Source organism: Rutidosis leptorrhynchoides, chromosome 1 (assembly GCF_046630445.1).
Source record: "Rutidosis leptorrhynchoides isolate AG116_Rl617_1_P2 chromosome 1, CSIRO_AGI_Rlap_v1, whole genome shotgun sequence".
NCBI lineage: Eukaryota > Viridiplantae > Streptophyta > Magnoliopsida > Asterales > Asteraceae > Rutidosis > Rutidosis leptorrhynchoides.
In genome coordinates this window covers 642,444,439-642,588,617 of record NC_092333.1, presented here as the reverse complement: position 1 = coordinate 642,588,617, position 144,179 = coordinate 642,444,439, and the positions used below count along the sequence as shown (strand labels likewise).

General features: G+C 33.2%; 1 protein-coding gene across 1 annotated transcript; it reads right to left on the bottom strand.

Annotated features, from left to right (window-relative positions):
* Nucleotides 1–55,553: 55,553 nt before the first annotated feature.
* On the bottom strand, nt 55,554–108,585 carry LOC139849472 (uncharacterized). The gene is made up of 3 exons (XM_071839131.1): nt 108,370–108,585; nt 56,156–56,795; nt 55,554–56,092 (listed from the first exon to the last, which is right to left on the bottom strand). The coding sequence occupies exons 1-3, from the start codon at nt 108,583–108,585 to the stop codon at nt 55,554–55,556; spliced, it is 1,395 nt and encodes a 464-aa protein (XP_071695232.1).
* Nucleotides 108,586–144,179: the final 35,594 nt, after the last annotated feature.

Genomic DNA, 144,179 nt, shown 5'->3' with positions numbered 1-144,179 from the left:
AATCATTCACGAGAGGTTCGATCCACACGGCCAATTCTTGGTGACCATTTTGTTACACGAATTGCAAAATGGTTCGATATTGATTTTAGTAGATGCACCAGATTGACTGATCAGCTGCAGATTATGAAACCTTTTAATCTAAGGTTTTATTTTAATGCAAATTTCGTTATGTGGAATGAGAGTCGAGATGTTGTGGTGCCGTTTGTTGAGCCACAAGCACCCGAGGTTGGGGGTGCTAATCAGGGTGTGAATGAGCCGGAGCAGGTTGCTCCAAATGTGCAAGCTGGGGGTGAGCAGCAATGGGGAATTTCCCAAGAAATTTGGGATGGTTTGGTTTCATCGGTGGGTAATATACAGGTTGGTATGTCGAGTGGGTTTCGTGATTTCCGCAGTGATCAGCGGGAACATGATAACAGAATGTGGGCGAGCCAACAAAGAGTTGAGGCGAGTAATGTTAGGCAGGAGGAAAGGTTGGATGAAATAAACCATGATCAGCAGTGGATTGCCTATGGTCATGACTGGCAGCGCCACAACGATCGCCTCTATTACCACGATCCAGAGAATTATTTTGGTACCATCGCTCAGCAACCAGTATACTATCGGAGTGAGGTTAGGCCTCGAGTTCAGGCCCCGATTTATGATGAGAGTGAGAGATTTCAGGATTCCCAGCGCAGATATGAGCAGCAGTACCCGTACGGCAGCTGGCCGTATGACGGGTTTCAGTGATGAGGGCCTGCGTGCCCGTTGATCTTGTTGTATTGGTTTAAGACTATTTTCTTTTCGATTTGGTTGTACTAGATATTTTTATTTTTCGTATGATGTACTTTGAGACCTATTTGGGGCAAGGCGTTTCGGTACCGGGTGGTACCACCTTGCCCATTTATGTATTTGGTGTGTTTTTCTTTTTGTTAGGTGTGTTGGTGAAACGGTTTTTCAAGTCTGGCATTAAGTTCAGCAAAACTACTTGAGTGATGATATTTGTGTGAGAATCGGGAATGGACGATGTTCTTATGCTGGCAGTCAGTTCAGCGCCATCTGTCACTGTCATTCCACGATCTGTGGTTAAGCTCGATAAGTTTTTATTTTTCTTACCCTTTTGATTTTAATCCATTTTTGATCTCAAGTGATGGGGACATTACTTGATCTCAAGTGTGGGGTGGGGGATGTAAAATCTCTCGGGTTGGTTATTAATAGAATCATCATAAGTTTGGTTTTGATGTTTAAAAGACTTGACGTTTCACGGGGTTTTGGTCGTAAAAAAAAAATTGAAAATTTAGGGGAAAATATAAAAAAAAAAATGAAAAAATTAGTTAGTTAAAAAGAAAAAAAAAAAATATATAAAAGTAGTTAAAAATTCGACCAAAACCTTTGTTTAAGAGTATGGCTTGGTATATTTATTTCATTATGTTTAAAGAAGCCAAAGTTGTTCCACATGTTCATTACCTTTGAACATGAAATCCTACGAGTTCGAAGAACTCAATAGTAGGTCACCTGTACCAAAACGGGTGTAAACCGTGAGAGAGCGGTGATTACATAGCGTGATTGTGACCGAATCACGTGCCAGATCAAAAACTTTTGGTTACTTGGTATAGCATACTTCCGAAACTATATCATTTTATTATTGCATCATTTAATGATGTGATACTGTGGGAAGAGGAGCCTTGAGCTTCACCAGTGCTGTCCTTTTCAGGAGCAATAGCTACGTGCTTGTGTTTGCTTAGACAACACAACCCATAGCCAAAAGCTATGGAACCCGAAGGTTTTCGGGATTTTTCAAAACCGGTGTCAATTGAAACAGATTGGCACTTCCGAGTGATTCAGATCCACTCAATTAAGGAAGTAAAGTCTTCCGACCGTCCTACTTGGTACGTATACCTCTTAAGCGTGCCATTTCATTATCCATCATATCACGATGAGGTACTGTTAGAGGAGGAAGTCTTGAACTTTCAAAACACGTTCATTATTTTGAATGTGAAATCCTACATGAACATTCAGTTCATACGTAGGTCACTTGTACAAAAACGGGTGTCAACCGTATGAACGGTGATTGGATCGTGTGGTCGAAGCCGGGCCATACGCTAGATCGAAAACTTTATAGGGCGGTCTTCATTGTTTCTCCTAACAAGGACAATGTATGCGCTCGACCACCTTTTATGACCATACAGGATGTATCCATTCCATCCTTAAGGGAGTCAAGTCTCCCGAACGACACACTTGCTGATTTATTTCAGAAGTTGTAGTCCAGACCAGTTGTAGGGTGACGAAAAGTCTTGAAAAGTCATTGCTAAAATCGACTGGAAATCTACCAGGCCTCAACATCAAACAGGGAAACTGGTAGTCGAAGCTTTTCTCAATGAGGGAGATTTGCTAGCTTAATGGGAAGCGCACCATGATACACAAAATGTCAGTGATTGATCAGATTCCCAGTGGATAACCTCCGGAAAGGTAAGATATCAGCTTTTAAGCCTGATGAACTTCAATCTTTATGGTTGACTTAACGGATTAGACGGTTACCTCATAACCATCGATGATATCCGGACGTAATGTGTATCCTCCTAAGCACATTATTTTCTACCGACATCTCGCGATGTTAGGTACTGTGGGAGGCTTGGCTTGACCAATTGCGGGGTAGCCCGTGCGTTCTCTTGGCACATGTGTTCGATTGCTTATTCTTTGGTGCTAGGTTCCCACTTGATTCCCGGTTCCATTGAAGATTATATTCGAGATTCTTTACTTCATCATTATGGTACGTTATCGAGATTATTTTTGGTTACTATATTGATTTATATTGATTGCGGTTTGGGAAGTTACATCGGGGGAATGCAAGTGGGAACCATGGTTGTTATTTTTGCCAAATCGTGCCCACGCTAGATGCTTGTTTGGTTTCTTTTTCATTGGTTCTACAATCATATTTGAAGACGTTATTATATTGTAGAAGATAATTTTCGAGTTCTATTGCTTGAGGGCAAGCAAAACTCTAGTGTGGGGTGGTTTGATATCGCGTATTTTATACACATTTTCATTGGCGATATCGGTTACATTTTGGTCCATTTGGATACGATTTGGCGGTTATATTGATAATATTGAGTTGTTCGAAGTTTGACGAGCTAATTATTAGAAAGTGGTGTTTTATGAAGTTTATGGGGCATTTTGTTGGATTGTTATTCCTAATGGTGCACCGAGGATGGAAACGTTAAGTAATTAGCAGGTATATTGGGTTTTTAGATGATTCAAGATAAGAAAGTGTGTAAAAGTCGAAGGAACCAGAAACAGTTAATTGCCGCGGCGCGAGAAAGGCCTCCGCGGCGCGGCCGTACACGTGTTTTCAAATCAGAACTTGAGTTAAGAAGATCAAAATTTCATGTATAATGTCGCGGCGCGACCATTAACTCCGCGGCGCGACAGGTCTGTCGGTTCAGCTATTTTGGCAAGTATTTAAGCCCGAATTTAACCCTAATCAAGTATAATCGTATCCTGACGAATTCCAGCCACTTTTTGACGAACTTAGGTGATTTTTGGAGATCTTCAAGGTCATTCTAAGGTATTAATCATTCCGGGAACAAGTCTCGATTCGTGTATCATTCAGATTTCAATCTTTAATTAGTTTTATTCTTTTGTTATCAACAATGAATTACTCTATGTTTTTGATTGTTATTTTGATTTCAGCCATGATTGTAGGCTAAACCTTTAATGTTTGTCTAGATTGAATATTTGCAAGTGCTTGGATGATACTTTAATGTTTTATTGATTGATGCATGATTAATTATGAGTTTTGATTAAAGAACCATTCTTGTGGGTGTTAATTATTGTTACTAGGTTGATTAGTGAATCTTGTTTGAACAAAGGGAACCCTGTTTCAATTTAGTGATCTAATTCCCAATTGATTTGTCTTAACCGATTGGGTGCTTACTGGACCAAGGGGGTAAACCGGGTAACGTAATTAACCAAAATAGGGGTGAATTGTGTGGAGCGAACGCGTAACCAATTGAATCTTAATCTTATAATTAGCTAGTTACTAAGTCACAAACGAAAGATGGTATTTGGTAAAAGGGAACCCTAAGCCAATTAATCCTAGTTTGACGTGTTTGCTAAAAGAGAACTCTGGGTAAACCGACTCTGTAATTGCGTGCATTGATTAATATAACTAGTGCTTAAAAACAAATCATCCAACACTGCGAATAGGATATCTAGGCGAACATTCTTTTATCCATTAAATTCAAATATCTTTATTTTTCTGTCGAGTCTGCATTTCCTTTATTTAAACTTAAAAACCAAAAATATTGTCTTTTATTTTCAAAGCTATCTTGATTTGGCTAATCGTTAAATAGCCGCAAAACAAACTATCTCGTACTTTCGATTTTCATAGTTTAACTTAGTTTACTTTTATTTACAAACTTAATTCTCACGTTAATACTGTCCTTGGAACGATCTTGGAATTACCATTTTTATACTATTGCACGATCGGGTACACTGCCCGTTAGTGTGTAGTAATCTTTAAACCAGGCATATTTCCAGTGATAAATTTATATACTAGATTTCACACATCACACCCCAAAAGTTATAAAACAGTTATGAAACAGTAAATAGTGGGGCTATGAAGTTCACCTTAAATAGCAGTTGAAGATAATCCACAAAGAAAAGAAATGACGGAAGTAAGTAACGGAGATCTCAACCTAGAGATATAACGTTTAGTAAGTTATTTTCTACTGACAAAAAGTATGTTTATTAATATAAGGATTATATTAATAGTGACAATTTATAGTAAGAGTTTCTAATTTTGAATAGTTTCCATTTAAAACAGGTTTATAGTTTTAGAAAGTTTGGGTTATAATCCTCCACATTAAGACGTTGTACAACCTTGTCCAAACTTCGTTGCTATTAAGTAAGTCGGGATGACCAGATGTAACCGGGGGTCAGAAACTTTCAGTTGAACTATAAGTCTACAACCTTTCGTTTAATCCAAAACCTTATTCCCATTATGGCAACCTAGACATCATCCACTTTACCGTAAATAGCGGTGAGTTCGTATAAGTCATACGTTATCTTTTGATCATAACCTTCACCCATTATGTGCGTATAGAAATACGACATGTTTATGTATTAATAATATGATATTAATAAGTTTATTGTTATCGTATTAATAATTCGATTATCTTTATTATTTATTTAAGTGTATATAAGTTTAGGTTTATTATTATATATATTATTGTATTTTATGAATTAATAAAGTATATGTATGTATAATAGGGAAAGGAATTAATTAGTTATTATAAGTATTATTTTGATGTTTTATAATAATAGTAACAATATAATATTAATGTATTTATATGTATTTAATTAGTTTAGCCGAATTATATACATATATGATTTAATTTGTTGATTAATTCCATTAGTCACCTAAAAATTTTGTTCATAATTTTTATAACTCTAGTTAGGCATATGAATCAGTAGAAACATTTACAAAAATAATTTTTCCAAGTTTTTATATTTATTTCTATTTTTCTTTGCATATGTTCTCGGTTTAGATTAAATCAAAATTAATTAGGTAATAAATATCAAATCGAACTAAATAAATAATTTTATATTTTTTACAGGTTTTATATTCTGTAAAAATGTTATAAAAATTATTAAATCAATTTTTATATCAAAATATTATTTATTGAATGTTTTCTAATTATTTAACCATTCTAATCGGCCTATAATTAAATAAATAGGAAAAATAATTTAAAATTAATTTTTATATTTTTTATAGTATCTAGTGATGCTACTAATCATATAAAAATTTTATAAAAATATATTTAATACACGTTTGTATTTATTTTGTAAGTTCTTTATTATTTCTCTCGGTTTAGAATAATGCAAATGTAAATTCTATTTAAATAATAATCGACCCATTTATTTAATTTTTATAATTTTTGCTTATTTATAAAAGTATAATAATCTCAAAAAAAAATTATAATTATTTTTATTACTATTTAATATTTTATTACGAATTTTTCATTGTTTTTGTGTTTAATTAATAAGTAATTCGTAATTAAATATAAATAATATTCCAAAAATTCTAAAAATCATTTTCACATGTTCCTTAACAGTTCCAACTAATTTTTATACAATCCTTACTGATTTTAATATTTTATATCATTTATATCTATTATATCTATATATATATATATATTTATATATATATATATATATATATATATATATATATATATATATATATATATATATATATATATATATATATAGCGGTTTTGATTAAAATATAGAATATATATAAAATAGTAAATAAGTTTTGATTTCAATTCTAATATTCTTCTTATGTTAATTTAAAGTTATGAAAATATTTTTTTCTAGTTTTTAAGTATATATACTAATATTTATTGATTTATAGTATATATATACTAACCGAAACAAAAATAAAAATAAATATATAGCACAACATATAAATTAATATTTCGACTTTAATAGCTTATATGTGATTAATAGAATCTGTAAAAATTATTTTTACTAATTTTAATGATTTATAACTATTTAATCTGATTTATATATTATTTTATGTAAACCGAAAGAAAAAATGAAATAAAAAGAAGGAAAAAAAAGTACATCAAATTTCTTCAAAATTTGGAGAGAAAGATTTAGGGGTTGTGTGAAAAAATATATGAGTTTTAGGTTGGTATTTATAGGTAAAAATGGTTGGTGAAAAGAAAAAAAAATATAATAAAATAAAGGTGCCAATTTTGACAAATAAATAAAAACATGTTAAAAATGTTTTTAATAAGTTTTTGTTTTTGAAAATATTTAGTCAAAATTCATGGGCTCATTATTTAATTTATAAAAAAAATCTTATTTCTTTTTTTATAAGCTAAAAATATAAATAATGATTAAAATAACTTATCATTTAATTAATAATTATGTTACATATAGTTTTATATATAATACACATTAATATTAATATTAACTAAAGTTATTTTATATAATTAGTATAAACTTTAGTTAACAAAACGTGTCGAAAAAAATAAATATTTAATCAACATCGAATTTAATCGTGTATTAAGTATGGATAACAACCCTAGGGGCAAATTAGTCAATTCAAGTATGAAAATGTGAGGGTTGTTATATAATATCAGTAGTATTAATAATAATATCATATTATTATATTTAATATAATTATTAATTTATAAACATAATATATATAAACAGATTAATACGCGTATTTATCACTGTTGTATTTATTCCATTTTCTTCCTTTCTGTTCTTCTCGTGACACCAGTGTCTAAGCAATCCAAGAAACAAACAAAATTCGTTTGAGATCGATATCAATTAACAGTACGAGTTTGTTACAGATTGCTATCAAGTTTTTATTTTATTTTATTTTATTTTATTTTATTTTATTTTATTTTGTCTGCTTCAATTATTTTCGTCGATCTCTACAGCCTATAGATCAATTCATTACACTTAATGCTAGGAAATCAACCATTCAATTATATTTCACTCTCAAACATCAAATTAAAACTGTTTGTAATCGTTTATATTTTTTTGAATTATTGTTATTTTTTTTACACAGCTCGAACACCTCTGTTTTGACACCATTAAATCAAAAGCTGGAATACGAATCAATTTTCAAAATCTACACATGCAGTTTAGTTAGGATTCTTATAATCCATCTTTCTGCAAAGTATTACGATCCAATTCCTCAAATTGAATCTTAATTTTCAAGTCAAAGAAAATTTTTCAAAAAGTCAACCATCTTGTTCATTGAAAAATTCGAACTTTCTTTGTTGTTTTAGGATCAATTAATGATCCATAAAGTTTCTATAGATGATTTATAACCTAATTCATATTATAATCATAAGCTAAAAACATCTAGAATTCGAATTCAAGGTTTGAGTTGCTCTTGTTCTTCGCGTATAGAGACAGCTGCTTATTTTTTTATTTTACTTTTCTGTTGATTCAAATATACCTCATGAACGAGTATTCTGTCTCGTTTATATTTTCAAATCAAACAAAGTACGATTTTGTTACAAGGTCCCCTGGTCGATTGAAAGTTGAAGAAGAACACAATTATAATACGGGTTATACAAGTTAGTAGTTAGAATAAATCAGAAAAGCAGATTTAGTTGGATGGTTAAGAGTGGTGTCGGGTTAGCGAGGAGTCGCAGGTTTGAGCCCGGTCTCGGGCAATTCTTTTTGGAAAATCTTTTTAAAGGGTATATACACTTTTAATTTAATTTCTATTATTATTATTATTATTATTATTATTATTATTATTATTATTATTATTATTATTATTATTATTATTATTATTATTGTTATCATTAATTATTGTTATTATTATTATGTTAACATAAATACTATGGTTAATAATATTATCATTTTTGTTATTAAAAACATCACTAGGTATTATTATTAGTGTTATTATTAGTATTGAGATTGATATAAGTATTATTATGAGTAGGATTATTATTATTATTGTTACTATGACACTAATACAAACTATTATCATTAATAATAGTATTAGTATTATTTTTGAATTATTATTATTATTATTAACGAGAGTATTATTATTAAGATTAACATTAGTAATAAGATTGACATAATTATTATTGTTTTTATTGATAAGTTAAGTATTATTATAACTATCATACTATAAGTTATTATTATCATCATTAAAATTAATAATAAGATTATTATTATTACCACTAATATGATTATAAGTATTATTATTTATATTATCATGAGTATTATTAATATGCAATTACAAAAATTATTATCACAATTATCATTAACAGTAAAATTATTAATTTTATAGTTATTATTATTATCAGTATTATTATCATCATTACTTTTAAAATGAGTATTAAAACTATTATAACTACTGATATTATTATAAAGATATTACGATTTTTTATTTATTAGTATTATTTTATCCAGATAAATATTAGTTACATAAAAATATATCTAATATATATAATTTAACTCTATTATTATTTTTATAATAAGTAAGATATATAAAATAAATATATGTAAGTTATTAATGGAATGCCTAAATTATTTAAATAACAAGTATATTACTAATAATAATATATATAATTGTTCGCTTACAAATATGTGATGCCCCGTACAAAACCATCGTGTACGAATCATCAACAACAGGATCATTACAAGGTTAAGTACTACATGCGTTTTCAAAAAGAGTTTGCATTCATTAATAAAGTGATGTCTAAACCAACATCGAATGTTTTACAATCCAGAAGCATGCTTCACTAAGTAGAAGCAAATAATAAGTGAATGTGATCACAATGGTCGTTACAAGTCATAGTTCAAAAGTACTAAAGTTTGAATGCAAGGTAAAGTAGTTCATGCGATGACAACTCTAAGCAGCGGGTGTCTACAGCACGACTAGTACACAGTGGAAGCTAACCTCAAGCACCTGAGAAAAACATGCTTTAAAACGTCAACACAAAGGTTGGTGAGCTATAGTTTAAGTATAACAGTAAGTAAGGTAGGCCACGAGATTTTAGTACTACAAAGAGCGTTTCAAAACAGTATGATAAAGTATATGTTAACCGTGGGCACTTGGTAACTAACTTAACGTTTATACCCCCTGAAAGTACACTTGGCAAGTGCGTATGTCTACGAAGTATTAAACACCCGTTAAATGCTAGCGCTACTAGCCTGAGTGGGGATGTCAAACTCTATGGATCCATATCTAAGATTCGCGTTCACGGTTCAAAAACCAATGATTAAACGTTACCGAGCTAAAGGGAATGTTTATGCCGTTGTATAACCCACACATATATAAGTTTAAGTACTCGTGCCTAGTATGTAAAACATAAAATCCGCATGTATTCTCAGTTCCCAAAATAAGTTAAAGTAAAAAGGGAAAGCTATAACTCACAATGATAATGTAGTCGTAAAGTCGGTTCGGAAAAGGTGTGCAAGTAATCGGTCCGAAGGTCCTCAACCTAAGGCAAATAGTACTAATTCAGTAAATCATCTTAATAGGTTTAAAAGTATGTATTTAAGGTCATAAAGGTCATCATCATTCATCATCAAACAAAAGGCGTAAAGTAGGTTTCGTTTATGAAAGTAGTTTAAAACAAAGGCTGACTTCGATCAGTCACCACGGCCTCTACCCTTACTGAATTAAGAGAGACCAGTGGCCATGGATCCGTATATGAGTTCCTTAACTGTGGTAAAATTTACAGAAGCAAACTCTTCTTCGTTTGACCGTGGCGACGGTCTAAGTGCGAGTAGGTCAGAAATTTCTGCACAACGTTAAAGGACATAGTGACGATCGGAGGGCCATAAATCCTAAACCGTAACTCGGATTAAGACGAGTCCTATATGAAAAGTTATCTACTCAAAACGATATATTTGAAAATCAAGGCCTCAGTAGCCCAGGTCTACTGGTCTGTTACAGAAACAGTAGGACAGAGGGCTGTAAACAGAATGCAGGAAGTTAAAAGTGAGTTCCGGTGGTCTTGGTGCTTGATGTTCATCATGGTTCTCATCCTTGATGCATATAGCTTCAAGTGTACAACTCATTGATGTGTTTACATCATCTTTACCAAGGTTGTACCATCATAACCCTTGTGAAAGTCTAAGACATGTAGCACAACTTCACTTAAGAGTTGTAAGTGTTTTGATGAACCAAAGTTACATCAAAGTCTTAGATTTAACATATACATGAAATGTAAAAGTAATGTAGAACTATAAACTTGAAAATAAACTACTAATCAAGATCTTAAAATGTAGAACATAGTTCTTAGTTAGATCTTGAAGATCCAAGACTCAAAAGTCTAGATCTAAAGTTATTAAGTTAAATCTTAAGGATTAATACTTGTATCTTTACTTTAGTGAAACCATAAGTTACAAAACTTAGATTATCAACTAGTAAAGTGTATAAATGAAACAACAAACTAATTTAAACAAGTTAATGAGTTCATGGGTTGCATACTTTAAATATTCAAGCCTAAGCTTGATCTTTAAGGAAAGTAAACTTTAAAGTTTATTTCATGAATCACAAGTATGCTTTCAACACATGAACTTTGATCTTTTGAAACAATATATGTAGAACATAAACTAGTAAGTTTAGTTCTTGTGTGTTCTTGAAATTACAAGATAAATGAAAAATGAAACTAGTGAGTTTGATTCTTGTATATGTAAGTAAGTAACATAGTAACAAAGTAACAAAGTAACAACAACTAGTAATTATGTAACAAACAACAACATGATCCAAGTAACAACAAACAACAAAGAATGATGATGATAATGGGGTGTTGGGCCACGGTTTTACCAAGAAAAAGAAAGGAAGAAATGCTTCAAGTTACTTACAAGAATGTAGAAAGAATTGAGAGAGAAATGAAGCAAGTATGTATGTGTGTTTTTAATGAGAGAAATGCAAGTAAACAAGTAATGAAAAAAAAAAGATTTTGAGTCCCTTTGTGCCCATCTAGGCCACGGCCTGCAGCTCATCCAAGGGGGGAGGGCTTGGTTCCTTTGGTCACTAGTATGTAAAGCTTCAAAAGTGGGATAAAAGGGGTGGTTACATGGGGATAACAAGTTAACTAGATTCCTTCATGTATTAACTAACTAGTTACACTCCTAAGTGATACTTACACATGAAAGAGTGGGCTAACTAAGTCCACTTAAAAGGTAGGGTGGGCTTGGAAGCCCAATAACATGAGTCCATTTACTTTAAACAAGCCCAAGTTCAATAATTCACAAGTTAAACCAATTAAAGCCCAAGTAACTAACTAATCACCATAGTTAATTAAAATGATTAATAAAATTAATCATGAATGTAAATATCACTCTAAAAATATTATTCGTGTAAGTCTCGGGTGTCACAGAGACGTTTCGGGCAATTAAAGTCAAGTTCGGGCAATCATGGCAACATGTAAATGTAATAACATACATTCATTTTATCACACGTATTAATAATAACAATTATTAATAAATAAACGTTGGAAAATCCAGGGTCGTTACATTACCCACCTATTAAAGAAAATTTCGTCCTGAAATTTAAGCTGAGGTAGATGGAGGAGTCGGGAAAAGGTGAGGATACTTCCGCATCATTTGATCCTCTCGCTCCCAAGTAAACTCAGGTCCTCGTTTGGCATTCCATCGTACTCGTACAATCGGAATCTTGTTGCGTTTCAAAGTTTTGATCTCACGATCCATAATTTCAACAGGCTCTTCCACAAAGTGGAGTTTGTCATCAATTGTAAGTTCTTCAAGTGGTATGATAAGTTCAGGTGCAGCAAGACACTTCTTCAAGTTTGACACGTGGAAGGTAGGATGAACTGAGCTCAATTGTGCTGGTAGGTCTAAACGGTATGCAACTGGTCCAACACGTTCCAAGATCTCAAAAGGACCAATGTATCGTGGGTTTAACTTTCCACGTTTTCCAAAACGAATCAAACATTTCCAAGGTGCAACCTTCAACATAACACGATCGCCCACGTTGAATTCAAAGTCTTTACGTTTAAGATCAGCATAACTCTTCTGACGATCACGGGCAGTCTTAAGTCTCGCTTGTATCTGAGCAATCTTTTCCGTTGTTTCATGGACTACCTCGGGTCCGGTGATTTGCTTTTCGCCTACTTCGACCCAACAAATAGGAGATCGACACTTACGGCCATACAATGCTTCAAAAGGCGCGGCATTAATGCTCGAGTGATAACTGTTGTTGTACGAGAATTCGGCTAGTGGCAAATGCCTTTCCCAGGCCTTTCCAAAATCAATGACACATGCATGCAACATGTCCTCCAAGGTCTGAATCGTTCGTTCACTTTGCCCGTCAGTCTGAGGATGATAAGCAGTACTCCTGTCATGACGAGTTCCCATGGCTTCTTGCAAAGAACGCCAAAATATAGAGGCAAAACGGGGATCGCGATCGGAGATGATCGATAGAGGTACACCGTGTCATGATACAACCTCCTTAATGTATAGCTGAGCAAGTCTTTCCATTGTATCAGTTTCCTTCATCGCTAGGAAGTGTGCAGATTTGGTGAGGCGGTCAACAATAACCCAAATAATATCGTATCCGCCCACCGTCTTTGGCAGCTTGGTGATGAAATCCATTGTGATCCTTTCCCACTTCCATTGTAGGATTTCTGGCTGTTGAAGTAACCCAGAAGGTCTCTGATGCTCGGCTTTAACCTTCGAGCAAGTCAAACACTTACCAACATAAGTCGCAACGTCCTTCTTAAGATTCGGCCACCAATACTGTTCTTTAAGGTCGTGGTACATCTTGCCCGCTCCAGGATGAATTGAATATCTCAATTTGTGGGCTTCATCAAGTATAAGGTTCCGTAGATCTCCATAATAAGGTACCCAAATTCTTCCGGCATAACATCGGAGTCCAGACTCCCTAGCCTCGAATCGATAGACAAGTATGTTCAAATGTTCATGAGATATATTTTCCTCCTTGAGGGCCTCATCTTGGGCTACTCTGATCTGGCTGTTGAGGTTCGAATGGATGGTGATGTTCAGAGCCCTAACACGAAGAGGTGCCGTCCTCTCCTTTCGGCTTAAAGCGTCAGCTACAACATTGGCCTTGCCAGGGTGATAACGGAGTTCACAATCGTAGTCGTTGAGCATCTCGATCCATCGACACTGTCTCATATTCAGTTGCTTCTGATCGAAGATGTGCTGGAGACTTTTGTGATCGGTGAAGATAGTGCTCTTAGTTCCATACAAATAATGTCTCCACAATTTGAGCTCAAAGACAACGGCTCCAAGTTCAAGATCATGCGTAGTATAGTTCCGCTCGTAAGTCTTCAGTTGGCGGGAGGCATAGGCAATAACCTTTGATCGTTGCATCAGTACACAACCAAAACCACTCTTCGATGCATCATAATAAACAACGAAATCGTCACTGCCTTCGGGAAGCGATAGAATAGGTGCGGAGGTTAACTTCTTCTTCAAAGTTTGGAATGCTGATTCGTGTGCGGGTTCCCAATTGAACTTCTTGCCCTTGTGAGTCAGCGCGGTCAAATGACGCGCAATCAGAGAAAATCCTTCAATGAATCTTCGGTAGTAACCGGCGAGACCTAGGAATTGGCGAATATGCGTCGGAGTAGTGGGGGTCTCCCATTTGCTGATGGCTTCAATCTTGGCGGGATCAACTTTGATACCCTGGTCGCTCACAACATGACCCAGAAACTGGACTTCCTTCAACCAAAATTCACACTTGGAGAATTTGGCGTAAATTTGCTCTTGTCTCAAGAGTTCAAGCACTAGTCGGAGGTGTTGCTCATGTTCTTCTTCGCTCTTAGAGTAGATGAGGATATCATCTATGAAGACGATAACAAACTTATCCAAGTACGGCTTGCAGACACGATTCATAAGATCCATGAACACGGCAGGTGCATTGGTTAATCCGAATGGCATCACGAGAAACTCATAATGACCATAACGAGTTCTAAATGCAGTCTTCATCACGTCACTTTCTTTCACCCTGAACTGGTGATAACCGGATCGCAAATTGATCTTTGAGTAAACGCTTGATCCTTGTAGTTGGTCAAAAAGATCGTCAATTCGTGGAAGGGGATACCGATTCTTGATAGTCAATTTGTTGAGCTCACGGTAGTCGATACATATACGGAAGGATCCATCCTTCTTCTTCACAAATAGAACAGGTGCGCCCCAAGGCGAGAAGCTTGGTTGGATAAATCCTCGATCTAACAGCTCTTGTAATTGACTCTGTAATTCTTGCATCTCAGAAGGTGCGAGTCGATAAGGTGCGTGAGCTACAGGTGCAGCTCCTGGCACTAAATCAATCTGAAACTCTACGGCTCTCTGCGGCAGCAATCCAGGCAATTCTTCAGGGAAGACATCGGAAAATTCGTTCACAATTCGAACGTCGTTCATGCTCTTCACCTTAGTTTCTACCGCTTTCACATGTGCTAGGACAGCAAAACGTCCCTTCTTCATAATCTTTTGCGCTTTCACGCGACTAATGAGGTTCAACTTCGAGGTACATCTCTCTCCATAGATAACCAGTGGTTCGCGATCTCCTTGTGGTATGCGAAGTGCTTTATCTCCGCAGATAATATCGGCCTTTATCTTGCTCAACCAATCCATACCGACGATCACGTCAAAACTTCTCAGTTTGATTGGTATCAAATCAATTTCGAAATCTGCACCAGCTATGTTGAAAATAGCTCCACGACTAATATGGTCAACTTTCTCAAGTTTTCCATTGGCGACCTCGATAAGCATAATCTCTTTTAACGGGACTAATGACCAATTAATCTTATCGCAAAAATGTCTACATACATAACTTCTATCCGCACCAGTATCAAACAAGACAGAAGCTAAAAGGTTGTTAATTTTGAATATACCTGTCACCAAGTCGGGATTTTCTCGGGCATCCCTTGCATTAACGTTGAAAGCTCTAGCGCGGGGTGGTCCGCCGTCTTTTCGCTTGTTTGGGCACGCATTTCTGAAATGGCCCGTCTGCCCGCATTCATAACATTTCCTCGGCCCTGTGGGGTTCGGCTTCCCATTCAAAGTGGTGACCTTGCAGTCTTTCCCGATATGTCCAGCCCGTTGACACTTCTCACAGACAACATTGCAATATCCAGTATGGTGTTTGTAACACCTCTTGCATTGTGGTAAGGTTCCCTTGTAGTTCGGGTTGGAGTTGGTGTTGTTGTTGGGGTTTCCACCATTGTTGTACCTCTTAGCGGGGGTCTGGTCATAGGTTCTCCCCCTGTTGTTGTGGTGGTTGTTGTTGTTGTTGTTGTTGTTGTTATTATCCCACTTTCGCTTTTCGCTACTACCAGCTTCAAACTTAGCCTTCTCCGGCTCATCAATAATGATTTGGTTCATGAGAGTATGCGCCATGCGCATTGCTTCGGGAACATTCGGTGGTTTGGACGATGTGACGTTTCCTTTGATGGACTTAGGGAGTCCCCAGAAGTATCTCTCCATACGCTTGAATTCCGGGGTGACCATTGTCAGACACATAAGAGCTAGTTCCAAAAATCTCCTGTTGTAACCATCAAGGTCATTTCCAACGGCCTTTAACTGCATGAATTCCATCTCCATCTTTTGTATTTCGGTTCTCGGACAATACTCCTCAATCATAGCAGCTTTAAATTCCCCCCATGGCGTAGCATACGCCTCATCAATGCCTTTCGCTTGAGCTAACTTGTTCCACCACGTTAGCACGCTGTCAGATAGCGTGCACGAAGCAAACTTGGTCTTATTGTCCTCCGAACAGTTGCTAACTCGGAATACTGATTCAAGTTTCTCGAACCATCTGGTGAGACCAACCGGTCCCTTGGTTCTACTGAAGTTATGTGGTTTGCAGCTCTGGAATTCCTTGTAAGTACACCCATTTCGAACGGGTGGGATAACTGGTGGTGGTGGCGGTGGAGCTTGGAGATTTCTTTCTGCTAGGGCTGCGACTACGCGTTCTTGGATCATCTCTTCAATTTGAGCAGCAGTAGGTGTGGATCGACAGTTAGCAATGGTGTTCTATACAAACATTTTGACTCAAGTCAAAATCCAGCATTCAATATATAATAATATAGTATATAACAACCAACATATAAACAGCACAACACATGTTAATTAAGTAACGCAAGTTGATACAAGTACCGCAAAACACCATACAGCAACGTAAATAGAACACTTGTGCAAAAAGTAACATTACAAAGTTTCCATTCATTAATAATAAGTTTCATACATCATGATAGATTTGTACAATACATAAGTGAAATAAGAAACTACAACTAGATTACATCATGAAATCTAATACAAAAGGTCCTACGGTGAAGGTGGGTGTAGGATGTCTAAAACCTGAGCCAACTGCTCCTCGAGCTCAGTAACTCGAGCTCGGAGGATTCTCACCTCCCTTGTCAATTCCTCAACTGTGGGAGATGGCGGGGTAGGCGGTGCTGGTGGTGCAGGTGGGGCCGGTGGAGCGGATGGTGCTGGTGGAGCGGGTGGTGCAGATCGCACGAAGCGGGGTGCAGATGTCCCGGCTCCAGAAATAGTCAGCACATAACAAGGTGCCTTACGTATCTGTGGGTCGGCAGGGTACGACACAAGCCGTTTACGGGCAGTAACCCTCCGACGCCGACCAAAAGCGTCAGTGAAAGCACGACCTCCATTCACCCCTGGAATAACGGTGCCATCAGGACGGTACCGCTTCTTCGGCGGGGTGGAGGGTGCCTGTATAGGTATATCAGCAGGGTCCTCGTCGTCACTGGAGTCTGATGAAGAATTATCTGATGAAGAATCGGCGGATGATGAGTCATCCGAATCATGTGGTGGTGACACGGGTGGCTGAACTGGCAGTCCGAAGGCGGCCAACATCTCTCTGTGTCTGAATGGCGGAATCGGCACTAAACGTCTATCTGGAGCGCGTCGGCACGGCATGCGCATATGGTTACGGAATGGCCCTTCCCCGAACTCCGCGGGGATCACAACACCACCGATGCGGGGCTGTAGCTCAGAGGGTCCGGGAGCAGACGGAGCTGGAATCTCCGTAGGGTCTACGTGTCCATCAATAGTAGCCACTGGTATAGGCGGCTGGCTGCTAGTCCCGGAAGATGAAGCGCCGGGGTCACTCGTGCGTATCGGGATCGGTGGATCGGTAACGGTGGTAGGTAGAGTAGCTGAAGAGTCTAAACTACCCAAAACGCTAGCAGGTGGTACATCCAACATCTGAACAAGGAAAAATAAATTTTCCATGTTAGTAAGTCATAAAGCAAGCACGTATTAGGCCAACAGTTTAAATCATGTATAACAATAAGTAGCATGGCAATAACAGCAAATCATACGAAGGTAGCATGCAATCGAAAGCAAGTAATATCATACAGCAGTGAAATCATGTAGTAGCATACGGCATATAGCAGTAAAAGCAAGCAGCAGCATGCAGTAAGTTCAGCGGAAACAAGTAAACTAGCAAGTTGTAGATTAGTCCTATTAGTGAATCCTACTCGGGTCGGTCTTAGACTCACTAATGCAACCTAATTCCCTACAACTAATGCTCTGATACCAAATGTGATGCCCTGTACAAAACCATCGTGTACGAATCATCAACAACAGGATCATTACAAGGTTAAGTACTATATGCGTTTTCAAAAAGAGTTTGCATTCATTAATAAAGTGATGTCTAAACCAACATCGAATGTTTTACAATCCAAAAGCATGCTTCACTAAGTAGAAGCAAATAATAAGTGAATGTGACCACAATGGTCGTTACAAGTCATAGTTCAAAAGTACTAAAGTTTGAATGCAAGGTAAAGTAGTTCATGCGATGACAACTCTAAGCAGCGGGTGTCTACATCACGACTAGTACACAGCGGAAGCTAACCTCAAGCACCTGAGAAAAACATGTTTTAAAACATCAACACAAAGTTTGGTGAGCTATAGTTTAAGTAAAACAGTAAGTAAGGTAGGCCACGAGATTTCAGTGTTACAAAAAGCGTTTCAAAACAGTATGATAAAGTATATGTTAACCGTGGGCACTTGGTAACTAACTTAATGTTTATACCCCCTGAAAGTACACTTGGCAAGTGCGTATGTCTACGAAGTATTAAACACCCATTAAATGCTAGCGCTACTAGCCCGAGTGGGGATGTCAAACCCTATGGATCCATATCTAAGATTCGCGTTCACGGTTCAAAAACCAATGATTAAACGTTACCGAGCTAAAGGGAATGTTTATGCCGTTGTATAACCCACACATATATAAGTTTAATTACTCGTGCCTAGTATGTAAAACATAAAATCCGCATGTATTCTCAGTTCCCAAAATAAGTTAAAGTAAAAAGGGAAAGCTATAACTCACAATGATAATGTAGTCGTAAAGTTTCGGAAAAGGTGTGCAAGTAATCGGTCCGAAGGTCCTCAACCTAAGGCAAATAGTACTAAGTCAGTAAATCGTCTTAATAGGTTTAAAAGTATGTATTTAAGGTCATAAAGGTCATCATCATTCATCATCAAACAAAAGGCGTAAAGTAGGTTTCGTTTATGAAAGTAGTTTAAAACAAAGGCTGATTTCGATCAGTCACCACGGCCTCTACCCTTACTCAATTAAGGTGAGACCAGTGGCCATGGCTCCGTATATGAGTCCCTTAAGTGTGGTAAAATTTACAGAAGCAAACTCATCTCCGTTTGACCGTGGTGACGGTCTAAGTGCGAGTAGGTCAGAAATTTCTGCACAACGTTAAAGGACATAGTGACGATCGGAGGGCCATAAATCCTAAACCGTAACTCGGATTAAGACGAGTCCTATATGAAAAGTTATCTACTCAAAACGATCTATTTGAAAATCAAGGTCTCAGTAGCCCAGGTCTACTGGTATTTTACAGAAACAGTAGAACAGAGGGCTGTAAACAGAATGCAGGAAGTTAAAAGTGAGTTCCGGTGGTCTTGGTGCTTGATGTTCATCATGGTTCTCATCCTTGATGCATATAGCTTCAAGTGTACAACTCATTGATGTGTTTATATCATCTTTACCAAGGTTGGACCATCATAACCCTTGTGCAAGTCTAAGACATGTAGCACAACTTCACTTAAGAGTTGTAAGTGTTTTGATGAACCAAAGTTACATCAAAGTCTTAGATTTAACACATACATGAAATGTAAAAGTAATGTAGACCTATAAACTTGAAAATAAACTACTAATCAAGATCTTAAAATGTAGAACATAGTTCTTAGTTAGATCTTGAAGATCCAAGACTCAAAAGTCTAGATCTAAAGTTATTAAGTTAAATCTTAAGGATTAATACTTGTATCTTTACTTTAGTGAAACCATAAGTTACAAAACTTAGATTATCAACTAGTAAAGTGTATAAATGAAACAACAAACTAATTTAAACAAGTTAATGAGTTCATGGGTTGCATACTTTAAAGATTCAAGCCTAAGCTTGATCTTTAAGGAAAGTAAACTTTAAAGTTTATTTCATGAATCACAAGTATGCTTTCAACACATGAACTTTGATCTTTTGAAACAATATATGTAGAACATAAACTAGTAAGTTTAGTTCTTGTGTGTTCTTGAAATTACAAGATAAATGAAGAATGAAACTAGTGAGTTTGATTCTTGTATATGTAAGTAAGTAACAAAGTAACAACAACTAGTAATTATGTAACAAACAACAACATGATCCAAGTAACAACAAACAACAAAGAATGATGATGATAATGGGGTGTTGGGCCACGGTTTTACCAAGAAAAAGAAAGGAAGAAATGCTTCATGTTACTTACAAGAATGTAGAAAGAATTGAGAGAGAAATGAAGCAAGTATGTGTGTGTGTTTTGAATGAGAGAAATGCAAGTAAACAAGTAATGAAAAAAAAAGATTTTGAGTCCCTTTGTGCCCATCTAGGCCACGGCCTGCAGCTCATCCAAGGGGGGAGGGCTTGATTCCCTTGGTCACTAGTATATAAAGCTTCAAAAGTGGGATAAAAGGGGTGGTTACATGGGGATAACATGTTAACTAGATTCCTTCATGTATTAACTAACTAGTTACACTCCTAAGTGATACTTACACATGAAAGAGTGGGCTAACTAAGTCCACTTAAAAGGTAGGGTGGGCTTGGAAGCCCAATAACATGAGTCCATTTACTTTGAACAAGCCCAAGTTCCATAATTCACAAGTTAAACCAATTAAAGCCCAAGTAACTAACTAATCATCACAGTTAATTAAAATGATTAATAAAATTAATCATGAATGTAAATAATACTCTAAAAATATTATTCGTGTAAGTCTCGGGTGTCACAAAGACGTTTCGGGCAATTAAAGTCAAGTTCGGGCAATCATGGCAACATGTAAATGTAATAACATACATTCGTTTTATCACACGTATTAATAATAACAATTATTAATAAATAAACGTTGAAAAATCCAGGGTCGTTACAAAATATGTGTATTAATATATATACAAATGATATAGGTTCGTGAATCCGAGGCCAACCCTACACTTGTTCAATGTCGTCATATGTAATTTTACTACAAAATACAGTATTGTGAGTTCATTTGATTCCCTTTTACTCTTTACATTTTTTTGGGACTGAGAATACATGCGCTTTTATAAATGTTTGACGAAATAGACACATGTAATTAAAACTACATTATATGGTTCAATGGATCGAAGCCAAATATGCCCCTTTTAGCCTGATAATCTAAGAATTAGGGAACTGGCCCCTAATTGACGCGAATCCTAAAGATAGATCTATGAGCATAACAAACCCCATTCTGGAATTTGGAATGCTTTAGTACTTCGAAATTTATCATATCCGATGGGTGTCCCGGAATGATGGGGATATTCTATATGCATCTTGTTAATGTCGATTATCAGGTGTTCAATCCTTATGAATGATTTTTATGCAGATTGCTGTTATGAATGCATGTTGTTTATGAGAAATGGAAATAATAAAAATCTTGTGGTCTATTAAAATGATGGAAATGATTGTTTATGATAAACTAATGAACTCACCAACCTTTTGGTTGATACTTTAAAGCATTTTTATTCTCAGATATGAAAGAATCTTCCGCTGTACATTTGCTCATTTTAGAGATATTATGATAGTGCTCCAAATGAACATATATTTAGGCACAATATCCTTCCAATATGTAAAGCTTTTAGTTGTAATTGTTTTATTTTTATGTAATATTCGTTTAAATAAATAAGTGCGAAGACAAAAGAAGAAAACGACGATTTGAAGACGCAAATGACCAAAAAGCTAAAAAGTACAAAGTACAATCCAAGTGGTTCAATTTATTGATGAGAAACGTCCAAAAATGATAAGAGTACAAGCCGTAAAACGCAAAGTACAAGATATTAAATTATACGAAAGGACGTTCGAAAAACCGGAACCGGGACCTGAGCCAACTATCAACGCCCGACTCAACGGACCAAAAATTACAAGTCTACTATGCAAAAGAATATAATATAATATTTAAATAATTATATAAATTATTTATATATTATATATTATATTAAATAACGTCGACAAAGAAGAAAACAAAGCAATGTGGCTGGATTCAGCTGGCCATGCGATCGCATGGCCTGGAAGAGCAAACTCCATGCAATCTCATGGCTTCAGAAATCAGGCCACATCTATAAAAGGCAACGAGTTTGGCCAGTTTAAACACACCAATTTTTATCATACTCCCTCTGTAATATAATATATATATATAATATATATATATATATATATATATATATATATATATATATATATATATATATATATATATATATATATATATATAATATATGTTAGTTTTATATTAGATAGTTTGGGTTATGTAAAGGTTATTTTACGGGTTTTGAAGTCGAAGCTCTGTCCATGTAACACTACGCGATAAATAATCATTGTAAGCTATGTTCTCCTTTTTAAATTAATGTCTCGTACTTAAGTTATTATTATGCTTATTTGAGCCGAAGTAATCGTGATGTTAGGCTAAATATTAAGATGGGGTAATTGGGCTTTGGACCATAATTGGGGTTTGGACAAAAGAACGACACTTGTGGAAATTAGACTATGAGCTATTAATGGGCTTTATATTAAATTAACGATACCTCGTTAATTTAATATAAAGGTTACAATTTGACGTATTTATATATAACCACATACGCTTAATCGGATACGATGGGCGAGATATTTATAAATACAAATTATTGTTCATTTGACCAGACACGGGGATGGATTAATAATCAATGGACTCATTAAAATATGGGTGGATTACATTCAAGGGTAATTGGTGTAATTGTTAACAAAGTATTAAAACCTTGGTTTACACACATTCGATAACCTGGTGTATTCATTAAACAAAGTATTAAGACCTTGTTACAGTTCGAATCCCCAATTAGTTGGAATATTTGACTTCGGGTATAAGGTTAAATTTGCCGAGCATTTTATAATTATGACCGATGAACTATTATGGACAAAAACCAGATAGGTTTCAAATACATCCAGGACAAAGGACAATTAACCCAGGGTAATAAATAATCAAAACGTCAAACATCATGGTTACGGAAGTTTAAATAAGCATAATTATTATATTGTTATTTATTTTACGCACTTTAATTATTGTCATTTATATTTACGCTTAAGTTTTAAAATCGACAAACCGGTCATTAAACGGTAAACCCCCTTTTATATATTATTACTATATATAATATATTTTGTACAAATATAATTGTTTAAAAATATAGTGTAAAATAAGTCGTCTCCCTGTGGAACGAACCGGACTTACTAAAAACTATACTACTCTATGATTAGGTACACTGCCTATAAGTGTTGTAGCAAGGTTTAGGTATATCCCATCCGTAAATTAATAAAAAATTGTATCGTATTTAATAGTATTTCCTTGTAAAAATTACTACTATTTTGCATACACCTCGCATAACATCATATTACTTGGAGTCATTCATGACATATTTCAAAAGACGTTGCATTCGAGTCGTTGAGTTCATCAAGATTATTATTAAGTCAATTATAGTTGGATATATTATGAAATGGTATGCAGGCCGTCAACTTTCGATGTAATGAAAGTTTGTCTTTTAAAAACGAATAAAATGTTTGTAAAATGTATCATATAGAGGTCAAGTACCTCGCGATGTAACTAAATGTAATGTATTCGTTTAAATGGATTAGGACGGGTCGTTATAGGTGGTATCAGAGCGGTGGTCTTAGAGAACCAGGTCTGCATTAGTGTGTCTAACTGATAGTCGTTAAGATGTATTAGTGAGTCTGGACTTCGACCGTGTCTACATGTCAAAAGTTTTGCTTATCATTTCGTGTCGAAAATCATCTACTTATCATCCTTAGGAAATTACTTGCTTATCATACCTAGTCTAGACACATCTTACTGCATCGATTGCATGAATAGTGTATAGACAAAATTCATATCTTAACGTATCTAATAATTCATATCCTAGCATATCTGTTACTGTAGATTTGCCTGACATATGCCGTAAATTCCTCCGTAATCTACGAAATCTTTTGTTCTATATATATAGATATTCTATGTAATTAGAATACCATCCGATAGCCGAAAATCATTTCATATCGAAAAATTCTCTATTCGAAAGTACGAAATGGGACTCATCACTAGTTCAAGTTCTTCGGAACCCGACAGCTATTCCGACATGGATTTTCACCTAAGCTCCAGAAGCAGCGTCACCAGAATGAATCAACCAATCAGCCATCCCCAATTCATCTGATGGGTTCATAGTCGACTTAATCAATAGAGACGCGAAGAAGGCGATCCCTTCCACTAACCGAATTCCCCTCTTGGCGAAGAACCTGAAGCACTTACCGGCGAACCTGTTCGTAATACCATTTTCTCTCTCATTTCCAGAGTATCCCGTCACGATTATATACTATCTCAGATTCTAGATCTTATTCATCCACTCGTCCGAACCGACAATCATCCCGATGTAATAGAAGAAGTCAACGAGCTTCGCGCTCGGGTAATGACTTTGGAGAATATGGTGCAAAGATTACAAGCACCAGCGGCAACACCGGCATCAACAGTACCACTATCAGCAGCACCAGCATCATAACCAGTACCACCATCCACAACATCCACATCCCATGATTCAGCATCACAATCTGTATCTCGAGCATCAACGTCATACGCACCATAGATACCAAGGACTACCAACAACAACAACCGATGAGGTATTAATCTATAACATCATTGGAAAAACATTCGGTAGTGATTATGTAATCTCTAAAGTCTTAGAGATTATTTATTCTAGTTCCAGCCAAAAATCAAATGAGCTTAATATGATATAAACTCATTAAATCTGTATTACATCTGAAGAAAATATATGTGTATATATATTTTCATAAAGATTGTAATTAAAATTCTTTTGTACAAACTGTTAATGGTGAAAATATTTTAACGGGTAGGTAATACCCGAGGAATATTTAGATTTCACATTAATAAGTTACACTGTACATTCTTCGAATCTGATTCAACAGTCATTTACTATCCTACTTACATCCACCGATATACGTATTCGTTCACCACAGAATAACCATTTTCATTCAATTTCATATTTGAATTTTGACTTATCAGAATCCAACAAATGGCATAATGAAGAAAACATTGGACAAAATAAAATTTGTTAGAAACAAACAAATTAACTATGAGAAATTCTGTTAAGAATCCATGCTAACAAAGTCCTAGCTAACTGTTCCTAGGCCTAGCTAACTGTTAATTCCTTATTACATTTATTTATCGCAATTTAATTATCGCAATTTATTTATCGCAATTTTATTTATTGTCATTTAATTTCTGTTATTTATTTTACGCACTTTAAATATCGGGACACGTATACAAGGTTTTGACATATCATATCGACGCATCTATATATATTATTTGGAATAACCATAGACACTCTATATGCAGTATTGTTCGAGTTAGCTATACAGGGTTGAGGTTAATTCTACAATAATATATATACTTTGAGTTATGATCGAGTCTGAGACATGTATACAATGGGTCACGAATACGTATTAATTAATTTGCATATTATATTAAACTATATATGAATTATTGGATTACTAATTGTGGACTGCCAACATTGGACAATTAAAATTAATTAAAATATTGATTATAACATATGAAACTAAACAATTCTTCAAGTTTGCCACTTGATTTCATCTTAAATCTCATTTGTATCTTGACAATTACAATATACGTTCAAACCTTTCATGATTCTTGAAAACACCTCGATCGAGAGAATGAACCAACCGCACTTCATCTACAGAAGAAAAGATTGATGCATATAGTTATGCACCTGAAAACGCTCGGAACCTGAGTAACCATTTAACACGTAGCTGTGCTAATTCCTTTCACGTTATTATTACCGAAAATAACTTTGCAACTCCTGTTCGAGATAGTCAATTTTGTCACAGCTCCAACAAGTCAGCTTCGACTTTTCATTCGAAACAACCTTATTATACGTTGTCTTTTTGCCTTCGTACCGAGGAACCGTTTATATTCCACCACATTAGCAGTAAACTTACCAGCAAATTTATTACTCATTGACTTAAGTCTCTACGAAGAACCATTATAATTGTTCATTAAAACCCTATCATATACTCATCCGCATCTTGTAACGAGAATTGTCATACCAAGTACCGGGAAAATCAGCAATCAGTATTTTGAATCTCGCAGCGTTTCTACATCAATAGTTATATGTATACATATAACATTTATCTCTTAGAATTATGAACTTTCATTCTGAAATTCTGAAAAGCACCCAGTCTACAAATCAATACTCCAAATTTTGAAAAAGCTGAATGAAGCAGCAGAAACTGTAGACAACCGTAAATGACCTTAATCGTCGGAAGTGGATGATAAAGAATAGTATGTTGGCAAAGCTCAGAAAAGTTTGGAACTGAAAAACGGATTGAGCAAACTATGAAGGAGGTTGTGGACAAATCATAAAGACTAAACCTGCCTTCAAAGAATCCAAATGATCCAGTATTTGCTGAAGTTATTAACAAATACCTTGCTTCTGACTCTACACTTTTACGGACAATTTTCATCATCATCCATCGATATTAGAAATTATAAGATATCATCGTATCTTTCATTATAAATATCCTCGATATTTCCGAAGATATTTTCATAACTACTCTTATCGGAAATCATTTATCTCTTCGAGCTATCAATGTCACATCATAAAGGAAACTGTTTTAGTTTCTAAAATTCAGAAGAATTCGAATTTAAAATATGAATGTTTTTGAAGTAGTGTTGGGAACTGAAGCATGAGTTAGTATAATATAATCACACTTGATCAACGTGATTATATTACAGTAAGTCATGCTGAGTTTCTAATGAAACGTAATGATTCATAGACCATAACGTCATCATGTGCCATGTTACATGACTCTTACATTCTATTTAATCTGTAAACATACCAAGAACATATTTTCTTGATAGTCCTATCTTTTTCCTTGAATTCTGGTAATTTGACAAGTCAGATTGTGCTATTACCATTTCTTTCTTAGAACATTAACTATGTTCATTCCGAAATTCCTACCTACGAACTCTGGACCATTATTTGTGGCACTTAGAGTCGATAAGAGAATAAAAAGGCAAAGAGCTCCAAAATATAAGGAAGAATATAAAGCCCGATAACAAAACATAAATTACAAACCGTGTATATCAATGTTTATTGCAACATAAAGACACGGGAGAATTAAAAACATTATGACCCCAAGGGCGAAGTAGAAGAAAACAGATTCCTCCAGGGGAAGTTGGAAAAGGAGAATGATTGTTGCGATAGTTAGGATAAGGACAAGGATCAGAACTGGATCAAGCATTTTTACAAGCTTTAGAAGTATGAATTAAGAAATAAAGTATAGGAATGGGAAAAATAATGGAACGAAAAAAGTTTAATTTATAATGGAAATATCAAACAGAGTAATCGAGGCAGATCACCGTATTTAATTATATAGATCTTAATTTCCTTATTCGCAGAAGAATCAAATCATTTAGATTTCGAAGATTTTCTCTAAATTCCTTGAATTCTGGAAATCCACCGTGACTACGTCAAAAGTTAAATCTCTATCTCAATCTTTTATGATAACTTCATTCGTACTCTTCGAATAATCGAATTGTTTTACCTATATTACTCAATGATGATAAACTCTATTTATCAACTCATATTCGTCATGAAAACATTTTTATGGTTAACCATGATGACCTCACTCAAATTTTGGGATGAAATTTCTTTAACGGGTAGGTACTGTGATGACCCGAAATTTCCAACCAAATTTAAACTTAATCTTTATGTGTTTATGACATGATAAACAAAGTATGTTAAACTGAATCTCAAGATTTTTAAACTGTTTCATGAAATCATTTAACCGTTGACGATTCCCGACGATTCACGAACAATTGCGTGTAAATAAATATGTAAATATAAATGTAAGCATATATATAATAATAATTTGAGATAATAAAATACAAGTTAATCATTAGAATTAAATATGTAAAATAATATACAAAGTAATTAAGTTATTATTAAAATGAATATATGATTTCTAAACATAATTAATGTTATATGTATTGTAACATATATAAAATATATAAATATTCGAATATTCAAATATTCAAATATGTTAATATATAATATAGGTGTTACATAATTAATAATATGTATTATTAAATTTAATTACAAGTTGAAATATAGTTGTTATATATTTTATTACTTTTATTATTATTAAAATAAATAATAACATTAATACTATTATATATATGATACATGAAATTGGATACATTTAATTTGTTATACTATTATTATTATAACTAATATTCTATTTATCATTACTAATAACATTATTATTAGAATTAGAATTAAAATTAAAATTTTAATTTTAGTTATTATTGTGATTATAAGTATTATTACCATTATCATTAAAATTATTATTATTATAGTTATCATAAATAATACAAATTAGTATTATTATCATGAATAATAATATTATTATTATTTCTATTAATATTATTAAATTTAATTAACATTAATATTATTATTGTTTATATTACTAATATTATTAGTATTCATATTATTATTAATAATATCAGTAGTATTAATAATAATATCATATTATTATATTTAATATAATTATTAATTTATAAACATAATATATATAAACAGATTAATACGCGTATTTATCACTTTTGTATTTATTCCATTTTCTTCCTTTCTGTTCTTCTCGTGAAACCAGTGTCGAAGCAATCCAAGAAATAAACAAAATTCGTTTGAGATTGATATCAATTAACAGTACGAGTTTGTTACAGATTGCTATCAAGTTTTTATTTTATTTTATTTTATTTTATTTTGTATGCTTCAATTATTTTCGTCGATCTCTACAGCCTATAGATCAATTCATTACACTTAATGCTAGGAAATTAACCATTCAATTATATTTCACTCTCAAACATCAAATTAAAACTGTTTGTAATCGTTTATAATTTTTTAAATTATTGCTATTTTTTTACACAACTCGAACACCTCTGTTTTGACACCATTAAATCAAAAGCTGGAATACGAATCAATTTTCAAAATCTACAAATGCAGTTTAGTTAGGATTCTCAAACTCAATCTTTCTGCAAAGTATTACGATCCAAATCCTCAAATTGAATCTTAATTTTCAAGTCAAATTTTTTTTTCAAAAAGTCAACCATCTTGTTCATTGAAAAATTCGAACTTTCTTTGTTGTTTTAGGATCAATTAACGATCCATAAAGTTTCTATGGATGATTTATAACCTAATTCATATTATAATCATAAGCTAAAAACATATAGAATTCGAATTCAAGGTTTGAGTTGCTCTTGTTCTTCTTATTTTACTTTTCTGTCGATTCAAATATACCTCATGAACGAGTATTCTGTCTCTTTTATACTTTCAAATCAAACAAAGTACGATTTTGTTACAAGGTCCCCTGGTCGATTGAAAGTTGAAGAAGAACACAATTATAATACGGGTTATACAAGTTAGTAGGTAGAATAAATCAGAAAAGCAGATTTAGTTGGATGGTTAAGAGTGGTGTCAGGTTAGCGAGGGGTCGCAGGTTCGAGCCCGATCTAGGGCAATTCTTTTTGGAAAAGCTTTTTAAAGGGTATATACACTTTTAATTTAATTTCTATCATTATTATTATTATTATTATTATTATTATTATTATTATTATTATTATTATTATTATTATTATTGTTATCATTAATTATTGTTATTATTATTATGTTAACATAAATACTAGGATTAATAATATTATCATTTTTGTTATTAAAAACATCACTAGGTATTATTATTAGTGTTATTATTAGTATTGAGATTGATATAAGTATTATTATGAGTAGGATTATTATTATTATTATTGTTAGTATGACACTAATACAAACTATTATCATTAATAATAGTATTAGTATTATTTTTGAATTATTATTATTATTAACGAGAGTATTATTATTAAGATTAACATTAGTAATAAGATTGACATAATTATTATTGTTTTTATTGATAAGTTAAGTATTATTATAACTATCATACTATAAGTTATTATTATCATCATTAAAATTAATAATAAGATTATTATTATTACCACTAATATGATTATAAGTATTATTATTTATATTATCATGAGTATTATTAATATGCAATTACAAAAATTATTATCACAATTATCATTAACAGTAAAATTATTAACTTTATAGTTATTATTATTATCAGTATTATTATTATCATTACTTTTAAAATGAGTATTAATACTATTATAACTACTGATATTATTATAAAGATATTACGACTTTTTATTTATTAGTATTATTTTAACCAAATAAATATTAGTTACATAGAAATATATCTAATATATATAATTTAACTCTATTATTATTTTTATAATAAGTAAAATATATAAAATAAATATATGTAAGTTATTAATGGAATGCCTAAATTATTTAAATAACAAGTATATTACTAATAATAATATATATAATTGTTCGATTACAAATACATGTATTAATATATATACAAATGATATAGGTTCGTGAATCTGAGGCTAACCCTACACTTGTTCAATGTTGTCATATGTATTTTTACTACAAAATACAGTATTGTGAGTTCATTTGATTCCCTTTTACTCTTTACATTTTTTTGGGACTGAGAATACATGCGCTTTTATAAATGTTTGACGAAATAGACACAAGTAATTAAAACTACATTATATGGTTGAATGGATCGAAGCCGAATATGCCCCTTTTAGCATGGTAATCTAAGAATTAGGGAACTGGCCCATAATTGACGCGAATTCTAAAGATAGATCTATGGGCTTAACAAACCCCATTCTGGAATTTGTAATGCTTTAGTACTTCGAAATTTATCTTATCCGATGGGTGTCCCGGAATGATGGGAATATTCTATATGCATCTTGTTAATGTCGATTATCAGGTGTTCAATCCATATGAATGATTTTTATGCAGATTGATGTTATGCATGCATGTTGTTTATGAGAAATAGAAATAATAAAAATCTTGTGGTCTATTAAAATGATGGAAATGATTGTTTATGATAAACTAATGAACTCACCAACCTTTTTGTTGACACTTTAAAGCATGTTTATTCTCAGGTATGAAAGAAATCTTTCGCTGTGCATTTGCTCATTTTAGAGATATTACTTGGAGTCATTCATGACATATTTCAAAAGTCGTTGCATTCGAGTCGTTGAGTTCATCAAGATTATTATTAAGTCAATTATAGTTGGATATATTATGAAATGGTATGCAGGCTGTGATGACCCGGGAATTTCCGACTAAATTTAAACTTAATCTTTAATGTTTCCGACACGATAAGCAAAATTTGTAATGTTGAGTTTCGAAAGTTTTGAAATCTACATTCATGTAATCATTTATCCTTTGACTATGCTCAACGATTCACGAACAATTATTTGTAAATAAATAGGTATATATATTTTAAATATAAATATATATAATAGTATGATTTCATTGAGAATATGTTAATTAATTGAAAGGTAATAATTAGGATAATTAAGCTATTGATAAAATAAGTATATATATATATATATATATATATATATATATATATATATATATATATATATATATATATATATATATATATATATATACATAATTTGATATGTAAAAATTATTACACTATTGTTAAAATTACTATTTTCAATAATAAAACTAATAAGATTATTATTATCATTTTATTATTATCAACATTAGAAATTAAATTTATTAAAATTATCATTATTGTTAATAATAATATTATTATTTGTCATCTATTATTACTAGGCTCTTTATTAATAATATTATTGATAATATTATTATTAGTGTTATTAATAACCTTAATATATATACTTATTAAATATCAAAATTTAAGAAATTGATTATATATATATATATATATATATATATATATATATATATATAAATTATATAAACACAGATACATATAAATGCATATACAAAATATAGATACATATAAAATTTCGGATATATACAAATTAATACATATATAAACAGATTTATATACAAAAAGTAAACACAGATATATATTCAACTTATTGTTTTCTCTCACGATCAGAATGATTGATGACTTTTAAATTGGTCCCTCATTTGTTATCTGTCTTAATCTAATCTAGTACACAAATCGATCTCAATCCACAGTCATAGCCAAAATATGTTAGCAATCAACATCCAGCTTTATTATTTGTTTTATTTGTTTTGTTTCCTTCTTGCTGTCCTTGAGTGAATGTGTCGACCCATCAATCCAGTATATGACAATCGATTTTCAGTACCATTGAGGAACATATTCAACTCCATTCTCTAATTCAAACACATGTATTTTAAACAGAAACCAGCTGTTATATTAATTCCATTTTTTTTTACAACAAATGTATCTGTTATTGAACCTTTATATCAAAACCCCGAATTCTTAACCTATTTCAAAAAGTAAAAGTGCAGTTTTGATAAGAATCTTTTACTCAATCTTTCTGTCAAATATGAGCTTTCAATTCCTGGTAACGAATCCGAATTTTGAGGTCAAAGCCTAGGATTAAAAAGTCAAAGGATTTGTTCTTGGGTAAATTCGTATTTGTTTTGAAATTTTAGATCAAATTGATGAATCAGATAATTTACATGAACGATTTAGAGTCTCTTTTGTGTTATAACATTTTTCTAAAACATCACCGAAATCAAAAATCGAATTATTTTCTTTTCCTTTAAAACCATCGCTGACAACAGCAATTTTTCTTGGGTTTTTATTTTTTTTAAAGCGATATTAATTTGAAACAACAATTACGTGTGTTTATGAGATGTAATATGTCCTAAAACTAATTCATTATATACTTGATTTGATTTCGCTGGTCGTCCAAATATTTGAGATAGAAGATGAAACAAGAACACTTATGTTACGAGTTATATATAAACTGATGGGGGTATAAAACAGAAAACCGGCAACAGCCGAATGGTTTAGTGAGTGTGCGGGTGTTCGAGAGGTCACGGGTTCGATTCTGGTTCGGGGTATTCTTTTTATGAAAAGCTCCTAAGGTAGTCCTTGTTATTATACTTATTATTATTATTATTATTATTATTATTATTATTATTATTATTATTATTATTATTATTATTATTATTATTATTAATATTATTATTATTATTATTATTGTTATTGTTATTGTTATTGTTATTATGATTATTATTATTATACTATTATTATTACTTATTAGTATATCATCATATTACTAATTATTATTATCTATTAATATTATTTGTACTAACACTATTATTAATCTTATTATTAGTATTTTATAAGTATTATTATTATTACTAATATTATCAATATAATTATTATTATTAATATTGGTACCATCATTTAGGATATTATTAATTGTATTATTATGAGTAAAACCAACAGTTGGTTATATAACTATTATTATTATTATAAATATCATTATTGCCAAAATTAGTATGAAAATTATTATTCAAGTAAAAGTACTATATTTATTAAAATTATTATAATTATTATTAAAAGTGATATTCTTAAAAAAGTTATTCTTTTGATAAATATTAGTATTATTATTATTAGTACTATTTTTAAAGACGTCATTTGTATCACTACTATAATTATTGTTACTGTCAGAATTATTATTATCAATATTATCATTACACCCAAACACAATTTTTATAATTATTATATTAAGTAATGCTATTATTAATATTATCGTTATAATCAAACTCAATTTTTATTATTATTGATGACAGAATATATTTATAAGTAACTATACATATAAATTAATTATATTAAAAATCTTTAAATAAATGTTCGTATATATATATATATATATATATATATATATATATATATATATATATATATATATATATATATATATATATATATATATATATATATATATATATATATATATATATATATATATATATATAATCAATTTGGTAGTTTAGGAATATAAAGATATAAACTATACAAATAATAATCAATTTCAAACATATATTTATACAAATTTATATATAATATGAAAAGCTATAATATAAGGAATTGTTCGATTACGTGTATGTGTTCTAATATATATATGAACAATATAGGTCCGTGAATCAGAGGCCAACCCTACATTTGACCATTGTCGTTATATGTATTTTTACTACAAAATACAATAGGTGAGTTTCATTTACCCTTTTTACTTTTTACGTTTTTGGGCTAAGAATACATGCAAATGCTTTATTAACTGTTTTACAATTTTTATATGCGTGAGTTTCATTTGCTCCCTTTTACTCATTACATTTTTGGGCTGAGAATACCTGCAATGTTTTAATAAATGTTTTACAATATTTATATGCGTGAGTTTCATTTGATTCCCTTTTACTCTTTACATTTTTGGGACTGAGAATACATGCGCTGTTTTTATAACTGCTTTATTAAATGTTTTTGAAATATATTTTTGAACTGCTAAAACATGAAATGCTTTTATAAATGTTTGACGAGATAGACACAAGCAAAACATTCCTTTTATGAATTATTATGCAGACAGAAGTTCTGCGGATTATTATTGAATTATGTGGACATGATAATTGCCACCATTGAATTATGTGGACATGATAATTGCCACCATTGAATTATGTGAACATGATAATTGCCACCATTGAATTATGTGGACATGATAATTGCCACCAATTGATGTGAATGTTATATATCGAGAGAATGATTTTATACACTGGTTATGTGTATGTTATTTTTGTGCACAATATATGTGTACGGTTACTATGATTTATGAAAATGGTTTCGTACACGAGAAAGATGTACTGTATTTAAAAGATATAGCATGTACATTACAGGTGGGTATAGGATTCGGGCCCATTTGTACCATGCAGCATTTAAATTTTGTGGTCTATCAAAATGATGAATTTTATTGTTTTAAGATAAACCTATGAACTCACCAACCTTTTGGTTGACACTTGAAAGCATGTTTATTCTCAGGTATGAAAGAAATCTTCCGCTGTGCATTTGCTCATTTTAAGGACATTACTTGGAGTCGGTCATCGCTTTGGGATCAAATGTTGATGACTTCGTCCAGATGGATTAGGACGGGGCATTTCAGTTGGTATCAGAGCGATGGTCTTAGCGAACCAGGTCTACATTAGTGTGTCTAACTGATAAGTCGTTAGGATGCAATAGTGAGTCTGGACTTCGACCGTATCTGCATGTTAAAAGTTTTGCTTATCATTTTGTCGGAAATCATCTGCTTATCATCCTTAGGAAATTACCAGCTTATCATTCTTAGTCTAGACACATCTTACTGCAGTTATTGCAAGAATAGTGTATAGACAAAATTCATATCTTAGCGTATCTGTCACTGTAGACCTAATCTGACATGTTTCCTTAATTTCCTCCGTAATTTACGGGATCTTCTGTACTATATTAGATATTCTATATAAGTAGAATATTATCCGATATTTAAAAAAAAAAAATCATCTCATATCGAAAATCCTTTATCTAACCGTACAAGACGGAACTCGCAACTAGTTCAAATTCCTTAGATTCCGACAGCTATTCCGATATGGATTTCGACTCAAGCTCCGAAGACAGTATAACCGGAATGGATCAACCAATTAGTCATCACCAATTCTGGATGAATTGGGGATGGGTTCGTAGCCTACTTAATCATTGGAGGCTAGAAGAAGGTGATCCTTTCCATCAACCGAATTCACCTCTGGGTGAAGAACCTGAAGCACTTACCGGTGAACCGGTCCGAAAACACCATTTTCTCTCTCATTTCCCGAGTATTTCATCACGATCATATACTATACCAAATTCTAGATCTTATTTATCCGCTCGTCCGAACCGACAGTCACCCCGGTGTAATGGAAGAAGTAGACGAGCTTCGCGCTCGGGTGGTGGCTTTAGAGAATATGGTGCGAAGGTTTCAAACGCCAGCAGCAGCACCAGCAGCATAACGAATACACCACCACCAACATCAACATCCGCATCCCGCACCTCAACATCAGAATCTTTACCGCTAACAACAACATCATACGCATCATAAATACCAATGAGTACCAACCACAATGAACGATGAAGTATTGATCCATAACTTCATTGATATTCTGCGAAGAATATGTGGTTCCTAATAGTTTTAGAGATTACTTATTCTAGCACAAACCAAAAATCGAATGAGTTTAATATCATAATTAACTCATTAAATCCATGATTACATCTGAAGAAAATGTATATGCAAGTATATTTTCATAAAGATTGTAATTAAAAATTCTTTTGTACAAACTGTTAATGGTAAAAATATTTTAACGGGTAGGTAATACCCGAGAAATATTTAGACTTCACGTTAATAAGTTACAATGTACATTCTTTGAATCTGATTCAACGGTCATTTACTATCCTAGTTACATCTACAGAGATACGAATCCGTTCACAGCAGAATAACCATTTTTATTCAATTTCAAGTTTGGATTTTGACTTATCATAATCCAATAAGTGGCATAATGAAGAAAACATGGGACAAAATAAAAGTTATTAGAAACAAACGAATTAACTAATAGAAATTTTGTTAAGAATCCACGCTAACAAAATCCTAGCTAACTGTTCCTAGCTAACTATGGACTAATCAACTGAGGACTACCAACAGTGGACAATTAAAATGAATTAAAATATTAATTATAACATATGAAATTAATTATTCTTCAAGTTGCCACTTGATTTCATTGTAAACTTCATTTGTATCTTGACAATTCTAGTCTGCGTTCAAACCTTTCATGATTCTTGAAAACATCTCAATTGAGAAAATGAACCAACCGCACTTCATTTACGGAAGAAAAGATTAATGCGTATAATTATGCACCTGAAAACTCTCGGAAACTGAGTAAACGTTTAACACGTAGCTGTGCTAATTCCTTTAGCGTTATTATTACCAAAAATAACTTTGCATCTGCTGTTCGAGATAGCCAGTTTTGTCACAGCTCCAGCAAGACAACTTCGACTTTTCGTACGAAACAACCTTATTATAATGTTGATATTTATGCGTGCTCTTTTATTGTTACCAGAGGTTTTTTTATATTCCACCATATTACCAGCAGACGTACCAGCAACCTCGTTGCTTCTTGGCTTAAATCTCTCTGATAAATCATTATATTTATTCATAGGAACCCTATTATATGCTCATCCGCATCTTGTAACGAGAACTGCCATACCAATTACCGAGAATCAGCAATCAGTATTTTGAAAACTCACAGCATATCTACATCAACAGTTATATGTATAACATTTATCCCTAAGAATTTCGATCTTTCATTCTGAAATTCTGAAAAGCACTCAATCTACGAATCAATACTCTGAATGTTAAAAAAAAAAAAAAAAAACTGAATGAAGCAGCAGAAACTGTAGATAGCCGTAAACAACCTTAAATCATCGGAAGTTTGATGATGAAGAATAGTATGTTAGGAAAGCTCAGAAATGTTGGAACTGGAAAACGGATTGAGCTAACCACGAAGGAGACCAAGGACAAATACAAGGACCATACTCTATGTTCAAAGAATCCAGATACTTCTGGATCCGTTGAAATCTGTAGAGAATATCTTGCTCCGAAGTCATGTTAAAATTTTACGGAAAATCTTTATCTATCAACCATCGAACTTAGAAATTCCAAAAATATCATCATCAATATCTTCGATATTTCTGAGGATATTTTCGTAAATATTTTTGTCCGAAATTATATACCTCTTTGTGTTTCCTGTGTATCATTATATTGGAAACATTCAATAGAAAATCTATTACTGAAAGGCGGATTATGCGAAACTATGAAGGAAGCCGTAGACAAATCACAAAGAATAAGTTTGACTTCAAAGAATCCAAATGATTCTGTTTCTGATGAAATCTTTAGCTAATACCTTGCTTTCGAATCTAAACCCTTACGGATAAATCTTCTTCATCATCCTTCGATATTAGAAATTCCAAGGTATCATCATATCTTTCTTTATAAATATCCTCCATATTTCTGAAGATATTTTCATAATTATTCTTATCTGAAATCATTTATCTCTTCGTGCTATCAGTGTTACATCATATAGAAACTGTAGTTTCTATATTCTGTAAACTTTCGAGCTTAAAATATGAATGTTATTGAAGTAATGTTGGGAACTGGTGCATGAGTTAGTATAATATAATGACACTTGATCAACGTGATTATATTACAGTAAGTCATGCTGAGTTCTAATGGGACATGATGGTTCACAGTAGATCATACCACCGTCATGTGTCATGTTACATAACTTTTTCATTCTAATTAACTTCTGAACATATCAAGAAAGTATATTCTTGATAGCTCTATTCTCAATGATTCTGGTAATTTGACGAATCAAATCGTGCTATTACGTTCTTTCTTGATTATAACATTAAATTCATTTGAAACACCATACTTACAAATTCTAGACCATTACTCGTTTTACTAGAGATCGAGAGGAGAATAAAAAGACGAAGAGCTCCGAAACATAAAGGAAGAAATAAAACTCGACAACAACACTGAAATTACAATAATTAAAAATTAAAACATCACGACAATTAAAAATTAAAAGATTACAATCAAACTACTCGTCGTCTTCAATTGTCATCTGCAAAGTAGCGTTCACCAGTCATTTCACCATCCGTGAGGTACTCTGGAGACATCGGTATTTCGCTTGATGCCTCAACTGCTGCTTCAGCTAATTCATTGAGGTAACGATAACCCAACGTCTCTTCATCTTCAAGAACCGCATACAAATAAATGCGTTTATCGCGATCTTCAATGGTATCTTTTATAAAGTACTATTGATCATCGGTACACAGAAAACGTGCCCTACAATCCGCATCATAATCGTCTTTATAAAAGAACACAGACGTGAATTCACACGGAACTTTTTTCTTCAGAAAGGATAGCAAGTCTTGTAAACCAACATCACGAATGTCGATATCTTCAAACGAAATACTGTCGCCCCACTCATATTCCTTCATTTGATTACGAAAATCACCTCCGTAATGAACATCGAATGAGACAATCATTGGGGGAAGTGTTAACATTTTTTTTTTTTTTGCAGTTTGGAAGTGTTTAATTTTGATTTTGAGAAAGGTAGAAATATAAAAGAAATATATGTTGGAGTGTATAAAATGAAGTATATGGTTGGTGTTTATATTGTGTAAAAAAAAATGACCGTTGGGATAGCCGTTGGAATATTTTGTTTATTTTACTAACGGCTAAAAATCTGGGCAAGTTTTTGGGCGAAGTTGGACGATGCCCGTTGGGACCTCTCTCATAATAGTTTCAATCGTGCTCTTCGAATAATCGAATTATTTTATCTGTATTATTCTGTAATGAGGAAAACTCTATTTATCAGCTCATATTCGTCAAGAAAAACATATTTATTGTTAGCCATGACGACCTCACTCAAATTTCGGGACTAAATTTCTTTAACGGGTAGGTACTGTGATGACCCGGGAATTTCCGACTAAATTTAAACTTAATCTTTAATGTTTCCGACACGATAAGCAAAATTTGTAATGTTGAGTTTCGAAAGTTTTGAAATCTACATTCATGTAATCATTTATCCTTTGACTATGCTCGACGATTCACGAACAATTATTTGTAAATAAATAGGTATATATATTTTAAATATAAATATATATAATAGTATGATTTCATTGAGAATATGTAATTAATTGAAAGGTAATAATTAGGATAATTAAGCTACTGATAAAATAAGTGTGTGTGTATATATATATATATATATATATATATATATATATATATATATATATATATATATATATATATACATAATTTGATATGTACAAATTATTACACTATTGTTAAAATTACTATTTTCAATAATAAAACTAATAAGATTATTATTATCATTTTATTATTATCAACATTAGAAATTAAATTTATTAAAATTATCATTATTGTTAATAATATTATTATTATTATTTGTCATCTATTATTACTAGGCTCTTTATTAATAATATTATTGATAATATTATTATTAGTGTTATTAATAACCTTAATATATATACTTATTAAATATCAGAATTTAAGAAATTGATTTTATATATATATATATATATATATATATATATATATATATATATATATATATATATATATATATATATATATATATATATATATATATATATATTATATAAACACAGATACATATAAATGCATATACAAAATATAGATACATATAAAATTTCGGATATATACAAATTAATACATATATAAACAGATATATATACAAAAAGTAAACACAGATATATATTCAACTTATTGTTTTCTCTCACGATCAGAATGATTGATGACTTTTGAATTGGTCCCTCATTTGTTATCTGTCTTGATCTAATCTAGTACACAAATCGATCTCAATCCACAGTCATAGCCAAAATATGTTAGCAATCAACATCCAGCTTTATTATTTGTTTTATTTCTTTTGTTTCCTTCTTGCTGTCCTTGAGTGAATGTGTCGACCCATCAATCCAATATATGACAATCGATTTTCAGTACCATTGAGGAACATATTCAACTCCATTCTCTAATTCAAACACATGTATTTTAAACAGAAACCAGCTGTTATATTAATTCCATTTTTTTTTACAACAAATGTATCTGTTATTGAACCTTTATATCAAAACCCCGAATTCTTAACCTATTTCAAAAAGTAAAAGTGCAGTTTTGATAAGAATCTTTTACTCAATCTTTCTGTCAAATATGAGCTTTCAATTCCTGGTAACGAATCCGAATTTTGAGGTCAAAGCCTAGGATTAAAAAGTCAAAGGATTTGTTCTTGGGTAAATTCGTATTTGTTTTGAAATTTTAGATCAAATTGATGAATCAGATAGTTTACATGAATGATTTAGAGTCTCTTTTGTGTTATAACATCTTTCTAAAACATCACCGAAATCAAAAATCGAATTATTTTCTTTTCCTTTAAAACCGTCGCTGACAACAGCAATTTTTCTTGGGTTTTTATTTTTTTTACAGCGATATTAATTTGAAACAACAATTACGTGTGTTTATGAGATGTAATATGTCCTAAAACTAATTCATTATATACTTGATTTGATTTCGCTGGTCGTCCAAATATTTGAGATAGAAGATGAAACAAGAACACTTATGTTACGAGTTATATATAAACTGATGGGGGTATAAAACAGAAAACCGGCAATAGCCGAATGGTTTAGTGAGTGTGCGGGTGTTCGAGAGGTCACGGGTTCGATTCTGGTTCGGGGTATTCTTTTTATGAAAAGCTCCTAAGGTAGTCCTTGTTATTATTATTATTATTATTATTATTATTATTATTATTATTATTATTATTATTATTATTATTATTATTATTATTATTATTATTATTATTATTATTGTTGTTGTTATTGTTATTGTCATTATGATTATTATTATTATACTATTATTATTACTTATTAGTATATCATCATATTACTAATTATTATTATCTATTAATATTATTTGTACTAACACTATTATTAATCTTATTATTAGTATTTTATAAGTATTATTATTATTATTACTAATATTATCAATATAATTATTATTATTATTATTGGTACCATCATTTAGGATATTATTAATTGTATTATTATGAGTAAAACCAACAGTTGGTTATATAACTATTATTATTATTATAAATATCATTATTGCCAAAATTAGTATGAAAATTATTATTCAAGTAAAAGTACTATATTTATTAAAATTATTATAATTATTATTAAAAGTGATATTCTTAAAAAAGTTATTCTTTTGATAAATATTAGGATTATTATTATTATTATTAGTACTATTTTTAAAGACGTCATTTGTATCACTACTATAATTATTGTTACTGTCAGAATTATTATTATCAATATTATCATTACACCCAAACACAATTTTTATAATTATTATATTAAGTAATGCTATTATTAATATTATCGTTATAATCAAACTCAATTTTTATTATTATTGATGACAGAATATATTTATAAGTAACTATACATATAAATTAATTATATTAAAAATCTTTAAATAAATGTTCGTATATATATATATATATATATATATATATATATATATATATATATATATATAATCAATTAGGTAGTTTAGGAATATAAAGATATAAAACTATACAAATAATAATCAATTTCAAACATATATTTATACAAATTTATATATAATATGAAAACCTATAATATAAGGAATTGTTCGATTACGTGTATGTGTTCTAATATATATATGAACAATATAGGTCCGTGAATCAGAGGCCAACCCTACATTTGTCCATTGTCGTTATATGTATTTTTACTACAAAATACAATAGGTGAGTTTCATTTACCCTTTTTACTTTTTACATTTTTGGGCTGAGAATACATGCAAATGCTTTATTAACTGTTTTACAATATTTATATACGTGAGTTTCATTTGCTCCCTTTTACTCATTACATTTTTGGGCTGAGAATACCTGCAATGTTTTAATAACTGTTTTACAATATTTATATGCGTGAGTTTCATTTGATTCCCTTTTACTCTTTACATTTTTGGGACTGAGAATACATGCGCTGTTTTTACAACTGCTTTATTAAATGTTTTTGAAATATATTTTTGAACTGCTAAAACATGAAATGCTTTTATAAATGTTTGACGAGATAGACACAAGCAAAACATTTCTCGAATGAATTATTATGCAGACATAAGTTCTGCGGATTATTATTGAATTATGTGGACATGATAATTGCCACCATTGAATTATGTGGACATGATAATTGCCACCATTGAATTATGTGGACATGATAATTGCCACCAATTGATGTGAATGTTATATATCGAGAGAATGATTTTATACACCGGTTATGTGTATGTTATTTTTGTGCACAATATATGTGTACGGTTACTATGATTTATGAAAATGGTTTCGTACACGAGAAAGATGTACTGTATTTAAAAGATATAGCATGTACATTACAGGTGGGTATAGGATTCGGGCCCATTTGTACCATGCAGCATTTAAATTTTGTGGTTTATCAAAATGATGAATTTTATTGTTTTAAGATAAACCTATGAACTCAACATCCTTTTGGTTGACACTTGAAAGCATGTTTATTCTCAGGTATGAAAGAAATCTTCCGCTGTGCATTTGCTCATTTTAAGGACATTACTTGGAGTCGATCATCGCTTTGGGATCAAATGTTGATGACTTCGTCCAGATGGATTAGGACGGGGCATTTCACAGGCCGTCAACTTTCGATGTAATGAAAGTTTGTCTTTTAAAAACGAATGAAATGTTTGTAAAATGTATCATATAGAGGTCAAGTACCTCGCGATGTAACCAAATATAATGTATTCGTCCAGATGGATTAGGACGGGTCGTTATAAATTATATATATATATATTATATATTATATTATATTCTCGTATATAGTTGACTTGTAAATTCAGTTCCGATGACTTGTACGTTTATGCCCGACTTATGTTCCGGTTCCGGTTTCTCGAACGTCCTTTCGTACGTTTAGAAAGCTTGTACTTTACGTTTTGCGATGTGTACCTTTATCAATAATTAGACTTATTTTCCAATAATTTAGATTACATGAAACATAATTTATACTTTTGAGTATTTTGGTCATTTGCTTTTATAAATTAACGTCTTAATATATAATAATATTATTTTAAATCAAAACGTTTTATATCTAAGTTAATATTATACTTTATAACATTTGTAAAAATATACATACTTTTCATTTTGAAATAGTGTTTTACTGTAGCAAAATGATTTTTTCTGTAGCAAATAGTGGTTTTCGAAAACACTGTAGTTTTTCGGGTACTGTAGCAATTCGAAAATACTGTAGCAAATTAGTGTTTTACTTGTTCATTTTAAACGTTTTAGTTAACTTATCCAAATATCAATCGAATCAATAAACGAATGTTACTATCGTTTACTAAATAACTTGAAATTATATATATGTATATATGTATATATCTTTATACATAAATCAGTTTTTAAATACACATTGCAAGTTATTTATAATTAATTTTAATAATTAATATTTCAACTTATTGTATATATATATATATATACATATATATATATATATATATATATATATACACACACACACACACACATATATATATATATATATATATATTTACAAATAGAAGTTCGTGAATCGTCGGTCAATAGTCAAAGGTTAACTGAATATATAACATTAGTTCAAAAATTTTGAGAATCAATATTACAGACTTTGCTTATCTTGTCGAAATCATATAAAGATTAAGTTTTAAATTTGGTCGGAAATTTCCGGGTCGTCACACTATTAGTATTAGTATTTGACTGTGTTCTTCATGACTTATAGAGGCCTTAATGGCCTGACTTGATTTCCATCATGTGATTTTAGACCAGATTGTTACACTAAATATGTGAGTAATCTCTTGGTGCTAACTCTTTTTTTCTATATTTAATTTCTTTTTGTAGCTTCAGTACTTAATTATGGGACTTATACTACTGAGAAATTCTGGGACTTATACTACTGAGGAAGTTTTGATACTAAAGGTATTCGATGTTCCACAATGTTTCTTGTAGTGGATGTACATAGACGAAAAATTAAAAAATATTTTCTTTTAAGTTCTTTTCGTCTGAGGGATATGCGGAAGCTTATAGAAATAATAATTTTGTGAATGAGGCATAATTTTATGATAATTAACCTGCAAATCGCACAACATAATTTGCTTAAGATGTTGTCTTTTACTGTGTATCTATGAAATTATGCTATAATTGAAGATATTTTTAATTATTTTTTTTTTATCAAATCAAACATGTGTTGTAAACTCAAAGTTTTTTTATTTTTTTATTTTTTTTTTTATTTTTATATATACTACGAGGCTTACTACTTGCATAAGAAATTTGAGGATATTCATTCACAATCACAACTATGATTACCTAAAATCTTATCTATCTAATTTAATTTTGTACCATTGCGACTTTGTAAAAAATAGAGAGGCTAAGTGATTTGATCATAACATGTACTTTCATGTTTTTATGTGCAGGTCAGGAAAACATTGATCGAATTTAAAATATACTTGTATGTTACTTATTTCGGAAAACATTAATAACGCATACGTTGTTTTATAAGATTGTGAAATTTTTTGATTACTTTTTAAATTCAACCGTACAACGCACGGGCTATTGAGCTAGTAAGTTAATATAACACATACTCCCTCCGTCTCATTCCAATAGTCCACAGACAAAAAACACGTAGTTTTAGAAAATCTCACTAACTTCATTTCTCCACCAATGAAATATCTTCTCTCTCCAGATCCACCAATGAAATATCTTCTTTTCTTTCTATTTATGGAAGTGGACTATCAGAATGGGAAAACCCAAAATGAAATACTACTCTATTGGAATAAGACGGAGGTAGTATATGAGTATAAAACGTTTAAGTCATTTGTCTATTTTTAGTGGGTATGAGGGTCGAAAGATGCCATATATGGTGCATGATACTGTGAATTGTGAAAAAGTGGATATGGTTGAATTTAACGGTGGAAAGATGGGCAAAAAGACCCAAGTCAAAAGTTTGTCGGCAGTTAATAATAATTACTTTAATAATTTATTTATAATATGTTCAAAAGGTTCCCTTTTAATTGTTTCTTTTGGCTGATTTATTGGCTTTCAGTCCTCCATTTATTCTCTACTAGCTAGGTAATTCCTATGTGTTCCACTTCAAATAATTACTCTACTAAAAAAACTAAATTCTATCCAAGTGCGATAATTCGTACATAATCATTTTAAGTATATACTGCTAAGCCAAAGGTTTAATACATAACTTTTTTAATGTGCACCATTGTGCACAAATGTATTTTTGTGCACAAATACAAAACTTTTTTAATGTGCATCATTGTGCACAAATGTATTTTTATGCACATTAGTTGGTTCTGTAGTTTTTTGGTTTTGTATTGAACATCACCCATACTGCTAAATATGCTTTGAGGTAATATACTACATAATATATTTGGTGGTGTGCCGATACATATTGATGATATATATAAAACGGATAAAAGATTACGGAGTATACTGTAAGTTAACCATTGTATGAAAGAAGCGCAATCCTAAATTTGGGGAAAAAAATTTAGAATCACTTAATGTTTTGTGACATGTAACTAGAGAAACTTTATGTAATTATATTATGAAACTTGGATTAATTAAGCAATATTTTTGGCGAATTAGTGAGCATTTTTTTAATAAGCATCGAATCATATATAATCTTTGTCCAAGATTAGTGGAATGTACGTGTTTCCCAAAAACAGAAAACCACTTGATAATCTTTTGCAAAAGCAGTGTTCTCATTTGGGAGGCAGGATTATTACTAAAAGAGTAATGAACAAGAACAAATAGTTAAATTAGGTAAATTGTATAATTAGTTGGATTAGTTAAATCTTACAAGTATAGGAAAACTTACATATCGAAAAAGTTACAAGGTTTACCATCTCTCTTATATACAATGAGACAAGTCAACTAAGCCCGTCAAACAGTTGGTTTTACCTTTTTCTTTTTAAAAGACAGCAGTCGTCATCGAATACTCTCATTTGCCACGCACGCACACACTTTTGAGAGGAAACCCGAATCGCATTGCAGAATCCCGATCCTTAAACCATCCCGGGGCAGGCGGACCGGGTTTGAATCCTGAATGGGTCCGGGAGAAAACCCCCTTGAGATCAATCTGGAGCTTCATATTTTAGGCAGATTGATTAATAGGATGTGCCGAGCGAGGTTCGAACCTATGACCTAAGCATCGCCCCAACACACAAGGTGTTGGGGACACCGTTGAAGTGAAGCTTCGTTGTTAAATGAGAGTATGAAATGGTGTTATGAAATACTCAAATGATGTTATGAAAAATTGTATTTAAATTTACAGTAGTAATTTGGTCTTGATTTTCTAGAGTTTTATTTGTGCTTCTTCTACTTTGTTTTGTATGTAGTCATATCATTGTGAATTAGTGTGATCAGTAATTCATACCTCGTTACTATTGTTTGTTGTTTACACATAGGAGCATCAATACCATTATTTCCTTTGACTACTCTGTTTTTATTCCATATCTTTGTTAGTTAGTGTGATCAATTATTCATGCCTCATTACCATTGTTTGTGATTTACACACAGTAGCATCAATCAAAACCATTATTTCCTTTATGAGTACTCTGTTTTTAGCCCCATGTGTATCCATATATGCACACTCATTGAACAATTCTCTGCAATATTTCTATAAATGCGCATATTTGATAATTAATGGTAGACTAATCCCACTGAATATTGGTTCAAGCGTCGGAACAGGTAATTCTATGAACGAAACAATCTATGTTGGGTATTATTGTCCTCCAAACATGGCTTTACATTATGTTTCCCACTACACTCATTTCTTCTCCAAGTTTCATCCTACCACTGAAACAGATGGCGAATCTTTGGGAAGGTATGGGTGGGCCATGGCCCTCCCAGAAAGTTTGGTTAATATATTCGGTGTAGATTTATTAACAAATATGAACTTGGTTCAATGGCTTTTACAAACTTCCAATCGTAGAATATGGATTTGGCCAGGTTCAATCCTGCAGGCACTACTTTTTTATATTTCTTTTGTTCTTTTTTACAACCACTACTTTTTCTATATTTCTTTTGTCATTTTTTTAGAGTTTCTATATTTCCTTTGTCATTTTTTTTTACAATAGTGCACTAATTAACTTACGATTATTTAACTATGATATATGCTAACTAAATTAAACGCACTAATTAACTTATGATTATTTAACTATGATATATACTAACTAAATTAACGTTTAAAATATATATTTGTTTTACATGATATATAATAAGCTATTTGATTTATATAAATATTCATCTTATCGTCATGATTAACCTTCCGAAAATTATATTTAAGATTGGGCCCCTCAAAAATAGTGTCCAAGATCCGCCACTGCTGAAACTGTTTGTACCCCATGGTCATTATGAAAATTTTATTATTACGTAGCAATATTATCCGTTAAACGATCAAAGCCAGCCCGCAGCGAAGTGATGGTTTGTTTTCCTCGTTCTTAATATATATTAGCCCAACTATATGAAGAGTAAGACAATGACCTAACGATGGCATCATCATGACGTCAACTATTTTGTCATTTGATTAAACAAATTTTATTTATTGAAAATTTTTATTGTTATTTTACTTAAAACATGTATGTAAATAATATAAAGAATGAAGTATTTTTTAAATAGATTATCCAAAATATAAATCTAATATTGGTTTTAACTTTATTGTAACTAAGCTACTACTTATTCCATCCCAAAATAATTGTTTACCATACTATTTTCGTTTGTCCCAAAAAATTATCCTTTACTCAAAATAACAATAAAAATTCTTAAACTCCCAATTATATCCTCTTTATTATTGGAAGATACAATTAAATATGACAAGTAGTTAATAAATTAAGCAATCCTTAATTAAAACTAATCAATTAAATTAAGAGAAAAATTTGTTCATATCTCTTGAATCCATATAAAAGTCAAATCTGACAATCATTTTGGGACGGAGGGAATAGTTTATAATCTGTAACATCCCAAATTAATATTTAATACTATATTAATAATATAATTAATTTATTAATGATTAATACATAAGTAATATTTAGAAATAAATAATAATGAATAATTAATAATTAATTAGGATGGAGACTAATACTCATAACTAATTTAGAAGAAATCAAATAATTAATTAGGAAACAAATAATGTTTTCTTTAGAATTTTAGAATTTTAGAGTTGTACTCACTTGAAACTTAAAGAATGTTTGAAATTCAAGAGGTAAATATCAGCCATTGGATCATATTTCCATTCGTGTTATTGGGTTTTACAATCACATATTATTGGGTTTGACATGTAGAATCACAGGTGATTGAGTTTTACAATCACATGTGATTGGCATGCAGCATCATATGTGATTGGGTTTTTACAATCACATGTGATTAACTTTTATCGAATTGTACATCATCAGGAGCGAGCTAAAGCATATGAACTTGAAAAGTGATTTTTCGAATCAAACACTTTCAAATTGTGATTCCTTCATCAAAGTTGTTCAAAATCAATCTATAAACACTTGTGAATCATTAACTAAAGCTTAATCATCACATAATTCATGAATTTAATGATGAACACAAATTGTTGACTTTTTTCTCGAACCTTTGACCTTGAAATTCGAATTCGTTTCTTCTATTTAGGAACTGAGATTTTGCAGATAGTTTCACGATGAGATTGTGAACACTTTTACATTTTCACATTTTCTCGAATCGTTCCTGATTGATCCAGAGACCTAATCGCCTTGACTTTTTGAAGAACGAAGAACACGAATCAAATAGCTTCAAATCTGTTGTTGTTGATTCAATTTGATGATGAACGAGGTTTAGGATTATGATATTGATAATGTATTTCAGCTCAATTCATTGTAAGAATCATCATGAGAAGAAATCAAATTTGAAGGTGATGAAGTACGTAATGTTGCAGTTTGTTTGAATCTGAATATATTGAATTGAGTAATCTAAAATGAATGGCTGAAATTTATCATTTAGATCTCAATTTAATTGATGATTCAAATTCAAATGAATATTTCTCTGAAATTTTAATTAATGTTTTAAATTTAAATTTAAATTTAAATTTAAATCAATGGTTAAAATGCAAATTAATCATTAATTTTAAAATGGGAAATACGATATCATTATCTAAATTAACAACAACATTATCATTTAAAATAATCATATACGCAGCAATAGTTTTAGCATTGACACCTTTTCCTTGAACTTAGCATTTTCTTTGGCAAAATGTAATATCAACATTAATTAGTTAATTAATTAATTCAGATTATGAAATACTGTAGAAAATGTGTTATCTGTCACAAGTTACTGAATTATGAAATGTGTGACAAAGAAAGTGTGTTCGATCTCTGTCACAAATTACTGAATTATGAAATGTCGTGGCCCTGGGGACCAATTTATAGGCACGGATCCTCCATGATATTTGGATACACGTGTCAGATGATGATTGATTAATTTATGTGTAGTATGCGTAATCAGACTTGAGCTTGACACTGACGTGTCATGTGTGCTGCTCACGTGTTTATTTAAGGGCTTAAGCATAGAAGTTGCCTTCAGTACTTACGCATGACGCTGAGCGGCCTATTATAGTCGAAAAACGTTGAACGGCTATATAATTAAAAATGTTGTTGCTGCTACTTTTGTGCGTTTCGAGTGTTTCTTTCGTATAAAAATGATGTTTTTATGCGTGTAGTCCATACAATATTTACACACAGTAGGATCAATACCATTATTTCCTTTGACTACTCTGTTTTTATCCATATGATTGTGAGTTGGTGACTTGGTGTGATCAATTATTCATACCTCTTTACTATTGTTTGAGATTTACACATTGTAGCATCAATCAAAACCATTATTTCCTTTATGATTATGACTACTCTGTTTTTAGCCCCATGTGTATCCATATATGCATAGTCAGTGAACAATTCTCTGCAGTAAGTATATCTATAAATGTGTATATATGATAATTAATGGTAGACTAATCCCACCGAGTATTGGTTCAAGCGTCGGTAAAAGTAAAATTCTATGAACGAAACAATCTATGTTGGGTATTATTGTCCTCCAAACATGGCTTTACATTATGTTTCCCACTACAATCATTTCTTCACCAAGTTTCTTCCTACAACTGAAACTGTTTGCATCCCATGGTCATTATGAGAATTTTGTGGGTACATAGCAATATTGTAGTAAACATTTATGATGCAGGCTTTGTGGGTTTTTTGAAACTTTCTGTATAATGTAGCAGTATATTAGTAATGGAGGGAAGCAAATTTAATATTTCAAATATTATACCCAAAACCCTCTTTTGTAGTATTGGAAAACTTCTCTCAAAACTAAAAAAATACATAATAATTACTATTGTGGGCGTTTTCTCATAAAGAAACTTAAAAAGCTATGTAATTTTAAAACTTAAACGTATATGCAAATAAGATAAAGAATGAAGTATTTTGTATTTAGATTATCCAAAGGATAAATCTACTATTGGTTTTAACTTTATTGTAACTAAGCTACTAGTTTATAATCCGTAACATAACAAATTAATTAATATCTCTCTATATATTAAAGTAAACACACAATTGAGTGACAAATCCCTTTAAAAATAAATTCTAGCCATCCAATTTGTTGATCTCCATCAATCTTAACCATATAATAAGGATAATACACTTAATCACGTGATTAGACCCTTCCTTAGCATCTAATCAGACTAAAATGCCCTCATCAAAGTTAAACAAGCGGGGTTGGGCATCGGTTTTAAGGTTCAAGCAAAGAAACCTCATTTGCATTTACACGCTCCATTCTTCATCATTCTTCCTTCTTACGCTACACTCCCGCATTCAATTAGGGTTGCGATTCAAAAATCATTTTTCATTCTCTCAATTAAACCATCATCATCGTGCTTCTTCATCTTCATCATCATAACCATCTATTCATTTTCAAATCATCAGTTTAATTTAGGGTTCACACAAATCGCCAGTTTTAATTAGGGTTCACAATATCAGTTTTCAAATCGACCACCAAATCGCAACCATTTAATTGTAACTAGATCCTATCACATTGAAGTGTGTGTTCATCATCAAACCATCTAAGATTTCGTTTACTTATTAAACAAATGAAGACGATTCAGAAATCTTCATCGGGAATATCATATCAAATCACAAAATTGTGATTCGAAAATCAGATTGGAAACGTATGTTTTTTCATCAAAGATAATCAGAGGTTTATTTCGTTTTTTTACTACTTAAACCCTTTATCTTTGATTCAATGAAAATTTTGTTCTTCAGATGGCAACAATGTGAATCGCTACAAAAATTGATTAGGTAGCTTTGAATCAATGTCGATCTGGTATAGTAATACGTTGAAAGTTTAATGCTTACGGAGTATTAATTTGTCGTGTCCTTTACATAGTGTCTGACTTTTGACCAGGACTTGTGGGTGACTCGAATGTAGGCTAACCTGGAGATCCATCATCGTGTTAGATGGTTAAGGGTGGTGGAACTAAATGAGTAAATGTGTTTTCAAATTTGCACTATCCAGTTTGTTGATACTAATCAAATTCGGGTTCATTATGCTTGGGAGCATTACAACCTGGGGCTACTTACAGAAAAGGTATTCGATTAAGTTGTTTTACTATTGTTCTTTCTTTAAAGACGTAAACTATGATTTTGGTTCAATTCAAAGTTTTGGTGATGTGTGCTACTCTATTTGCTCAATTACATCGATTCGTGGCAGTCGTATATATGTTCTTTACTGTTTTTGTATTCATGTATAGATTGATCTAAAAAGAGAAGCACAAATTATATGTATTAGGAATGCCAGTGTTGAACTATCCATCTAGATATGCAGGTAGAGTTGGACTGATTTTATTGTAAAGATGGGTACAGCTGAGTATAAAACTTAGAGGGGTCAAAATAAGTAGGCTAATAATGATGTAAAGTTGATTGATCTTAAAAATTTTGAAGCCATCTATTCAAATAGATGGGTACAGCTGAGTATAAAACTTGCTTTTTTAGGATGTGATAGTAATTTTCTGCTTTCACTTTAGGATATGTAACTTTGAATAATTAATTTTTGGTTGTTGATCTTGAATGTGGATAGGTAATATTGAATGATAAAAAAAAAAATGGGTTGTATTTGTGTCAGTCCATTATCTTATGGTCACTTTCATACAGGTCTATATGGGCGGGTTTGGGTTGACACGAAACATCTAATATAAAATATTCATAGTCGTTGAACTAACCTTGCAGTTATTTAGCTCAATCAGAAGGACACGTTTTAAACTTCATTTTGATTTATAACAACCTGTAGAACTATTATGTGTATGACCCATGTTTTTTCTTTATGACATACATACAGTATGGTTGATGGTGATCATGAGATAGTGATAAAGGAGGGGTGAACTAATTTCTAACGGTGTATGCACAATCAAAGCTCAAGAAAATGGTATTAATATTTCCCTTATTAAATAATTTATGTCACTTATCCTTGCTATAGGAGTCTGCACTAAAATCTAATGAATATATTTCGAATCAATGATTTTTAATGTTAAGTATGTAACTAAAGTCGAATAATTTATGGCAACTATTATTGATCAACTTTTTTGTTGTTGTCGTGTTTTGTGTTTCTACAACATTGGCATTTGAATGTGCAAATTAGTTTTGAGTAATGTATAAGGGTGATCAAGTATATTGTGTCTTGCAAATGGGTTTTGAATATTATATATATTTCATAGTTTACAGTCAGTTGTATGCTTTTTGACTACTTAAATTGATATTTTCATTGATAAGCAAAAAATACTGATGGTGTTGTTTATTTTTATTATTATCCTTGCAAATGTTCCAAATGGCAGTATATTTTTTCAAGTTGTGAACTCCTTATGACCTTAGCTGTGAAGAAGCTTTGTAAGTTATTTACATCTGCACTGATTTTTTTCCCTCTGTAAATGGTGAGGCTAATTTTGTTATGCATCTTTATGTTATTTTTATATTGCGATTTAGTTGTGAACTTTGTTGTGTTGTGCAAATTTTTATTATTTGTGACACGTTACATTGTTCGTTGAAAAACTGAACTATAAAACCAACGTTTGTGGGTTGTGAATTCAGATTCATGCCCCATTCTAGCTGTTATCTATTTTTAGAGAATTGGGATATTAATTTGTGTATTTTTGTCTTTCATTTTTGTTCTTCTTTGTTTGGTTTATAAGTTTTTTTCAGATGGTCAATGATTGTTAATTCGCGATGGTGCATCACCGAACTCAAGAACACAAAAAACAGTACATTGTTGCAGGGCCACGTTTTCACATGTGAACTGCCCTACTTGCAATAGATGACTAAAAGGCGACCCACCATACTTCCAGTGTACATAGCTGCAACTGCTAATAAAGATCTAACAGTAACCATGTATGTAACAGGAGCAAAGGTTTCAGTGTAATCTATGCCTTCTCTTTGTCTATTGCCATCAACAACCAATCTAGTCTTCTTTCTATCAACAGTCCCATCTGCTTTTAACTTTGTTTTATATATCCAATGACAACCAATGGGCTTTTTATTTGGAGGTAAATCTGTCACCTCCCATGTCCCATTGTCTTCTAAAGCAGTTAACTCAGAATCCATTGCCTTACACCATTCTGGATCTGTTATTGCTTCTTTGAACCACTTTGGATCAGTAGTAGCCATTAAAGCAGTTAGATAAGATTTAAATTCATTCTTCAAACAAGTAGAAGACACTTGACTAGCAACATGAGTGTGATTTAGAACAGCATGACCTGGAGGAATAACATAATCCTTATGCCAAATAGGTGCAGTGGATTGCCTAGTTGACCTTTTTAAAGCAGGTTGATAAGTTTCTGAGAGATTTTCATGTGTAGGTTCAACTGGAGCATTACTTGAACTTGCTTGGACAGGAACATCATAACGATAATCATAGACAATAGCTTTTTGAATTCTATCAAGAGACAATGGCTGCAGCAATTGACTATCAAATGTCTTTGAAAAAGGGAAAATCTTTTCATGGAAAATCACATCCCTTGAAACAAAAGTTGACTCAGTCAACAAATTGTATAAGTTGTATCCTTTCTGATTTGCAGGATAACCCAAAAACACACATGGTACCCCCCCTTTCACTAAATTTATCAACCTCCTTTGAAGGATTACTAGCCATGGCAAGACACCCAAATACTCTTAAGTGATCATATGTAGGAGGTTTATTGAAGAGCACTTCATAAGGTGTTTTGTTGTTTAACACAGAAGATGGTATTCTATTGATCAAATAGACAGCTGTCATAACACAATCTCCCCAAAATCTCAAAGGAAGATTAGATTGAAATCTAATAGCTCTAGCTATATCTAAAATGTGTCTATGTTTTCTTTCAACTCTACCATTCTGTTGTGGTCTATCAGGACAAGAAGTTCGATGAATAATACCTTGTGTAGCCAGATAAGTTCCAAGTTTACCTCTAATGAACTCCAATGCATTATCAGACCTAACAATTTTCACTTGTTTCTGAAATTGAGTGTTAACAAACTTTAAGAAAGCCTTAAACATCTCATAGCAGTCACTTTTATTCACTAGCAAGTATATCCAGGTTGCCCTACTACAATCATCAACAATTGTAAGAAAATATCTATATTTTCCTTGAGTTACAACTTTATAGGGACCCCAAATATCCATGTGAACCAGTTGAAATATGCCATCACAATGTGAATCACTCAACTTGTAAGGAAACTTTGTAAATTTAGCCATAGGACAAGAGATACACACAACTTCATTTTGTTTTATCAATGTATTTGACACAGAAGGAATACATTGTAGCTTTGTATTTGACACATGCCCTAGTCTATGATGTCATAAACTGTAGGTCATTACAAGTTTACTATTATTAGCACTATAACCTCCTTTTATTGAAAACAAACATGATCTTTTCACAGAATCGGAAATCAATGCCACCAGTCTCTCATTCACTTGATGAAGAGGCACATTAACCAAGTGGTAGAGATCTTCCTTTCTTTCACCCAGCCCTATCACCTTCCTGGTGATTAAGTCCTGAATCAGACAAAACTGTGAATAGAATATGACCACACAAGACTTATCCTTTGTCAACTTTGGCACAGACAAGAGACTAAATTTAAAAGAAGGTACAACCAGTACATCTTTTATTTCCATTTCATTTCCTAGTTTGAATTTACCAATATGAGTTATCACATAAGTATTACCATTTGGAAGCCTTATGTGAGGTTTCAATAATAGCAATTTTGACTTAATTAACTCATTATAACTAGGAGTCATATGATTAGTGGCACCTGTGTCTAAGATCCAATTTATAACATTAGAAGACTTAGACAGTATACCTGCAGCAAAATGATGATCCAGTTCATCATCAGAACCTGTTACATTCCCATGCACTTCATTTTATGTCATTTATGGAAGACATTTTAGCAACTGCTCACATTGTTCTGAGATGAAAATCACATTGTTGCCTTTAACACTAGCAGCAGTTTTCTTAGCTTGACTTAGTCCTCCATGCTTAGCTTTGTGACTAGTTTGTTTAGCAGCAAGTCTACTTTTGTAATGCCAAGGAGGATATCCAATTTTCTCCCAACACTTGTCTGGTGAGTGCCACTTAAAACCACAGAATTCACATTTGTCTTTAGTGCTCGTCCTACTGTACAAAGCTGTAGAATCAACAGAGGAGAACATTTCTCTTTGTGACTCTTCTTGTTGAATCATAGAACAAGCAATTTCAACACTAGGTAATGGATTCATCATCAACAATTGACTTCTAAGAGAACTGAAATGCTCATCCAAACCATTAAGAAACTGGAACAAGTGTTGTTCTTCCTTTTGACGATTAACTACATTCAAGAAATTGACAATTTTAGGTGTAGTACCTGTAACCCTAGGCAGATCACTCATAGAGTCAATTTCTTCCCAAATGCATTTCATCTTTGTATAAAACTCACTAACAGCTACTCCTTGTTGTTCACAGGAGTAAATTTCCTTGTGTAACTTGTATTTTCTAGATCCATTGCTTAGTGCAAACCTCTTTTCTAACTGTTTCCAAATTTCAGATGCAGTTCTGATAATGCTCTAAATGAACATATATTTCATAGCAATATCCTTCCAATATGTAAAGCTTTTAGTTGCAATTGTTCTATTTTTATGTAATAATCGTTTAAATAAATAAGTGCGAAGACGAAAGACAAAAATGACGATTTGAAGACGCAAATGACCAAAAAGTTCAAATGTACAAGTTACAATCCAAGTGGTTCAATTTATTGATAAGAAACGTCTAAAAATGACAAGAGTACAAGTCGCGAAACACAAAGTACAAGATATCTACGCGTATGAAAGGACGTTCGAAAATCCGGAACTGTGACATAAACCGAGCATCAACGCGCGAGTCAACGGTCCTAAAATTATGAGTCAACTATGCACAAGAATATAATATAATATATATATATATATATATAATTAATATAAATTATATATATATATTATATATATATAATAATATGTCGACAAGCAAGAAAACAAAAAATATGTGAGCTGGATCTGACGGCCATGCGATCACATGAGAAATAGGCATAAAATCCATGCGAGTGCATGAGCCCATGAGAGTGCATGAGATTTGCACTAAAACCCCATGCACTCGCATGGGCATCAGAATCAGAAAATATGCCTATAAATACCAGGCTTCTGCTCGACGAAAAAACTACCCCATCCATTCTCAATTCTCTCTGTTAATATATATATATATATATATATATATATATATATATATATATATATATATATATATATATATATATAGTTTAGTTTTATATTAGTTAGTTTGGGTATTGTAAAGGTTATTTTACGGGTTTTAAAGTCGGAACTCTGTCTCTGTAACATTACGCGATTAATAATCACTGTAAGCTAAATTCTTCCTTTTTAAATATGTATCGTTCTTAAATTATTATTATGCTTATTTGAGCCGAAGTAATCGTGATGTTGGGCTAAATATTAAGACGGAGTTATTGGGCTTTGGACCATAATTGGGGTTTGAACAAAAGACCGACACTTGTGGAAATTGGACTATGGGCTATTAATGGGCTTTATATTTAATTAGCTAAATGATATCTTGTTAATTTAATATAAAGGTTACAATTTGACGTATCTATGTATAACCACATACGCTTGACTGGGTACGGTGGGCGGGATATTTATAAAGACTAATAATTGTTCATTTGACTGGACACGGGGATGGATTAATAGCCAATGGACTCATTAAAACAGGGGTGTATTACATTCAAGGATAATTGGTGTAATTGTTAACAAAGTATTAAAACCTTGGATTACAAGCAGTCGATAACCTGGTGTAATCATTAACAAAGTATTAAGACCTTGTTACAGTTTAAGTCCCCAATTAGTTGGAATATTTGACTTCGGGTATAAGGTTAATTTGACGAAGACCCTCGCACTTTATAATTATGACTGATGGACTATTATGGACAAAACCAGATGGACATATCAAATAATCCAGGACAAAGAACAATTAACCCAGGGTAATAAATCAAAATCAAAAAGTGAAACATCATGAGTACGGAAGTTTAAATAAGCATAATATATTTTATTTCATATTTCCTTGTGTAAAAACCCAACCCGATATACAAACGATCACACAGAAATATCAATTAAAAAAAAATTTCTTGTAGAGCATAGTGGAGCGGTGCGCCATTTTGGCCTGGAGCGGCGCTCCATTTCGGCCTGTCCCAAAAATCTAACTTAGCGAAAATGTTCGACCACTTCCCGACGTATTTAGACAAAACGCTTTTCACAACATATTCATATATGAAAAACTAACACGGTCCATTCATAAAATAAGTTTTATGAGGCGGGGCCCACATTGACCCAATTTACCCTTTAAGTATAAAATACAAGTTTCGACCCCACAATTTTAAACACAAAATAAGAGCCGAGCATGGTGATTGGGGATACGCTACCCAATCCTAATTAATCTAAAAGCAAGCCTTCTAAAGCAACTACGCGAGCCACTAGTTCCCACGCTTACCCGAGCCACCTCATCCAAGCAAATCTATAAAAATGTAAACAACGAGAGGGTAAGCTAAAGCTTAGTGAGTGAGAATATACTACATACATATATATGTATAAAATGGACACGCCATACAAATAGTCAAATAACGCATACCGGAGCTTCCAAGCATAAAGGCAAGCTAATCTAAGCATACCGTACGATCACTAAGCAACAAGCTAATAATACCATCAATAAGATAAGTTCACCAACGCCGATGTGAACAACGCCAATAAACTACACCCGGAGGGTTAGCTACATCACGACAATACAACATTATAAGTATATATATATATATATATATATATATATATATATATATATATATATATATATATATATATATATATATATATATATATATATATATATATAACTCGAACAATATAATATGCTCTCGCTTACAACACAATAACCATGGTTAACCAATCGTACAAGGGAATGGCGCTCGCGAAAATGCCATCGGTGTTCATAACATCCGTTAGTGTACTTAACACCTCGTATCACTAAACCCTAGGGTGGCACCTTAACACCTCGGTACTTCACCCCGAGTGGCATCTTAACACCTCGTTGCTTCACTCTTTATTTTATGGAGTGGCGCCTTAACACCTCGACACTTCACTCCTAGGTGGCACCTTAAAACCTCGGTACTTCACCCTGAGTGGCATCTTAACACCTCGATGCTTCACCCGTCAATTACTTAGAGTGGCATCTTAACACCTCGATGCTTCACTCCGAGTGGCGTCTTAACACCTCAACACTTCACTCGTCACGTGAAACGTGGTGTCTTAACTCTTCGACACTTCACATCTCACGCTACAACAAATAGATACGTTATATACCTACGCGTATAATTATTCCACTCACAATATTAACCCTTCATCATTGGGGTTATATAAGTCCACATCACAATATTAACCCTTCGCCATTGGGGTTATATAATCCACATCACACGCCCATGTGATAACGTACACACAAAGTGTGCACCTCGCCAAGGTGGTCAACCAAAACGCACAACCGTGCCAATTGGATCTATACACAAGTCCAATAATTCCACCTATACGAGAAGTGAGCTCTATAAACGAGAACCCCTTCACCCGACCCGCACTCATCCTACACATACATATGCATATAGGATATTAACACTCACCTTGTCGCCTTGAAGAATGCCACCGAATTATCCGCAATCGCTGATGGAATGTACCTATTCCATTTATCATATAACAAGTAACACAATTAGGGTGGATATACCAATCAACCCAAATTGACAACTAGTGCAATTTCGACCCAAATGCACTTTCAAGCACAAACCGCGCCAAAACTAACCAATAATCACTAACACAAGTGAGAATGGTCCTAATATGCCAATCAAACCCAACATAGGTTTTAAACACCTATCTTGCCCAAAATGACACTTAAACCCTAATTTGACCCATAAGAAGTCAATATCACGCCATTAGCAAGTTTTGACACCAAAATATATTTAACTAGGTTCTATGCTTCAACTTAATACATTTTAAGTTTATAAACCTTATTACCTCGACAATTGAGTCATAATCATCAACAAACCCTAATTTTGACTCTAGTCAAAATTAGTCAACCACAAGAACCCTAATGGTCTCCAAAACATCAATAATCACTAATACTAGTGATTATACACCATTTACAAGTCTTGAACATGGTTAAATCATTAACCAACCCAAAACCCGCCAAATATCAAAATATCAAGTTTCCATAAACCCTCTTCATCAACTAAATGGGTTTTACAACTAACAATCTCAAACCCTAACATTGAATCTCAAATCAAACAATGAAATTCAGAGTTTGAACTTACTAATACCGCCAAAATGATGCTGTTGACGAGATGAACAACTTTAATACTTGAGGTTTGACCCGAAACACTCTTCTTCTTCTCTAATTGGAGCTCTCTCTCTAAATCTCTCCTCTCTCTCTAGGGTTTGAAGATGAGAGTGTTGATGAGTGAAAAGAGGTGAAATGTGATCCACAATGATCAATGGATCAGTTTTGATGACCCCAAACTGACCCCAACTGAAAAGACCAAAGTAACCCTCATTTAAACCTTTTAAAAATGCTGAAAATTGCATCAGACGCGATCGGAGCGCCGCTCCATAAGGTGGAGCACCGCTCCAACCTTCAGGTCAGTTTTCAGTAACTTGTTTTGGCCATAACTTTTTGACCGTAGCTCCGTTTTCGATGAATCAAATATCGTTGAAAACGTAATAAGATTTTCTTTCCAATGGTAAGGCTTTGAAACATCAACACAAACTTTATTTGGGGTTGAAAAGATACGTACACACCTTGTCACTTCAGACAACGTCCAGTTTCCTTCGACGTTCGAGCAAGCAACACGTACGTGCTTCGTACACCTCATACACGCATCGTACACCATAAATACATTATGTACAATAAATATTTGGGTCTTACAACTCTCCCCCACTTAAACTCGATCACGTCCTCGTGATCTTTTCCACTTAACCAATCCGGACCTACTCAACGGTCCTCAATCATAAGTCCCAATCCGAACTTTCCAAGACAATTCTTCCCAATGAATCACCTTTAACAACTAAAATCGTCACCCGCGATTTATCAAAACCACAATCCGAGCACTAACCTGCTCAACTCCCCATATCGGGAAAAAACTCAACCAATCTTGTACCGAGATATCAATTCCTTAGCGTACCTTTACCAAGGACAACGCTAAAAGTGACTAAGTCTCAACCTAAAGTCAACAATCCGAACGTTGAAGATCGAACCACATGAATCCTTACGGATTACACTTACCACTAAACATCCTTTGTAGTGCGCAATACAACCAATACGCCACTATCCTAACATCATAAGCAACGGCTAAAATCAAAAGCGCCCAAAATGACTATGGCAACGCTAATCCTAAGGTGTACAAAATCGACTATGGTCACACCCGTAACAACATGTGAGCGAAACACGGCTATCGCATCACTAATCACACAACATGGTCCTCACGATCCCACCATCGGTGTATAAAACAACTGATAGATCACACCGCATGGTCCTTACGACCCCACGTGTATAAAACAACCGATAGATCACTCAACACCAGATGAAGTCAGCGGACTCCGTCAACGGTCATGCTTCACCGATATATCACTACTCCCATGATGAAGTCAGCGGACCCTGAACAGTCATGCTTCACCAATCACATACGCACTTTTAGCCTCGAACAACGAGTAGTGCAACATCGCGCTCTGCTACACTATAGTGAACCCTTACAGATATCACTAACCATCCTCACAATCGAGCAAGAACCACCTATATCAAACATAGGTACAAAACAATAATTCTCTAAAAGAGAATCTGACAAACACATCCCTTAACCGAGGGATTTCACCTTGCTCGCCAAACACGTTTATTATCTCTCAACGAGATTTACCACATTACCACCTCGGTGATAATTTCCAAATCCAACATCATAAGTACAATTTAACCAAAATTGTACTCTACCACAAATCGACCAAAACTCGGTCCCGACACGAACTCCGGATCTATCCAACGCATCATCCGAAATCTCACACTAAAACTTCCTCGTGCGGGAGTGTAACTCCCCCACTTGGACTACGTTCCATAACCGCATTTTGTACAACCGTACATTGCTACCAAAGGTAGGCTTTACCAACAATTTGGGTTCACACGACCCATCACTACATCTTGCTCCAATCTTGAGCACAAGAAGGATTTCAACCAATCCTTAAACACTTCGAACGAAAAGTGTACCACAAATTACATAACTCTACTCTCGTAATCATCCAATTGCTATAGCTTGTCAAACTTCACCCAGTCACTCATGTAACTAAGGGTTTCACTTCGGTACCCTAAGTACAATGTAACTGCAACATAATCGGAGTCGAACACCACACTAGTAGGTATAAAAGAGGCACCTAATGTCGCGTCATGTAGACTCCTTTACCAACATACATCGAGATCAAACACTCGATCTCAAAGGTTTCATCCACCCAACCTCACGGTTCATCAACTTCAACACGAGAGCGAACACGCTCTAACATCCGAACACCAAAGCCCACACACATGGCTTGGTAGAAACATTTTCCAATACTAAGGAATGATTAGTTGCACCAAGTCTTACGCCCTTCGCCCATAAATTAAAACATCACCATAGGGTACTTCCATTAGGAAGGTCACCCATATCAATAACATGCACAACACCATGCATTTAACCAACTCAAACTCAACGGCACATAATAAATAATCAAAGGACATATTTATTAAAACGAAACGTACCTTAACGTCTCCTTGTCGCACCCGTCCCCGCTAATTCAGGACATTCCAACTTACGATATCCTTCCTCTTGGCAAACGAAGCACACCATGCCATCACCCTTTGGCACCGAACATTCCCAAGACTTGTGACCCCTCACGCCACAATTGTAACACCTAGACACACTAGAATCCAATATACCCGTTCGTGTACCACCCGTGCTCACGCTCGGACCCTTAGTCCTCTTACTTGGAGCACTATAAGAAACAACCCTTCTCTCACTTGAAGGTTCACCAACCTTCGATCACGAATACGACTCGAAACCTCTAGCCGTGGCGAATAACTCCGCAAACGATTTCACTCGAACTCTGCTAATCTTACTCTTCAAGTCATCATTCAAGGTTCGATAGAAATCTTGCATCAACAAATGATCATTCCCCAAATACTCCGGGCAAAAACGAGCCTTTGCCATAAAGGTCGTCTTGAGAGTATTCAAGTCCATAGAACCTTGTTGCAAATTTTGCAACTCATTACGCATTTTCGACAAATCGGCTGAAGTTCGGAACTCCTCGAAGAATCCCTTCTTAAACTCGTCCCACGATAACGCCATAAACGGTTCACCACCGACAAGATCAATCTTACCATTCAACCAATCCTTTGCCCTACCTCGCAACAAACTAGTAGCGAGTCTTGTCCTCTTCTCAGGAGGGCATTCAATAGTACGAAAACACCCTCGACATCCGAGATCTAAGTTGTGCTTATCAAAGGATTCGATTTTCTGTCGTACATCGGGGGTTTAGTCCTCATGAAGCTCTTAAGACAACGCTCCATTTCACCACTAGTTCGGGATTCGGAATACTTCCTATCCATTTCTTCTCGAAACGCACTCATTTGCTCCGCAACGGCGGCCGCAACTCCAGCGTTAAACTCCAAATCGTTCGTCTCGATCCCATTTCCCGTCGCCATTCTAAGGAATGCAAAAGCGATTAGATCATGAACGTATAAAGCACACACACCACACCGCCCCATCTTTCTAAACACTCGTCGTACATCACTTGTTAGACACGATTTGCACCCGTAATAAGGTTTGCAAGTCCTTATTATGCGCACACGCCGTATCGACTCGTTAGTACAACGACCGCCTCGCTCGATGATATAAACAAACACAAACAAAATTCTACGCGATATAAACACACGCGAGAATTATTATCACAACACAATAATATATTAATAATATCCGCATTACTAATATAAACGTTAGTCTACCTACAACAAGGCACTAACTATAACCCATTTCGACCCGTAATCCTACAAGTCCCGCAACAAATTTAGCACACACAAAAGTCTAAGTCTAGGCACCTATCACAAGTCACGTAAATCCCTTAGACCATGCTCTGATACCACTTGTAACAACCTAACCCGATATACAAATGATCACGCGGAAATATCAATTAAAAAAAAATTTCTTGTACAACATAGTGGCGCGGCGCGCCATTTTGGCCTGGAGCGGCGCTCCATTTCGGCCTGTCCCAAAAATCCAACTTAGCAAAAATGTTCGACCACTTCCCAACGTATTTAGACAAAACTCTTTTCACAACATATTCATATATGAAAAACTAACACGTTCCATTCATAAAATAAATTTTACGAGGCGGGGCCCACATTGACCCAATTTATCCTTTAAGTATAAAATACAAGTTTCGACCCCATAATTTTAAACACAAAATAAGAGCCGAGCATGACGATTGGGGATACGCTACCCAATCCTAATTAATGCAAAAGCAAGCCTTCTAAAGCAACTACGCGAGCCACTAGTTCCCACGCTTACCCGAGCCACCTCATCCAAGCAAATCTATAAAAATGTAAACAGTGAGAGGGTAAGCTAAAGCTTAGTGAGTGAGAATATACTACATACATATATATGTATAAAATGGACACGCCACACAAATAGTCAAATAACACATACCGGAGCATCCAAGCATATAGGCAAGCTAATCTAAGTATACCGTACGATCACTAAGTAACAAGCTAATAATACCATCAATAAGATAAGTTCACCAATGCCGATGTGAACAACGCCAATAAACTACACCCGGAGGGTTAGCTACATCACGACAATACAACATTATACGTATAATATATATATATATATATGAAACTCGAACAATATAATATGCTCACGCTTACAACACAATAACCATGGTTAACCAATCGTACAAGGGAATGGCGCTCGCGAAAATGCCATCGATGTTCATAACATCTGTTAGTGTACTTAACACCTCGTATCACTAAACCCTAGGGTGGCACCTTAACACCTCGGTAATTCACCCCGAGTGGCATATTAACACCTCGATGCTTCACTCTTTATTTTATGGAGTGGCGCCTTAACACCTCGACACTTCACTCCTAGGTGGCACCTTAACACCTCGGTACTTTACCCCGAGTGGCATCTTAACACCTCGATGCTTCACCCGTCAATTACTTAGAGTGGCATCTTAACACCTCGATGCTTCACTCCGAGTGGCGTCTTAACACCTCGACACTTCACTCGTCACGTGAAACGTGGTGTCTTAACTCTTCGACACTTCACATCTCACGCTACAACAAATAGATACGTTATATACCTACGCGTATAATTCTTCCACTCACAATATTAACCCTTCGTCATTGGGGTTATATAAGTCCACATCACAATATTAATCCTTCGCCATTAGGGTTATAAAATCCACATCACACTCCCATGTGATAACGTACACACAAAGTGTGTACCTCGCCAAGGTGGTCAACCAAAACGCACAACCGTGCCAATTGGATCTATACACAATTCCAATAATTCCACCTATACTAGAAGTGAGCTCTATAAACGAGAACCCCTTCACCCGACCCGCACCCATCCTACACATACATATGCATATAGGATATTAACACTCACCTTGTCGCCTTGAAGAATGCCACCGAATTATCCGCAATCGCCGATGGAATGTACCTATTCCATTTATCATATAACAAGTAACACAATTAGGGTGGATATACCAATCAACCCAAATTGACAACTAGTGCAATTTCGACCCAAATGCACTTCCAAGCACAAACCGCGCCAAAACTAACCAATAATCACTAACACAAGTGAGAATGGTCCTAATATGCCAATCAAACCCAACATAGGTTTTAAACACCTATCTTGCCCAAAATGACACTTAAACCCTAATTTGACCCATAATAAGTCAATATCACGCCATTAGCAAGTTTTGACACCAAAACATATTTAACTAGGTTCTATGCTTCAACTTAATCCATTTTAAGTTTATAAACCTTATTACCTCGACAATTGAGTCATAATCATCAACAAACCCTAATTTTGACTCTAGTCAAAATTAGTCAACCACAAGAACCCTAATGGTGTCCAAAACATCAATAATCACTAATACTAGTGATTATACACCATTTACAAGTCTTAAACATGGTTAAATCATTAACCAACCCAAAACCCGCCAAATATCAAAATAGCAAGTTTTCATAAACCTTCTTCATCAACTAAATGGGTTTTACAACTAACAATCTCAAACCCTAACATTGAATCTCAAATCAAACAATGAAATTCAGAGTTTAAACTTACTAATACCGCCAAGATGATGCCGTTGACGAGATGAACAACTTTAATACTTGAGGTTTGACCCGAAACACTCTTCTTCTTCTCTAATTGGAGCTCTCTCTCTCTAAATCTCTCCTCTCTCTCCAGGGTTTGAAGATGAGAGTGTTGATGAGTGAAAAGAGGTGAAATGTGATCCACAATGATCAATGGATCAGTTTTGATGACCCCAAACTGACCCCAAGTGAAAAGACCAAAGTACCCCTCATTTAAACCTTTTAAAAATGCTGAAAATTGCATCAGACGCGATCGGAGCGCCGCTCCATAAGGTGGAGCGCCGCTCCAACCTTCAGGTCAGTTTTCAGTAACTTGTTTTGGCCATAACTTTTTGACCGTAGCTCCGTTTTCGATGAATCAAATATCGTTGAAAACGTAATAAGATTTTATTTCCAATGGTAAGGCTTTGAAACATCAACACAAACTTTATTTGGGGTTGAAAAGATACGTACACACCTTGCCACTTCAGACAACGTCCAATTTCCTTCGACGTTCGAGCAAGCAACACATACGTGCTTTGTACACTTCATACACGCATCGTACACCATAAATACATTATGTACAATAAATATTTGGGTCTTACACCTTGTACTTTTATTTATTGTTATTTTAATTATTTTTATTTATTTTATCGTTAGTTAAATATCGTCAATTTACTTTACGCTTCGCTTAAAATATAATATCGACAAACCAGTCATTAAACGGTAAAACCCCCCTTTTTTAATAATAATAATTGTAATATATATATTTATAGTACAAATATAGTTATATAAAAATATAGTGTAAAATAAGTCGTCTCCCTGTGGAACGAACCGGACTTACTAAAAACTATACTACTTTACGATTATGTACACTGCCTATAATGTTGTAGCAAGGTTTAGGTATATCCATCTGTAAATAAACTATATAAAACTTATGTAATTTGTATCGCATTTCGTAATAAATAATAATAGTATTTCACGTACCACCGCTCGCACATCAAGTTTTTGGCGCCGTTGCCGGGGAATCGGCGAAACGCTATATTTTTAATTTATATTTAAAAAAATATAATTAATAAAAAAGAAAAAAATATATATAAAACATTAAAAAGAATATATATATATATATATATATATATATATATATATATATATATATATATATATAAGTGTATAAAAAGTTTATATATTTTTAAAAGCTAATTTTCCATTTTTACTATAAAATTAAAATATATATATATATATATATATATATTTTTATTTTTAGGTTTTTAAAATATAAGTTTTTTTTATTTTATATAAATATTTTATATAAATTAAAATCAGAAATAATAATAATAATAATAATAATAATAATTAAATAAAAATTGGGTCGAAACCTGTCGAAGTCCAACACAAAGCCTGGTATCCGTTTCCATGCGATCGCATGGACAGAGCATTGAAAACTCATGCGGTCGCATGAGCTGCTCTGACAGAACTGAAACCTCGGACATTAATTACGAAGTAGGGTTTATTATTATTATTATTTATTATTAATTAGGGTTTTAATTTAATAATAATTTGTATTAGTTTTAATAAAATTTTAATTAAGTTTTTATATTTATAGTTTAATACTTTTATAAAATATAATATAAAAATAATATTTTTTATAAAATTTGTATTTTTATCATTTTAGTTATAATTTGTATTTTTATCGATTATTTTGTATATTTATCGTTTGTAATTAGTTTTAAATTTAGTTTTGCCGCAGTTATTTTATATTTCTAGATTTTTAGGCTTTGCCGTAAAATCCCTTAAGTGCTTTTTCTTTAGATTAAGATTTAGGCGCTTTAGAATTTTGCGACGCAGTTTATAAATTTTAGTACTAATTAAGTTATTGCCGTTTTGGATATAGAATTCATTTAAGCTTTAATACCTTTAGACGCAACTTTTTAGATTTAATTTTTAGACTTTTAAGTTTCGACGTTTTTCTTTCTTATTTTTATTTTTCGACGTTTTTTGACGCGCTTTTTCTTTTTCATTTCTACACTCTAGTTTTTAGGACATAGAATTTTCTTTATTTTCTTTAAATTTCGACGAAAAATTATTTTAAGCAATTAAATTGATAGACATCCAAATTTTCTGGTTCGTAGAAATAGTTAGATTTGTTAGTGGCGAGTTGTGGGCTTCCGATTTAAAGGGTCCTGGCTACCTGCTGCATCTATTGGCTATTCGAAACGTGGGCAAAAGTAGAAAAGTCTATTAATTTGATAACTTATATAATTTTTTGTTTTGAAACTAATAAGAATAATTAGTAAATGCACCACATTGTAGCTAAAATTTGGTAATAAGCGCTTATGGAAAATTTCAAAAATATTTTGGAAACATTCTCTGACATACGAAATCAACTTTATCAATACTCTCAAACGGGTGTTGATGACAATTCGTTCGGTCAATCTTGGATCACGAATGACGAAACAATAACTGGTTGTGAAATCCGTGGAGATTATCACTCAACATGGGAATGTTATTATTACGTTCCTATGGAAAATTACGCACCCATAGAGCCTGATGTGACGACCCGGAAATTTCCGATCAAATTTAAACTTAATCTTATATGATATCGACACGATAAGTAAAGTTTGTAATGTTGAGTCTCAAAGTTTTTCGAACTATTTCCATGAATTCATGTAACATTTGACTATTCCCGACGATTCACGAACAACTTTTGATAAATAAATTTATATATATATATATATATATATATATATATATATATTATTATTACATAATAAATTGAAATGCGTAAGAAAGATCTTATATGATTTATTGTTAGAATTGTGTATGAAAGTAACACTTGTTTATTATTTTGATTAGAACAACTGATGCATGTGAATTATGGGGTCATTTATCATATGCATAATGAGAGGCAATAAAATGGCTGCTAACTTCTTCCTTTACACATGTTAATTTGAATTGGAGATATATGGTTTATGGTCAACATAGTAATCAATTTAGACACTTTATATATCCTTGACCAAGACACTTCGATTAGTAGTATTGCTTTAGTATCATTTTAAACTTTATATATATCACATTCATGAATCAACCCTTAAACACACCCATGTTCTCTTTTCTAAATTTTTAATAATTCTGGTTACTAGTAGATCATATTAGTACATATATGTTCGGACCAACTAGCATGTGTATACATATCAATATTATATAAACTCATAAATATAGACACCCACTCATAATTATATCTACTATACTATTGGGTCACAAGATGCTTTACTGTGTAAATGACCTGTGCAAACTTTATTATGTGTTTTATGGAAAACATATATAGACACATACATTGCATGATCAACCACCATATATTCCTTCTCTATTAGACAGCCACCAATGGATAAATAACCAATAATCACGGATGTTTTGATTATGTCAATCTACCCACTATTTCTAATTGATACAATCACACAAATATAAGTAAAATTATATAATACTTTACTATATATTATATAATTACATTGCACATATAGATATAACATGTGTACATGAATCATCCTTCTTGATTTCTTCAACCTGCCTTCTTGATTTCAGTCAATCGAGAACACCATACCACCGGTCACAGGTTCTGTTTTCCTGTTTAGGATCGAACCAAAACACCAACCAAAAGCTACCCTCCTCGAACCATAACACACCACTGCAATCCTTGTTCACCATTTTCCTCCACCAGGTAATCACCATCAATTATTGTACTGCTTCTGCCATTTTCAACTGCCCATAATCACCATCATCATCACCAAGCTACCTGCTATGTTATTGTTTCCACTGGACTGCTGCTAATACAACAGTTACTTCTGCTGCTGTATACCAGGTTTCTTGTCAGTTTCAATTGAAGGAACTACTACTGCAGCTATACTGTTTAATACTTTTTATTTCGAGCTCAAGCACAAACCAAGCACCACCGTTGTGCTACTAACTTGCTGTTATTACACCTGCAAATCATCAAGCCAGTACACCTTCTATTTCTAATGTTAAATCATGAATCGAACCTGTTTACAATATGATACTCAATCCTTCATATACAAATCAAACAGATAATAATAAATTGATTAATAATTTATGATGAACGATGATAGCTTAGAAAAAATACATAATTATATAATTAGGTAACTAAATAAAAGAACATCATCTATTGTTCTGCTTTCTGATCCAAAACAAGACCCCATTCCATATCCTTATTGAACCTGTAACCTCTATGACTAGTGTTACTCAGATTCTATAGTACTACCGCTTCATTTTTTTCTATTTTGAATCACTATTCAAACAATCACTAACCCTCATCATAATTATTAATCACCATCCTCATACTCATCAAGAACACCAAAGATTGTTACCCTAGTTCGATCAAATAAAAGTACAGGATATATCAAAGGATTTAAGAAATTAATAGAAATTGAGAAGTCAATCACATACCTGATCCGTTGATGAATTGATGATTTATTGATCGATCGAAGAATTAATGACCTATTCAAGCGATTGATTGTTGCTGCAACCTTCTTCTACTCGATTCCTAATGATAATCAAATTCTGGTTCCTGCTTTTGTCGACGAACAGAGATTGATTTATGATGTAAATCGTTGACAAACACATTAGGGTTATGGTTGAAGATTTAGGGATGATTTGAAACTGTGAGTGCTCGAGCTGTTTTTGGATCCGGATTAACAACTTACACCGGAGCAGTTTGTTTATAAACAGGCCAACTAATCTGTTTTGGACTTTATCATTTGAATGGGCCGTAGAAATGGTAGTTTGAACTAGCCCACTATCATGGTATATTATAATTCTTATTCTTATTCTTATTAATATTATTATTATTAATAATTATTATTAATTATTATTATTATTATTATTATTAATTATTGTTATTATTATTATTATTATTATTATTATTATTATTATTATTATTATTATTATTATTATTATTATTATTTTTAACATTATTATTATCATTAGTATTATTTTATTTTTATCATTATTATTAAATTAGAATTTTATTAAAAACTACTATTATTATTAAAAGTTTCATTCTTACTAAAATTATTATTTTGTTATTATTAAAAAAACTATCATTTTCCTTATAAAAAATAACATCATTAAAAGGTAACATTATCATCATTACTATTATCCTTAATTTAGTATTATTACAAATATTAAGTTTTGCAAACTGAAGGTATTTATATAAAAAAATACATTACAATTATATTGATATTACATATTATTATATTTTATCAATAAAATATTAGTAATTAAACTATATATTTTTATCATAAAGACCTTAATGTAAAGTTCTTACTTTTATGAATAAATTATTAAACTACCTTAATAAGAAATTATTTTATTAATATTAATAAATGAATTAATGAAACATAAAACAATTATATCACTTGTAGTAATATATAAATTCGCTCGATTACCATTATATGTGTTAATATATATATAAATGATATAGGTTCGTGAATCTGAGGCCAACCCTGCATTGTTCAATATAGTCATATGTATTTTTACTACAAAATACATTAGGTGAGTTCATTTGCTCCCTTTTACTCTTTACATTTTTGGGACTGAGAATACATGCGCTATTTTTACAACTGCTTTATTAAATGCTTTTGAAATATATTTTGAACTGCGAATACATGAAATGCTTTTATAAATGTTTCGTTTTTATGTAATATTCGTTTAAATAAATAAGTGTGAAGACAAAAGAAGAAAACGACGATTTGAAGACGCAAATGACCAAAAAACTCAAATGTACAAGATATAATTCAAGTGGTTCAATTTATTGATGAGAAACGTCTAAAAATGACAAGAGTACAAGTTACAAAACGCAAAGTACACGATATTAAATCGTACGAAAGGACGTTCGAAAATCCGGAACTGAGACATGAACCAACTTTCAACGTACGACGCAACGGACCGAAAGTTACAAATTAATTATATATATAAATGTAATATAATATATAATTAATTATATAAATTATATATTTATATAATAAAATCCGTCGGCAAGCTAGGAGCCAAACTTGTGTGAGCTGGATTCCACAGCTCCGCACTCGCGGAGCTTATAAAGTCCAAAAAGGCCGCACTCGCGGAGCCCACAAAATCAGAAATCCACCTATAAAAGGCCATGCAATTCGACGGATTATTTACTTTATTTTCTTTTCATCATAAGTAAATATATATATATATATATATATATATATATATATATATATATATTATAATTTTAATTTTAATTTTAATCCTAATAATAAGGGTATGTTAGCGAATGTTGTAAGGGTGTAAGTCGAAATTCTGTCCGTGTAACGCTACGCTATTTTTAATCATTGTAAGTTATGTTTAACCTTTTTAATTTAATGTCTCGTAGCTAAGTTATTATTATGCTTATTTAAGCCTAAGTAATCATGATGTTGGGCTAAAAATATTAAAATTGGGTAATTGGGCTTTGTACCATAATTGAGGTTTAGACAAAAGAACGACACTTGTGGAAATTAGACTATGGGCTATTAATGGGCTTTATATTTGTTTAACTAAATGATAGTTTGTTAATTTTAATATAAAGATTTACAATTAGACGTACCTATAAATAACCATATACACTCGATCGGACACGATGGGCGGGATATTTATATGTACGAATAATCGTTCATTTAACCGGACACGGGAATGGATTAATAGTCACTAGAATTATTAAAACAGGGGTGAAATTATGTACAAGGACACTTGGCATAATTGATAACAAAGTATTAAAACCTTAGGTTACACGCAGTCGATATCCTGGTGTAATTATTAAACAAAGTATTAAGACCTTGTTACAGTTTAAGTCCCCAATTAGTTGGAATATTTGACTTCGGGTATAAGGATAATTTGACGAGGATACTCGCACTTTATATTTATGACTGATGAACTGTTATAGACAAAAACCAGACGGATAAATTGAATAATCCAGGACAAAGAACAATTAACCCATGGGCATAAAACTAAAATCAACGCGTCAAACATCATGATTACGGAAGTTTAAATAAGCATAATTCCTTTATTTTTATATTTAATTGCACTTCTAATTATCACATTTTTATTTATTGTCATTGTATTTAATTGCACTTTTAATTATCGCACTTTTTAATTATCGTAATTTTATTTTATCGCACTTTTATTATTCGCAATTTCATTATCGTTATTTACTTTACGCTTTAAATTAAGTCTTTTATTTATTTAATATTTTACATTAGGTTTTAACTGAGACTAAAGTTTTAAAAATCGACAAACCGGTCATTAAACGGTAAAAACTCCCCTTTATAATAATAATATTACTTATATATATATTTGTATTTTTATAAATTAAAACTAATATAGCGTTAAGCTTTGTTTAAAGATTTCCCTGTGGAACGAACCAGACTTACTAAAAACTACACTACTGTACGATTAGGTACACTGTCTATAAGTGTTGTAGCAAGGTTTAGGTATATCCATTCTATAAATAAATAAATATCTTGTGTAAAATTGTATCGTATTTAATAGTTTTTCCTAGTAAAATATACACTATTTCATATACGCCTCGCATAACATCAAGTATTTTTGGCGCCGCTGCCGGGGAACATAAACGCCGAAAGCGCAACGCTAAAAAAAAAAAAAATTTTATAAAAGTTTTTGTTAAGTTGTTTTTATAAATATAAGTTTTAAAAATAATAAAAATATAAAAATTCAAAAAGAAAGAAAAATACATTTATATTTTTAAGAGTTTATAATATTTACAAGTATTTTTATTTTAGTTTTAAAATTAAATTTTTATTTAAGTTATATTTATATTTTATGTATAATATAAAAAGTAAAAAAATAAAAATATAAAAAAAAACTGAACCTGTAAAAATCGACCCCTTTTGAGCTGAAATTGAATCCTCCGCGACTCGCGGAGCATTTGAACTGGACCATACCGCACTCGCGGAGGTCTTCTGACAGGTCAAACCTAGGACTGCAATTAATATGAAATTAGGGTTTAAAATTTTATTATTATTAATAATTAGGGTTTTAATTAAATAAAATTAGTTTTAGTTTTATTTTAATTTGTATTTTTAAGTTATATTAAGTTTTAATAAATTTTAAAATTAATAGTTTTATAAAATAAATAATATAAAAATAATATTTTTATAAAAATTATATTTTCATAAACTTTAGTTTTATTGTTTATATTTCGTACCTTTTTAATCGTTTCTTGTAATATTTTTAAATTTTTTTCGCTCGTATTTAATTTAAGACATAGTTTTTTGCCGTAGTTATTTTATTTCTAGATTTTTAAGATTTGCCGTAAAATCCCTTAAGTGCTTTTTCTTAGACTAAGATTTAGGTGCTTTAGAATTTTACGACGCTACAAATTTTAGTTTCTTTTTAAGTTTCGACGCGCTACTTTCTTATCTTTTATTCACCGACATTTTTCGACGCGCTCTTTTTCTCTCTTATTTCTCGCCATTCTAGTTTTTAGGACTTAGAATTTTCTCTATTTCTTATCTAATATTTCTTTAAATTTCAAACGAAAAATTATTTTAAGTGGTTAAATTGATAGACATCAAAATTTTCTGGTTCGTAGTAATAGTTGGATTTGTACGTGGACCGGGTTATTGGAGCCAAACAGTACTCAATTATATTGAGACCAAACGAATCCTGCCCCTCTGCTGCATCTTTTGGCTATTCGAAACGTGGGCAAAATCAGAAAAGTCTATTAATTGGATAACTTATATAATTTTTCTTTCATTTTAAAAACTAATAGGATATTCAGTGAATGCACCGAGCAAAACGTTCACCACCTTTTGTACGTTCACCACCTGTAACTCGATCAAGACATCTAGCAAATATTGTCGCCGTTGATTTTTCTTCCGAATTATCATCCAGTCGACCAAGTACTCCAATTCAAATTTCCGATAATCCATTTTTTGAACCCGACCTCACAATTGAGAATCCGGAGAATATTCAAGGACAATTCATAGATCCTGAACCATTAATTTTTCCTCCGGAACCACCAATCATTCAAACAGAGATTGTTGAGGAACGAACCATTAAATCAGAATCCTCTAGTGATTCAGATTCAACAAATTCAATCATGGAAAATATGGAACCTTTAAGTATGGAAGACCGAATGAGAGCTAAACGCTCTGGCCAAGGTCACGCAATTACTCATCCAGACATTAATGCGCCAGATTATGAAATCAAAGGACAAATTCTACACATGGAAACTAATCAATGCCAATTTAGTGGGGCGCCGAAGGAAGATCCAAATGAACATCTTCGTACCTTTAATAGGATCTGCACTCTATTTAAAATAAGAGAAGTGGAGGATGAACAGATATATCTCATGTTATTTCCCTGGACTTTAAAGGGAGAAGCCAAAGATTGGTTAGAATCGTTACCTGAAGGGGTGATTGATACATGGGACGTTTTAGTTGAAAAATTTCTTAAACAATTCTTTCCGGCATCTAAAGCCGTGAGACTTCAAGGACAAATTGTTACGTTCACACAAAAGCCAAATGAAACTCTATATGAGGCATGGACAAGATTTGGAAAGTTATTGAGAGGATGTCCGCAACATGGTTTAGACACTTGTCAAATAGTACAAATATTCTACCAAGGATGCGACATCACTACAAGGAAAGACATCGATATAGTAGCTGGTGGTTCCATTATGAAGAAAACAGAAACTGATGCTTACAAAATTATTGATAACACTGCTTCCCACTCACATGAGTGGCACCAAGAAAAAGATATCGTTAGATCATCTAAAGCAGCTAGAGCCGATTCTAGCCATGACTTAGATTCCATTTCCGCAAAGATAGATGCTGTCGAGAGACGAATGGAAAAGATGACTAAAGATATCCACTCAATACGAATTAGTTGTGAGCAGTGTGGAGGACCACATTTACCAAAAAGATTGTCTCAGTATTGAACTAACAATGGAACAAAGAGAGAATGTTTCATACATAAACCAAAGGCCTGGAAATAATTATCAGAATAATTATCAACCGCCAAGACCAATTTACAATCAAAACCAGAATTATAATCGAAATGTTCCATACAACAACCAACAAGGTCCTAGCAATCAACAAGTATCTAATAATACTTACAATCAGCAAAGACCTAATTTTCAAAACAAATCACCACAAAACGATGATAAAAAGCCGAATTTAGAAGATATGATGACGAGGCTAGTTGAATCTCAAACACAGTTTTTCACATCTCAGAAACAAACCAATGAACAAAATGCTCAAGCATTTAGAAATCAACAAGCTTCTATTCAAAATCTGGAACAAGAAGTAAGTAACCTAGCAAGGTTAATATGTGAAAGAAAATCGGGAAGTCTACCTAGTGATACAAATGCTAACCCCCAGAATGAAACAGCTAAAGCCATTAACACAAGAAGTGGTATTACACTTAAACCACCTGAAATACCTGTAATTTCTGATGAAGCTATTCCTACTCCACAAGAACCACAACCTGATCAAGATAAGGAAAAAGAACCGGTAGTTGAAAAGGTTAATGAAGATAACATAGTTAAAGCTAAACCTTATATTAAACCATACCAACCACCACTTCCTTACCCGAGTAAAATGAAAAAAGAGAGACTTGAAGCCGAGCAATCCAAATTCTTGAATATGTTTAAACAGATAAATGTAAATCTTCCTTTCATTGATGTGATTTCAGGAATGCCTAGATATGCTAAATTTCTGAAAGATCTAATCACGAATAGAAAGAAAATGGAAGAACTCTTGGCTGTTACTATGAATGCTAATTGTTCTGCAGTGCTGTTGAATAAAATACCAGAAAAACTATCTGATCCAGGAAGTTTCACAATTCCATGTTTTCTGGGAAGTCTTAGTTCAATAGAAGCATTGGCAGATTTAGGTGCTAGTATAAATTTAATGCCGTATTCACTATACACTAAACTAGACCTTGGAGAATTGAAACCAACAAGAATAAGCATACAACTAGCCGATAGATCAGTAAAATATCCTAGAGGGATAATGGAGAACATGCTAGTTAAAGTTGGTACTTTAGTATTTCCAGTAGATTTTGTTATCCTGGACATGGAAGAAGATTCTCGAGTACCTCTCATATTAGGAAGACCATTCTTAAACACGGCTAAAGCAATAATAGACGTGTTTGGTAAGAATCTGACCCTAAGTATAGAGGACGAGAGTGTTACCTTTTCTGTTGATAGAGCAATGCAACAACTGCAATCTGCAGATGATACATGCTATTATATTCAAACTATAGATTCACATGCAGAATTGTTAGAAGAATTTCCAGAATTACAAGGAACAGGAGAATGTTCTTTAGGAGAAGGAACTGAACCAATTGATGAAACTGAAATGTTAGCTACACTTATGGCTAATGGATATAAACCAACAACAGAAGAAATTCAAATGCTAAAAGAAGAAGACAGATATCGATATAAATCATCGATAGAAGAACCTCTGACATTAGAGTTAAAGCCACTTCCAAACCATTTGAAATACGCTTATTTACACGGTGAATCTGAATTACCTGTAATAATATCGTCTTCTCTTACTGAAAATGAAAAATCTCAACTCATTTCTGTGTTGAAAGCTCATAAACCAGCTATTGCATGGAAGATTCATGATATTAAAGGAATAAGTCCTTCGTATTGCATACATAAAATCCTTATGGAAGAAGGTCATAAAACGTATGTGCAACGCTAACGAAGACTAAATCCTAATATGCAAGATGTTGTTAAGAAAGAAATTATTAAACTGCTTGATGCAGGTTTAATTTATCCAATTTCTGATAGTCCATGGGTAAGCCCAGTTCAATGCGTGCCTAAGAAGGGCGGCATGACTGTCATTACAAATGAGAAAAATGAGCTTATTCCTACTAGGACTGTAACAGGATGGCGTGTATGTATTGATTATAGAAAATTAAATGACGCCACCAGAAAAGATCACTTTCCCTTACCTTTCATTGATCAAATGTTGGAAAGATTAGCCGAAAATAGTTACTATTGTTTTCTTGATGGTTTTTCCGGATATTTTCAGATTCCAATAGCACCCGAGGATCAATAGAAAACCACATTCACGTGCCCTTATGGTACTTTTGCTTACAAACGCATGCCATTTGGACTTTGCAATGCCCCTGCAACCTTTCAAAGGTGCATGATGGCGATTTTTCACGACATGATAGAAGAATGCATGGAAGTTTTCATGGATGACTTTTCAGTCTTCAGTGATACTTTTGAATCATGTCTAGTTAATCTTGAACGAATGATTATTAGATGCGAACAATCAAATCTAGTACTTAATTGGGAGAAATGCCATTTCATGGTTAAAGAAGGCATCGTTCTTGGTCATAAAATCTCAAAAGAAGGAATTGAAGTGGATAGAGCTAAAGTAGATGTAATTGCTAAACTTCCACATCCCACCAATGTTAGAGGAGTTAGGAGTTTTCTAGGGCATGCCGGTTTTTACCGACGTTTCATAAAAGATTTTTCTAAAATTGCCACTCCTATGAATAAACTACTAGAAAAGGATGCTCCATTCATCTTTTCAGATGAATGCATCAAATCTTTTAATATACTTAAAGAAAAACTCACTAATGCGCCAATCATGATAACTCCAAATTGGAATCTACCATTTGAACTAATGTGCGATGCAAGTGATTTTGCAATGGGAGCCGTTTTAGGACAAAGGATTGAAAAACGATTTCAACCTATATATTATGCTAGTAAGATGTTACAAGGAGCACAAACAAATTACATAACTACTGAAAAAGAACTCCTTGCTATTGTCTTTGCTTTTGACAAATTTCGTTCATATCTCGTTCTAGCTAAAACAGTGGTCTATACTGACCATTCTGCTCTTAGATATCTATTTTCAAAACAAGATGCTAAACCAAGATTAATCCGTTGGATCTTACTCTTACAAGAGTTTGATATTGAAATCCGGGATAAAAGAGGAGCAGAAAATCTCGCCGCTGATCATCTTTCTCGTCTTGAAAATCCTGAATTAGAAGTTCTAAATGAATCGACCATACAAGACAACTTTCCTGATGAATATCTATTGAAGATAGATTATAATGAAATTCCATGGTTTGCAGACTATGCAAACTATTTAGTATGTGGATTCCTTGAAAAAGGATTGTCGTACCAAAAACGAAAGAAATTCTTTAGTGATATAAAACACTATTTCTGGGAAGATCCACATTTGTTTAAAAGTTGTCCCGATGGAATAATACGCCGATGTGTATTCGGAGATGAAGCTAGTAAAATCTTAAACCATTGTCACATACGACCAACAGGAGGGCATTATGGGCCTCAACTCACAGCAAAAAAAGTTTATGATGCTGAATTCTATTGGCCTACAATTTACAAAGACGCATACCTTCTTTGCAAATCCTGTGATGCATGTCAAAGGGCCGGAAAAATAAGTCAACGTGATGAAATGCCACAAAATATCATTCAAGTATGTGAAGTATTTGACATTTGGGATATTGACTTTATGGGTCCATTTCCAAAATCTCATAATAATCTATATATTCTCGTAGCCATTGATTATGTATCTAAATGGGCGGAAGCACAAGCTCTCCCAACTAACGATGCACGAGTTGTAGTCAACTTTTTAAAACGCCTTTTTGCTAGGTTTGGAACACCGAAAGCTTTAATAAGTGATCAGGGTACTCATTTTTGTAATAATCAACTTGAGAAAGTTCTTAAAAGATATGGAGTAACTCATAAAATCTCCACTGCTTATCATCCACAGATAAGTGGACAAGTTGTAAATACCAACCGAACATTAAAACGTATTCTAGAGAAAACCGTAGGATCAAATCCGAAGGAATGGTCCATTAAATTAGTGGATGCACTCTGGGCTTTTAGAACAGCCTACAAAACTCCAATTTGAACCACATCTTTTAAACTCGTTTACGGAAAAGCATGTCATCTTCCAGTAGAAATTGAATACAAAGCATTTTGGGCTTTGAAGATATGTAATCTTGATTTACATAAAGCTGGACGTCTACGGTTAAGTCAACTAAACGAATTAGAAGAATTAAGACATGAAGCATATGAAAATTCATTAATCTATAAGGAAAGAACGAAGAAATGGCATGATAAAAGAATCAGAAGTTCAAAAGAATTTAAAGAAGGAGACATAGTTCTTCTTTTCAATTCACGATTCAAGCTATTTCCTGGAAAATTGAAATCAAGATGGTCTGGACCATTCATAGTCAAAAGAGTTTTCCCATACGGAAAAGTAGAATTGATAAATTCAAATGGGATTGAATTTAAGGTTAATGGTCACAGAGTTAAACATTACATAGATAGTCCAATGGAAGTTGACAATGAAGTTAATCAAAATTTCGACACCACAGCTAACTAAGTGTGGGGAGAATCAAGTTTTTAAAGGATAATATGTATTTCTGTTAGAGTTAGATTTTCTGTTTTCGTGTAGTTCTCGAAAATGGAACCCGAATGGTCTTTCCCTAGCAGACCCTAAAGAACTAGTCTTCTCCCCCCATTCTGAATTTTTATTTTTATTTTAGGTTTTACGAGATGAAGACTTCCTGTGAATTAAACCATGGTCTAATGCTACACGCTTTGATCACTAAACGTAATAATGACACCCTTCCAAGTGAAATAGTATCATTAATCAGAAGTAAATTGGACGGAGTAAGAAAAGAATCCAGATGCGAAAATAATAAGTTACAATTTGGTAAAGGAAAATCAAAATCCGCAGCGAAAAGGAGAGCACGACACCTTGAAAGATGTCACAAATGCGGAAAATGGTCACACGAAGGAAAATGTTCGACGAATCAGACATATTCCAATACCGAATTCATTACTTTATGCAGAGACGGACCGTTCATATGTTTAGAAGAAAAAACATTGAATGCTCGAGGTTACGCCTATGTAGCTAGGGAAAATCAATTAGTCCGACTATCTTATGAGTGGGCTAGAGCATATCACTAAGAATACTATCTCACAGGTAAGTTTGTACAGTTTTTATTTTTATTTTTAACCTTTTGATAATAAACGCTAATTTGTTCGCTATAAAGTATTAAATTGGTATTTGATAAAATTAGGTCTTGCGACCGAAATTATTGATATCATACAAAAATTTATTACATCACTGCGAAATTTACCGTTTATTCTTAAGGTATAAATATCTTTAATCAATCAACCCAAAATATTTCAAAAATTCGTCATGAGTTAAACTAGGTTATGGATCTGAAATTACTTTACCAAAAAGAGGGGTGTATAATTTTGATAATATTTGATTGATTAAAGTGGGATAAAAGACCAAAAAGATTTTTAATTTTATTTTTACTTTGTTTTTAAAATTAATATTAAAATAATATTGTAAACTTGTTAAAATCAATATATTTAGTTTGTAAATATTTGAAAAATTAATATTTTTAATATAAGTTTGTATGTATAAAAACAAAAATATAATTTAAGTTTGGTGTGCATTTTTAATTTTATGCATTTTAAATTTAAGTTTGGTGTAAATTTAAAAACAAAATTTACTTTATTTCGTTAAGTTAAAAATATGATTTTTAAAATTCATCGTAAGTTGAAGACTAGGTCATTGAACCGAAATTGCTTTACCCAAGGGAGGGACGAGAACTTTTATTATCATTATTTTTAGCCTTATTGAATTAAAGTATGCCAAAAACCTTAAAAAAAAAACCAAAAATCTTAGCTTTTAAAACAAACGCCAATATGTTTGGAAACTTCGATAAAATTTAATCAATTTTCTACGCTTATCACCTTCAATAATTTAAATTGTTACTGATTTCTTGCAAATGAGGGCATTGCAAGATCTTAAGTGTGGGAAGGGGTTAAATTCTTTCGGATTTTAAAAAATTTTTGATTTAAACACTTGGTTACCATTAAAAATACTAGTAAAGCAGTAGTTGTATTAGAATCTAGTGCTCTCTGATAATAAAGAACAGCCCTAGTCTTATATACTGACTACCCAATTCTAGTAAAATTTTTCAACATTTTCAAATAAATGAATTCAAAATCATGTTTATACAAATTTATGAACGACAAAACTAGGTGTTAACACCGAAATTATTGTTACCTCGGAAAGGACATAAATTGAGAAACAACCCAAAATGTTAAAATTCATTTAAAATGAAATAGAGGATAATAAAAAGGCAAATAAAAGAAAATAAAAGCCAAGTGTGGGAAAATTTACCAAGTTATTTAAAACATATATCACATATTTTTGTACAAATAACTGAAGATACTTTTTCTTTAGACTAAACTAAACAGTTTTACCCTTTTTACTGTAATATATTTGAAAGAAAGATGGATCTACACGATGAATCAATTCTATCATTAAAAGGAAGTAAAGTCTTCCGAAAAAGAAACACGCTTCTTGATTTAGGTCATGAAGTTGTCGTCCAGACCAGCTGTAGGTTGACGAAAAATCTAGAAATGTCATCTCTAAAATCAGCAGGAAATCCACGGACCTCATCATCAAACAGGGTTGCCAAGTGGTCAGACTTATCCTAACCATGAGAGGATCTGTCTCGTAAAATGGGGAGGGCGCCGTGCAAATTAGCTTGATAAGACTAATGAATCAGACCCCCAGAAAAGGATAATCTCCTTAAAAGATCAAAAATCAGCTTTTAAGACTGATATTACTCAATCCTTGAGATTGACCTTAAAGATTGAGAATTACAAACTCATGGAATTCGATGATATCTAAACTCGAGCTTGAACGAGAAAATATTTTGATCAAAATTACAAACCGATTTGTTTTCTGAAAACCTATTTTCAATGCATTCATTACTATTGAACGTAAAATCCTAGGAATTCACCTGGAATTCATTAGGTCACCTGAACCAAATCGGGTGTCAACCGTAAGAACGGTGGTTGCATAGCATGGTCGAAGACAGGACCTTGTGCCAGACCGAAAAACTATAGGGTGATCTTTACTATTGCTCCTACAAAGGATAGTAATTGCATCCAACACGTTATAGACCATAATCAAAAGCATGTCACGGGACATTGCCTTAACAGTTGCTTGTTCAACGCTTTCCTTTACAACCGGACGGTAGTTTACCGAAAGGTAATATACGGAGCAAGTATACTGGATGTGTTGCTTTCCAAATACAAGGTTAGCAAGTGGGTGACACAAAACCGCAAGTTTTGAGTTAAAATTTTCAAATTTGAAACCCACCAAACCCACAAAAAGAATTTGCAAACACCGGTGAAGGGTTATTCCGGAAAACTTATCTAGGGTAAAAACTAGATTGAATTTTCAAAAAGATCAAATGTTTTCATAAAGATCCAATTTCCTTAAAGGATCTAAATTTTTATAGTCATGTGGGACTGTAAACCATAAAGTTACTACCATTGTTCATACCGCTGTAATGAAATCACTGATGTATAAAGTGTGAGAATAAAAAAAAGTGATTCGAGTGAAGTGTGATTTTATTTCAAGTTATGTATTGCTTGAGGACAAGCAAAGCTCAAGTGTGGGGATATTTGATAATGCTAAAAAGGAACATATATTTAGTATCAATATCCTTCCAATATGTAAAGCTTTTAGTTGCAATTTTTCTATTTTTATGTAATATTCTTTTAAATAAATAAGTGTGAAGACAAAAGAAGAAAACGACGATTTGAAGACGCAAATGACTTAAAAGCTAAAATGTACAAGATATAATTCAAGTGGTTCAATTTATTGATGAGAAACGTCTAAAAATGACAAGAGTACGATGCAACGGACCGAAAGTTACAAATTAATTATGTATATAAATATAATATAATATATAATTAATTATATAAATTATATATTTATATTATATTTATATAATAAAATCCGTCGGCAAGCTAGGAGCCAAACTTGTGTGAGCTGGATTCCACAGCTCCGCACTCGCGGAGCTTATAAAGCCCAAAAAGGCCGCACTCGCGGAGCCCACAAAATCAGAAATCTACCTATAAAAGGCCATGCAATTCGATGGATTATTTACTTTATTTTCTTTTCATCATACGTAAAAAAATATATATATATATATATATATTATAATTTTAATTTTAATTTTAATTTTAATCTTAATAATAAGGGTATGTTAGCGAATGTTGTAAGGGTGTAATTCGAAATTCTGTCCGTGTAACGCTACGCTATTTTTAATCATTGTAAGTTATGTTCAACCTTTATAATTTAATGTCTCATAGATAAGTTATTATTATGCTTATTTAAGCCGAAGTAATCATGATGTTGGGCTAAATATATTAAAATTGGGTAATTGGGCTTTGTACCATAATTGGGGTTTAACCAAAAGAACGACACTTGTGGAAATTAGACTATGGGCTATTAATGGGCTTTATATTTGTTTAACTAAATGATAGTTTATTAATTTTAATATAAAGATTTACAATTGGACGTACCTATAAATAACCATATACACTCGATCGGACACGATGGGCAGGATATTTATATGTACGAATAATCGTTCATTTAACCGAACACGGGAATGGATTAATAGTCACTAGAATTATTAAAACATGGGTGAAATTATGTACAAGGACACTTGGCATAATTGATAACAAAGTATTAAAACCTTGGGTTACACGCAGTCGATATCCTGGTGTAATTATTAAACAAAGTATTAAGACCTTGTTACAGTTTAAGTCCCCAATTAGTTGGAATATTTGACTTCGGGTATAAGGATAATGTGACGAGGATACTCGCACTTTATATTTATGACTGATGAACTGTTATAGACAAAAACCAGACGGACAAATTGAATAATCCAGGACAAAGAACAATTAACCCATGGGCATAAAACTAAAATCAACGCGTCAAACATCATGATTACGGAAGTTTAAATAAGCATAATTCCTTTATTTTTATATTTAATTGCACTTCTAATTATCACATTTTTATTTATTGTCATTGTATTTAATTGCACTTTTAATTTTCGCACTTTTTAATTATCGTAATTTTATTTTATCGCACTTTTATTATTTGAAATTTCATTATCGTTATTTACTTTACGCTTTAAATTAAGTCTTTTATTTATTTAATATTTTACATTAGGTTTTAACTGCGACTAAAGTTTTAAAAATCGACAAACCGGTCATTAAACTGTAAAAACCCCCCTTTATAATAATAATATTACTTATATATATATATTTGTATTTTTATAAATTAAAACTAATATAGCGTTAAGCTTTGTTTAAAGATTTCCCTGTGGAATGAACCGGACTTACTAAAAACTACACTACTGTACGATTAGGTACACTGCCTATAAGTGTTGTAGCAAGGTTTAGGTATATCCATTCTATAAATAAATAAATATCTTGTGTAAAATTGTATCGTATTTAATAGTTTTTCCTAGTAAAATATACACTATTTCATATACGCCTCGCATAACAACAATCATGCAGCATTTAAATCTTGTGGTCTATCAAAATGATGAATTTTATTGTTTTATGATAAACTTAAAAACTCACCAACCTTTTTGTTGACACTTATTCTCACGTTGTGGACCATGTGTCATACCCCGTCCAAAATCTTCCTGAACGAATACAATAACATCTGATACCATCGCGATGAACTGACTTCTATATGCCATAAACGACTCCATGTAATATCTTTAACATGAGCAAATGCACAGCGGAAGATTTCTTTCATACCTGAGAATAAACATGCTTTAAAGTGTCAACCAAAAGGTTGGTGAGTTCATAGGTTTATCGTAAACAATAAAATTCATCATTTTGATAGACCACAAGATTTAAATGTTGCATGGTACAAATGGGCCCGAATCCTATACCCACCTGTAATGTACATACGATATCTTTTAAATATAGTACACCTTTCTCGTGTACGAAATCATCTTTCATAAATCTTAGTAACCGTACACATATCTTGTGCACAAAAATAACATACACATAACCTGTGTATAAAATCATTCTCTCGATATATAACATTCACATCAACTGGTGGCAAGTATCATGTCCACATAATTCAATGGTGGTAATTATCATGTCCACATAATTCAATGGTGGCAATTATCATGTCCACATAATTCAATAATAATCCGCAGAACTTCTGTCTGCATAATAATTCATTCGAGGAATGTTTTGCTTGTGTCTATCTCGTCAAACATTTATAAAAGCATTTCATGTAATCGCAGTTCAAAATGTATTTCAAAAGCATTTAATAAAGCAGTTGTAAAAGTAGCGCATGTATTCTCAGTCCCAAAAATGTAAAGAGTAAAAGGGAATCAAATGAACTCACCATACGATATTTTGTAGTAAAAATATACATACAACGGAACTGAACAATGCAGGGTTTGCCTCGGATTCACGAACCTCATGAAGTAGTCCCTTAAAAATGCCCAAGTCCGGGTTTGAACCCACGACGTCCCGCTAACCCGATAACATCCTAACCAATCCGCTGACAAATCATTTCTGCTTTCACTCTCAAAAATCAAAATATAAATCGTATTTCAATTCGTTTTTTTTTTCTTCTTTAAACCACATCTCATGATCAAGTAATACCCTCACCAATTTATAATTCAATCTCAACAGAAGTTTAAGCTGGGTTTCGATTTTAAATTATCATCATCTCATATACCATCATCTAACATTATTAGGTTCATCATATAAATTGTTAATCTTAAAATCATTATCCTTATCATACTATGTATCAAAATCTTAATCTATTTATTATTATCATCAAATTAATATCATCATCAAAATCATGTATTATCTTCATTCTCTTAACATCATCTTTATCTCATTTCACCAAGTATCATTCGATCACCATTTTACCATAACATGATCAACCTTAACCACCTCTCGGCCTAATAGAAAACGTACAATGGGTCTCGACCCATTAAATTATCTAAGCCCAATTACTACCACAAGTCAACTGCCCATTCCATATAGTTCAATCAATTAATAAGAGCCCAATATGCAAAAGGAAATTCTGTGCTTGGCCTAGAAGAAATCGATGGGCAGTGAGAATAATAATAAAAAAAAAGTATTCCATTAACAATTCAAACCGGTGGCCCTCAATTCCCACCATGCTCCATATGCTTACTTAAAAAAACAAATTATACTATATTATAATATCAAGTTGCACCACCTTTATGCTTGTGAATCGACTACTTTTATTTGTTAATATTACACTCCACCATCATTCTTTTACTATATACGTACCATCATCTCCTCATAAACCTCATCGTTCTTTGTTGTTTTCACGTATCATCGTCATTATCGGTTTAGAACTAAAAACAGACCGGTACAGCAGTCTAGTTCGAAAGAACACAGAAAAATAATAGGTGTAGTTGTAGGTTGCAGGTGTGGTGATGATGGTTTCACAAAGAAGAAGGAGGGAGAAAGAGGTAAGAGAGTGACGGTTGGCTTGAGGTTGAAGATGGTGTTCATGGTGGTCTACAGTGAAGGTTTTACAGCAACAACAAGGGATGGTTGTGGTAGTTTCATGATGATCAGGGTGACGGGTTTATGGAGATGAAGAGTTAAGGTGAATTGTGGTGGCGTAGAGATGGTGGGTTTGTAGAGTGGTCTAGCTAGTGATAGTTTTGGTTTTCACAAAGAGGAATCGTAGAGAGGGAAGGAGATGTGGTATGGGTCGATGATGGTGTGTGGTTCGGTTCTAATCGAAAAACAGAAGAGGCATAGCAGTCGGTATCCTACGACAATGGTGGTGGCTGTGAGTTTGTGGATTAAACATTTACTAGCTAGGAACCATGGTTAAAAGTAATGTGTTATAGGAAATACATAATATAAGTAAAGAAAGAATGGAAGAGTGGTGTCTATCACATTTAGTCACATGTATATATGTATTATATTATGTATATTATTGTTCTTTGAATGGGATTGAAAGAGATGCATAACAACCATACAGTGAAGCCATCGGACCTTTTTAAATTTTCAATTGTGACATCCGATATTAATAAAGAAATAAGGTTTTAATTTACCACAGTTTATGATTTGAGTTGTTTATGTTATTTTCATGTACAGAGTAATCAAAATGTGGTCCATGACTAACACCATTCCTGGACCACTACTTTATTAATTAAACATAAATAGTCATGACAGATCATCTCAAGAAATTTGAAATTGCTTCTAGGAGCTATTATATTTTTATCGTACAAAAATCGTTTTATGTTAGCTTTATCAATTATCAGATTTTGTTTAGTGTGACATGTATTTAGTATATGTGAGTGAGAAAAGAGTCTTCATTCAGAACTACAGTTATTAATAAAAAAAATATCTTAGATATAAGAAACGTGTGAATTGTTAGCCGTCGTCTATTACGGGCTGACTTTCGTACTCCGTTGCTCAACAGTGGCGGATACAAGTGTTCAGAAAAATCTCATATTTTTAAATTAACTATATTTATTTATTTTAGTCATTATGGTATAAAATTCGATCATTAATTTATTAAATAAAAATTACACCAACTGTCCCTCTCATTTATGGGTAAAGTATAAGAAGTGTTAAAACTTAACAAATAGTTCCTAAATACATTTTTGGTAAGCCTAAAATTTATAGAACTCATTTTCGTAATCCCGTTTATTTTAAAATTACATAAGTTTGAATTTAACTTGCTTAATATCAATCGAAACATCAAACGAGTATTACAATCATTTGATATTTATTTTTAATATACTTTATTTATATATAGAGATATATTTTAAATAATAATTATTTTAATATCCTATTTTTATTTTATTAATTTTTTTTATAACAACAACATATAATATTTCAACTTATATTTCGAATTATTATTTATATATACATACACACATATCTATTTACAATTAATTGTTCGTGAATCGTCGAGAGCAGTCGAAAGTCAATTGAATATATGCAACAGTTCAAAATTGTTGAGACTCAACTTGACAGACTTTGCTTATCGTGTCGAAATCAATTAAGAATTAAGTTTAAATTTGGTCGGAAATTTCCGGGTCATCACAGTACCTACCCGTTAAAGAAATTTCGTCCTGAAATTTGAGTGGGATGGTAATGGATGACAATAAGTATGTTTTCCTGACGCGTATGAGCTGATAAATGAAGTTTTATTACTGTTGGGTAATATGGTTAAGATAATTCGATTTCTCGGGAGTACGAGTGAAGCTATCACAAAATAGTGGAATGAGAAAAATAAGTTTTGTCATAACTTTTCACTAGTCATGGTTGAATTTAGAAAATAAGGGGCGTCTTAACTTTTGACGTTGTCTTGGTTGAATTCCAGAATTCAAGGGATTTAAAGAAAATCTTCGTAATCTAAAAGATTTGATTTTTAGGCGAGTAAGGAAATTAGGATCTCTCTAATTAAATACGGTGATCTGCTTCGATTACACTGCCTGGTATTTCCATTATAAATGAAACTCTTCCGTTCCATTATTCTCACAATCCCTATACTTTCTTCCTTAATCCATACTTCTAAATATTGTAACAATGCTTAACCCAGTTCTGATCCTTGTCCTTATCCTGACTGTCGCATCAATCATTCCCCTTTTCCAACTTCCACCGGAGGATTCTGTTAACTTCTACTATTACCTTGGGGTTATAATATTTTTCATTCTTCCGTGTATTTATGTTGCTATACACATTGATATACACGGTTTGTGATTTCGGTGTTGTTGTTGTTGGGCGCTATATTTTCTCTTATATTTTGGAGCTCCATGCTCACGTTTTCTCTTCCCGACTTTAAGTCAAGCGAATAATGGTTCAGAATTTCGTAGATATCGAGTTTCAAATGATTATAACGTTCTAAGCAAGAAGGAACGTAATAGCACGATTTGATTTGGTAAACTACCAGAATCACTAAGAATGGAACTATCAAGAATATAATTTCTTGATACGTTCAGAGATTAAGCAGAATGAAAGGGTTATGTAACATGACACATGATGATGGTATGATCTACTGTGAACCATCATCACGTTTCATTAGAAACTCAGCATAACTTATTGTAATATAATCACGTTGGCCAAGCGCCATTATATTATACTAATCCATGCTTCAATTCCCAACACTTCTCCACAATTCATTCGTAATTTATACTTAGATTTTACAAAAGTTTCCAATATCATGGAATACAGAAAACATGAAGAGGTTGATAATTTCAGAAAAGAATATTTATGAAAATATCCTCAGAAATATCGAAGATATTTATGATGATATTTTGGAATTTCTAAGTTCGAAGGTTGATGAAGAAAAATTTTCCGCAAGATTTTAACATGACTTCGGAGCAAGATATTCTCTAAAGATTTCATCGGATCCAGAATTACCTGGATTCTTTGAATATAGAGTTTGGTACTTGTATTTATCCTTAGTCTCCTTCATGGTTAGCTCAATCCATTTTTTAGTACCAAATTTTCTATCGAGCTTTCCCAACACTTCATTCTTTATCATCAAACTCTTGGCCATTTAGGCCATCTACCATTTTATTGTTTCCTCTGCATTTAATGCAGCCATATCTGAATCGTCGGTTATCAATCCGAGGTGGTTTCAAGATAATTGTGTTTTTAGATGATTAAACGCTGATGGTAATATGGTGGAATATAAAAGGTTTCCCGGTAACAATAAAAGAGCACACATATATTTCAAGTTATAATAAGGTTGTTTCGAATGAAAAGTCAAAGTTGTCTTGCTGGAGCTGTGACAAAATTGGCTAATTTGAAAAGGGATTGCAAAGTTATTTTTGGTAATAACAACTTCCAAAGGGTTAGCACAGATACGTTTTAAGCATTTACTCAGGTTCTGAGTGTTTTCAGGTGCATAACTATATGTATTAATCTTTTCTTCCGTAGATGAAGTGCGGTTGGTTCATCCTCTTGATTGAGGTGTTTTCAAGAATCAGGAAAGGTTTGAACGTAGATTGTAATCGTCGAGATACAAATGAGGTTTAAGATGAAATCAAGTGGCAAACTTGAAGAGTTGTTTGGTTTCTTATGTTATAATCAATATTTTAATTCATTTTAATTGTCCAATGATAGTAGTCCAATAGTTCAACCAAGACTAGTATATTATAAGGAAATAGTCATAACGGATATAGGAACAGTTAGCTAGGATTTGGTTAGTATTGGTCTAAAGTTTTACGTGGTTAATTAATTAGTTAATAATCAATTTTATTTTGTTCATTATTTTCTTCATTATGCCAATTGTCGAATCTTGACTTGGATTCTGATCGATCAAAATCCAAATACGAAATTGAGTTTAAATGAAGATAGTTGTTCTTTGGTGAACGGATACGTATATCGGTGGTTGTAAGTAGGATAGTAAATGACTGTTGAATCAGATTGAAAGAATGTACAGTGTAACTTTTTAATGTGGAACTAAATATTCCTCGGGTATTATCTACCCGTTAAAATATTTTCACCATTAACAGTTTTTACGAAAGAATTTTTAATTACAATCTTTATGAAAACATATATACATATATATTTTCTTCAGATGTAAATCGTGGATTTAATGAGTCAATGTGATATTAAACTCATATGATTTTCGGTTTGAGCTAGAATAAGTAATCTCTAAAACTATTAGGATCCACATATTCTTCGCAGAATATTTCTTCAATGAAGTTATGGATCAATACTTCATCGTTTATTGTTGTTGGTACTCCTTGGTATCTATGGTGCGTATGATGTTGATGTTCGAGGTATAGATTTTGATGCTGAGGTGTGGGATGCGGATGTTGCTGTTGATGGTGGTGATGGTACCAGTGATGTTGCTGAAGCTGGTACGCTTTGCACCATATTTTTCAAGGCTACAACTCGGTTGCGAAGTTCGTTGACTTATTACTCCGGAATGATTGTTGGTAGGAACGAGCGAGTGAATAAGGTTTTGAATCTGAGATAGTATATAGTCATGACGAGATACCCTGGAAAGGAAAGAGAAATTGGTATTACGAACAGATTCGCAGGTAAGTGCTTCAGGTTCTTCACCAAGAGGTGAATTTGGTTGATGGGAAGGATCACCTTCTTCTTGTCTCCAATGATTAAGTAGATTACGAACCCATCCCCATTTCATCCAAAATAGATGATGACTGATTGGTTGATTCATTCCGGTGACGCTGCTTCGGAGCTTAGGTGAACAACCATGTCAGAATAGCTGTCGAATTCCGAAGAACTTGAACTAGAGTTCCATTTCGTATGATTGAGTAAAGGGTTTATCGATATGAAATGATTTCTGGCTATCGGGTGGCATCCTAATTATATAGAATATATATATATATATATATATATATATATATATATATATATATATATATATATATATATATATATATATATATATATATATATATATATATATAACAAAAGATTTCGTAAATTACGGAGGAATTTACGGAATATGCCAGGCAAAGTTTACAGTAACAGATACGCTAAGATATGAGTTATGTAGTGACCCGAACTTTTCCATGTTTATATATATATTAAATGAAATTGTTATTTACATGATTAAGTGTTTCCAACATGTTAAGCAATCAAACTTGTTAAGACTTGATTAAATGAAATAGGTTTCATATAGACAATTGACCACCCAAGTTGACCGGTGATTCACGAACGTTAAAACTTGTAAAAACTATACGATGACATATATATGGTTATATATATATAGTTAACATGATTTTATTATAAGTATGTATCTCATTAGGTATTTTAACAATGAGTTATATACATAAAAATGAGACTATTAATTTAAGAAACTCGAAAACGATATATATAACGATTATCTTTATAACAACGTCTTACTAGGTACATATGAATCATATTAAGATATTGATACACTTGGTTAATTATGTTAAATGATAATTAAATATATTATTAAGTGTATTAACAATGAAATACATATGTAAAAATAAGACTACTAACTTAATGATTTCGAAACGAGACATATATGTAACGATTATAGTTGTAACGACATTTAACTGTATATATATCATACTAAGATATATTATATATCATAATATCATGATCATATAACAATTTAACATCTCATTTGTTATAATAAATAATGGGTTAACAACATTCAACAAGATCGTTAACCTAAAGGTTTCAAAACAACATTTACATGTAACGACTAACGATGACTTAACGACTCAGTTAAAATGTATATACATGTAGTGTTTTAATATGTATTAATACACTTTTGAAAGACTTCAAGACACTTATCAAAATACTTCTACTTAACAAAAATGCTTACAATTACATCCTTGTTCAGTTTCATCAACAATTCTACTCGTATGCACCCGTATTCGTACTCGTACAATACACAGCTTTTAGATGTATGTACTATTAGTATATACACTCCAATGATCAGCTCTTAGTAGCCCATGTGAGTCACCTAACACATGTGAGAACCATCATTTGGCAACTAGCATGAAATATCTCATAAAATTACAAAAATATGAGTAATCATTCATGACTTATTTACATGAAAACAAAATTACATATCCTTTATATCTAATCCATACACCAACGACCAAAAACACCTACAAACACTTTCATTCTTCAATTTTCTTCATCTAATTTGTAACATCCCGCGTTTTTCCGTTAAATTTAATTTTAACACCGTCTTTTTTTTTTTTAAAACATAATCTTTCGTATTTAAATTAATAGTTTCCGTGAGTAACGTTCATTATATTCCCGCTATTTAATTTTGACATCACCCGTTTACTCGAGCGTTTTAAAAATATTCGTTTGGTTAATTCCCGCACCCGCTTTGAAACATGAGGGACTTAAGTTGACAAGTGGGCAAAGTGGTGACTAGGTCAACTAGTCAACCACTTCACCTCCTCCATTCATTTCCACCAACACCTTCACCTTCTTCCTCCCTTTTTCTCTCTACTTCCCTTTTATGAACACAAAACCCTCAAACACAAATTCATCATCTAAAACCGAATCATGGAGCAAACATCAAAACAAATTGTACTTTTGGAATCCTCGTTTCATCCTCTTCGATTTGATACTAGTCTCATGGCATGGGGTAAGAATTTCTCATGAAACCCTAACTTGTTAAATTCGTTTTTAGACTTGTCAAGTGGTTAATTAGTGTCTATGGCTCGTAGGGATGTCGTGTATGTAATTTGTATGCTCGTTCTTCGTGTTTTGAAAATATGACATGAACACCCAAATGGGTCTAGCTTAATCTTGAGTTTTGGTTGCTCAAATGATGTTATAAGATAAAGTGTATGTGTTAAAAGTGTTAGTTACTTCATTAGCTTCGTTTTGATATGTTGGATGATGATGAACTAGCTCAATAACATGAAATGTGTTTTTGGTGAATCGATTATCGTTTTGGTAGGAACTTGATGCGGTTGAATGCTAGTTGAGACACTTGTTTGAATGTATGCTAGTTAACTAGTTAAATTGTATGCGTAAATAGCTTCGAAATGGTGTGATGTATGCTAGCGTTTGATTAGTGAATCATAAGTCTCATTTGTGTCGAAATTGATTTTGAAACGACAACGTGACTAGTGATTTTGACGTAGTAAATGTTTATTGAAACTTGGAATATGCGTCTAGTTGCAATGTATGCGTTATTACCTTCAAAACGGCATATCATTTGTATGTTAAAAGTTCCCGAATCATAAAATGCGTTTCTTTGATTTTTGGTTGAAAATGATGAACTTTGATGATGTTTTCGATTTGGAAATTGTCGGTTATGATCTATGAAAAGTGTTTAGTTGTATTCCTTGTTAAAATACCTTTCCAACGATATAAGATACATGTTTAGGAGATTTGCGGTTTGTGAGTTAGAAATTTTTGAAGTTGGATTCGTGCATAAGTTGAAAACTGCAGAAAATAGCTGAACAGCATGGTGCGCGGCGCGCACCTCACCCCGCGCGGCGCGCAAATGGGTCTGGCCAGATTCTGCTCACTTTGTCACTTTTCACGCGAAATGTTTGACTAGCTATCGACCTCCGATTCACATGAAACTTGTTCTAATATGCTTATATATGAATAACTAGCATAGAAAAATAGTTCGGGACCCGACCCGAACGCGTTGACTTTTTCGTTGACTTTGACCAAGTTTGACTTTTAGTCAAACTTAACCAAACTTTTATGCAATCGTTCTAACATGCGTTTATACTTGATTCTCGCATGAAACTTGGCAACGTGATTCACATGCTATATTTAATCGAGTCGTAACGAGCCATAGGACTAATTGAACACATTTCACCCGACCTTGTATCGTAACCGGTTAATTGACACAACTTACTTGTTTAGGTCAAGGCTAAGCAACTTTCATGCATACGTTACTTTGTGAAGTACTTTTATACTCGTGCACTCGAGGTGAGATCATAGTCCCACCTTTTCAACAACTTTTTATACTTTTAAATTGTGGGCTGAGAAACATATACTTTGTTACATTTTGTACTACTTACTTTTATACTTTGAACACAAGTACAAGGAAAACAAACATTCCACAGTGAGTTAGAACAAAAATCCTCAATTCGATTATCATTAGTTACACTTGCAGGGTGTAAGCGAGAACTTATATTGTGTGGCCATACGGGTTTGACAAACCCTCATTACGGACGGTTCGCTACCGTCTACGGATGAAATATATTTTCGAGAAACAGTGTATGTTCTAACACTATTGTGATGGGGTTCTATGGAAGGAAACGTTAAGTCTTGATAATTGGGTGCTCGCGAACAATACTTTTGGAATGCAAACGATTATGATAATCAACGTTATGGGAATACTAAATCTTGTGGTTCAAAAACAACGTTTATTACAAACACCTATGATTTCACCAACGTTTTTTCGTTGACAGTTTTCTATATGTTTCTCAGGTTCATACTTGGCTATTTGATACATGCTTCCTCGTACACTCATACTTGCTTGGGGTCAAGCATACATGCATACACTCTGATTATTTGCTTGGAGTCAAGATACATACATACATACGCTAGTGATAGCACCTTTGGATTCAAACTTTTGTTTACATACTTACGCTATTTATAGCAACTGTGTTTTTAAACTAATTATGTCGCAAGTTATTTCATTTATACTTTATGACTTTTGTAAACTTAGACTTGTTGTCGAACGGTTTTGAAAACTAAACTTGCAAGTCTTGTACCTTTCAAATGAATGCGACATAATTTTGGTCAAACGAGTCTCATATAGGGACTACGACCACGCAACGGGACCTAAGTTAACGACGCCGTCAATAACGGTTTTGGTCGGGTCGTTACAAGTGGTATCAGAGCGTTGATTGTAGGGAACTAGGACGTGCATTAGTGTGTCTAACAGAGTCGTTAGGACGCATTAGTGAGTCTAGACTACAACCGGATAGTTAGCATTTGCATTCTGACATACATTTGCTATAGATAGCACTTACTTGACTACTTGTGCATTATACTTGAATCATTCTTAGGCAAACTTTTTAATGGTACCCAACCTTCATCATACGAACTCGTATTCCGCCACTTTTTGGTAACACACGTAAATTCATGATTCATACACGTATGGATGACGACGACTTCATTAGTCACACTTGTTCGGGAACTCTGTCTCCCGGATTGTTATTTGCCACCGTTTCAACTTACTATCGGTTTTTCACTGGTGTTTCTTACTATCTACATCTACTTTTTGGTGTTACTACCATCACTACCCTAGGTGAGTATCGTCATCAACATTTATCTCTACGGTTGCGTGCTACTCGTTATCATGACTCGTTACTCTTTTCATACCTGAATACCTTATTGTCTGACTCGAACCACATAGCCGTGAACAATCATTTATACACTTCCCTCGGGGAACGCTTCTTTATAGTTGCACTAATTCTTTCGATTCAATACGAGTCACGTTAGAGACGTCGTTACACTTTGTTTATTTTAAACTTCACGATTACACGAACTTGAATCTATAGAGTGATGTGGGGATGGAGGTATGAGTTAGCGTAATATAACGACACTCGATCAACGTGGTTATATTACGGTAAGACATACCAAAGTTCTAGTGACGCGTGATGGTGGTTAGACTCGATCAACCTAAACACCACCATGTGCCATGTACATGACTTCATCTTTTCAGGTTTGGACATCCGAAAACTCCGAGAATATTTATAACAACCATACCGGGGACACACCTTCAATTATTGTCAAATTATATTTATGCTTCCGAATGAATTACCGATTCCATTCGACTTCAACCGTATGTCACACGGGTATACTAGCTCGTCCTCGCACAGTCTTATTGACTAACTACAATTTACTCGTTATGCTCACATCGGGGCGGAAACTTCTCTTGCATCACCCTCGTACTTCCGGTTCAGGAGGTCCTTATTCTAAATTCTCAATGGAGAGCGACTCTTCACGTCATACAAGTATTCGCCGCGAGGGTGGATAGTCCTAACAATCGTTTTCAAAACCCGATAAGAACTTGCCCCGACGAACGTTTTTGGAAACCGATAAATCTTCCGCGACGCGAATTTCTTGAGAAACTTGTTCCAACTAACGTTTTCAAGTCCTAACAAACTTGTTCAAATACACCTTACGGAATGTACTTCGTTTCGGATCGAGATCCTCATTTCACTTCTAGATTTTGGAGTACCTTACAAAAAGCCTCGGGACCGCGTTTAGACATGAGTACCGCGTACCATCCGCAACCCGACGGACCGAACAAACATACGATTTAAACCTTAGAATCCATAATACGAGTTGTATTACTAACTTCAAATTTACTTGAGAAAAGTATTTTCCTTTAGCTTAATCCTCGTACTACAATGATTTTCATTCGAGTTTTAACGTCACACCTTTTGAAACCACATGTGACCGGAAACATCATCCTCCTTTTTGTCGAAACCAAGTAAACGATGATCAATTCACCGGGGCCGAGCTTATTCATGAGCAATCGAGAGGATTTATTCATATTCAAGCAAGACCCAACGCGACTCGTAATCACCAGGAACTATGCCGATGTTACACGTAAACCTTTCGAATTCCATGGGAAACCGCGTCACGTTAAAAGTCGCACCTTGGAAAGGTGCAATCCGTTTCGGGAAACGTAGGAAGCTAAATCCGCTATATTTCGATCCTTTAAATTCTTGGGGCGTTTTGGACCCGTCGCTAGCCGTTTAGATTTTTCCGACTCATTTTGGGTCTCCGTTTATCCTACATTCGATGTATCAACTCAAAGACGTGTTTTGCGAAACGAGAACTTGTTATCTCCTTTGATGAACTCACTATCGACGATAACCCTCATTTCCTAGGAGGACCGGTTGAAACCATAAATCGTGAAGCCAAACCTTAAAACAACATATGATCCCGACCGTCAAAATTCGTTGAAATACCCTAAGACGTACTTCTCCCTCACTCGTAGAATTGGCAACGCAAGATCTCGAGGAAGATTCAACAACTACTACTTCCAACTAAATTTCGGAACGAAATTTCTTTTGAGGCGTGGATAATGTAACATCCCGCGTTTTTCCGTTAAATTTAATTTTAACACCGTCTTTTTTTTTTTAAAACATAATCTTTCGTATTTAAATTAATAGTTTCCGTGAGTAACGTTCATTATATTCCCACTATTTAATTTTGACATCACCCGTTTACTCGAGCGTTTTAAAAATATTCGTTTGGTTAATTCCCGCACCCACTTTGAAACATGAGGGACTTAAGTTGACAAGTGGGCAAAGTGGTGACTAGGTCAACTAGTCAACCACTTCACCTCCTCCATTCATTTCCACCAACACCTTCACCTTCTTCCTCCCTTTTTCTCTCTACTTCCCTTTTATGAACACAAAACCCTCAAACACAAATTCATCATCTAAAACCGAATCATGGAGCAAACATCAAAACAAATTGTACTTTTGGAATCCTCGTTTCATCCTCTTCGATTTGATAATAGTCTCATGGCATGGGGTAAGAATTTCTCATGAAACCCTAACTTGTTAAATTCGTTTTTAGACTTGTCAAGTGGTTAATTAGTGTCTATGGCTCGTAGGGATGTCGTGTATGTAATTTGTATGCTCGTTCTTCGTGTTTTGAAAATATGACATGAACACCCAAATGGGTCTAGCTTAATCTTGAGTTTTGGTTGCTCAAATGATGTTATAAGATAAAGTGTATGTGTTAAAAGTGTTAGTTACTTCATTAGCTTCGTTTTGATATGTTGGATGATGATGAACTAGCTCAATAACATGAAATGTGTTTTTGGTGAATCGATTATCGTTTTAGTAGGAACTTGATGCGGTTGAATGCTAGTTGAGACACTTGTTTGAATGTATGCTAGTTAACTAGTTAAATTGTATGCGTAAATAGCTTCGAAATGGTGTGATGTATGCTAGCGTTTGATTAGTGAATCATAAGTCTCATTTGTGTCGAAATTGATTTTGAAACGACAACGTGACTAGTGATTTTGACGTAGTAAATGTTTATTGAAACTTGGAATATGCGTCTAGTTGCAATGTATGCGTTATTACCTTCAAAACGGCATATCATTTGTATGTTAAAAGTTCCCGAATCATAAAATGCGTTTCTTTGATTTTTGGTTGAAAATTATGAACTTTGATGATGTTTTAGATTTGGAAATTGTCGGTTATGATCTATGAAAAGTGTTTAGTTGTATTCCTTGTTAAAATACCTTTCCAACGATATAAGATACATGTTTAGGAGATTTGCGGTTTGTGAGTTAGAAATTTTTGAAGTTGGATTCGTGCATAAGTTGAAAACTGCAGAAAATAGCTGAACAGCATGGTGCGCGGCGCGCACCTCACCCCGCGCGGCGCGCAAATGGGTCTGGCCAGATTCTGCTCACTTTGTCACTTTTCACGCGAAATGTTTGACTAGCTATCGACCTCCGATTCACATGAAACTTGTTCTAATATGCTTATATATGAATAACTAGCATAGAAAAATAGTTCGGGACCCGACCCGAACGCGTTGACTTTTTCGTTGACTTTGACCAAGTTTGACTTTTAGTCAAACTTAACCAAACTTTTATGCAATCATTCTAACATGCTTTTATACTTGATTCTCGCATGAAACTTGGCAACGTGATTCACATGCTATATTTAATCGAGTCGTAACGAGCCATAGGACTAATTGAACACATTTCACCCGACCTTGTATCGTAACAGGTTAATTGACACAACTTACTTGTTTAGGTCAAGGCTAAGCAACTTTCATGCATACGTTACTTTGTGAAGTACTTTTATACTCGTGCACTCGAGGTGAGATCATAGTCCCACCTTTTCAACAACTTTTTATACTTTTAAATTGTGGGCTGAGAAACATATACTTTGTTACATTTTGTACTACTTACTTTTATACTTTGAACACAAGTACAAGGAAAACAAACATTCCACAGCGAGTTAGAACAAAAATCCTCAATTCGATTATCATTAGTTACACTTGCAGGGTGTAAGCGAGAACTTATATTGTGTGGCCATACGGGTTTGACAAACCCTCATTACGGACGGTTCGCTACCGTCTACGGATGAAATATATTTTCGAGAAACAGTGTATGTTCTAACACTATTGTGATGGGGTTCTATGGAAGGAAACGTTAAGTCTTGATAATTGGGTGCTCGCGAACAATACTTTTGGAATGCAAACGATTATGATAATCAACGTTATGGGAATACTAAATCTTGTGGTTCAAAAACAACGTTTATTACAAACACCTATGATTTCACCAACGTTTTTTCGTTGACAGTTTTCTATATGTTTCTCAGGTTCATACTTGGCTATTTGATACATGCTTCCGCGTACACTCATACTTGCTTGGGGTCAAGCATACATGCATACACTCTGATTATTTGCTTGGAGTCAAGATACATACATACATACGCTAGTGATAGCACCTTTGGATTCAAACTTTTGTTTACATACTTACGCTATTTATAGCAACTGTGTTTTTAAACTAATTATGTCGCAAGTTATTTCATTTATACTTTATGACTTTTGTAAACTTAGACTTGTTGTCGAACGGTTTTGTAAACTAAACTTGCAAGTCTTGTACCTTTCAAATGAATGCGACATAATTTTGGTCAAACGAGTCTCATATAGGGACTACGACCACGCAACGGGACCTAAGTTAACGACGCCGTCAATAACGGTTTTGGTCGGGTCGTTACATAATTGAACTCTCTCAAGTTCTATCTTCAAGTTCTAAGTGTTCTTCATAAATTCCAAAAGTTCTAGTTTCATAAAATCAAGAATACTTCCAAGATTGCAAGTTTACTTCCAAGTTTTCTAAATCCATTCCAAGTAATCATCCAAGATCAAGAAACCTTTGTTACTTACAGTAGGTTATCTTTCTAATACAAGGTAATAATCATATTCAAACTTTAATTCAATTTCTATAACTATAACAATCTTATTTCGAGTGGAAATCTTACTTGAAATTGTTTTCGTGTCATGATTTTGCTTCAAGAACTTTCAAGCCATCCAAGGATCCTTTGAAGCTAGATCTATTTTTCTCATTTCCAGTAGGTTTATCCAAGGAACTTGAGGTAGTAATGATGTTCATAACATCATTCAATTCATACATATAAAGCTATCTTATTCGAAGGTTTAAACTTGTAATCACTAGAACATAGTTTAGTTAATTCTAAACTTGTTCGCAAATAAAAGTTAATCCTTCTAACTTGACTTTTAAAATCAACTAAACACATGTTCTATATCTATATGATATGCTAACTTAATGATTTAAAACCTGAAAACACGAAAAACACCGTAAAATCGGATTTACGCCGTCGTAGTAACACCGCGGGCTGTTTTGGGTTAGTTAATTAAAAACTATGATAAACTTTGATTTAAAAGTTTTTATTCTGGGAAAATGATTTTTATTATGAATATGAAACTATATCCAAAAATTATGGTTAAACTCAAAGTGGAAGTATGTTTTCTAAAATGGTCATCTAGACGTCGTTCTTTCGACTGAAATGACTACCTTTACAAAAACGACTTGTAACTTATTTTTCCGACTATAAACCTATACTTTTTCTGTTTGGATTCATAAAATAGAGTTCAATATGAAACCATAGCAATTTGATTCACTCAAAACAGATTTAAAATGAACAAGTTATGGGTAAAACAAGATTGGATAATTTTTCTCATTTTAGCTACGTGAAAATTGGTAACAAATCTATTTTAACCATAACTTAATCAACTTGTATTGTATATTATGTAATCTTGAGATACCATAGACACGTATACAATGTTTCGACCTATCATGTCGACACATCTATATATATTTCGGAATAACCATAGACACTCTATATGTGAATGTTGGAGTTAGCTATACAGGGTTGAGGTTGATTCCAAAATATATATAGTTTGAGTTGTGATCAATACTAAGATACGTATACACTGGGTCGTGGATTGATTCAAGATAATATTTATCGATTTATTTCTGTACATCTAACTGTGGACAACTAGTTGTAGGTTACTAACGAGGACAGCTGACTTAATAAACTTAAAACATCAAAATATATTAAAAGTGTTGTAAATATATTTTGAACATACTTTGATATATATGTATATATTGTTATAGGTTCGTGAATCAACCAGTGGCCAAGTCTTAATTCCCGACGAAGTAAAAATCTGTGAAAGTGAGTTATAGTCCCACTTTTAAAATCTAATATTTTTGGGATGAGAATACATGCAGGTTTTATAAATGATTTACAAAATAGACACAAGTACGTGAAACTACATTCTATGGTTGAATTATCGAAATCGAATATGCCCCTTTTTATTAAGTCTGGTAATCTAAGAATTAGGGAACAGACACCCTAATTGACGCGAATCCTAAAGATAGATCTATTGGGACTAATAAACCCCATCCAAAGTACCGGATGCTTTAGTACTTCGAAATTTATATCATATCCGAAGGGTGTCCCGGAATGATGGGGAGATTCTTATATATGCATCTTGTTAATGTCGATTACCAGGTGTTCACCATATGAATGATTTTTATCTCTATGTATGGGATGTGTATTGAAATATGAAATCTTGTGGTCTATTGTTACGATTTGATATATATAGGTTAAACCTATAAATCACCAACATTTTTGTTGACGTTTAAAGCATGTTTATTCTCAGGTGAATACTAAGAGCTTCCGCTGTTGCATACTAAAATAAGGACAAGATTTGGAGTCCATGTTTGTATGATATTGTGTAAAAACTGCATTCAAGAAACTGATTTCGATGTAACATATTTGTGTTGTAAACCATTATGTAATGGTCGTGTGTAAACAGGATATTTTAGATTATCATTATTTGATAATCTACGTAAAGCTTTTTAAACCTTTATTTATGAAATAAAGGTTATGGTTTGTTTTAAAAATGAATGCAGTCTTTGAAAAACGTCTCGTATAGAGGTCAAAACCTCGCAACGAAATCAATTAATATGGAACGTTTTTAATCATTAAGAACGGGACATTTAAAATTAGCAGATACGCTAAGATATGAATTTTGTCTATACACTTTTCATGCAATCAATGCAGTAAGATGTGTCTAGACTAAGAATGATAAGCAGGTAATTTTTGACAAGAAATGATAAGCAAAACTTTTGACATGCAGACATGGTCGAAGTCCAGACTCACTAATGCATCTAAACAACTATCAGTTAGACATACTAATGCAAGACCTGGTTCGCTAAGACCTCCGCTCTGATACCACATATCATACCCCGTCCAAAATCTTCCTGAACGAATACAATAACATCTGATACCATCGCGATGAACTGACTTCTATATGCCATAAACGACTCCATGTAATATCTTTAACATGAGCAAATGCACAGCGGAAGATTTCTTTCATACCTGAGAATAAACATGCTTTAAAGTGTCAACCAAAAAGTTGGTGAGTTCATAGGTTTATCGTAAACAATAAAATTCATCATTTTGATAGACCACAAGATTTAAATGCTGCATGGTACAAATGGGCCCGAATCCTATACCCACCTGTAATGTACATGCGATATCTTTTAAATATAGTACACCTTTCTCGTGTACGAAATCATCTTTCATAAATCTTAGTAACCGTACACATATCTTGTGCACAAAAATAACATACACATAACCTGTGTATAAAATCATTCTCTCGATATATAACATTCACATCAACTGGTGGCAAGTATCATGTCCATATAATTCAATGGTGGAAATTATCATGTCCACATAATTCAATAATAATCCGCAGAACTTCTGTCTGCATAATAATTCATTCGAGGAATGTTTTGCTTGTGTCTATCTCGTCAAACATTTATAAAAGCATTTCATGTAATCGCAGTTCAAAATGTATTTCAAAAGCATTTAATAAAGCAGTTGTAAAAGTAGCGCATGTATTCTCAGTCCCAAAAGTGTAAAGAGTAAAAGGGAATCAAATGAACTCACCATACGATATTTTGTAGTAAAAATATATATACAACGGAACTGAACAATGCAGGGTTAGCCTCGGATTCACGAACCTCATGAAGTAGTCCCTAAAAAATGCCCAAGTTCAGGTTTGAACCCACGACGTCCCGCTAACCCGATAACATCCTAACCAATCCGCTGACAAATCATTTCTGCTTTCAGTCTCAAAAATCAAAATATAAATCGTATTTCAATCCGTTTTTTTTCTTCTTTAAACCACATCTCATGATCAAGTAATACCCTCACCAATTTATAATTCAATCTCAACAGAAGTTTATGCTGGGTTTCAATTTTAAATTATCATCATCTCATATACCATCATCTAACATTATTAGGTTCATCATATAAATTGTTAATCTTAAAATCATTATCCTTATCATACTATGTATCAAAATCTTAATCTATTTATTATTATCATCAAATTAATATCATCATCAAAATCATGTATTATCTTCATTCTCTTAACATCATCTTTATCTCATTTCACCAAGTATCATTCGATCACCATTTTACCATAACATGATCAACCTTAACCACCTCTCGTCCTAATAGAAAACATACAATGGGTCTCGACCCATTAAATTATCTAAGCCCAATTACTACCACAAGTCAACTGCCCATTCCATATAGTTCAATCAATTAATAAGAGCCCAATATGCAAAAGGAAATTCTGTGCTTGGCCTAGAAGAAATCGATGGGCAGTGAGAATAATAATAATAAAAAAAACGTATTCCATTAACAATTCAAACCGATGGCCCTCAATTCCCACCATGCTCCATTTGCTTACTTAAAAAAACAAATTATACTATATTATAATATCAAGTTGCACCACCTTTATGCTTGTGAATCGACTACTTTTATTTGTTAATATTACACGCCACCATCATTCTTTTACTATATACGTACCATCATCTCCTCATAAACCTCATCATTCTTTGTTGTTTTCACGTATCATCGTCATTATCGGTTTAGAACTAAAAACAGACCGGTACAGCAGTCTAGTTCGAAAGAACACAGAAAAATAATAGGTGTAGTTGTAGGTTGCAGGTGTGGTGATAATGGTTTCACAAAGAAGAAGGAGGGAGAAAGAGGTGAGAGAGTGACGGTTGGTTTGAGGTTTAAGATGGTGTTCATGGTGGTCTACAGTGATGGTTTTACAGCAACAACAAGGGATGGTTGTGGTAGTTTCATGATGATCAGGGTAACGGGTTTATGGAGATGAAGAGTTAAGGTGAACTGTGGTGGCGTAGAGATGGTGGGTTTGTAGAGTGGTCTAGCTAGTGATAGTTTTGGTTGTCACAAAGAGGAATCGTAGAGAGGGAAGGAGATGTGGTATGGGTCGATGATGGTGTGTGGTTCGGTTGTAATCGAAAAACAGAAGAGGCATAGCAGCCGGTATCCTACGACAATGGTGGTGGCTGTGGGTTTGTGGATTAAACATTTACTAGCTAGGAACCATGGTTAAAAGTAATGTGTTATAGGAAATACATAATATAAGTAAAGAAAGAATGGAAGAGTGGTGTCTATCACATTTAGTCACATGTATATATATGTATTATATTATGTAGATTATTGTTCTTTGAATGGGATTGAAAGAGATGCATAACAACCATACAGTGAAGCCATCGGACCTTTTTAAATTTTCAATTGTGACATCCGATATTAATAAAGAAATAAGGTTTTAATTTACCACAGTTTATGATTTGAGTTGTTTATGTTATTTTCATGTACAGAGTAATCAAAATGTGGTCCATGACTAACACCATTCCTGGACCACTAGTTTATTAATTAAACATAAATAGTCATGACAGATCATCTCAAGAAATTTGAAATTACTTCTAGGAGCTATTATATTTTTATCGTACAAAAATCGTTTTATGTTAGCTTTATCAATTATCAGATTTTGTTTAGTGTGACATGTATTTAGTATATGTGAGTGAGAAAGGAGACTTCATTCAGAACTACAGTTATTAATAAAAAAAAAATATCTTAGATATAAGAAACGTGTGAATTGTTAGCCGTCATCTATTACGGGCTGACTTTCGTACTCCGTTGCTCAACAGTGGCGGATACAAGTGTTCAGAAAAATCCCATATTTTTAAATTAACTATATTTATTTATTTTAGTCATTATGGTATAAAATTTGATCATTAATTTATTAAATAAAAATTATATCAACTGTCCCTCTCATTTATGGGTAAAGTATAAGAAGTGTTAAAACTTAACAAATAGTTCCTAAATACATTTTTGGTAAGCCTAAAATTTATAGAACTCATTTTCGTAATCCCGTTTATTTTAAAATTACATAAGTTTGAATTTAACTTGCTTAATATCAATCGAAACATCAAACGAGTATTACAATCATTTGATATTTATTTTTAATATACTTTATTTATATATAGAGATATATTTTAAATAATAATTATTTTAATATCCTATTTTTATTTTATTAATTTTTTTTATAACAACAACATATAATACTTCAACTTATAATTCGAATTATTATTTATATATACATACACACATATCTATTTACAATTAATTGTTCGTGAATCGTCGAGAGCAGTCGAAAGTCAATTGAATATATGCAACAGTTCAAAATTGTTGAGACTCAACTTGACAGACTTTGTTTATCGTGTCGAAATCAATTAAGAATTAAGTTTAAATTTGGTCGAAAATTTCCGGGTCGTCACACCATGAACATCTGCATGTCTTTAGACATTGCCTTAACAGTTGCTTGTTCAACGCTTTCCTTTACAACCGGACGGTAGTTTACCGAAAGGTAATATACGGAGCAAGTATACTGGACGTGTTGCTTTCCTAATACAAGGTTAGCAAGTGGGTGACACAAAACCGCAAGTTTTGAACTAAAATTTTCAAATCTGAAACCCACAAAACCCACAAAAATATTTTGCAACACCGGTGAAAGGTTATTCCGGAAAACTTATCTAGGGTAAAATCTAGAATAAATTTTTCAAAAGATCAAATATTTTCATAAAGATCCAATTTCCTTAAAGGATCTAAATTTTCATAGTCATATGGGACTGTAAACCACATTGTTACTATCATTGTTTATACCACTGTATCAAAATCACTAATGTATAAAGTGTGAGAATAAAAAAGTGATTCGAGTGAAGTGTGATTTAATTTCAAGTTCTGTATTGCTTGAGGATAAGCAACGTTCAAGTGTGGGGATATTTCTAATAAACATGATAGACTTAACAATTGATTCACTTACAGAGTTCATCAACCAACTAATCACCATGTTATTACACATGTCCCATTGATCTGCTTGAGTAGGTCATCTGCAGGTCTCGCAATTGTACCAGTAACAAATCCAAGCTTATGCTTGGTTGAAAGTTCAATTTCAACTGATCGCCTCCATGACCTATAGTTTTGAGCTCCAATTAGCTTTTCTTGTATCGGCAATGATCCCGGACCATCTGAAGGATGAAGAAACAAAGGATTTTGAAACACTTGCGGATCCATGAGTAATCAATGATTGCGGAAGTAGTACAGAAATCCAGATATTCGAAATCAAACACATTGATTTCAATTTTAGTGAAATCGCCAGATCTATTTCAATTTAAGCGAACGCCGGACGAAATGAGATCAAATTGAGCAACGAATAGCTGAACTCAAACGCTCTGATACCATGAGAAGTTCAGCATGATCAAAATTGAACAGAATTTGAAAATCAGTTTCATTGATTTGATGTACAGATTTACAGAATTGATTAAGTTACCACTGAAATGGTTATGAGCCCTAATATAACAGCTCAACCGTCACTAACAACCTAACTATGAAAAATACAAGAACAGACCCTATTCTACAAACTATTTACAAATTAACCCTTGAACTTGTAGTTGACTTTATTTGACTTGTTTTTAACTTTTCTATATCATTTTCATCATTTTCTGACTGTAAACCTAAATAAGACCGATCAATGTTGTTTCTCATTAATGTCAATTAACATTTGTTTCTGTCATTAGCTACATTCGCTGTAAGTTATTCGTATATATACATATACATACATATGTCTCGTTAGATGATTCTATTGTTAATTTATTTCGTTTATGAGATATTTGTACTTAAATAACTCTTAGAAATTTTGTTGATTCCAATCTCTGCATAATTGGTTTACATTGTAATTTTTTCCCCCTTGATGTTGTTTCGAAACAGTAATTTGAAATTTTTATTTGAATGATAATGAAATGCTAGCTAGCTTATCGATTTGTGTTTGTTGTAGATAATTGATACACGATCCTGTTGTATAGTTTGTGTGATATCGAGTGGTGTTTATTATTTCAAATTGTTATGGTGCATATATGTGCGAATCATGACCTAGGAGGGCCGGCCTATATATATCACTATATCAGGTATCATCTGATTAACCTAATTATTATACCTACGATTACGTATTGATAATTTTAACGATTTAGGTGTGTGCCTTTAAAAATGATATAATTGTTGGGCCTTTTGTTAAGGTTACCCTTTCCATCGCAAGAGCATATGGAGCAGGTTTGTTAATTTTTTTGTTCATGTTAATGAAAGAAAGAATGTAGTATCCTTCAAAAATGATATAATTGTTTGCTAATATTGGCATTATTTGTGAACCGAACAATTCGAGATCTCCATTCATTTTCAGCCTTAAGAAGTGTCTCAATATTAACATATATGCTTAGTATTTACATATATGGGTGCTTGAGAAATTTCACAAATGTATTTTTTAACTTTTTAATGCAGTGTTAGTGGGACCATCTTAAGCATGGGAAATTATGAAGCTTTCAAATGGCTTCATTACTGTCGTTGTTGCCTTCACCATTGTTGTCGCCACCTTCATTGTCGTCGCTGTTGTCATTGTTGTCACCTTGGCCTGTGAAACATAAACATGGCAAAACTCCAGTCGTTGGCATCTTCGGTATCTTACTCAATAGGCTTGGATTTACCCCCAGTCAATTTTTACGCAATTGCGTCTCATTATCTCAAACAGTTAACTCTTCCAGTTGAGATTATTCTCCCTCACGTATGTCTAATATACAAGTGGTGTATTTGACCAGATTTTTCTTTGGTTATCTGCAAATGAATCGAGGCTTTTCACATGTTTGTATGTATTGTTGATACTTATAGTATTGATTAGCCTCGATTCATTTATAGATAACCAAAGATGTGGTGGCATACACCACTCATTCTGTTAAAATATTAGTGCAATCTAATTAAATGGATTCTACTGTCACAAGATATATCTTGTCGAGATTTTGCATATCTCTTATATATCTTGTATTTAATTTAATATAGAGATTGTCCATATCTCTTTTATTAAAGCTAGTTTATCATTTACTCTTGTAATGTCGTATAAATACTAGAGAAATTATCATGGTGAAAGAATAAGAAAATTTAACCCAATACATGTCTAGTTTTCAATTGTTTCATACGTGTTTGTTTACTTAACTTTCATTCTAGCAAGTTATTTATTATTTTATGGTATCAAGAGCTTGGTTATAAACTTGGTTATAAGTTTAGTCCTAAGTTAAACTTTGGTTGCAATTACTCAAAGTGTAAACTAGTTTCTTGCTAATCATAAATGGAAGTCTCAAATGTAAACAATGGAGGTATGTTCAATGGTATGGAAAGACTTGTAAGCAACAACTACAAGTATTGAAAGATGTGTATGGAAGCTTATCTTCAAGGTCAAGACCTATGGGAACTTGTGGCCGGAAGTGATTCCATAATTCCCGTAGAAACTCTTGAGCAAGGCGAGTCACGAAGAAAATGGAAGATCAAGTGTGGGAAGGCTCTCTTTGCGTTGAGGACATCAATTAGCAAAGAGTTCATAGAACACGTTCGTGATCTTAACTCGCCAAAGGATGTTTGTGATACTCTTGAGAAACTCTTTACCAAGAAGAATACCGCACGGTTGCAATTCTTGAAAAATGAGTTAGCAATCTCAAGACAAGAAGGTATGCCAGTTTCTGAATATTTCTTACGAGTCAAAACTCTCTGTTCTGAAATTTCAGAGATTGATACAAACGAGAAAATCAGTGAATATCGGTTGCGAAGATATTTAATTCGCGGTTTGAAGAAAGAGTACGTTCCGTTCATAACCTCTATTCAGGGGTGGGCTACTCAACCTTCGGTTGAAGAATTGGATAATTTACTCTCTAATCAAGAAGCTTTGGCCAAGCAAATGGTCAAAGGATTTGAAAATGATGCGGTATTGTTTTCAAAAGGGAAGAACTTCAAGAAAGGTTCTTCTAGCAAAGAAAAAGAAGAAGAGCAAACTAGTTACAAAAGTAACTATGAGAAGAAACCTCCCACATGTTACAAGTGCGGGAAGGTTGGTCACATCAAAAGATATTGTCGTTCTAAAGTCACAAAAGCAAACGTGGCTTGTTCAAGCAACGATGATGACGAAGTCAAATGGGAGCAATGTTTTACCATTGATACGGTTATTAAGAAGAATCAATGGATTATTGATTCGGGTTGCTCTCATCATGTGACCGGTGATGGAACTCTTCTTCATGACGTTAGAGATCACAATCAAAATCGAGTTGTAATCAAGGTCAACAACTCAACTCATCGGTTAAAAAGGAAGGTTATGCTATTCTTGACGTTAATAATAATACTTTTACTTTGGAAGATGTTTATCTTGTTCCTAAATTGACCAAGAATCTAGTTTCGGTACCTCAAATTACCGAATCTGGAAAACATGTTCTTTTTGGTCCAACGGATGTGAAAGTCCTTAAGAATGTCAAGGAGATTGTGGGTGATGTTCTTTTCATGGGAGAAAAGAAAGGTTCTTTGTTTGTGTTATCCGCAGGTGAGGCTTATGTGAAGAAAACAAGTCAAACCGACAACGGAGCTATTTGGCATGCTAGACTAGGCCATGTGGGATATCAAATGTTGCAAAAGATATTCTCACATAAGCTAGTTGATGGAATTCCTCAATTAAAGAATGTTGGTGAAGAAGTAATATGCCAAGGATGTCAATATGGAAAGTCACACCGACTTCCATATAAAAAGTCAACAAATCAAAAACAAGGTTTGCTTGACTTAATTCATACAGACTTGATGGGGCCAACAAAAACACCAAGTTATAGCAGTCATCGCTATGTAATGGTGTTAATTGATGATTATTCTCAGTTTACTTGGGTGAAATTCCTAAAGGAGAAAAGTGAAGACTTATCAAAGTTCATAGAGTTCAAAGAAGCAGTAGAATCAGAATTTGGGAGAAAGGTAAAAGCTCTTAGAAATGATAATGGTGGAGAATTCATGTCAAATGATTTCTTTACTTATTGTAAAACAAATTGTATTTCTCGACAAATGACTTGTCCAGATACTCCACAACAAAATGGAGTTTCAGAAAGAAAGATTGCTTACCTTGTTTCAATATGCTTATCTTGGTTACATGATAAAGGGTTGCCTAGGGAGCTATGGGCAAAAGCACTTGAATGTGCTTGTCATGTGTCTAATCGGTTACCATCATGGCCAGGTACACAAAAATCATCTTTTGAGCTAGCTTATGGCCAAAAGCCAAATGTAAGCTATTTTAGGGTATTTGGTTCTATTTGTTATGTTCATGTTCTAAAAGCTAACAGAACCAAACTTGACCCCAAAGCTCTAAAGTGTATTTTTATTGGTTATGATTCTCACAGGAAAGGTTGGAGGTGTATGGATCAAGAAACAAAGAATTTTACCACTTCAAGAGATGTGGTATTTAATGAAGTGTCTTCTCAATTTTCTGAATCAAGCAAAAATGGTGCAGAAAATAGTGATTACAAATTTATGTTTCCTAGCTTCGACACTCAAGAAGAAAGTGAGAATGATGGTGTTTCTCAAACTCAAGAAGAGACACCTAGTGAAGAAATACCAACTCAAGTTAGAAGGTCAACAAGAGAAAAGAGACAACCAAGACATCTAAGTGACTATGAGGTGAACACAGTCACAACTTGTTTCTTTTCACGTGGCTTAACCGAAGAACCAACATGTTATGAAGAGGCTAAACATTCTCCGGATTGGAGAAAAGCAATGCAAGAGGAGATTGATGCATTGGAAAAGAATGAAACTTGGGAGCTTGTCAAGAAATAGGAAGCATGTAAACCGGTTACTTGCAAATGGGTCTAACGTTTGAAGAAGAACTCGGATGGAACCATTAATAGGTTCAAGGCTCGATTTTTGGCTCGTGGCTTTTGTCAAAGTTATGGGCTTGATTATGAGGAAACTTTTAGCCCCGTGGCTAAAATGGTAACGGTGAGAACAATAATCTCACTAGCGGCTTACAAAGGGTGGAAATTGTGGCAACTTGATGTAAAAAATGCTTTTCTATATGGAGAGCTTGATCGCGAGGTGTTCATGGAACAACCTATTGGGTTCATTTCAAATCAATTTCCAGAATATGTGTGCCGGTTAAAGAAAGCTCTTTATGGCTTGAAACAAGCTTCGAGAGCTTGGTATGGTAAGGTTGCACAATACCTTGTCTTTTGTGGTTTTAAGATTTCTGATGCGGATTCTAGTTTGTTTGTAAAGAAAGAATCAGGTTTCCATGTTTTGGTGTTATTATATGTTGATGACATGATTATCACTGGAGGAAACGAGTCAGAAATCTCTCGTTTAAGTGATGATCTTTTGGTTCGTTTTGAAATGAAGAATCTGGGGGAGATTGGATGTTTTTTTGGCTTGGAAGTTGATAAATTAGAAAACGGATACTTTATCTCTCAAAGGGGTTATGCAAGAAATCTCTTGGAATGTTTCAACATGGGGGAGTCAAAGCCTATGACTACTCCAATGGAACCAAACCTCAAAATGAAGAAAGATCAAGGAAAAGAGTTCAAGGATGTGAAGTTGTTCCGACAAATGGTTGGGAGTTTGATCTATCTAACAATCACAAGGCTGGAAATTGCTTACTCGGTTGGCATTATTTCACAATTTATGCAATGTCCACTAATGTTCATCTTGATGCAGCAAAAAGGGTCCTTCGTTATGTGAAAGAATCAATAGGCCATGACTTGTGGTATAAGCAGTGTGATAATGTTTTGTTAAATGGTTTCGTGGATGCAGATTGGATGGGAGACGCAAATGATCGGCATTCAACTTCGGGTTACTATTTTAACATGGGTTTCGCTGTTATTTCATGGTGTAGCAAGAAGCAAGATGTTGTTGCTTTGTCTAGCACGGAATCGGAATACATAGCTGCAACAATGGAGGCTCAAGAATGTACTTGGTTAAGAAAATTGATTGGTGACATACTTGAAAGAGTAGATTATGTTGTCAAATTGAAATGTGACAACGAAAGTGCAATCAAGCTTGCTTCGAATCCTGTGTTTCATGCCCGTACTAAGCATATAAAAATGAGATATGATTTTATTCATGAAAAGGTTCTTAGCGGGGAAATCGAGCTAGCAAACGTAAGGACAAATGCTCAAGTAGCCGACATCTTTACTAAAGCTCTAATGAAAACCAAGTTCATGGAATTTTGAGAAACGTTGGGGATTATTGATCGAGAGTTTGCACTAAGGGGGAGTGTTAAAATATTAGTGCAATCTAATTAAATGGATTCTATTGTCACAAGATATATCTTGTAGATATTGTGCATATCTCTTATATATCTTGTATTTAATTTAATATTGAGATTGTCCATATCTCTTTTATTAAAGCTAGTTTGTCATTTACTCTTGTAATGTAGTATAAATACTAGAGAAATTATCATGGTGAAAGAGTAAGAAAATTTAACCCAATACATGTCTAGTTTTCAATTGTTTCATACATGTTTGTTTACTTAACTTTCATTCTAGCAAGTTATTTATTATTTTACATTCGACATGCCTGAGGGAGAATAGGCTCAACTGGAAGAGATAATAGTTTGAAATAACTAGATGCAATGGTGTAAAAATTTACTGGAGGTAACTCTAAGCCTATTGAGTAAGCAAATGGAGCTGTCAACGACTCGAGGTTTTGTACTGAGATTGCTTGAATGGGTTAGCATGGGAGTTAATTGGGTGTTGAACATGGCAAAATATGTAGAAGATGTTGAGAAAAGCTACACTGAATTATAGCAAACTGCTAGTAATAATTGAAATAACGACAATAATAGGACACCAAGATTTAACGCGGAAAACCCCAATAGGGTAAAAACCACGGGAAAGGAAAGAAACGTTTCACTAATAAGAAAAATAGGAATTACACTTTCTCTCTAATTACAAGGATAAGTTCCAATCTTTATATCTCTTGTAATTAGGAGATTAACACAAACTCTCTATTTAATTCTTTTAGTACATAAGATTGAAGAAGTATTTTTGGGATGCAAAGAATGAACTACATGATACATCTTTTTATAGTACATGAATAAGGGAGTTGGTGAGGAAGCAAAGTCTTCAACGGAGTATTATGGTTGCCAAATTCAACTTTGTGCACCAACCAAATGCCAGTTAGCACCAACCAATTACCAACCCAATTATTATTTAATATTCACAATATTGCATAAAACACATGTGGTATTTGACCACATATACCTACCAACCATTCAACACCAACCATTCAATATTTCAACAATCTCCCATTTGAAGATTTGATTAAAGCCCAATAAATCTTCACACGATAATCCTTCCTTGCCAATGATGTTGCTTACATCTCTGCTAGACCGCATGAGGAACGGCACCAAACAAACTTGTCACGGTTGATTGACTTTGTTAGAAAATCAGCCACATTATTATCAGTATGAATTTTCTGCACATCCACGGTTCCTTCTTCCACTTTCTCACGAACGAAGTGATACTAAACTCGTATATGCTTTGTCTTTGAATGAAATGTCAGATTTCTTGCAAGACGCAAGGCACTCTGGTTGTCACAAAATAGAGTGATATTCTTTTGTTTGTGCCCGAGTTCCTCCAACAACATCTTTAACCATATTGCCTCTTTAGTAGCTTGAGTAGCTGTTACATATTCTGCCTCTGTTGTTGACGTCACCACAACTGATTGCAGTTTTGAAACCCAGCTTACTATTCCACCACAAAGTGTGAAAACATATGCAGTGGTAGATTTACTTTTATTGATATCACCTGCATAATCTGAATCAACATACCCTTTGACAATAAATTTCGGTTCCCCATAACATAATGCAACATCTAAGGTTCCCTTGATATATTTAAGGATCCTCTTTACCGCATTCCAATGCTCTTTACCAGGATTCACCATGTACCGACTAACTACTCCCGCTGCATGTGCAATGTCTGGTCATGTACATATCATCGCGAACATTAAACTTCCCACTGCTGATGCATACGGTACGCGAGACATCTCTTTCCTCTCGTATTCACTGCTAGGACACATAACGGAGGATAACTTGAGATTGGTAGGAAGTGGGGTTGAGATTGGCTTACTATCTTGCATATTGAAGCGCTGCAAGACTTTCTTCAAATAATTCTTTTGAGAAAGCCAAATCTTCCTATTATCTCTGTCTCGGTGAATTTGCAACCCTAGAATCTTGTTTGCGGCACCTAAGTCTTTCATTTCAAACTCCCTAGCCAATTGAGCCTTCAGCTTATTAATACGATCTTTGTTGGGGCCTGCAACCAACATGTCGTCTACATATAACAGCAAAATAACAAAATCATTGTCCCCAAACCTCTTAAAATATGCACAAGGGTCTGCATAAAGTCTGTTATATTCAAGGCTCATTATGAAAGAATCAAATCTCTTGTACCAGCATCTCGGCGCCTGTTTGAGACCATACAGAGATTTCTTTAACCTGCAAACCAAGTTCTTTTTTCCTTGTAGTTCAAAACCTTCTGGTTGTAGCATATAAATTTCTTCTTCAAGATTTCCATGAAGAAATGCAGTTTTCACATCTAGCTGCTCTAGATGCAAATCAAATGTAGCACACATTGCTAGAACTACTCGAATTGTCATAAGTCGAACCACAGGAGAAAATATTTCATTAAAGTCTGTACCTTCTTTCTGAGCATATTCTTTAACCACCAGTCTTGCACGATACCGCTCCACTTGATCATCGCCATTTCGCTTGATCTTATACACCCATTTATTTCCAATATGTTTTCTACCTTTCGGCAATGGCACAAGTTTCCATGTTTTATTTTTATGAAGAGCTTCAATTTCTTCCTGCATAGCTGTCATCCACTGAGATGCATCTGAATGATTTAGTGTCTCGCGAAGAGTTGTTAGCTCTCCTTCCTCTGTTAGAAGACAATATGCAACATTGCTTTCCATAATATAATCTGAGTGCCACCCTGGACGTTTTTGTTCCCGATTAGAAATACGAGTCGCTGAAGCTTCATCAACGACTACTTGATTTTCATCGTCCTCTGGTACTGCTTCAGAAGAATCTTTATGAAATTCATTTCCAACCTGTATCGGTGTAGTTTCTTTTGAAGTGCTAACATCTTCAAGATCTTTGTCTTCCGTAAAGACAACATCTCTGCTGATGACTACTTTGTGGGCCGTGGGGTCCTATAAACGATACCCCTTAACTCCATTAGCATACCCCAAGAACAAACACTTTCTGGACTTCGGATCCAACTTTGTCGTTTCTTGAGAATTGTACATTACATACACAGGACTTCCAAATACATGAAGGTCAGAATAATTAACTGGTTTTACAGTCCACATTTTCATCGGCGATTTCAACTCAATTGTAGTTGATGGTGACCGATTTATCACATAACAGGCAGTACTTACTGCTTCTGCCCAGAATGATTTTCCCAAGCTTGTAGTTGCCAACATCGCCCTTGTTCTATCTAACAAGGTTCTGTTCATCCGCTCTGCCACTCCATTTTATTGAGGAGTGTATGCCGTCGTGAACTGCCTTTTGATACCTTCTTGTTTGCAGAACTTATCAAATTGATGACCAGTGTACTCTCCTCCATTATCTTTCCTCAAACACTTGATTTTTTTACCAGATTCAAGTTCAACCCACGCTTTGTAAACTTTGAAAGCTTCAAACACATCTGCTTTCTTCTTGATTGGGTACACCCAACATCTCCTAGTGTAATCATCAATAAATGATACAAAATACTTTGCTCCTCCTAGGGATTGAACTGGTGCTTGCCACACATCAGAGTGAACCAATTCTAGAACCAATTTACTTCTAGAATTTGATGTGTTAAACTTCAGGCGATGCTGCTTGCTGATTACACAATGCTCACAGAAAGGTAGCGATACCTTTGTAAGACCAGGAATAAGATTTCTTTCAACAAGAATCTTCATACCTTGTTCAGACATGTGTCCAAGCTTTTGATGTCATGTTATAGCAGCTTTATCACTTGAACTATTTGAAGCAACGAATGCTTCCGATTCCTGTACCGTCTCGCCTTTCAGAATGTATAAATTAGCACCCACCTTTTCTCCTTTCATAAGTACAACCGCGCATTTCTTGATTATCATGATCTTCTCATGTATCACTATCTTACAACCAAGATCATCCAATTGTCCTAAAGACAATAAGTTCTTCTTCAAACCCTCCACGTGTCGTACACCTTGAATAGTACGAACTGTACCATCGTGCATCTTCAGAATGATATCTCCAATTCCAATGATCTTTAGTTCATGATCATTGCAACTATATACAGATCCTCCTGAGATACGTTCATATTGTTTAAACCATTCTCTTCGAGGGGTCATGTGAAAAGTAGCTCCCGAGTCAAATAACCAGACATCAACAAATGTCTTTCTGCCTTCATTTGCTACCACTGCCTCACTAACCAAAGATGTCCCATCATCTGAAGTGCTTGCAATATTTCCTTGAGGATTTGAGTTATTTAAACTTCGACAATCCTTCTTCAGGTGACCTTTCTTGCCACAATTGTAGCATGTATAGGTCTTCTTCTTTTTAGATGGTTTACCATGATTGTGACTCCCACTTGGGCCACGTTCCGTTGATCTCCCTCCTGACACCACCAAGGCCTCCACTTGTCGTGAATCGGCCTGTTTGTCCTCCTTGTTATTGCGCCGATTTTCTTCTTCTAGAATAGCAGCCGCAACTTCATCATAGACTAGATACTCCGAGAGAACATTATTGATTAAGTTAATGAGTTGATCATACGAGTCAGGTAGACTCTGAAGTAAAAGTTCAGCACGTTCTTTTGGCTCTATATTGCAACTTAATGAAGCGAGTTGAGAAAATAGAGTATTCAAAGAATTAATGTGCTCATTAACTGAAGTAGATTCATTCATGCGTAGCGCATAAAGTTTCCTCTTAAGGTGTAGTGACCCGAACTTTTCCATGTTTATATATATATATATTAAATGAAATTGTTATTTACATGATTAAGTGTTTCCAACATGTTACGCAATCAAACTTGTTAAGACTTGATTAATTGAAAGAGATTTCATATAAACAATTAACCACCCAAGTTGACCGGTGATTCACGAACGTTAAAACTTGTAAAAACTATACGATGACATATATATGGTTATATATATAGTTAACATGATTTTATTATAAGTATGTATCTCATTAGGTATTTTAACAATGAGTTATATACATAAAAATGAGACTATTAATTTAAGAAACTCGAAAACGATATATATAACGATTATCATTATAACAACGTCTTACTAGGTACATATGAATCATATTAAGATATTGATACACTTGGTTAATTATGTTAAATGATAAGTAAATATATTATTAAGTGTATTAACAATGAAATACATATGTAAAAATAAGACTACTAACTTAATGATTTCGAAACGAGACATATATGTAACGATTATCGTTGTAACGGCATTTAACTGTTTATATATCATAATAAGATATATTATATATCATAATATCATGATAATATAACAATTTAACATCTCATTTGTTATAATAAACAATGGGTTAACAACATTCAACAAGATCGTTAACCTAAAGGTTTCAAAACAACATTTACATGTAACGACTAACGATGACTTAACGACTCAGTTAAAATGTATATACATGTAGTGTTTTAATATGTATTCATACACTTTGAAAGACTTCAAGACACTTATCAAAATACTTCTACTTAACAAAAATGCTTACAATTACATCCTCGTTCAGTTTCATCAACAATTCTACTCGTATGCACCCGTATTCGTACTCGTACAATACACAGCTTTTAGATGTATGTACTATTGGTATATACACTCCAATGATCAGCTCTTAGCAGCCCATGTGAGTCACCTAACACATGTGAGAACCATCATTTGGCAACTAGCATGAAATATCTCATAAAATTACAAAAATATGAGTAATCATTCATGACTTATTTACATGAAAACAAAATTACATATCCTTTATATCTAATCCATAAACCAACGACCAAAAACACCTACAAACACTTTCATTCTTCAATTTTCTTCATCTAATTGATCTCTCTCAAGTTCTATCTTCATGTTCTAAGTGTTCTTCATAAATTCCAAAAGTTCTAGTTTCATAAAATCAAGAATACTTCCAAGATTGCAAGTTTACTTCCAAGTTTTCTAAATCTATTCCAAGTAATCATCCAAGATCAAGAAACCTTTGTTACTTACAGTAGGTTATCTTTCTAATACAAGGTAATAATCATATTCAAACTTTAATTCAATTTCTATAACTATAACAATCTTATTTCGAGTGGAAATCTTACTTGAAATTGTTTTCGTGTCATGATTCTGCTTCAAGAACTTTCAAGCCATCCAAGGATCCTTTGAAGCTAGATCTATTTTTCTCATTTCCAGTAGGATTATCCAAGGAACTTGAGGTAGTAATGATGTTCATAACATTATTCGATTCATACATATAAAGCTATCTTATTCGAAGGTTTAAACTTGTAATCACTAGAACATAGTTTAGTTAATTCTAAACTTGTTCGCAAATAAAAGTTAATCCTTCTAACTTGACTTTTAAAATCAACTAAATACATGTTCTATATCTATATGATATGATAACTTAATGATTTAAAACCTGGAAACACGAAAAACACCGTAAAACCGGATTTACGCCATCGTAGTAACACCGCGGGCTGTTTTGGGTTAGTTAATTAAAAACTATGATAAACTTTGATTTAAAAGTTGTTATTCTGGGAAAATGATTTTTATTATGAACATGAAACTAAATCCAAAAATTATGGTTAAACTCAAAGTGAAAGTATATTTTCTAAAATGGTCATCTAGACGTCGTTCTTTCGACTGAAATGACTACCTTTACAAAAATGACTTGTAACTTATTTTTCCAACTATAAACCTATACTTTTTCTGTTTATATTCATAAAATATATTTCAATATGAAACCATAGCAATTTTATTCACTCAAAACAGATTTAAAATGAAGAAGTTATGGGTAAAACAAGATTGGATAATTTTTCTCATTTTAGCTACGTGAAAATTGGTAACAAATCTATTCCAACCATAACTTAATCAACTTGTATTGTATATTATGTAATCTACAATGTTTTGACCTATCATGTCGACACATCTATATATATTTCGGAACAACCATAGACACTCTATATGTGAATGTTGGAGTCAGCTATACAGGGTTGAGGTTGATTCCAAAATATATATAGTTTGAGTTGTGATCAATACTGAGATACGTATACACTGGGTCATGGATTGATTCAAGATAATATTTATCGATTTATTTCTGTACATCTAACTGTGGACAACTAGTTGTAGGTTACTAACGAGGACAGCTGACTTAATAAACTTAAAACATCAAAATATATTAAAAGTGTTGTAAATATATTTTGAACATACTTTGATATATATGTATATATTGTTATAGGTTCGTGAATCAACCAGTGGCCAAGTCTTACTTCCCGACGAAGTAAAAATCTGTGAAAGTGAGTTATAGTCCCACTTTTAAAATCTAATATTTTTGGGATGAGAATACATGCATGTTTTATAAATGATTTACAAAATAGACACAAGTACGTGAAACTACATTCTATGGTTGAATTATCGAAATCGAATATGGCCCTTTTTATTAAGTCTGGTAATCTAAGAATTAGGGAACAGACACCCTAATTGACGCGAATCCTAAAGATAGATCTATTGGGCCTAACAAACCCCATCCAAAGTACCGAATACTTTAGTACTTCGAAATTTATATCATATCCGAAGGGTGTCCCGGAATGATGGGATATTCTTATATATGCATCTTGTTAATGTCGGTTACCAGGTGTTCACCATATGAATGATTTTTATCTCTATGTATGGGGTGTATATTGAAATATGAAATCTTGTGGTCTATTGGTACGATTTGATATATATAGGTTAAACCTATAACTCACCAACATTTTTGTTGACGTTTAAAGCATGTTTATTCTCAGGTTATTATTAAGAGCTTCCGCTGTCGCATACTTAAATAAGGACAAGATTTGGAGTCCATGCTTGTATGATATTGTGTAAAAACTGCATTCAAGAAACTTATTTCGTTGTAACATATTTGTATTGTAAACCATTATGTAATAGTCGTGTATAAACATGATATTTTAGATTATCATTATTTGATAATCTACGTAAAGCTTTTTAAACCTTTATTGATGAAATAAAGGTTATGGTTTGTTTTAAAATGAATGCAGTCTTTGAAAAACGTCTCATATAGAGGTCAAAACCTCGCATCGAAATCAATTAATATGGAACGTTTTTAATCAATAAGAACGGGACATTTCAGTTGGTATCCGAGCGTTGGTCTTAGAGAACCAGAAAATTTGCATTAGTGTGTCTTATCGAGTTTGTTAGGATGCATTAGTGAGTCTGGACTTCGACCGTGTTTTCTTTAAAAATGATTGCTTAACATTTTTGTTGGAAACTATATATTATTAACATGTATATATTATGTGATATATTAATCTCTTAACATGTTTGATATTGTGTGATAGATGTCTACCTCTAGCACAAATCCCATTGACTCACCTAATAATAACGAAGAGTCGAATATATATTGGACTGATTCACAAGTTCCCGAAGAAGAACCGGAAGAAGAATCAGAACCGGAAGAAGAATCAGAACCGGAAGAGGAGGAACCGGAGGAGGAAATAGAACCGGTGGGGGAAATAATAAAACGGTTAAGTAAAAGAAAATCCTCAACCAACCGACCAAGGTTAATTATGGTCAATGTTGTTTCCGCCAAGGAAGCAAAATATTGGGAGGATTACCAATTCTCCGATGAATCGGATTCCGACGAGAATTCCGATGATGTTATAGAAATTACCCCAACTGAATTTAAAAAGGCAAAAGAAAATAATAAGGGAAAGAGCATAAAAATAGAGAAATCTAATTCCAACCCCGATGAACTTTATATGTATCGTCAACCCCCGAAGCCCTTAAGTTGTAACAATGACCCGAGAACCTCTAAACCACCAGGTTTTTCTAAACCGTTGTGGAAAACGATAGCCCGTATTAGGGGAACATCATATATCCCTAGAAACTTGGCAAAACGAACCAAAACCGAAGAAGAAGAAACGAGCGAGTCGGAATAAGATAGTTGTATTCGTGTGGTGTAATATATGTAATATAGTGTGCTTATGCTTTATGATATATGTAAAAATTGCTTGTATTAATAAGTATTTTTTTTATTATGAATCTAACTCTTGTCTATTTTACAGTATAAAAACACAAAATGGATAGACAACCCAATATTTTAAGAGACCTACCCGGAGACATGATTGATGAAATCTTGTCTAGAGTCGGTCAGAATTCCTCGGCACAACTATTTAAGGCGAGATCAGTTTGTAAGACATTCGAAGAACGTTCCAAGAATTCCTTGGTTTATAAAAGGCTTTCGTTTGAAAGATGAGGGATATCACATTGGGAAACCCATAAGTTACGATGTGTTTACTTTGACGCATATATTGCGGGGAACCCAAATGCTATTTTACGCAACGGGTTAAGAAATTATTTTGACTCAATGTATCCGAATATAAGACTTCATGATTTAGAAAAAGCGGCTAACATGCAACATAAAGAAGCATGCTATGCTTACGGGTTAGTAATGTTCGCTTCTCACCAAAGTGAGAACAAGAACATCGGGCTACAACTATTAAACAAAACGTTCCCAAAAGTAACGGAGTCGGTAATTGGGGTAAGAAATGAGATTTTTAGATTGTTACGGGACTGTTAGACATTACGTAACCCTCGTCCCTTTGACGACGTTACAACACGCTGTCTTATCAACGGCCATAACGGTTATGTTCCACAAGACCAAGGATGGGAAGTAGTCATAGTAAAACCAGAATGCATGACTTGTTTCTGGACGTATGAATTACGTGTCTTTATTGCCTTTGCTGAACGACTTGTGTACTAGCTAGAACTATCTTCACAACTATCTTGTATCAAAGTTATTGTGTGCTATATTTCATGCTTTATGTAAAATAAGCGGTATTGTAAGTTTGTAAAATATTGTATAAAAGTTTGAACGCGAAATATTATTATAATCAGTTTTTCATATAGAATTGTAGTAGTTGAATTGTATATTAGCTACTAAGTATGAACTTAACGGGTAGGTACTACCCGAATTTAAACTTATAAAACGCTAATATGAAGAAAAAGCTTTTATAAATGAGTTCATATTATGCTACGAAATACTATTAACTACTCTTAATATTCTGTATGATTAACTTGTTCCATTTATCTATTTTGAAGGAAATGGCACCGACTACTCGACACACCGTGAATATGAATGAAGAGGAATTCCGTACTTTTCTAGCTTCAAACATAGCCGCAGTAAAGGCTGCGCTACATACCAACAATAACCTTAGATCTAGCAGTACAGGAAATCGTGTAGGATGCTGATGTTTCGCGAAGTGTATATAAAATACTATTAAATTTTACAAGGAAATACTTATTAAATACGATACAATTTTACACAAGATATTTATTTATTTATAGAATGGATATACTTAAACCTTGCTACAACACTTATAGGCAGTGTACCTAATCGTACAGTAGTGTAGTTTTTAGTAAGTCCGGTTCGTTCCACGGGGAATCTTTTTAAACAAAGCTTAACGCTATATTAGTTTACTTTTATAAAAATACAAATATATATATATATATATATATATAAGTAATATTATTATTATAAAGGGGGGTTTTTACCGTTTAATGACCGGTTTGTCGATTTTAAAACTTTAGTCGCAGTTAAAACCAAATAAATACAAGACTTTAAATTAAAGCATAAAGTAAATAACGATAATGTAATTGCGAATAATAAAAGTGCGATAAAATAAACTTGCGATAATTAAAAAGTACGATAATTAAAAATGAAATTAAATACAATAACAATAAAAATGCGATAACTAGAAGTGTAATTAAATATAAAATAAAGGAAATTAAATATGAAATAAAAGAATTATGCTTATTTAAACTTCCGTAATCATGATGTTTGACGTGTTGATTTTAGTTTTATGCCCATGGGTTAATTGTCCTTTGTCCTGGATTTTTTAATATGTCCGTCTGGTTTTTGTCCATAACAGTCCATCAGTCATAAATATAAAGTGCGAGTGTCCTCGTCAAATTATTCTTATACCCGAAGTTAAATATTCCAACTAATTGGGGACTTAAACTGTAACAAGATTTTAATACTTTGTTTAATAATTACACCAGGATGTCGACTGAGTGTAACCCAAGGTTTTAATATTTTGTTATCAATTATACCAAGTGTCCTTGTACATAATTTCACCCCTGTTTTAATTATTCTAGTGGTTATTAATCCATTCCCGTGTCCGGTTAAATGAACGATTATTCGTACATATAAATACTCCGCCCATCGTGTCCGATTGAGTGTATATGGTAATTTATAGGGACACCCAATTGTAAATCTTTATATTAACATTAACAAACTATCATTTAGTTAAACAAATATAAAGCCCATTAATAGCCCATAGTCTAATTTCCACAAGTGTCGTTCTTTTGTCCAAACCCCAATTATGGTACAAAGCCCAATTACCCAATTTTAGTAATTAGCCCAACATCATGATTACTTCGTTTTAAATAAGCATAATAATAACTTAGCTACGAGACATTAATGTAAAAAGGTTGAACATAACTTACAATGATTAAAAATAGCGTAGCGTTACACGGACAGAATTTCGACTTACACCCTTACAACATTCGCTAACATACCCTTATTATTAGAATTATAATTAAAATTAAAATATAAATATATATATATATATATATATATATATATATATATATATATATATATATATATATATATATATATATATATATATATTTTTTTTACGTATGAATGAGGAGAAGAAGAAAAAGATGATAAAAAATGCTCAGAATTCGGTTGGCTTTATAGGCAGTTTCTCATTTTGGGGGTCCGAGACTCGCGGCCAATTTTGCCTTCAAACTCCGCGAGTCGCGGAGTTTGAAATTACAGCTCAGAGGAGTTTGGCTCTTTGTTTACCGACGGTTTTAAATAAATATAATATATTAAATAATTATAAGAATTATTTAAATATTATATTATATTTATGTGCATAGTTAACTTGTAATTTTTAGTCCGTTGCGTCGAGCGTTGAGAGTTGACTCTGGTCCCGGTTCTGGATTTTCGAACGTCCTTGCATACAATTTTATATTTTGTACTTTGCGTTTTGAATCTTGTACTCTTGTAATTTCGAGACATTTCTTATCAATAATTGGAACCTCTTTGATTGTCTTTTGTACTTTTGAGCTTTTTGGTCGTTTGCGTCTTCAATTCGTCGAATCTGTCTTTTGTCTTCACCTTTTATTATTTAAACGAATATCCCAGAAAACTATTGAACTAAGACTGCCAATGCTTCTATTGAACTAAGACTTCCCAGAAAACATGGAATTGTGAAACTTCCTGGATCAGATAGTTTTTCTGGTATCTTATTCAACAGCACTGCTGAACAATTAGCATTCATAGTAACAGCAGAGAGTTCTTCCATTTTCTTTCTATTTGAAATTAGATCTTTCAAGAATTTAGCATATCTAGGCATTCCTGAAATCACATCAATGAAAGGAAGATTTACATTTATCTGTTTAAACATATCTAAAAATTTGGATTGCTCGGCTTCAAGTTTCTCTTTCTTCATTTTACTCGGGTAAGGAAGTGGTGGTTGGTATGGTTTAACATAAGGTTTATCCTTAACTGTGTTATCTTCATTAACCTTTTCAACTACCGGTTCTTTTTCCTTATCTTGATCAGGTTGTGGTTCTTGTGGAGTAGGAATAGTTTCATCAGAAGTTACAGGTATTTCAGGTGGTTTAAGTGTTGTACCACTTCTTGTGGTAATGGCTTTAGCTGTTTCATTCCGGGGGTTAGCATTTGTATCACTAGGTAGACTTCCTGGTTTTCTTTCACCTATTAACCTTGCTAGGTTACTCACTTCTTGTTCCAGATTTTAAATAGAAGCTTGTTGATTTCTAAATGCTTGAGCATTTTGTTCATTAGTTTGTTTCTGAGATGTGAAAAACTGCGTTTGAGTTTCAACTAGCGTCGTCATCATATCTTCTTAATTCGGCTTTTTATCATCAGTTTGTTGTGTTGGTTTGTTTTGAAAATTAGGTCTTTGCTGGTTGTAAGTATTATTGGATACTTGTTGATTGCTAGGACCTTGTTGGTTGTTGTATGGAATATTTCTGTTATAATTCTGGTTTTGATTGTAAATCGGTCTTGGCGGTTGATAATTATTCTGATAATTATTTCCAGGCCTTTGGTTTATGTATGAAATATTCTCTCTTTGTTCCATTGTTAATTCAATACTGAGACAATCTTTTGTCAAATGTGGTCCTCCACACTGCTCACAACTAATTCGTATTGAGTGAATATCTTTAGTCATCTTTTCCATTCGTCTCTCCACAGCATCTATCTTTGCGGAAATGGAATCTAAGTTATGGCTAGAATCGGCTCTAGCTGCTTTAGATGATCTAACGATGTCTTTTTCTTGGTGCCACTCATGTGAGTGGGAAGCACTGTTATCAATAATTTTGTAAGCATCAGTTTCGGTTTTCTTCATAATAGAACCACCAGCTGCTATATCTATGTCTTTCCTTGTAGTGATGTCGCATCCTTGGTAGAATATTTGTACTATTTGACAGGTGTCTAAACCATGATGCGGACATCCTCTTAACAACTTTCCATATCTTGTCCACGCCTCATATAGAGTTTCATTTGGTTTCTGTGTGAACGTAACAATTTCTGCTTGAAGTCTTACGGCTTTAGATGCCGGAAAAAATTGTTTAAGAAATTTGTCAACTAAAATGTCCCAGGTATCGATCGCCCCTTCAGGTAACGATTCCAACCAATCTTTGGCTTCTCCCTTTAAAGTCCAGGGAAATAACATGAGATATATCTGTCCATCCTCCACTTCTCGGATTTTAAATAGTGTGCAGATCCTATTAAAGGTACGTAGATGTTCATTTGGATCTTCCTTCGGCGCACCACTAAATTGGCATTGATTAGTCACCATGTGTAGAATTTGTCCTTTGATTTCATAATCTGGCGCATTAATGTCTGGATGAGTAATTGCGTGACCTTGGCCAGTGCGTTTAGCTCTCATTCGGTCTTCCATACTTAAAGGTTCCAGATTCTCCATAATTGAATTTGTTGAATCGGTATCACTAGATGATTCTGATTTAATGGTTCGTTCCTCAACAATCTCTGTTTGAATGATTGGTGGTTCCGGAGGAAAGTTTAATGGTTCAGGATCTACGAACCGTTCCTGAATATTCTCCGGATTCTCAATTGTGAGGTCGGGTTCAAAAAATGGATTATCGGAAATTTGAACTGAAGTACTTGGTCGACTGGATGACGATTCTAAAGAAAAATCAACGGCGGTTATATTTGCTAAATGTCTTGATCTAGTTACAGGTGGTGAACGTACAAAAGGTGGTGATCGTCTTGCTCGGTGCATTCACTGAATATCCTATTAGTTTTTAAAAGGAAAGAAAAATTATAATAAGTTATCCAATTAATAGACTTTTCTGATTTTGCCCACGTTTCGAATAGCCAAAAGATGCAGCAGAGGGGCAGGATTCGTTTGGTCTCAATATAATTTAGGACTGTTTGGCTCCAATAACCCGGTCCACGTACAAATCCAACTATTACTACGAACCAGAAAATTTTGATGTCTATCAATTTAACCACTTAAAATAAATTTTCGTAATTTTAAGAAAACTAGATAAGAAGTAGAATAAAAATCTATGTCCTAAAAACTAGAATAGCGAGAAATAAGAAAGAAAAAGAGTTCGTCGGAAAAGGAAAAATGGTTGAAAAATAAAAGGTGACGGAAAAATTAAAGAAACTTATAAAACTTAAAAGTTTTTGACTAACCTAACCTTATTACTACAACTAACTTAAAATTATAATCGCAAATTGAGATTACTAATTGGAATGATAATTGATACATAGGTAAAAGGTGTCTAAAAATATTAAAGCTTACAAGTAAAATTATATCCCAAATGGAAATAACTTTAAAAGAAACTAAAACTTAAAAAGGCGTCACAAAATTCTAAAGCACCTAAATCTTATTCTAAAGAAAAAGCACTTAAAGAATTCTACGGCAAAGCCTAAAAATCTAGAAGTAAAAAATAACTATGGCAAAAACTAAGTTTAAAACTAAATATGAGCTAAATATACAAATATTACGCTAAAACGATTAAAAAGGGACAAAATATAAAAATATACAAAAAGTTGTAAAAAGTACAATTTTTATAAAAATATTATTTTTATATTATTTATTTAATAAAACTACTAATTTTACAATTTAATTAAACTAATTTAACTAAATAAAACAAATTAAATAAAAAGTAAAACTAATTATAATAAAACTAATAATAATAATAATAATAATTAATTAGGGTTTAAAATAATAATTATTAATAATTACTCGTAATTAATACTGAATTAGGGTTTCTGTCAGCTTCAGAGAAACTCCGCGAGTTGCGGTATTCAAGGCATCAAACCCTGCGAGTCGCGGGGTTCCAGTTTTCAACTGACAGGTTATTTAAATTCAACGCGTTTTTCTTTATTTATTATTTTTTTTATTTTCTGTTTTTAATTTTTTCTGTTTATATAAAAAAAATATGTGTATAATAAAAACTTATAGTTAAAACTTAGATAAAAATAGAATTACTTTATAATTTTATAAATAAAAATCTTAAAACTAGATTTATATATATTTTTTTATATGTTTTTAAATAAAAACAAAATACTTAAATAAAACTTATATAAAAATAAAGAAACTTTATAAAAGTTAAATATTTAACAAAATCTTAAAAATACATAAATTTTTTTTTTATATTAGCGTTGCGCTTCCGGCTTTTAAGAGACTCCCCGGCAGCGGCGCCAAAAATTACTTGATGTTTTAGCAGAGTAGTATATAAAATAGCTTATTTTTACAGAAAATACTATTAAATACGATACAATTTTACACATGATATTTATTTATTTATAGAATGGATATACTTAAACCTTGCTACAACACTTATAGGCAGTGTACCTAATCGTACAGTAGTGTAGTTAGTAAGTCCGGTTCGTTCCACGGGGAATCTTTTTAAACAAAGCTTAACGCTATATTAGTTTACTTTTATAAAAATACAAATATATATATATAAGTAATATTATTATTATAAAGGGGGGTTTTTATCATTTAATGACCGGTTTGTCGATTTTAAAACTTTAGTCGCAGTTAAAACCAAATAAATACAAGACTTTAAATTAAAGCATAAAGTAAATAACGATAATGAAATTGCGAATAATAAAAGTGCGATAAAATAAACTTGCGATAATTAAAAAGTACAATAATTAAAAATGCAATTAAATACAATAACAATAAAAATGCGATAATTAGAAGTGCAATTAAATATAAAATAAAGGAAATTAAATATGAAATAAAAGAATTATGCTTATTTAAACTTCCGTAATCATGATGTTTGACGTGTTGATTTTAGTTTTATGCCCATGGGTTAATTGTCCTTTGTCCTGGATTTTTTAATATGTCCGTCTGGTTTTTGTCCATAACAGTCCATCAGTCATAAATATAAAGTGCGAGTGTCCTCGTCAAATTATTCTTATACCCGAAGTTAAATATTCCAACTAATTGGGGACTTAAACTGTAACAAGATTTTAATACTTTGTTTAATAATTACACCAGGATGTCGACTGAGTGTAACCCAAGGTTTTAATATTTTGTTATCAATTATACCAAGTGTCCTTGTACATAATTTCACCCCTGTTTTAATTATTCTAGTGATTATTAATCCATTCCCGTGTCCGGTTAAATGAACGATTATTCGTACATATAAATACCCCTCCCATCGTGTCCGATTGAGTGTATATGGTAATTTATAGGGACACCCAATTGTAAATCTTTATATTAACATTAACAAACTATCATTTAGTTAAACAAATATAAAGCCCATTAATACCCCTCCCATCACAAGTGTCGTTCTTTTGTCCAAACCCCAATTATGGTACAAAGCCCAATTACCCAATTTTAGTAATTAGCCCAACATCATGATTACTTCGTTTTAAATAAGCATAATAATAATAACTTAGCTACGAGACATTAATGTAAAAAGGTTGAACATAACTTACAATGATTAAAAATAGCGTAGCGTTACACGGACAGAATTTCGACTTACACCCTTACAACATTCGCTAACATACCCTTATTATTAGAATTATAATTAAAATTAAAATATAAATAAATATATATATATATATATATATATATATATATATATATATATATATATATATATATATATATATATATATATATATATATATATATATATATATATATATATATATTTACGTATGAATGAGGAGAAGAAGAAAAAGATGATAAAAAAATGCTCAGAATTCGGTTGGCTTTATAGGCAGTTTCTCATTTTGGGGGTCCGCGACTCGCGGCCAATTTTGCCTTCAAACTCCGCGAGTCGCGGAGTTTGAAATTACAGCTCAGAGGAATTTGGCTCTTTGTTTACCGACGGTTTTAAATAAATATAATATATTAAATAATTATAAGAATTATTTAAATATTATATTATATTTATGTGCATAGTTAACTTGTAATTTTTAGTCCGTTGCGTCGAGCGTTGAGAGTTGACTCTGGTCCCGGTTCCGGATTTTCGAACGTCCTTGCGTACAATTTTATATTTTGTACTTTGCGTTTTGAATCTTGTACTCTTGTAATTTCGAGACGTTTCTTATCAATAATTGGAACCTCTTTGATTGTCTTTTGTACTTTTGAGCTTTTTGGTCGTTTGCATCTTCAATTCGTCGAATCTGTCTTTTGTCTTCACCTTTTATTATTTAAACGAATATCACTTGTAAATAGAACAATTGCAACTAAAAGCTTGTCTTTCTTGAGGAATAATGCTATGAAATATATGTTCGTTTTTAGCATTATCAGATGCACCTACAAAGAATTCACTGCCAGCAAACCTTTGGAATTTGATGGAACCGAAGGACCAATCGGATTGAAATGATGGAACCGAATGACCAATCGGATTGAAACGGTGTACCGAGAAGGTCGAATCGGTGTTTGCCATAAGTAAGTGTACTGAAGAGGACAAAGTGAAGTACGCTACGCATACCTTCACAGGTTCTGCGTTAACATGGTGGAATACCTATCTAGAGCAAGTGGGACAAGATGATGCTTACGCACTACCGTGGTCAGCATTCAAGCACTTGATGAACGAGAAGTACCGTCCTAGAACCGAGGTCAATAAGCTCAAGACAGAACTTAGAGGGTTACAAACCCAAGGATTTGATATTACCACGTACGAAAGACGATTCACAGAATTGTGCCTATTATGTCCGGGAGCGTTCGAGGATGAGGAAGAGAAGATCGACGCGTTTGTGAAAGGATTACCGGAAAGAATCCAAGAAGATATAAGTTCACACGAGCCCGCCTCCATACAACAGGAATGTAGAATGGCTCACAAACTAGTGAACCAGATTGAGGAAAGAATTAAAGAACAGACGGCTGAAGAGGCCAATGTGAAGCAAGTCAAAAGAAAGTGGGAGGAAAACGGTGATAAGAATCACCAATACAACAACAACAGCAGCAATTACAATAATAATCACAACAATTATCCCAACAATCGCAACATCAATCGCAACTACAACAAATAGCCCAACAACAACAACAACAACAACAACAACAACAACAGCAACTACAACAATCATCCTAACAACAATAACAACCGCTACAACAACAACAATCAGAAGCAGCTATGCCAAAGGTGTGAAAATTATCACTCTGGGTTCTGCACCAAATTTTGCAACAAGTGTAAAAGAAATGGTCATAGCGCGGAGAAGTGTGAGGTCTACGGACCAGGGGTTAACAGAACGAAAGGAACAAATGGTGTCGGAATGAGTAATGGCGGAGCAAGTAGTGTCGGAGCAAGTTATGCCAATGTAGTTTGTTATAAATGTGGAAAACCGGGCCACATTATTAGAAATTTCCCGAACCAGGAGAACACAAATGGACAAGGCCGTGGAAGAGTTTTCAATATTAATGCGGCAGAGGCACAGGAAGACCCGGAGCTTGTTACGGGTACGTTTCTTATTGAAAATAAATCTGCTTACGTTTTATTTGATTCGGGTGCGGATAGAAGCTATATGAGTAGAGATTTTTGTGCTAAATTAAGTTGTCCATTGACGCCTTTGGATAGTAAATTTTTACTCGAATTAGCAAATGGTAAATTAATTTCAGCAGATAATATATGTCGGAATCGAGAAATTAAACTTGTTAGCGAATCATTTAAGATTGACTTGATACCAGTAGAGTTAGGGAGTTTTGATGTGATAATCGGTATGGACTGGTTGAAAGAAGTGAAAGCAGAGATCGTTTGTTACAAAAATGAAATTCGCATTATACGAGAAAAAGGAAAACCGTTAATGGTGTACGGAGAAAAGGGCAACACGAAGCTACATCTTATTAGTAATTTGAAGGCACAAAAACTAATAAGAAAAGGTTTCTATGCTGTTCTAGCACACGTCGAGAAAGTACAAACTGAAGAAAAGAGCATCAATGATGTTCCCGTCGCAAAAGAATTTCCAAATGTATTTCCGAAAGAATTACCGGGACTACCTCCACATCGATCTGTTGAATTTCAAATAGATCTTGTACCAGGAGCTGCACCAATAGCTCGTGCTCCTTATAGACTCGCACCCAGCGAGATGAAAGAACTGCAAAGCCAACTGCAAGAACTATTAGAACGTGGTTTCATTCGACCAAGCACATCACCATGGGGAGCTCCTGTTTTATTTGTCAAGAAGAAGGATGGTACATTTAGATTGTGTATTGACTACAGAGAGTTGAACAAACTTACCATCAAAAACCGTTATCCACTACCGAGAATCGACGACTTATTTGATCAACTACAAGGCTCGTCTGTTTATTCAAAGATTGACTTACGTTCCGGGTATCATCAAATGCGGGTGAAAGAAGATGATATTCCAAAGACTGCTTTTAGGACGCGTTATGGTCATTACGAGTTTATGGTTATGCCTTTTGGATTGACTAACGCACCAGCTGTGTTCATGGACCTTATGAACCGAGTGTGTCGACCATACCTTGACAAGTTTGTCATTGTTTTCATTGATGACATACTTATTTACTCAAAGAATGACCAAGAACACGGTGAACATTTGAGAAAGGTGTTAGAAGTATTGAGGAAGGAAGAATTGTACGCTAAGTTTTCAAAGTGTGCATTTTGGTTGGAAGAAGTTCAATTCCTCGGTCACATAGTGAACAAAGAAGGTATTAAGGTGGATCCGGCAAAGATAGAAACTGTTGACAAGTGGGAAACCCCAAAAACTCCAAAGCATATACGTCAATTTTTAGGATTGGCTGGTTACTACAGAAGATTCATCCAAGATTTCTCCAAAATAGTAAAACCCTTGACTGCATTAACACATAAAGGGAAGAAATTTGAATGGAAGGATGAACAAGAGAAGGCATTTCAATTATTGAAGAAAAAGCTAACTACGGCATGATGATTTTGTGATTTATTGTGACGCATCAAAGCAAGGTCTCGGTTGTGTATTAATGCAACGGACGAAGGTGATTGCTTATGCGTCTAGACAATTGAAGATTCACGAGCAAAATTATACGACGCATGATTTGGAATTAGGCGCGGTTGTTTTTGCATTAAAGACTTGGAGGCACTACTTATATGGGGTCAAAAGTATTATATATACCGACCACAAAAGTCTTCAACACATATTTAATCAGAAACAACTGAATATGAGGCAGCGTAGGTGGATTGAATTGTAGAATGATTACGACTTTGAGATTCGTTACCACCCGGGGAAGGCAAATGTGGTAGCCGACGCCTTGAGCAGAAAGGACAGAGAACCCATTCGAGTAAAATCTATGAATATAATGATTCACACTAACCTTACTACTCAAATAAAGGAGGCGCAACAAGGAGTTTTAAAAGAGGGAAATTTAAAGGATGAAATACCCAAAGGATCGGAGAAGCATCTTAATATTCGGGAAGACGGAACCCGGTATAGGGCTGAAAGAATTTGGGTACCAAAATTTGGAGATATGAGAGAAATGGTACTTAGAGAAGCTCATAAAACCAGATACTCAATACCTCCTGGAACGGAGAAGATGTACAAGGATCTTAAGAAACATTTTTGGTGGCCAGGTATGAAAGCCGATATTGCTAAATACGTAGGAGAATGTTTGACGTGTTCTAAGGTCAAAGCTGAGCATCAGAAACCATCAGGTCTACTTCAACAACTCGAAATCCCGGAATGGAAATGGGAAAATATTACCATTGATTTCATCACTAAATTGCCAAGGACTGCAAGTGGTTTTGATACTATTTGGGTAATAGTTGATCGTCTCACCAAATCAGCACACTTCCTGCCAATAAGAGAAGATGACAAGATGGAGAAGTTAGCACGACTGTATTTGAAGGAAGTCATCTCCAGACATGGAATACCAATCTCTATTATCTCTGATAGGGATGGCAGATTTATTTCAAGATTCTGGCAGACATTACAGCAAGCATTGGGAACTCGTCTAGACATGAGTACTGCCTATCATCCACAAACTGATGGGCAGAGCGAAAGGACGATACAAACGCTTGAAGACATGCTACGAGCTTGTGTTATTGATTTCGGAAACAGTTGGGATCGACATCTACCGTTAGCAGAATTTTCCTACAACAACAGCTACCATTCAAGCATTGAGATGGCGCCGTTTGAAGCACTTTATGGTAGAAAGTGCAGGTCTCCGATTTGTTGGAGTGAAGTGGGGGATAGACAGATTATGGGTCCGGAGATAATACAAGAAACTACCGAGAAAATCATCCAAATTCAACAAAGATTGAAAACCGCCCAGAGTCGACAAAAGAGCTACGCGGACAGTAAAAGAAAAGATATAGAGTTTGAAATTAGAGAAATGGTCATTCTTAAGGTTTCACCTTGGAAAGGCGTTGTTCGATTTGGTAAACGGGGGAAACTAAATCCAAGGTACATTGGACCATTCAAGATTATAGATCGTGTCGGACCAGTAGCTTACCAACTGGAGCTACCTCAACAACTCGCGGCTGTACATAACACTTTCCACGTCTCAAATTTGAAGAAATATTTTGCTAAAGAAGATCTCACTATTCCGTTGGACAAAATCCAAATCAATGAAAAACTTCAATTCATTGAAGAACCCGTCGAAATAATGGATCGTGAGGTTAAGAGACTTAAACAAAACAAGATACCGATTGTTAAGGTTCGATGGAATGCTCGTAGAGGACCCGAGTTCACCTAGGAGCGTGAAGATTAGATGAAGAAGAAATACCCGCATTTATTTCCAGAAGATACGTCAACACCTCCAACTGCTTAAAATTTCGGGACGAAATTTATTTAACGGGTAGGTACTGTAGTGACCCGAACTTTTCCATGTTTATATATATATATTAAATGAAATTGTTATTTACATGATTAAATGTTTCCAACATGTTAAGCAATCAAACTTGTTAAGACTTGATTAATTGAAATAGATTTCATATAGACAATTAACCACCCAAGTTGACCGGTGATTCACGAACGTTAAACCTTGTAAAAACTATACGATGACATATATATGGTTATATATATAGTTAACATGATTTTATTATAAGTATGTATCTCATTAGGTATTTTAACAATGAGTTATATACATAAAAATGAGACTATTAATTACATCCTTGTTCAGTTTCATCAACAATTCTACTCGTATGCACCCGTATTCGTACTCGTACAATACACAGCTTTTAGATGTATGTACTATTAGTATATACACTCCAATGATCAGATCTTAGTAGCCCATGTGAGTCACCTAACACATTTGGGAACCATCATTTGGCAACTAGCATGAAATATCTCATAAAATTACCAAAATATGAGTAATCATTCATGACTTATTTACATGAAAACAAAATTACATATCCTTTATATCTAATCCATACACCAACGACCAAAAACACCTACAAACACTTTTATTCTTCAATTTTATTCATCTAATTGATCTCTCTCAAGTTCTATCTTCAAGTTCTAAGTGTTCTTCATAAATTCCAAAAGTTCTAGTTTCATAAAATCAAGAATACTTCCAAGATTGCAAGTTTAATTCCAAGTTTTCTAAATCCATTCCAAGTAATCATCCAAGATCAAGAAACCTTTGTTACTTACAGTAGGTTATCTTTCTAATACAAGGTAATAATCATATTCAAACTTTAATTCAATTTCTATAACTATAACAATCTTATTTCGAGTGGAAATCTTACTTGAAATTGTTTTCGTGGCATGATTCTGCTTCAAGAACTTTCAAGCCATCCAAGGATCCTTTTAAGCTAGATCTATTTTTCTCATTTCCAGTAGGTTTATCCAAGGAACTTGAGGTAGTAATGATGTTCATAACATCATTCGATTCATACATATAAAGCTATCTTATTCGAAGGTTTAAACTTGTAATTACTAGAACATAGTTTAGTTAATTCTAAACTTGTTCGCAAATAAAAGTTAATCCTTCTAACTTGACTTTTAAATTCAACTAAACACATGTTCTATATCTATATGATATGCTAACTTAATGATTTAAAACCTGGAAACACGAAAAACACCGTAAAACCGGATTTACGCCGTCGTAGTAACACCGCGGGCTGTTTTGGGTTAGTTAATTAAAAACTATGATAAAATTTGATTTAAAAGTTGTTATTCTGGGAAAATTATTTTTATTATGAACATGAAACTATATCCAAAAATTATGGTTAAACTCAAAGTGGAACTATATTTTCTAAAATGGTCATCTAGACGTCGTTCTTTCGACTGAAATGACTACCTTTACAAAAACAACTTGTAACTTATTTTTCCGACTATAAACCTATAATTTTTCTGTTTAGATTCATAAAATAGAGTTCAATATGAAACCATAGCAATTTGATTCACTCAAAACGGATTTAAAATGAAGAAGTTATGGGTAAAACAAGATTGGATAATTTTTCTCATTTTAGCTACGTGAAAATTGGTAACAAATCTATTCCAATCATAACTTAATCAACTTGTATTGTATATTATGTAATTTTGAGATACCATAAACACGTATACAATGTTTCGACCTATCATGTCGACACATCTATATATATTTCGGAACAACCATAGACACTCTATATGTGAATGTTGGAGTTAGCTATACAGGGTTGAGGTTGATTCCAAAATATATATAGTTTGAGTTGTGATCAATACTGAGATAAGTATATACTGGGTCGTGGATTGATTCAAGATAATATTTATCGATTTATTTTTGTACATCTAACTGTGGACAACTAGTTGTAGGTTACTAACGAGGACAGCTGACTTAATAAACTTAAAACATCAAAATATATTAAAAGTGTTGTAAATATATTTTGAACATACTTTGATATATATGTATATATTGTTATAGGTTCGTGAATCAACCAGTGGCCAAGTCTTACTTCCCGATGAAGTAAAAATCTGTGAAAGTGAGTTATAGTCCCACTTTTAAAATCTAATATTTTTGGGATGAGAATACATGCAGGTTTTATAAATGATTTACAAAATAGACACAAGTACGTGAAACTACATTCTATGGTTGAATTATCGAAATCGAATATGCCCCTTTTTATTAAGTCTGGTAATCTAAGAATTAGGGAACAGAGACCCTAATTGACGCGAATCCTAAAGATAGATCTATTGGGCCTAACAAACCCCATCCAAAGTACCGGATGCTTTAGTACTTTGAAATTTATATCATATCCGAAGGGTGTCCCGGAATGATGGGGATATTCTTATATATGCATCTTGTTAATGTCGGTTACCACGTGTTCACCATATGAATGATTTTTATCTCTATGTATGGGATGTATATTGAAATATGAAATCTTGTGGTCTATTGGTACGATTTGATATATATAGGTTAAACCTATAACTCACCAACATTTTTGTTGACGTTTTAAGCATGTTTATTCTCAGGTGATTATTAAGAGCTTCCGCTGTCGCATACTTAAATAAGGACAAGATTTGGAGTCCATGCTTGTATGATATTGTGTAAAAACTGCATTCAAGAAACTTATTTCGTTGTAACATATTTGTATTGTAAACCATTATGTAATAGTCGTGTGTAAACAGGATATTTTAGATTATCATTATTTGATAATCTACGTAAAGGTTTTTAAACCTTTATTGATGAAATAAAAGTTATGATTTGTTTTAAAATGAATGCAGTCTTTGAAAAACGTCTCATATAGAGGTCAAAACCTTGCAACGAAATCAATTAATATGGAACGTTTTTAATCAATAAGAACGGGACATTTCATAAGGAATATCTTGTTGTGGAGTGATTTGGTCTCGTACAATTTTACGAGATGATCCCAAATCTCTTTCGCCGTCTTCTTTTCTTCTATGCTAGACATTACGCCATCTACTAGTGTCAGATGAAGATTTGCAATAGCCTGGCCGTCCATCTCTTCCCATTTTTCATCAGTGACTTCGGCGGAACGTCCACTAATGGTCGCCAAACACTTATCCTTTCTCAGAATAGCTTTCATCTTTAGTTTCCATAACGAGAAGTTACTCCCGTTGAACTTTTCAATTTCGAATTTCGTAGACATTGCTATAATCACAATCTTCTTTTCGACATTACTATTTTTCTGAGAAATAGTACCCGGGAACTTTTATCGAGTGAAATTAATCTTACTTATTTTCTGATGTGGACGATCCACTCCCGTGGCAACCACAGAGCATACGATAAGTAGATTAATACACACTGGATATTTAGACCTTAGCTCTGATACCACTTGTTGAGAAAAGCGACACCGAATTATAGCAAACCGCTAGTAATAATTGAAATAATGACAATAATAGGACACCAAGATTTAACGTGGAAAACCCCAATAGGGTAAAAACCACGGGCAAGGAAAGAAAACGTTTCACTAATAAGAAAAATAGGAATTACACTTTCTCTCTAATTACAAGGATAAGTACCAATCTTTATTTCTCTTGTAATTAGGAGATTAACACTCACAAACTCTTTATTTAATTCTTTTAGTACATAAGATTGAAGAAGTATTTTTGGGATGCAAAGAATGAACTACATGATACATCTATTTATAGTACATAAATAAGGGAGTTGGTGAGGAAGCAAAGTCTTCAATGGAGTATTATGGTTGCCAAATTCAACTTTGTGCACCAACCAAATGCCAGTTAGCACCAACCAATTACCAACCCAATTATTATTTAATATTCACAATATTGCATAAAACACATGTGGTATTTGACCACATATACCCACCAACCATTCAACACCAACCATTCAATATTTCAACAGAAGAAAAGTTAAAATCTTTCAAACACGTACCTTTCCAGAACCAGCTTATATGGGGATCAATTTTTTCGTACTTCTATACACCACATGCCCTTTCCAATTTTCAACACATATACCAATTTCACTCCAATATATTTTCAAGATCCAAACTTCTAAAAGATATTTTCTAAATTCCTTCGTCGCCAACAATATCAGTAAAACCTTTTGTAAAATAGGTTATCAGAAACGGATTTCGTAAAACGAAGGTGAATAAGAAGATCAACATACACCTCCCTGTTCCTGTTATTAAAAAATCATATGTATACCACCAGGAAAAAACTCTTCAAATTTAACGAATCCTCACTGTTGCCTTCCATCATCGTCGGCTCGTCGCCACCTTCATTGATGTCGTTATTGTCGCCCTGGCTTGTGAAGCGTAAACGGGCAACCAGGGAATTCATGTGTGTTTTGGACATGGCAAAACGTGTAGAAGATGAGGAAGAGAATGTTGTTTTGGATCTGCCAAGGTATTCAAAAACCGAGATTACTGTTATTAATACAAGTCTTCCTTTGTGGAAGTGTGGAAAGGTTATTGTACCGAGAGATGTATATTACTTTAAATGGAAACTAGCTTTGGACCTGTGACTTTACACAATCATGTACCTAAATGTAATATAAAAATAATGTATCATTATACTTGTTTTACTTTATGTTAAAATATTAATGTTTTTCTAGAAAAATCTAGATTAGTTTAGCATTATTTAGAAGTCATTAGATATTAATTGATAGATATTTAAGAAGTACTTACTAGAAGTAAGTAGATGGGTTGACTAGTAAAAATTCTAGCAAATGCTAGATGCATTACAACCGATATATATGGCCTATAAATAGGCAAATGGTGTTCCAAATTGTATACACCAACACAAACAAATTCTAAGCAATAAAAAGTTTGCTTTCTTCTAAATATACTCTATATTTTCAAACATCCCCCTTTTCAAATCACACCAACTAAGACATCAATATTTTATAACATCTAAATTTAAACTAATCAACTTCTAAATCTACAACTACTCTAACAAGTGGCATCAAGAGCCGTGTTGGGCGTTTGTTCGAGTATATCATGACTACCGTTGGTGCATATAATATTCCTGTCCCCATCTTTGATGGCGACAACTATGATTTTTGGAGTATCCGAATGAAGACATATTTCCAAGCACAAAGCTTGTGGGATATTGTCGAAGTCGGGTTTACAACTCCAAAAGACGTCGAAACTCTGTCCGCGGAAGAACAAGAAAAATACAACAAAAATGTTGTAAGAAATGCTGCTGCTCTAGGCTATATTCAACAAGCCTTGACACCGTCTATCTTTCTACAAATCATGGGAGCTACGACAGCCAAAGAGGTGTGGAAAATCCTTCAAGAAGAATTTCAAGGAAATGCCAAGGTGAGATCAGTCAAACTACTAACTCTACGACTAGATTTTGAAAATTTAAATATGAAAGAGACCGAGACCGTTAAAGATTACTATTCTAGAATCAAAGAAATAGTAAATCAAATGAGAGCCTATGGAGATAATATAACTGACAAAAGGATCGTAGAAAATACTTATCAGTATGACCGAAAAATACGATCATGTCATTACTGCTATCGAAGAGTCGAAAGACATCGAGACTTTGTCGGTACCAGAATTAATTGGCTCTCTTGAAGCATATGAGGCTAGACTGAGTCGGCATAGTGAAAACTCACTTGAAAGTGCCTTTCAGTCTAAACTCAAATTACGGTCTCAAAAATCAAGTAATGGGGGGAAAAGAAATCTTGAAGAAAATTCGAGAGGAGGAGAAAAACCCAGAACCGGGTTCGATCCGAGAAGAAAAATCTATCCTCCATGTGGTATTTGCCAAAGGAAAAACCACTTGGAGAAAGATTGTTTTCACAAAGGAAAGCCACAATGTAATAACTGCAAAAGATTTGGGCATCTAGAAAAAGATTGTCGTTTAAAACAAAATCATCGAGCTAACTTCACAGAAGAAAGTGAAGATATACCGGAGAACAAAAATTGGCTATTCTATGCCTACCATGTCGCAAATAAACAGAGGGACGATACTTGGTTGATTGACAGTGTGTGCAGCAACCACATGACAGGAGATGAAAAGTTATTTGATAGTATCAACACCTCCGTAAAGTCCCGCGTCAAATTAGGGAATGGAGCGCTTGTTGACACTAAAGGCAAAGATACGATAACTGTTCAAACTAATAATGTCACTCAATCTGTTAATGACGTTGTTTTAGTACCAAGCCTTGCAAGTAACTTGCTAAGTGTTGGACAAATGATGGAGCACGGATACTCTTTACTCTTCGAAGACAAATCATGCGTTATTCGTGATAAAAAAATAACTATAAATTAATAGCCGAAGTGCCAATAGAGAACCGCAACTTTCTGCTTCGTTGGCAGTATATCCAAGACACTGCCATGAAAGTTCAAGTTGAAGAATCATGGCTATGTCATCGAAGATTTTGCCACTTTAACTTTCACGCACTAAAAATCCTCCAACAGAAGAATATGATGAGAGACTTGCCGAACATATAAGAGATCACTGACACATGTGAAAGCTGTATGATCGGCAAGCAGCACCGAAAACCTTTCCCTCGTGACAAAGCTTGGAGAGCGAAAGGTATACTAGAGCTGGTGCACACTAACGTATGTGGACCAATGAGGACCCCGTCTCTTAATCAAAACAGGTACTTTATTCTCTTCATCGATGATTATTCTAGAATGATGTGGGTTTATTTCATGCGTGAAAAATCAGAAGTCTTCACGATTTTCAAGAAATTCAAGAATTAAATAGAAAAGACTAGTGGCCATTATATAAAAACACTAAGGAGTGATAGAGAAAAAGAATACACCTCTACACAATTCAATAAATTTTGCGAAGATGAAGGTGTTAAATGCCAACTCACTGTTGGTTACACTCCTGAGCAAAATGGCATCTCTGAACGCAAAAATAGAACTGTAATGGAAATGGCCAAAACAATGATACATGAAAAAGGCCTTCCAAACGGTTTCTGGGCTGAAGCTGTATACACGGCTGTATATATACTAAATCGATGTCCTACGAAAGCCATAGAAAACAAGACTCCGATATAGGCATGGAGTGGGAAGAAACTGTCGGCAAAGCATCTACGAGTATTTGGGAGTATTTGCTACATCCACGTTCCTAAGGAGAAACGTCATAAGCTCCAAGAAAAATCAGAAAAAGGAATATTCTTGGGCTATAGCACATAGTCAAAAGGCTACCGAGTCTATAATCTGAAAACCAATAA

Bases quoted from the DNA above. Each gene is read 5' to 3' on its own strand.
- LOC139849472 (XM_071839131.1), bottom strand. From the start codon at position 108,585: ATGGATCCGCAAGTGTTTCAAAATCCTTTGTTTCTTCATCCTTCAGAT. The intron at 56,796-108,369 runs GTAATAACATGG...ATGTTCATTTAG, and splicing joins AGCAGATCAATGGGACATGT to AGCATTATCAGAACTGCATC. The intron at 56,093-56,155 runs GTGAGCAGTTGC...GGAATGTAACAG, and splicing joins GATTTTCATCTCAGAACAAT to GTTCTGATGATGAACTGGAT.